Source organism: Pelobates fuscus, chromosome 13, assembly GCF_036172605.1.
Source record: "Pelobates fuscus isolate aPelFus1 chromosome 13, aPelFus1.pri, whole genome shotgun sequence".
NCBI classification, from domain to species: domain Eukaryota; kingdom Metazoa; phylum Chordata; class Amphibia; order Anura; family Pelobatidae; genus Pelobates; species Pelobates fuscus.
Window position 1 is genome coordinate 107270558 of NC_086329.1, and position 144179 is coordinate 107414736.

The 144179-nt window shown below is 43.0% G+C and overlaps 3 protein-coding genes across 3 annotated transcripts in view; 1 reads left to right on the forward strand and 2 right to left on the reverse strand.

Annotated features, from left to right (window-relative positions):
- The window catches only part of ANP32E (acidic nuclear phosphoprotein 32 family member E), a 15724-nt gene extending 13062 nt beyond the window's left edge, over positions 1-2662 (forward strand). The window contains exon 7 of the mRNA XM_063440450.1: positions 928-2662. Coding sequence (XP_063296520.1) covers positions 928-1007 — 80 coding nt within the window. The 3' untranslated portion in view covers positions 1008-2662. The remainder of the gene's footprint in view (positions 1-927) is intronic.
- Positions 2663-61724: 59062 nt separating this feature from the next.
- PLEKHO1 (pleckstrin homology domain containing O1) lies at positions 61725-104143 on the reverse strand. Its single transcript, XM_063439196.1, has 6 exons — positions 103952-104143; positions 101469-101615; positions 69615-69755; positions 67537-67641; positions 66200-66301; positions 61725-65311 (listed from the first exon to the last, which is right to left on the reverse strand). Exons 1-6 carry the CDS (start codon positions 103976-103978, stop codon positions 64607-64609), a joined length of 1227 nt encoding a protein of 408 aa, XP_063295266.1. The 5' UTR covers positions 103979-104143; the 3' UTR covers positions 61725-64606.
- Positions 104144-118131: 13988 nt separating this feature from the next.
- Positions 118132-144179, reverse strand: part of VPS45 (vacuolar protein sorting 45 homolog) — a 54443-nt gene continuing 28395 nt past the window's right edge. The window contains exons 11-15 of the mRNA XM_063439538.1: positions 139721-139879; positions 138838-138945; positions 137214-137335; positions 132864-132995; positions 118132-118972 (exon numbers count right to left, since the gene is read on the reverse strand). Coding sequence (XP_063295608.1) covers positions 118885-118972; positions 132864-132995; positions 137214-137335; positions 138838-138945; positions 139721-139879 — 609 coding nt within the window. The 3' untranslated portion in view covers positions 118132-118884. The remainder of the gene's footprint in view (positions 118973-132863; positions 132996-137213; positions 137336-138837; positions 138946-139720; positions 139880-144179) is intronic.

The following is a 144179-nucleotide window of genomic DNA, read 5'->3' on the forward strand; positions in this document are numbered from 1 at the left end:
AAATGTTAAGGAATTAAAAAAGGGGGGGGGGGGGGGAATAACTGTAGTTAAACATTTGCAAGATGTTTGGCTAGTACACAGTTAAGATGCATTGTAATCCTGTAGTCTTGTATTTAAATCTGTGAAGTTAAATCATTAAATTAAAGGGACTCACCAGTGCCAGGAAAACAAACAGTTTTCCTGGCACAGCAGGTTCCCTTTCCCTCCCACCCCCATCCCAGGTTGCTGCAGGGGTTAAAACCCCTTCAGTGACTTACCTGTATCCAGCGCTGATGTCCCTCAGTGCTGGTTCAGGGCCCGCCCACACTGCTCCCCCGGTGGGGAGGCCTATTGCGCATGCGCGACCGGGGAGACCTCATTAACCCTGCAATGTAATTATAACAGTTTATGAAAACTGCAATATTTACAGTTGCAGGGTTAAGGGTAGTGGGAGTTGGCACCCAGACCACTCCAATGGGCAGAAGTGGTCTGGGTGCCTGGAGTGTCCCTTTAAGTTTGCTGTCAGGAACACTTGTTTTAAGCTTCCCTGCACTAGGGGAGGAGAGGGCAACTTAATGATCTCTCAACTATGATTCTGTCAGCCTGTCTTGGAGATATGCCAGTTCTAATATTCCCTGCTGGTTTAGTTTTGGGAGGGATGTCTGACAGATTTCTATCCTCTCAACCAGGTTTTAAACTTCTGGTCCCCAACTTATGTTTAATGCCACTAATGGTGTCAGCTGTGCAACCATGTTTACAATAAGCGGTTTTCAAACTATACAGAGTATCATCAAGGCATTGAAGGATTCATGGAGAATTAAATTATTAATAAGGAAGGTGCAGTAAACAAATGTTCCATGTTCCAAATGTTCCATTTGCCTTTTGAGCACCGCGTGCACATAATTTCTTTTAGAAGCTCCTCAATCTGTAACTTTTTTTTTTCCATAGATGAAGAGGAAGCTGCTGCTGACCAGGGAGAAAAGAGGAAACGGGACCCCGAAGATGAAGGGGATGAAGATGAAGATTAAAGCAATTTTGTGTGTGTGTGAAGTGTGAAAGACTAGGACCAGTCCCTTTTCTGAGCCCTGGGGTTGATGCTAGAATACAGATCTGTATGTCTTTACATGTAAAATAGATGTCCCTACAGAATTTAACATGTAACTTTTTATAGGAAAGCTGTGGTTTTACAATTTTTGTGCCCTTTTTATCATTCCAAATAAGATGTAAGATCCTCTTAGTAATCTATAGAAATGTCCTTCTTGCCCACATGTAATGCAATCCCTGTTCTGGAGGGCTTCCCCATCATGCATTGCAGGCTTGTTTGGGAATTACAGCATTTGTCATTGGTGTTCAGATGTGAAGTGTTTTTTTCCCCTTATAACTTAAAGGTTTAAAAAAACAACAAAAAAAAAAACAACATAAAGACTATGCTGAATGACTTCTGGACACCACAATGATGCTTTATACTTATGGGGCTGCCCCATTGTAGTTTAATGCATTTGACACAAAATGTGTGGTTCTAGCACCCTTTATTTTATTTGTTTAGGCAGGGTATGCTTCAGCTCTTAAACTTTTTTGGCTGTCATTGCCGTTGATTTTAATAGGTAAATTTCTTATCTTTGCGATAAAAAGGTTTGATATTTTGGAGTTACTCACTAACCAATGCATTAACCAATGCATTGCTCTCCCAACTCCATCGAATGCTGGCCCTGTTTAGACTATTAATCACTGCTGGCAATCAGTCTAAAAATGATTAGAATGAGATCCACATAGGTAAAATATCTATGAAATGCTCTGTGTACTAAAATGTACTTTTTATTTTAACCCTTCAAACTCGAGATGTGAGCTATTTAAAATACATGCTTTGGCAATCACTCATTTTATTATGAAAGCCTAAATAAACAGAAGACTCTTGCCATGCCCAAACCATGTATTCATCTTGCTGACTCATTTGAATCTGAATTATCCTCACTCCCTTGTGTTGGCAAACACACCATTACTCCCTGGAATAGATCTCTACATGCTGGCGGGCAGCAAACGAAAACGGCTGCCTTACAATTCATGTGCTGCCGGTATGAGCGCAGTTCATTCAGAAAGGATCACAAACTGCATTGATTACATTTAGAGCCAACGCTTTCTAAACGATTTATCAGCTCGCAGATGTGTCGGTAAAATGCAGTTGATCTGATGGAGCTCGGCTCTTGCTTATTTAGCTGCCAACATGAGTTTACTCTGCCAGCTTCTTTCATTATCTTATTTTTGGTATTTTCCTCATTGCGCAGATGCTTACCCTTTTTATATAAAACATTCAGTGTATTAAGGCAATATTTTTTTTATTCTGTCTCTAGGAAAGCTAATCATGATGGTGTAACTGTGGGATCATAATATGAACGGTGCATTGAGAATGGATGATTATTTTTGTTTGCACCCAGTGATTATCTACAAATGTTGTCCTATCATCTGGCATTATATCAGCAGCTATTGTTTAACCCTTTCTATTATGAAGTTGGGGGACGGTAGGACACCACCTGAATCTTAGGGTGTCCTGGAAAGTAAAGCTTGTATTTTTGTTTCAGTACATGTAGATGGCCCATTATTTAATGGAAATTAAAATTCTGCTTGGACACAAACTACATTTTACCTAATAATGAAGCTACAAATATATAATATACCATCACACTCAGCTTGCACCTATGTTGCTCCTTTGTTATACACATTTCATCGCACATTGACACACATATCGGTAACTGTGCATGCCTGTGTTTGACTGTGACTGTCGTGTTATGTAGGTACAGCTTGAGGTTTGCAATGAAGACTTTTTTTATTTATATATATATATATATATATATATATCTGAAACGTCGGCAATGGGCTGCTCCCAGTTTAAATGTGTATACATGATTCTGGGGTATGGGAACATTAGGAATAGTGTATACAAGAATTGCCTGGTGAAGGGCTTAATGGAGCTTTCCTTTTTAGAAAACTTTGCAGCTGCTTTATTCTTAGACTGTCTATTGCACAAAATAATCTTTTCAAAACTTGTTTGACTTCAGCAGGATCAGCAAATTTAACAGCTCTATAACTCTTCCCAAAAGCTATAAAGGACATGGATTCATGACTTGGGATCTGAACAGTTGACTGTCTGCTCTGTACAATGCTGGTAAATTCTTCAGCCCTATTAGTATATATAATTAATCCACATAATAAATACATGAATTATTGTATTGCCAACTGTGGCTGTCAGAGCCATTGATAGTGGTCGACCTCACAGTATGTTAATCAGCTTCCGTTTGCTGTGTTACTAGAGATTAAAATTTGTGCTTCGGCCTGTGTGGGGTAATATGATTTGTCCTGTCTGCAATCTGCCAAATACAGATTTGAGAACGTTCTCATGAACACCAGAAATGCATACTTCAGTCATATAATATGTATCTGTATGTCCATTAGTATAACTTCATTCAAACACAACTGCCTTCAGAAAACGTCCAGATATCAATTCACCCACTGACATGTTTGACATGATTTCCATCATATCTTAGGAAAAATGCTAAGATCTGCGCCTTTACATGTTCTGAAACGAGAAACCATTAAAAAAAAAAGCCTTTCCTATTGCAGGGTCATTTGAGCCTTGGTAATTGTAAATGGCAATGCCCATTGCCGTAAGTTGGCAGGTGCAAGTCTTTTTATATGCACTCCTGATTGGCGATCCTCGTTTAAAACTCGTGTGGGCAACCTCTACTTAGAACCTTTACTCCGCTGCACGTCTAAGAACCAGACGGCACATAGTTCTTAAAGCGTTTAGTACACAGATGCATGGCTATGGAAGCTTTTTCTTCAAATTTGTTAAACCACACTTTAATTTTTAGGCCAAGTGTGACATACCAAAAACTGTTACTTATGTTGTATCATGTTAGCCATTTAATGCATCCTAGAGGCAAAAATTTCTATAGAACAAGCGCATTGGCCTCTTAGATAACCTAACTTTTTTATTTTATTTTTTCTGTTTGGAAATCTATAAGGGTGGGTTTTTATATTTGCAGAGGGGATTTGTCCTATTTTAAATACTCTTTTATGGCAGTATGTATATAGTGTGATCAGTTACTTTTTGATTCTCTAAATGTGCAACTTTGTTTTTGAATAAAGCCATAACAGTGTTAAGTAGTCTTTTTAGCGACTTTCTTTGTTTGTTTTTCTCCTGTCCAAATTCTTGTCCCACTCAACTGGTGGACGTCTTCAACCCTGTCAATATGCGTTTACGAAGATATATTGGATGAATCTGTGTCTCTACAATGTTCTTTGACATGTTCGTTTGAACACAATCAGGGTTATCCACCAAAGCTGGGATGGGGAAACTTTGGCCCTCCAGATGTTTTGGACTACATCTCCCATTATGCTCTTACAGCCAGAATGCTGGCAGAGCATCAAAGGAGATGTAGTCCACAACATCTGGAGGGCCAAAGGTTTCCCCACCCCTGCACTAAAGTAAGAATTCAAAGTAAACTAAGGCCAAAATAGTCAAAGTGGAAGAATGCTTGAAGTAGTGTTTCCAGTTTGGCCTACAGCCAGGGCTGTCCAACCTGCGGTCCCCCAGATGTTGCTGAACTACAACTCCCATGATTCTTTCAATGGAGTTGTAGTTCGGCAACATCTGGGGGGCCTACACCTTGAAATGTCACTATTGAAGGGGGGGGGGGGGGGGGGGGGAAACTTGATATTTCAATGCTTTGATTCCCACATCACAAATTAGCCCAACAGTTTGTCTGCATATTTCATTCACTGAATAGTGTATTCAGGGCCGGCTAGATGTCACAATTACTAACTCAGTTGACAATGTGATTTGAACATTTTAATGAAACATGACTAATTTCCATGTTCTCTTGTACTCTGCTGTTCTTTACATTTTCCATTAATTTTGCCGTTCATGTAATTCTATTTAAACATGCAACATATGAAGATCAGTGCTGGAAGTTGATGTTCAGAATTGATGACCAATTTGATGCTTTCCCATAGGAAAGACCCCTTCAATTAATAAATAGGACCTTCCCCCTCCCAAACTCCTCCTCTTGTAGGTATATCTAGACAGCAGGGAAAGCAAACCCCCATTTCTCTGCCTGCCTTTGGCAGGTAAGTAAGCAGGCACTCACGGGTGGATTGGAACATAGTGTGCTGTCTGCGGCCGAGGAGGTTAACAAGTCACAGCGGTTCCAGCTCTCACTTATTTTTTCTTCTTCTTAGTGGAGCTCACTCAAAGCACCTGCGTTCCATCTTCTTAATCATGCCGGGTGTGATGGAACACATGGGCTGCGTTTAACCCTTTCACGACCGCGGACGGTTCAGGACCGTCAGCGGTAAAACGTGCGTTTGGACCGCTGACGGTCCTGAACCGTCATAGCGGAAAACGGGCTGCAGGAAGCGATCAAAGATCGCTCTTGCCCGTACTATGATGTAACTATCTGCCAGACATCCCAGGCAGATAGTAACAGCCAATTACGGTGTGTGAGCGATCCGCGATCGCTCACAATTGGCTGCTGTCAAAGTGGGTGTTACAAACACTCACTTTGACAGTGATCTCTGCCCCTCTCTCCTCTGTAGAGTTTTGTGAGGCGAGAGAGACAGAGATCGTGATAGTTTGTTGCAGCAGAGTGTTCCAGAGAGTTGTAAAAAGTATCAGCAGTGAATTCAAAATCCATTTTAACCCCTTCCCTGCCAGATCTGTTTCAGCAGTGCATTTGTACTGTCTGTCTTTTTTTTTTTTTGCCCTTAAAGGGTTAAATTTGTTTTAAAAATATTTGTAGTCTGTCGTAGTCTGTCGTAGTCTGTCGTAGTCTGTCGTAGTCTGTCGTAGTCTGTCGTAGTCTGTCGTAGTCTGTCGTAGTCTGTCGTAGTCTGTCGTAGTCTGTCGTAGTCTGTCGTAGTCTGTCGTAGTCTGTCGTAGTCTGTCGTAGTCTGTCGTAGTCTGTCGTAGTCTGTCGTAGTCTGTCGTAGTCTGTCGTAGTCTGTCGTAGTCTGTCGTAGTCTGTCGTAGTCTGTCGTAGTCTGTCGTAGTCTGTCGTAGTCTGTCGTAGTCTGTCGTAGTCTGTCGTAGTCTGTCGTAGTCTGTCGTAGTCTGTCGTAGTCTGTCGTAGTCTGTCGTAGTCTGTCGTAGTCTGTCGTAGTCTGTCGTAGTCTGTCGTAGTCTGTCGTAGTCTGTCGTAGTCTGTCGTAGTCTGTCGTAGTCTGTCGTAGTCTGTCGTAGTCTGTCGTAGTCTGTCGTAGTCTGTCGTAGTCTGTCGTAGTCTGTCGTAGTCTGTCGTAGTCTGTCGTAGTCTGTCGTAGTCTGTCGTAGTCTGTCGTAGTCTGTCGTAGTCTGTCGTAGTCTGTCGTAGTCTGTCGTAGTCTGTCGTAGTCTGTCGTAGTCTGTCGTAGTCTGTCGTAGTCTGTCGTAGTCTGTCGTAGTCTGTCGTAGTCTGTCGTAGTCTGTCGTAGTCTGTCGTAGTCTGTCGTAGTCTGTCGTAGTCTGTCGTAGTCTGTCGTAGTCTGTCGTAGTCTGTCGTAGTCTGTCGTAGTCTGTCGTAGTCTGTCGTAGTCTGTCGTAGTCTGTCGTAGTCTGTCGTAGTCTGTCGTAGTCTGTCGTAGTCTGTCGTAGTCTGTCGTAGTCTGTCGTAGTCTGTCGTAGTCTGTCGTAGTCTGTCGTAGTCTGTCGTAGTCTGTCGTAGTCTGTCGTAGTCTGTCGTAGTCTGTCGTAGTCTGTCGTAGTCTGTCGTAGTCTGTCGTAGTCTGTCGTAGTCTGTCGTAGTCTGTCGTAGTCTGTCGTAGTCTGTCGTAGTCTGTCGTAGTCTGTCGTAGTCTGTCGTAGTCTGTCGTAGTCTGTCGTAGTCTGTCGTAGTCTGTCGTAGTCTGTCGTAGTCTGTCGTAGTCTGTCGTAGTCTGTCGTAGTCTGTCGTAGTCTGTCGTAGTCTGTCGTAGTCTGTCGTAGTCTGTCGTAGTCTGTCGTAGTCTGTCGTAGTCTGTCGTAGTCTGTCGTAGTCTGTCGTAGTCTGTCGTAGTCTGTCGTAGTCTGTCGTAGTCTGTCGTAGTCTGTCGTAGTCTGTCGTAGTCTGTCGTAGTCTGTCGTAGTCTGTCGTAGTCTGTCGTAGTCTGTCGTAGTCTGTCGTAGTCTGTCGTAGTCTGTCGTAGTCTGTCGTAGTCTGTCGTAGTCTGTCGTAGTCTGTCGTAGTCTGTCGTAGTCTGTCGTAGTCTGTCGTAGTCTGTCGTAGTCTGTCGTAGTCTGTCGTAGTCTGTCGTAGTCTGTCGTAGTCTGTCGTAGTCTGTCGTAGTCTGTCGTAGTCTGTCGTAGTCTGTCGTAGTCTGTCGTAGTCTGTCGTAGTCTGTCGTAGTCTGTCGTAGTCTGTCGTAGTCTGTCGTAGTCTGTCGTAGTCTGTCGTAGTCTGTCGTAGTCTGTCGTAGTCTGTCGTAGTCTGTCGTAGTCTGTCGTAGTCTGTCGTAGTCTGTCGTAGTCTGTCGTAGTCTGTCGTAGTCTGTCGTAGTCTGTCGTAGTCTGTCGTAGTCTGTCGTAGTCTGTCGTAGTCTGTCGTAGTCTGTCGTAGTCTGTCGTAGTCTGTCGTAGTCTGTCGTAGTCTGTCGTAGTCTGTCGTAGTCTGTCGTAGTCTGTCGTAGTCTGTCGTAGTCTGTCGTAGTCTGTCGGTTTCCTTCCCCCAAATCTCCATTAGATTTTTGTGACAGGAGTTAGTTTAGGGATTGCTGTTTAGTCTGTTTTAGTAAAAAAAAGTCTAAAAAAAATTTGTGTGTTTGTAATTTGTTTTAGTCGTGTGTAAAACATGCAGCGTATGTATAACTTGCAGGAGGCATATGCCTTCTTGGCGTCAGACTCTGACGCCACTGACACTGCGTCAGATTTTGACCCAGGTCAGTTTTCTGACATGTCTAGTCAAGACGACATGTCATCTGTGTGTGAGCCGGCTGAAGAAAGAAGCTGTGCTTCCTCTGCTATGCCAAATGTGGAGGAGGACTGGGTACCTCCACAGTTAGCCGAGCCCAACGTCCCCCCTTTTAGTGCCAACGCAGGCATTAATGTTAATGTGGATGGCTTCTCCCCAATGCAGTATGTAGAACTATTTTTAGGGGATACCATCTGGGAGGAGATTGCTTCCCAGACTAACTTGTATGCTACCCAATTTATTGACAACAATCCAGGTAGCTATACAGCCAGGGAGCATGACTGGCATCCCACAGATGTCCCAGAGCTTAAAAAATTCTGGGCTCTCACATCGCTCATGGGGATTATAAAAAAGCCATCGATTCGCTCATACTGGAGCACCAACCCAATAATGTCGAGTCCAGTATTCTCCCAAACCATGCCTAGAGCCAGATACGAGTTACTGCTGAGATTTTTACATTTCAGTGACAATACCCTCTGTCACCCTAGAGATCACCCCCAATACGATAGGCTTTATAAAATACGCCCACTGCTAGACCATTTTCAGGACAAATTTTCGGATGTTTATACCCCCCAACAAAATTTATCCATAGATGAATCTCTAATGAAATACAAAGGGAGATTAGGGTTCAGACAATACATCCCCTCAAAGCGCTCTAGGTATGGCATTAAACTGTACAAACTGTGTGAGAGCGAAAGCGGATACACATTTGCCTTTCGTGTATATGAGGGGAAAGATGGTCAACTGGACCCTCCTGACTGTCCTGACTCCCTGGGGACAAGTGGGAAACTTGTATGGGACCTACTAAACCCCTTGTTTAATAAAGGTTACCACCTTTATGTGGATAATTTTTATAGTAGTGTCCGTCTATTTAAAACCCTTTATGCTTTACAGACACTGGCCTGCGGCACTGCCAGAAAAAATTCCAAAGATTTTCCACGATCTCTCATAGATGCAAAATTAAAAAAGGCGAATGTAAAGCACTTCGGAAAGCTGAGGTGCTTGCACTAAAATTTAGGGACAGGAAGGATGTCCAAATGCTCACCACCATCCATGATGAACGCATGTCCGACGTCTCTGTCCGGGGCAAAGTAGAGTCCAAACCGGTTTGCATCAGGGCGTATAATAAGTACATGGGTGGTGTTGATTTGGCTGATCAGCTTATGCAGCCGTATCTTATTTTACGAAAAACCAAAGCATGGTATAAAAAGGTGGCTATATATCTGATGCAAATAGCAACCCACAACTCATTTTTACTTTTTAAAAAAAATAATCCAGGGAAAATCACCTTTCTCCAATTTCAATTGAAAATAATTTCTTTAACAATTTATGGAGATGGACAAGTTCCAACAACGGTGCAAGCTGAGTCCAGACATTTTATTTTTAAGTTACCGCCAACTGCTAGAAAAAAAAACCCCCAGAAACGTTGCCGGGTCTGTTTTAAAAACGGGAAAAGGACAGACACCCCTTTTCCCTGTCCTGATTGTCCTTCGAAACCAGGACTCTGTGTAGGAACATGTTTCAAGCAGTACCACACAGAACAGTTGTAAGAAGTGTTCCTGAATTTTTATTTTCTGTTTCTTTGGAAAGCAGCCATTTTTTTGTTAGTCAGTTTCCTTCCCCCAAATCTCCATTTAGATTCTATTTGCAGGAGTCAGTTTAAAGATTGCTGCTAAATGTACATTTGCTACCTGCACATTTGGCCTAACAAGTTTTCTGGCAGTAACACATAACCAGCTGTCCAAAACCAGATGACGTGTGCATAAAAACCAGAATAAAGAAAATACCACTACACTTTCTTTGGGGGGCAAAATGGTTGGGGGAAAGAAGTCAAAACACCCCATCCTCTATAACATTTGATGTCTACTTTATAAAAATATATACTATACATATTGGCATGATGGTAACATTAACTGGGGGGTACAAAAATATGTCAAACTGAAGATAGACCAAGCATACCTATATATCAAGTTGAAAAACTGACATGTACAAGTTCTGATTGTTGCCTTTTGGCCCCCAAACAACCCAGCAACCATATACATGGGGGGTATCACTGTACTCAAGAGATGTTGCTGAACATATTGGGCAGTGTTTGGCAGTGACACATAACAGGATCTGTTAATTCATGCCTAAAGTACAATGTGTGTGACAAAGAAACAAAAAAAGATTACTATCCAAAAGTTTGACAAAGGCTGGTGGTAGAATTCAGTGCATGAAAAGTGTTAAAATACCACAATTTAAAATGCCCTGGGTTGTCTACTTTTCAAAAATATATGGTTTGATGGGGGTAAAATACATTGGCTCAAATGGGACATGGGCGCAGGTTGATTACATGTCAAAATTCCAAGTTGGGAAACTGATAAGCGCACCTGCCAAACGTGGCCTTTTAGCCCCCAAAGAACCCGACAAGCCTATGCATGGGTGGTATCACTGTATTCAGGAGATCTTGCTGAACACATATTGGGGTGTTGTTTGGCAGTGACACATAACAGGATCTGATAATTCAGGACTAAAGTACAAGGTGTGTGAAAAAAACTGAAAAAAATGTACTAACTCAATGTTTGACAAAGCCTGGTGGTAGAATTAGTGCATGGAAAGTGTAAAAATTCCACCATGTGAAATACCCTAGGGTGTCTACTTTTCAAAAATATATGGTTTGATGGGGGTAAAATACATTGGCCGGCTTCAAAAATGTCCCAAATAGGACATGCATGCAGGTTGACTACATGTCAAAATTCCGAGCTGGGAAACTGATATGCGCACCTGCAAAATGTGGCCTTTTAGCCCCCAAACAACCCAAAACACCTATACATGGGGGGTATCCCTGTACTCGGGAGATGTTACTGAACACATGTTGGGGTGTTGTTTGGCAGTGACACATAACAGGATCTGTTAATTCATGCCTAAAGTACAATGTGTGTGAAAAAAACAGAAAAAAAATTACTAACTCAATGTTTGACAAAGCCTGGTGGTAGAATTAGTGCATGGAAAGTGTAAAAATTCCACCATGTGAAATACCCTAGGGTGTCTACTTTTCAAAAATATATGGTTTGATGGGGGTAAAATACATTGGCCGGCTTCAAAAATGTCCCAAATAGGACATGCATGCAGGTTGACTACATGTCAAAATTCCGAGCTGGGAAACTGATATGCGCACCTGCAAAATGTGGCCTTTTAGCCCCCAAACAACCCAAAACACCTATACATGGGGGGTATCCCTGTACTCGGGAGATGTTACTGAACACATGTTGGGGTGTTGTTTGGCAGTGACACATAACAGGATCTGTTAATTCATGCCTAAAGTACAATGTGTGTGAAAAAAACAGAAAAAAAATTACTAACTCAATGTTTGACAAAGCCTGGTGGTAGAATTAGTGCATGGAAAGTGTAAAAATTCCACCATGTGAAATACCCTAGGGTGTCTACTTTTCAAAAATATATGGTTTGATGGGGGTAAAATACATTGGCCGGCTTCAAAAATGTCCCAAATAGGACATGCATGCAGGTTGACTACATGTCAAAATTCCGAGCTGGGAAACTGATATGCGCACCTGCAAAATGTGGCCTTTTAGCCCCCAAACAACCCAAAACACCTATACATGGGGGGTATCCCTGTACTCGGGAGATGTTACTGAACACATGTTGGGGTGTTGTTTGGCAGTGACACATAACAGGATCTGTTAATTCATGCCTAAAGTACAATGTGTGTGAAAAAAACAGAAAAAAAATTACTAACTCAATGTTTGACAAAGCCTGGTGGTAGAATTAGTGCATGGAAAGTGTAAAAATTCCACCATGTGAAATACCCTAGGGTGTCTACTTTTCAAAAATATATGGTTTGATGGGGGTAAAATACATTGGCCGGCTTCAAAAATGTCCCAAATAGGACATGCATGCAGGTTGACTACATGTCAAAATTCCGAGCTGGGAAACTGATATGCGCACCTGCAAAATGTGGCCTTTTAGCCCCCAAACAACCCAAAACACCTATACATGGGGGGTATCCCTGTACTCGGGAGATGTTACTGAACACATATTGGGGTGTTGTTTGGTAGTGACACATAACAAAATCTGTGAATTTATACCTGAATTGCAATTTATGTGAAAAAAATAAAAAAAATAAACTACCTATGCAAAGTTTGACAAAGGTTTATGGTAAAATGGCTGCATAGAAAGTATCAAAATATTCTTAGATGAATACCCTGGGTTATCTAGTTTAAGAAAAATATATACATGTGGGGTGTTTTTTGGAGATTTATGACATAACAGTGGTACAATGTCACTATTGATACATTTGAAAAATGTAAATTTTGAAACCGCAATTTCCTACTTGTACTTATAGCCCTATAACTTGCAAATAAAAGCAAAAAAACACGTAAACATTGGGTGTTTTTAAACTAAGGACAAAATGTTTAATCTATTTAGCAGTTTGTTTCATTCGATTTTGTAGATCAGTAAAATATTTTTTAAGTAGAAGTCAAAAAACACGTTTTTTTGGGTTTTTTTCACCATATTTTACTATTTTTTTTAAAGTAAATGATATGAAATGATACAAATAATGGTATGTAAAGAAAGCCCTTCTTGTCCTGAAAAAAACAATATATAACTTGTATGGGAACAGTAAATGAGAGAGCGGAAAATTACAGCTAAACACAAACACCACAAAAGTGTTAAAATAGCTCTGGTCCTTAACGTACAAACATCGCAAAAACAGTCCGGTCCTGAAGGGGTTAACTGCGAGATCACAAAACATTATGCACAAAGCCATCTCTGATTTCAGATGTAAAAATGTTAGTTTTCAAACATACTAGGACAATGGAGTTAAAAACCCAAGCAGAAACTTCCTGTTTGCAGTATTGTTTCAGTGTGCAGTTTTTAACACTAGAGTCATGAATCCTATATAATAGTGTTCCTTTAAAGCGAGCAGGTTTACAAAGTGTAGCTTGAATATGTTGTAAGTTGCCTCACCTATAACTATCTGCAAAAACTGAGTTCTGTCTTTTAGTCACTGGCCTGCACACACAACTTCCATTTACCTGTTTCTATGAAACCATTATCCAGTGCACGTTACAAAATATAGCATTTATAGTGATAATGATTTGTATATAAAACTAGACAAATCGGTATAAATGCAGAGTGTTATGAACATTCCAAGGAACACACTCTAAGCACCAAAATCACTCCAGTGCGCTATAGCTGTTATGGTTCCAAGCGTACCCTGTTGTCCCCAATGCACATCGTCAAACAGCTTCGCAACTTACCTGATGTCTGCTGGTCACCATTAATGTGAGCGTTGGAAGTTCTCTGTTAAATAGTAGCTCACCACTCAGTGGAGTAAAAAGTTGAAGTCTCGGACTGGAATGGAAGTGAAGGCACCAGATGAAAGCCTTGCTTTAACTGCAGAAGGTAAGCCAGCGTCTGGGACCTCTTTGCCTAATCACTTCATTTTGTTTATGGTGCCTGAAGTGGTCCTTTAAATGTTTAAAAAAAAAAAAAAACTTATTAAGGATGGTTGGTGAGAAGAAGAAATTTTTTTTCTTAATTTTACTGATGTGCACATGTGCTAACAGTTTACATAGCGAAGGGATAATATCTACACCCAAAACGTGCACCAAACTGAACTCAAATACTTATTTTCTACATTTAAAATCTGGGCTCGGACTTCAAAACAGGGGCGGCCACAAACACGATGTCGCTTAAACTTTCCTGCTCCAGTCTCATGTGTAACACTAGCATGAGCGGTGATTATCTGACGGTGTTATACTAGATACCCTGTGAGCGGTGATTATTATTATTACATGACAAGGTACCCTGTGAGCGGTGATTATTATTATTACATGACAAGGTACCCTGTGAGCGGTTATTATTATTATTACATGACAAGATACCCTGTGAGCGGTGATTATTATTATTACATGACAAGATACCCTGTGAGCGGTGATTATTATTATTACATGACAAGATACCCTGTGAGCGGTGATTATCTGACGGTGTTATACTAGATACCCTGTGAGCGGTGATTATTATTATTACATGACAAGATACCCTGTGAGCGGTGATTATTATTATTACATGACAAGATACCCTGTGAGCGGTGATTATTATTATTACATGACAAGATACCCTGTGAGCGGTGATTATTATTATTATTACATGACAAGGTACCCTGTGAGCGGTGATTATTATTATTATTACATGACAAGGTACCCTGTGAGCGGTGATTATTATTATTATTACATGACAAGGTACCCTGTGAGCGGTGATTATTATTATTATTACATGACAAGGTACCCTGTGAGCGGTGATTATTATTATTATTACATGACAAGGTACCCTGTGAGCGGTGATTATTATTATTATTACATGACAAGGTACCCTGTGAGCGGTGATTATTATTATTATTACATGACAAGGTACCCTGTGAGCGGTGATTATTATTATTATTACATGACAAGATACCCTGTGAGCGGTGATTATTATTATTATTACATGACAAGGTACCCTGTGAGCGGTGATTATTATTATTACATGACAAGATACCCTGTGAGCAGTGATTATTATTATTATTACATGACAAGGTACCCTGTGAGCGGTGATTATTATTATTATTACATGACAAGGTACCCTGTGAGCGGTGATTATTATTATTATTACATGACAAGGTACCCTGTGAGCGGTGATTATTATTATTACATGACAAGGTACCCTGTGAGCGGTGATTATTATTATATGACAAGGTACCCTGTGAGCGGTGATTATTATTATTATTATATGACAAGGTACCCTGTGAGCGGTGATTATTATTATTATATGACAAGGTACCCTGTGAGCGGTGATTATTATTATTATATGACAAGATACCCTGTGAGCGGTTATTATTATTATTATTATATGACAAGATACCCTGTGAGCGGTGATTATTATTATTATTATTATTATATGACAAGGTACCCTGTGAGCGGTGATTATTATTATTATTATTATTATATGACAAGGTACCCTGTGAGCGGTGATTATTATTATTATATGACAAGATACCCTGTGAGCGGTGATTATTATTATTATTATATGACAAGATACCCTGTGAGCGGTGATTATTATTATTATTATATGACAAGATACCCTGTGAGCGGTGATTATTATTATTATTATATGACAAGATACCCTGTGAGCGGTGATTATTATTATTACATGACAAGATACCCTGTGAGCGGTGATTATTATTATTACATGACAAGGTACCCTGTGAGCGGTGATTATTATTATTACATGACAAGATACCCTGTGAGCGGTGATTATTATTATTATTACATGACAAGGTACCCTGTGAGCGGTGATTATTATTATTATTACATGACAAGGTACCCTGTGAGCGGTGATTATTATTATTACATGACAAGATACCCTGTGAGCGGTGATTATTATTATTATTACATGACAAGGTACCCTGTGAGCGGTGATTATTATTATTATTACATGACAAGGTACCCTGTGAGCGGTGATTATTATTATTATTACATGACAAGGTACCCTGTGAGCGGTGATTATTATTATTATTACATGACAAGGTACCCTGTGAGCGGTGATTATTATTATTACATGACAAGGTACCCTGTGAGCGGTGATTATTATTATTACATGACAAGGTACCCTGTGAGCGGTGATTATTATTATTACATGACAAGGTACCCTGTGAGCGGTGATTATTATTATATGACAAGGTACCCTGTGAGCGGTGATTATTATTATTATATGACAAGGTACCCTGTGAGCGGTGATTATTATTATTATATGACAAGGTACCCTGTGAGCGGTGATTATTATTATTATATGACAAGATACCCTGTGAGCGGTTATTATTATTATTATTATATGACAAGATACCCTGTGAGCGGTGATTATTATTATTATTATTATTATATGACAAGGTACCCTGTGAGCGGTGATTATTATTATTATTATTATATGACAAGGTACCCTGTGAGCGGTGATTATTATTATTATATGACAAGATACCCTGTGAGCGGTGATTATTATTATTATTATATGACAAGATACCCTGTGAGCGGTGATTATTATTATTATTATATGACAAGATACCCTGTGAGCGGTGATTATTATTATTACATGACAAGATACCCTGTGAGCGGTGATTATTATTATTACATGACAAGGTACCCTGTGAGCGGTGATTATTATTATTACATGACAAGGTACCCTGTGAGCGGTGATTATTATTATTACATGACAAGGTACCCTGTGAGCGGTGATTATTATTATTACATGACAAGGTACCCTGTGAGCGGTGATTATTATTATTACATGACAAGGTACCCTGTGAGCGGTGATTATTATTATTACATGACAAGGTACCCTGTGAGCGGTGATTATTATTATTACATGACAAGGTACCCTGTGAGCGGTGATTATTATTATTACATGACAAGGTACCCTGTGAGCGGTGATTATTATTATTACATGACAAGATACCCTGTGAGCGGTGATTATTATTATTACATGACAAGGTACCCTGTGAGCGGTGATTATTATTATTACATGACAAGGTACCCTGTGAGCGGTGATTATTATTATTACATGACAAGGTACCCTGTGAGCGGTGATTATTATTATTACATGACAAGGTACCCTGTGAGCGGTGATTATTATTATTACATGACAAGGTACCCTGTGAGCGGTGATTATTATTATTACATGACAAGGTACCCTGTGAGCGGTGATTATTATTATTACATGACAAGGTACCCTGTGAGCGGTGATTATTATTATTACATGACAAGGTACCCTGTGAGCGGTGATTATTATTATTATTATTATTACATGACAAGGTACCCTGTGAGCGGTGATTATTATTATTATTATTATTACATGACAAGGTACCCTGTGAGCGGTGATTAGTATTATTATTATTATATGACCAGATACCCTGTGAGCGGTGATTAGTATTATTATTATTATATGACCAGATACCCTGGGAGCGGTGATTAGTATTATTATTATTATTATATGACCAGATACCCTGGGAGCGGTGATTAGTATTATTATTATTATTATATGACCAGATACCCTGGGAGCGGTGATTAGTATTATTATTATTATTATATGACCAGATACCCTGGGAGCGGTGATTAGTATTATTATTATTATTATATGACCAGATACCCTGGGAGCGGTGATTAGTATTATTATTATTATTATATGACCAGATACCCTGGGAGCAGTGATTAGTATTATTATTATTATTATATGACCAGATACCCTGGGAGCGGTGATTAGTATTATTATTATTATTATATGACCAGATACCCTGGGAGCGGTGATTAGTATTATTATTATTATTATATGACCAGATACCCTGGGAGCGGTGATTAGTATTATTATTATTATTATATGACCAGATACCCTGGGAGCGGTGATTAGTATTGTTATTTGACGGTTTAATACAAGATATTTTGTGCATTTACAATCTAAAGCAAATTAGACATTGAAGAAAGCGATATCGGGAGCAAATACAGCAATGGGTGGGGGTGTCACAGAAAACACTAGATCAGGTATGAACACCTGAGCTGCTACGATGGTTATCCAGTAATTAGTGGAGATTTTACCTATAACATAATATGTGTGTTCTGGTTTCTTTCTGTGGGGGAGATGATAAATTGTGAAGTGCTAAGGAATTTGTTGTCGCTATATAAATAAATAACTCTGCCTTAACCGGTTTGCACTCATTAATTGTCTCTTATATGTGAGCGTGTTATTCAAGTTGTAATATCATCATTGCCCACTAGAGGGAGCCACACAGCAAAAAATCTGTTTGTTCCCTGCTCTATCATGTCTAGATGCATGAGGAGGTCAGATAAACCTGTAATTCATACCATCTGCCTATTGGGGATTATTCACTAAACTGAGAAACTAAGGAACAAAGGAACCGCATATTAAAATTCTCCAGATTTACGATGTATTTGTTTCTGCTCAGATGTTTCAGCAGAACAGAGAATGGGGGCTAGGTCTCAGCATGTGTTCACCTATCTTATGTAACCAGCCCATAATTCTACATGGTGAGTGACAATGGGACTTGTAACGTTGTGGCTCTGACATGGATTGTCCCAGAGAGAGAGAGCCCTGCAGCCTCCGCAAACAGCCTGCTGTCCCACCATCACATCCGCAACGACCTTTCTCCATACGATTTATCTGAAAAACATGCATTTTTCAGTAGTGGTGCTGTCATAAAGGCCAGAATATGTACAAAATACAGATTAGAGGGACACTATATGCACTGGGACCATCAAAGTCGTCCGGGGGCTGTGTCCCTGTCACTCTTAGTCCAGCAATTTAAACACTGCAGTAATTACCTTGTAGGACTAAGACAGCCTCTAGTGGCTAGGAGACTTTCGGTCATGTAACTTATGCTGGATGTAGCGTGAGGACATCCAGCGTCGGTAAAATCCTCATAGGAAAGCACCCTCCATCAGAGGAGGTGAAGTCAACCAATCTCCCTTGGGTAAGTGTTAAAAGGATTTTTTGGGGTTTGGTTTGTTTTTAACCCCTTCGGTGCCGGGAGGGGGCGTCAGGAAACTGTAGTGTTAGAAATACAACTTTGTATTCCTTACACTATAGAATAAAGGACCACTATAGGCACATAGACCACTTCAGCTCAATGAAGTGGTCTGGGTGCCCGATCCCCCCAGGTTTTAACCCTGCAGCTATAAACATAGCAGATTCAGAGAAACTGCTATGTTTACATTGAGGGTTAATCCAGCCTCCCTGACAGCCACTAGAGGCACTTCCGCAATGCGAAAATCTAATTGAGGACACGCTGAACGTAATGCTTTTCTATGGGCAGTTTGAATACGCGCGCAGCTCTGGCCGTGCATGCGCATTTGGAGCTGACGGTGGCAGGGGGTGGAGAGGTCTCCAGCGCCGAGGGAGCCCGGCACTGTATTAACCCTTTCAGCACTGCCGGAGGGAAGCCCCGAGGGAGGGGGGGCGGGCTAATAACCCTATAGTGCCAGGAAAACAAGTTTTTTTTTCTTTTTTCTTGGTACTACAGTGCACACAAACATCCCATTTTACAAGGCTTTTTAAATCACCTGTCAAAGCAAATTAATGTAAAACTATTGTTTTGTGTGTGTGCATGCGGTTCCTTATTCTGTATTTCCAATTTGAATTATCAGCCGAGAGAAATAAAACGCGTGCTGCCATGGCCTGCTGAGCCCGTCCATCCTATCACTGGCAGCAGACCGGAGGTGCTGGGGTTAGGATTAAAGTGACTTAAAGTAAGGGGTGACTTTACATTAGGAAATAACACCGCAAGCACCATAACCACTACAGCCCCGGTATCCTCCCAGTCTATGCAGTAAAATCATTTGGTAGTGGTATGACCTCTTATATGGTGTGCGCTGGTACAGAGCTTATCCACGCCGCTCAGGCTGATCGCAGTCTGGCAAAGAACAGTGCACACTTTGACTTCTTACATTTTTATTTTCTTTTAAAACTTGATGGAAGGATTATTACATTAAAAAAGAGTTTTGATGTGACAGCTGTCATTTAAGTTTTGCTATGTGCATGATCGCCTTTTAGGGGGGCAGATTGACCATCAGCCTGGCTCCCAATTTTCACAGGCAGACAAATACATCAGCTCCTTTGCTCAGCCTGCTTCCAGGATAGAGGTTGTAGCGGAGAGGTAGTATAATCCACAGTTTTTCCGCTGGGTAACAGGAACAGCATAAAATAATCCAGGCAAATAAATACAGCATACAATAATCCTGGTAGCATTGTAAGAATCCTTCCTTCCCAAGAACTAGACGACACATAGGCTGGGAGTCAACTGAGCTTTTAGTCACAGGTCACAGTATTTATGGGATTCCCCATGCAAGGGGTTTCCCTACTAACATTACAGGGGTTGTACAGTAGGGGACTACATGGGGAACTGAACAACCTGGACATTTCTCCCATCATGCACTGCAGTACGAGAGGGATACTCCCACTAGAATATACAGTTAAGTGGATTATCTGACATTTTACATTAACACACATAACTTGTACAATATTCGTTATATTTAAACAAATGGACGTTCGGCAGATAGCTGGGGTCTGAGCGCACATTTCGTAAAAGTACCGCTCAGATCCCAGCATAAATAACCGAATGCTGCACGAAATACACATTACGTTTAAGTTCCCTTCAAACTACCGATTTTTGCCACAGAGGTGGGCAGGCAATATGTGTCACGTATGGCCATGATGTAACTGGATTGCATAAACCCAGGTCATCAGATGTTAAACCCGCTCCAGAACTAGCATATAGGCACCCCATCCCTAGGTTAAAGGACAAAAAGGATCAAGTCAGGGCAGGCCACGAGATATAAAGTTACTCAATGGGCTCTGTAGCCAAATCTTTGCTGCCATGTTCCGAAATCTGGCTGATAAAATGGTTCTCACTTCCCAAAGCTGTCAGACATTCACCTTAAAGGAACACTACAGTCTCCAAAACAACGTTCGCTTAATTAAGCCGTTTATGTGTATAGATCATGTCGCTTCAATTCACTGCCATTTAGGAGTTAGATCACTTTGTTTCTGTTTATGCAGCCCTAGACTCGCACAGCCTGCATGAAAACAAAATGGTTTCACTATCACTCGGATGTAACTTACTTTAAAAGTTTTTATCTCCTGCTCTGTAAATTTAACTTTAATCACACACAGGAGGCGCATGCAGGGTCTAGCAAGCTATTGACATAGCAGGAGATAGAAAGTTCTAAATTAAACAGAATTTACAATAAAGGTAGTGTAAACATTAGATGACTCTTTACAGGAAGCGTTTAGGAAAGCGGTCTGTCACATGCAGGGAGGTGTGCCTAGGGCAGCCGAAACAAATTGATTTAACTCCTAAATGGCCAATATTTGAGCAGTAAGACTAAAGTGGCAGGATTTATACACCAAAACTGCTTCATTAAGCGAACGTTACTTTGTTGACTATAGTGTCCCATTAATATATTCTCCCAAAGGTAAACACATTGAAAGGGAAACTATGTAAAACGTTTTTTCGTTTCCTATGTTCAGGGGCCTGAATATGGATATTAATGTACACAGGACAAAGCGTGCTGTGAATTGATCTTTATAGACGTGTTTTACTAGTCAATTCTACAAGTTCTGACTTTCGGATGCCGCATTTAGATTTCAATGGTCTAACTTACGCTTGCAGGACTTCTCGCGGGCGGCTCCCTTTCTATGGAATAGCCTGCCTACCGCCATCAGACTCTCCCCTAGTCTTCAATCATTTAAGAAGGGCCTTAAAACCCATCTCTCCAGGAAAGCTTATGGCCTCCCAGAGTAACCTCTATCTCACATACCTGTCTCTTGCTCTCTCTCCTAGGGCAGCACTCTACTCTCTCTTCCAACTCTGCTTCACTCGCACCTTATTTGATTGCTATGTCCTGTCCTAACGTGTTTTACACCCCACCTCCTACAGACTGTGAGCAGGATCCTCTTCAACCTATCATTCCTGTAAGTTTTCTTGTAATTGTCTTATTTATAGTTAAATCCCCCCTCTTATAATATTGTAAAGCGCTACGGAATCTGTCAGCGCTGTATAAATGGCAATAATAATAATAATAATGACACCTTCCCCAGTGGAGGCAATTCGCGAGGCTCCGTAACACCTGCAGCGTATCTCAGGGGGCTCGTTAGATCTTCAAAGATTACAAACAGAACAGGATGTGGGTTGATAACTCCATTATAAATGGTGCATCATTAAAGGCCATGTTTGTTTGTAAATCCTCGTAAATCGAACTTACCAGTGTATAAAAAGTTACGTACCTGCTATAGACAGTATACACAGAGCTTATACTGGATTCACACAGGTAGTTTACTACACATCACAAAGGTTATCTTCCATTCACTGACAGAGGCTCCTACTCCAGCGACATAACGGCGATGGGGCAACCTAATGCGCGTATGTGGCGAGCACCGTGCATGCATTAGGCTTTCCAATTGGAAAGCAATGAATCACCGTCCCTGTGGGGTCTTTCAAGGTGCTGGATTTCCTTAATGCAAAACGGGATTAAAGTCCGTGAAAATGCAGTAATGTTTTAAATCGCAGAGCTAAAGGGACAGAGACACTGAACCCAGATCCCTTCAATGAGATGAAGTGGTTTGCCTGCCTTAAGTGTTGTTTTAAAGGGTACACTGTAGGCACGAGAACAACTTCAGCCCAAAACCTTTTACTTTGGTAGCACGAGTTTGAAACACACCTACAAGATAGGAGAGGTGACTGTAACTTCACGGCTCTCGTTCCCAGGCGTACTGTGACGTCACAGTCAGTCATAGGGAATTGTTTCATTTAACGATTTGGTATGACAGAATCAATGGCGGATCACAGCGAGTGCCATACCTGTGCCTCTGGTCCTCTGTGAGCAGCATTGGATTGGACTGGTTTTAGAATGACATCACACACGGAGGAGCCTGCGCCAGTGCCGAGGGCGACTCTGTGCTGGAATAGAGGTAAGTAAAATGAATAATTTTATTTTTTACAGATTATGGGAGGGCAGAAACTAACAAGGGACATTAAGATTATTGTGTTAGAAACACTGGCATGTCCCTTAAACTGAGTGTCCTCTAAATATAAACATTTACACTGACTCCCCAGCAGCTTAAAGGATTCAAAGACACTCTAAATATAAAGTTACAAGGTTTTATTGACTCACTTGTAAAAAGGTTTCTCGCTGTACAGCTGGGGTAAAAAACCTATTTTAAAAACTCCCACCACCTTACACATTTACGCATTGAATTTCTACCTACCAGGGTAAAATGTCTACTTGCCAAAGACTAATAGTGAGAGGGATTTTTGGGCTCTGCGTCTATTCGAACAATAATTTTACCCCAAAGGCAAATTATGGAAGAAACGCATAAACTATGTAACAAAATGCAGTAACACACTTCATAAAAAAAAAAAAAAAAAAATTACTAACGAAATAAAAAGCTCACTTCTTAAAATCTAGACCTTTGTGTAAGCCGTAAAGTGATGATATTTAATTATTTTCAATAACAAACCAATAAAATATAGCAAGTAACAATTATACATCGAAAAAAGATAATAAAGTGTTAATGACATACACACTGCGACGATTAATATTTACAAAGGACTCACTCCATCCGTATTTTGTCTAAATACCAGCCATTGCTGAGAGCCATTTTTTGGTTCTACAATGCAGGAATTTAAGGATAGCCTTCTATTTACGCGGTTGTATTTGGGCATTTCACGTTAACGTGTTTTTTTAGTCGATTACTCCCTCCTGTGTCGGTATTTGTAGGGATTTACACTGTCTGCAAAGATTTGAGTCTTCATGTTAAAAATCAGATCAAATGTCCTCAGCAAAATATTAGAACACATTTATTTTAAGAGATTAACAAAACTCTGCCTCCGAACTTCATTTGATTTCGACTTGCTAATAAAGACATTGTTGCAGAGCTGAGTCAGTAGCTAAAAAGGCCTCGCCACAAGGTACTCAAATTCTAAACCTCACAATGGCCTAATTGTTGGGTTGTGCGAGGACCAAACTTTGTTTTGCCACAGTTGTGACACTAAATCTTGGACTTCGTTACAAGAGCTGAGATTATCACCCAGTGAAACACAGCTATCACAGAGGACGTCTTGTCCCCTCTGTCAGAAGAAAATGTCATATTTTCCCCTTGCAACAGTCTTGTTGCTCAAATAACTTAATAAGGAAAACAAAGAGAGGGGCAGCTGAAGCAGTTAAGAGCTGTGAAGGGTTGTAGGACAAGTGTCTGATGTCCTTCTTCTTGCCAGTTGAGAGAGTAAGGGGGGGTCAGCCATTAAGTAGGCCTCAGACAGTAGTCCTTGACGGAACAAGTGGCTCTGTGTCTTATGGTTGAATGGCCACCATTCACAGCCCGTGGCTTCCTGAATTACACACAGGCCTCTGCGCAAGACTGTAAGACGGATTCTGTATGGAAACTTACCCCCTAGAATGGAGCTTTATTCTCTCCAAAGAAAATGAAATCTTTGGTTTTGGTGTTAAATGGAAATTGATGGCTGTCGTGAACCCTGACATTTTGACATCCTTTTTATGAAGAGTCAAAGTGTCACCTGAAAACCATTTTACATCACTCTGCAGATCCTAATAAATAAATCCGGTTAGAATGTTTAGTGCTTAAGATTCAGCAGGTTCTACGAAGGGTTACCTATAAAAATATTTTGTGGGCGATGATGCACTTAACTTTTTAGGATACAAATCGTTGAGGGAAACTCTGCACAGTCCGCATTGAGGACATTTTCCACAAATTATAGAGAGATTTTATTTTTCTTCATCACCGATTCCTCTCTTAATTATTTCACTGTTGAATTGCTCACAAAAAAATGCTTACAGGGAACACTATGACATTTTTAGAATAATGAATTAAATAAAATATTTATTCATCTGAGTTCATTATTAACGGCACACATGCTAGTGAACATGGGGCATTTTATTAATTTTTTTACACTTCTTAAATTAATTTACCCCGAAATGGAGAATGTTGGGTTAACTCATACAATGCTCTCTTGCATTAGCAAAGATTTATAAATGTTCTTCCACAGTCATGAATATATTTAATTAATTGGATTTTTTATGGGTTTTCACATAATAAATTAGGGCACACTTTCCAAATCAGGACTGTTTTGTGAGCATCAGGACACTTGGCTAGTCTGCTAGGTGATGAAGCGTTGTTGTATGTAAGTGAGAAGGTCTGTTTAAGATCCTGTTTCTCCCAGGGCTATTTTGGGGAGGTTTATTCACTAAACGGTAAATTGCTTTACATGAAATATTTTTACAGAATAATTAATTAACAGAAATGAGTAGCCTGCACCCATCCAATGGAAGTGCGACTGCGCTGAAACCCAATCGGTGAGGTGTCTCTGGTTGCAATGGACGGGTACCATTTCTGTGGAAGGATTATATCCCATCATCTAATTAACACGTAAATACTAGCAGAGAGGTGACCGCCAAGTCTGGTGTATAATTAATTTTGCATAGCGGAACAAGTGGCTGCAAACTTCACTTTCTGGAAGAATAGATTAATCCTTTCGGTCTTTAATTTGTTGCGGCTTCGTTTCCCTGGATTAATACATTAATAATTTTATAGTCACTGAGTTTCCAGAACTGAAACCGACCCCACGGGTTTCCTGACACCTCTTTAAACCCACAGAGTTTGAGAGGGGTGCTGTCAATCAATTGGCAAAGGAATCAGATAGCTTAGAATATGATGGACGGACAGACAGACAGATGTAAACGTGGGACATTTTCCAAATGGTGTTCTCCGAGTGCCACCAGAATACCTTTTACATGGGTAAACCTATCAAACACCTGCCAACATTATGTGTCGGGACAGAACGGGTGGGGAATGGGGCCAGTGTGGGGGTGCCATTACAGGTGATGTTACCTGCGTACATGGCGGAACCCTTAATGTTTGGCTAAGGAGAATACAGCACAAGCAATTTTAAATTAACACCCCGAGCACCATAACCACTACATCCTCCTGTAGTGGTTATGGTGTAAGGAGTTCTCTGACGCCATCACATGATAAGTAGTCAAATTACTTTAGCACAGTATGACAACTTATCTGCCAGGTGCTTGCAGCCACATACTCTGTGTCCAGTTTTCATCGACTTACCTTTGCAGAACTAATCAGCGCCAGACAGGAGTGTGCTCGTTGGCTGACAGTGTCAGACTGCTTCCAGTAAGTATTGCAGTTAGCATGTTAATCTCCCATCCTAAAATTAGTGTAAGACACACAGATATTGGGGTGCTGTGACGTAGCGGTGGGCTTAACACAGCATGACCTTATGGTGGAACTGAATCAACGTGTTTGTTTCCTGAGATAGGTGATTTTTAAGTAGCCTTTACGGCAGTAACACTATGGAGACGTATCAAAGTGTCATTAATTAAATAATTTCCTGATGTACAGATCAATTTGTCATCACTTTGAATCATTCCGTAACATTTTCAAATCTGTCCCTTAATTCTTCAGTGACGGTAAAAGCCCATTGGATCTCATGTCCTGCGTCCCAATTATTTGAGCCGGTATCTGACAGGGGGAAAAAAAGCGCTAAGCTTTTAATCAACTTTCCAGATGGATAAAATGTATTTTTTTCCTTTTAGATTACAGATACCCAGCTGAACCAAATTCCATCCACACCAAAGGCATAGAACGGGAGCGATGCTCTGACAGATCCGTCTGCGGGAATAAAGCTTCTTTAGCTCGTGAGAGATATATGCACCCCTAGCAGCTGGGATTAAATGCTGAAGCGGTGGCTCATTTATCCAGGCTACAGCACCGCGACCCCAAAAACGTGATTATAAAACTGTCTGCGGCGATAATAGTGTCTGGGCTTTAATATAACATTTTTCAGATTGGGAAAAATAAGTTTTAAAAAATGTAAATTATTTTTACGGGTAATCCCTTTAATGGAAAATATTGAATGAATTGGATTCTGAGGCTGCCTGTTCACAATGGGTGTCTATCATTTTATAGGGTTTATAACACGACAGGTTATAATATTCATGAGGCCAGATATTGTGAAGAACTGACAAATTTAACAAAACTGGGAAAAATCATCTTGGATATTTTTCCATAATGGCTTTTTTTTGTAGCCTTGTAAATTCTTCCCAGTTCCCGAGGGTCCATCATTTTGTATTGCAGCAATCACAGGACCCGAGGCGCAAAACTGAATGCAGATCTGACTTAGAGAATTTTTGCAAGTCACCTATTTTCTACCGTACATTTGAAATCCACTTTGAATTCTTACTTAGTGACTAACAATGGCCAATGTGATGATACCACAGGCACACAGTGCCCTGCAACTTTTAGCCTGTGACTAAGTGCTTTAAGGCATGAAATGTTGTGAGACTCTTAGCCTATGACCAAGTGCTGTAAGGCATGAAATGTTGTGAGACTCTTAGCCTATGACCAAGTGCTGTAAGGCATGAAATGTTGTGAGACTGTAGATATTGTTTCCATCATGAAATATGTATTGTCGGAGATCTGCTCCTATAGGCTGGATTCTGGGGAGAGCGCCATTTAGTGAATCTGCCCACATTTATATGCTTTCATTTACTGAAGGAACGATTCCTTTATTGTCTGAATTCGGATTGAGATATTTTGTCTTCTGACTTCTGAGATTGGATGTGCTTATTGGCCTTATCTACATATCTTGCCCAATACGCAGTATGAAAAAATATAGCACTGTGCAGATGTACACATTTAAAGGGACACTCCACTGCCCAAATAAAAAAAAAAATACAAAACGCTATTTAGTAGATATATACCGCAATGAAAACATTCATGCATTTAATTAAGCAGTTTTTTTTAGTTTTAGGTATGTATAGAAATAGTTTGTAAAAGCTGCAAATCTCTTGTCTGCAGCCTTTGTAAGCCCTCCCCTTCTAACCCCGCCCAGACTTTCTGTGGCTGTCCAATCACAGACTTCCCAATGCAGCTCAATGAGAAGTCTTTGCAAGGCAGGTGCTCTGGGCAAATGCTGTCTCTTGAGTTTAGCTTCACTGAGCTAAACAAACCAGGAAATAACAGGACCGGCTGTCTGATTGCCAGGCGGGGGGTGTTACCAGGTTAATTTATAAATATTAATTTCTATTGAAATCTGCACTTTTTGAAAAATGACAAAAGAGGACTCACTCTTCACACGTAACGTGCTTTAGCAAGATATTTGCTCTATTGTCTATGAATTTTTCGGTTGATTGCATTCACACAAAAAAAGACAAATGTTACTCGGAAGAAAAGTGCATTTGGCAATTAGAAGGAATTTTCAAACATTAAACAGAATTCATTTTAAATGTGATGATGTGTTTGGGCCACTTGTTAAATGGTAAAATTGGCCTAGTCTATCTGTAATGGCTAAACTTTGACACTCCAGCTGCCGAGTACTACATATCCCATGATGCCATGGAGTTTTGTAAACTAATTGAAGAAAGGTTGACCCCCAAACTCAAATGCCCACTCACATCACCTAAAGTTCCACCTGTGACCACTAGAGGGCTCTACAAGAAGATGACGTTTCTATGGCTCAATGTTTTACCTTAGTTGGATCCATCGTGTGCTTGCTCTATGGCAGTCAGTGTAGTTTGAATTGATGGGTAATTCTGACTCACTGGAGGGTGAATTGTCAGGGATACATAGAGAAAGTATCCAGATTGGAACTATAATGGGTCTAATGAATGTTTCCAGTTTGGATCTTGTGAGTTTTGCATAAAATGAGAAATTCACTTTGAATAGCTGGTAGTTAATCTTAGTGAATGTTTAGTCGCAGTAGGCCAAATCCCTAAACAGTGAATTAAAAACCAGACAATGAAATCCGGGGTAATAAATAGCCGAGCAGTGGGCGTAACAAAGTGGGAGAATGTTGCCAGATCAGCTATTTTTGTCTGTATTTTGCAGTTCAGTTCCAGTTGATTAAATATGTCCACTCGGTGTATAAAGCTCTGTGTTTGTCCCGGGGGGGTAACGCAGGCCTTCCAGCTGTCCTATCGGCTCCTGCCGCGCTGAATTAGTTCACAGGGAGCGCAGCACAGCGTCAGTCCACCATTAGACGCCCTTGCGCAGTGCAAACAGATGGGGGGCCGGCCGCGAGGATGTCTGCATACTTGGCGTGCTTGACACCGGGCAGACACGCCCCCTTCAATGGAACGACCCGCCGATTGAGGGTGTGGTCTGTAACGCAAGAAGGCCCGCCCAGCCGTCGCAGTTGAATAGCGCCTAATGTTGGGAAGGAAGGGTAATGCATCAAACATTGCTATGGCGCACACAGGGTTAACAGAATAATTCTCTGTTCACAAAGAACGAATAATAGAGAGCGTGAGATTCATGGTTGCTATGAGGTCATGGATTTCCATGATGTAATGGAGTGCAAGGTATCTGTGTGTTTTTAGTAACAGGAAGAGTGTATTCACTAAACTAGAAATGGCTGAGAACTGACAAGTGAATTGAAAGTTTTAGACCAAATATTAATCGGAAAAAGTCTCGTACTCTTCCCAGCTCGGCTACTTTGGCCTAACAAGTGAAACTCCATTGTCTATTTCCCAGCATGCTCCAGGCTGCATGCTCCCCCCCACTCTCCTGGGTTCAGAGGGCGATCATGGCAAACGATTGCTTGTGTCTGGGAAGCCTCAGGTAGGAGGACGTTGTAAACACGGTTACTCGTGTTATAACTGGTGCAGGACTCATGGGGAAGTAGATGAAATGTGGTCACTAATGTCCCAAACAGACGTTTAATTACCTGATTGAAATGTAAAACGGGCACAAATGACTTGTATCTGCTTTTTACTGAACACGCCTTGTCCACATGGCTCTTTAACATGTCCTCCTAATTAAAGGGATTATTAGTGTTGTCTATACACTCAGCTGTTTAAACCAATGAACATCTTCCATAGTGTAACGTGTTTATTGGCTGAATATATTTAATTTATTACATTTATTCACACTGGGCCGTGCGCCTGTTTGGTGGGATTGCCGAATCCACTTTATTGACATAGTTATTAATGAAGACCTTTTGGGATCTGATGGGCTGGACATGCAAAGTGCTTCCACGCTGCAGGTGGGAAATCATTCAATTAATCACAGCTAATAGTGCCGTGATTAATTCATCCTTCGCGGCAGCACTCTTCCTGTACTGTGCAAATAGGTGGACATAGGATCTGTCTGACTTTCATGGGATAGCAAGTAAAATGGCAGGAAAACCAATCCCGATGTCACATTACAAATTGTCCCCGGTTGTATGACGGTGTCAGCAATGTGAAGATGCTCTCGCTGAATCCTGTATTTGATTGCTGACTGGAAAGTCAGCGCCAGGGGACTCCAGACACTATAACTACTTCAATGTGATTGAATAATGCGTACAGTGTCCCTTTAATGTTACACTCTGACAGGAATATTCACTTCACTTCAATCTATAGTACAGAGGTTGGTAAATAAACCACTCAGAGCCTAATGTAAAATCCCAGATATGCGTCACCGTCACTTATTGGGCTTTATTGGACGGTGCACCTGACTCCATCGGGAGTGTATAAAGCTGCAGTGAGTTACGTTACTCTTTAAATAAACACTCTATCGTTTAATATGTGTTCCTAACTCTGTTGTCACCTGCTCACTATTTAGTGTTTAGATTACTAACCGTTTTCTCTAATACCAAATAAGAAATGTTTAGTGACCACACCAGACCACCTCACTCCGAACCGTCACAAGCAAGTGATTTCCGCACTTCAGAAATAGCTCGACGCATCGGCAAGATGTTCTTAAAAACTACAAAAAAGATTACAACTTCTCCTTTTTTCAGTCTATTTAAAAGTCCTGTCTGTGTCACTGCGGCGAAATGTATGCATTGCTACGTTTACAATTTCTCAATAGACAGTCACATCTGGCTATCACGAGGCTGCAGACACATAGGAAGCTTAATTTAACGCCTTCCCTTCCCCACACTGCAAAGAAATTCAGGAAGCCCTTAATTATACAACTCCGTCCTGTGTCACGCCAACGCACACTGAGTCAGGAACGAGATTTCTTCCCTGGAAGGAGATTTGTTTTTATTGACATAAAGAATGACTCGTAAGAATGATGTGGAATTATTAAAAACTGATGTGGAATTATTAAAAATCTTTATTGTACTTGTATTGAATTATTGTACTAACTCCATTTTAACTTTATACTGTGACTTCGTCCTCCATTTTGTCCTCCTAACCTGACTTCTTCAATCCTCCATTTTGTCCTCATGACTTAACTTGTTCATTTTAAAACTACATTACGTGACTGAACTTCTCAACCCAATTAATACAGTAGACAAAGACTGTGTTTCCTTCAAGGACAAGTACCAGGAGGTGCTGGCTACTCCTTAAGACTTGCCGGCTACTCCTTAGAGCTTGTAAGATAGTACAGTTTGAAGGCCACAGAACACAGTAGTAATGAAATGTTCTATTCATAAGAGACCTTGCACCTGGACATAAAGCCTGATATCATTGACCGTGTAAAATGACGCTTAGGACCCCCTTGTCCCCCACCCGTGTCCAGAATAATCCCACCTCTGATGGGTGGGCACGGGACTAACCTCTTAATTTTACGAACCAATAGGTAAGACACTAACCCCGTCACTTAACAATTAATCCAATTGATGATGTTTATTTGCTGATATTTTAATAATCAATGATGACGCAAAATGCCTCTTAAAAGGGCCTGCGCGCCCGCTTTTACTTCACTTGCCAATAAACTTTCTCGAAGTTATTTTAACCTGAACCTTGCGTGTCAGACTTAATTACTTCAGCGTATATACGCAATTTAACTTTATTGATTTGGACAGGAACAGATAGACTTTGAACATTTTGGTTTACTTTCAAAAAGTACCATAACAACTTGGCGCCCAACGTGGGGCATCGGGCTATGTCCGGCCGGTGAGCCGTCCTAAGGAAGACAAGGGTGGACGGAGGAATCCAGGGGGAAGGAAGGGAGATTGATCACCTCCAGATACACGGTAGAGACTTCTGCAGAGCCACCGGTACGTTCCGGCCCCTTTGATTGACCCGTCCACGTGTCTGTGACTGCTTCCCGGGAGGACATCAAAGACAGGTAATATCTTGCCCGGTGTCTCGTTACTCACTTGTTTACCTGCATTTTAGTCTATCTGTTGCCTGGGTGTGTTTGAATTGTTTGCCTGTTTCCCCATTTTGAGATAAAGGGGGGGTGGACCTGCAGGGGATTTGCCTGGGGTTCTGTCTTGCTTGTTTTCCCCTTTTTGGGATAAAGGGGGGTGGACCTGAGGGGATTTGCCTGGGTCTTCGGTTTGTCTGCTTATCTGTTTGTATTTTGCCCCTTTTTGGGATAAAGGGGGGGGGGGTGGACCTGTGGATGTGTTCCTGGGGGTCTTCTGTTGCCTGTTTTACAGTCTAGCTAGCGTTTTGGTAACCCACAGCTCCGGCTGAGGGGAGTCCGGTTTTGGTAACCCACAGCTCCGGCTGAGGGGAGTCCGGTTTTGGTAACCCACAGCTCCGGCTGAGGGGAGTCCGGTTTTGGTAACCCACAGCTCCGGCTGAGGGGAGTCCGGTTTTGGTAACCCACAGCTTTGGCTGAGGGGAGTCCGGTTTTGGTAACTCACAGCTTTGGCTGGGGGGAGTCCGGTTTTGGTAACCCACAGCTTCGGCTGAGGGGAGTCCGGTTTTGGTAACCCACAGCTTTGGCTGAGGGGAGTCCGGTTTTCTTTGGTAACCACAACCCTGAGCGCTGGGGCTTGTGGAATTCCAGTTTTCTGTTTTATTTGTGAGGGGGACTCTGTTTCCTGGGGGGATTCAAGTAGGCATTGCTTGTTTTCCGCATCACGTGGTAGTGAGACTTATAAAGTGGGTTTTATAGGGGCACTACGGGAGCGAGGATAGACGTGGCCGCATTCTTGTGGACTGCAGAGTAGAGAGAGGCTGACGGAACTCGGACCGGTGTCAGTTGGTTTCCGTGGCCGCTGGTAGTGAGACTTACGAAAGTCGTTCTCCGAGCGGAGACACTACGGGGTTGAGGGAGGTGACTTTGGAGTAAGCACACGAGTAAAGGAAAGGGATTATTGTTAATTTCATTTGAACTGTGATGCATGCACTGTATTTCAATTGTATTGTTGTCTTGTTTGTCTAATTAGGAGTCTCATGAACTCCTGTGTCTGTCTCTAAGGATTTTCCTTGTCTTTCATCCTTTCTATACTTCCTATGTTATTATACTATCCACTCCTATTCCTCTTAAAAGAGAAGTGATTGGTCACACACTTCTCACCTCGCTCCAATCCGTGTCTACCACCCCGGGTAGGCGGATTCAGTGACTAGTCTACGTTTTGGGAAGACGCACCTGAGAAAGTCCCACGGTTCTCGGGTGGCAGTCGAGCATTGTAGACGTTCTTGTTCAGTCTTCTCTCTCTCTCTATATATCCAGGACGTTGGTATAGGGGTAAAGGGATTATGGGACAGGATTTAAGCAAGCCCAGTAAGGGCTGGTTAGCATGTGATTTGGTAGAAAACAGAGAGGGTGAGGAGATGGTTAAAGGTGTTGAAAAGATTGCAAAAGTATGTAAAATTACTGTACCAACGGGTGGAAGATTGCAACCAGAAAGTTGGCGTAAGTTACTGGCAGAAATGAAAGGCAAGCTTACAGATAATGGTTTATTAAAGACTGCTGAAGCATGGTACAGAGTAGCAAAGGCTATTCAGCTAGAAGGTTGGGTTGAGGAAGAAATAAATCACAAGGGTGTGAAATTGTTTGTGTATCATCAGAATTGCGTTGCTGGGGTCTACCCTCAGCCAGCGCCCCAAAGTGGCGCCCAGGGGACGTCTATCCCCAAGGTTCAGTCAGCAGTAGGTGATAGCCAGCTGACTATGTTCCCCGCTCCCAATCCTCCTAACACTCATCCCGCCACCTCCCCTGTCTGCCCGGTCCTGAATTCTGATGGATCTTTCTTTTCCCCCTCCCCGTCTCTAACATTCCCATCATCCTCATCCATCCCTACGTTACCTGCTGTACCTCCCCCTAAAATTTCACCTGCCATTCCTTCCCTACACTCTCTCTCCGTTAATGATCCCCTCCCCTCTTCCTCCGCCCAACTAACCACCTCCTCCACCCTTGCCCCGGCTCCTCCCTCTACACCCACCCCTACCAATCCCTCTCCGTTCCCTCCCATCTCCACCCCAGCCTGGCCCTACCCCTTCCCATATCCCATGGCCCTGCCCTATCCCGGATATCCACTACCCACTCCCCAAGCCACTCCCCAGGTTCCGGTCATGCCCAGTCCGGCACAGTCTGCCCCGGATGTGCCCTCTTCCAACATGGCCGCCGCTTCTTCCCTTAACCCTAACGTAGTACCTTCTCCGGCCACCAATATGGCGGCCCCCAGTTCGGCCCTGATGCCGGTAATCCCCGGTGACTACCTATCCCCAGGTTATGACTCGCTAGCCACCCCTGCATCTGGGGCTCGTTCCCAACCACCGATCCTTTCACCTCATTCGGGCCCTGCACCACGCAAAAGAGCCAATATCATAGAATTCGATGATGACGAGATGGACAGGGTGTCCCATGTCTCATCAGAGCTTGCCGCGGGAGCCCCAACTCATCGTTCTATCGATGACCCCTTTGGCCACAAGGGTCGGGGAGAACAGGTCCCTCCTAAATATGTTGCTTTCAATCCCACTCAAGCTAGTGCTCTAATGAAATCACTCCCTGACCCAGAAAAACAGCCTATGCCCTTCTACCGAGGGGTAGTTCAAATTCAAAAGACTTATTCCGCCGCATGGCGTGATCTACTGAGTATTTGTGCTATTAAAGCAGGGGATGCATATTGGCCGAGCATGGCCCGACACCTCAGTACTGATCTACTCAGCAGTGATGTTGATTACCCCTCTGGAGTAACTTTTTGCACCCAACTAAGAGAATGGGCTAAGGACAAACTTGCGGATCAGGCTGCTGGCCTTACTGATGTTATTCAAGAAAAAGGAGAATCAGTGGAAAGGTTTCATGCAAGACTGTACCAAATGTTCACAGATTTGGGGTTTGATCTCACTGACAAGATTCATTCACAAATGTTGTCCGGTGCATTCGTCCAAGGTGTTAAAGACCCAATACGCAAGGGAATCATTGCTGCACGCCCCGAATATAAGGTTGTTCCCCTAGATACTTTACTCCTAGTTGCTAGGGGCCTAGAGTCTGCCCAGACCCTTAGAAGGCCAAGTTCTGCTCCCCTCATGGTGGCACGCACTACCCCTATTCCCAAGGGTACCAGACCAGAGGAAGGTGTTTGTTTTAATTGTAAGGTCAAAGGGCATTTTAAAAGTGATTGCCCGGAACCCAAGAGAGAGCCAAGAAAGCCACACAGGCCTGCCCCGGCCCCTAAGACTGAGAAGGAGGTCCCAATAATTGAGGAACCAGATGACTAGGAAATTGGCAAGCCTGTGTCATTAACCCCTGTTATGGCAGTGTCTACAGGGGATAAGGGGGGGCCACTTGCTACAGTAACTTTGCCCATTGAAGGCCACCCTACCACATTTCTTGTTGACACAGGTGCAGCCCGTAGTGTTCTACGAGAACGAGACTTGCCAGACCCATCTTTCCTGTCCAATATTGATGTCTCTTGTGTTGGAGTGGATGGCCAGCCGAGACATAGCCCTCTAACAACCCCGCTACGAGTTGGCTCTAGCCTGCTCGCTCGCTTTGTAGTATCCTCCACATGCCCCATTAACCTGTTAGGTGCTGATGTCCTCTCACGCCTGCAAGCATCCATCACCTTTACCCCGGATGGGCAGGTAGAAATGTTTACACCTCTGTCTATATCAGACACTTCAGCCCTATGCTCTTTGCCTCTGATGCTGCATTTAGAAAAGCCCCGTGAGGAGACAGCAGAATTAAGGTCCAATTTCCCAGAGGAATTAAAAACACATGTGCCCGCAAAGTTATGGTCCTCAGGCCCAGAGGACATAGGTCACCTAAATGTTCCCCCTGTGGTGGTAAAGCTTATTCCAGGAGCTAAGTTACCAAGAAAACCACAATATCCATTAAAACCAGCACAGTCTGCTGCAATTTCTGTCCACATTAAGGCACTCTTGGAGAAGGGTGCCCTTGTCAAATGTAAATCTGAATGCAACACCCCGTTATTTCCTGTGAAAAAGAAAACTCCGAAGGGTGAGCCAGAGAAGTACAGGATGGTTCAGGATCTCCGTGCTGTTAATGAAGCTACAGTCCTGGACACCCCTCTTGTACCAAATCCTCATACTCTGCTCTCTGGAGTCCCACCATCTGCAAAATTCTTCACAGTTATTGACCTAGCAAATGCTTTTTTCAGTGTCCCACTGGACCCATCCTGCCAATACCTGTTTGCTTTCACCCATGAGATGCAACAGTATACCTGGACTGTCATGCCCCAAGGGGCACAAAATTCACCAAGTCAATTTGCAAAGGCCATGGCCACCATCCTTGACCCATGGCAAGCCGAGCACCCAGAAGTCGTTCTGCTTCAGTATGTGGATGATTTGCTGCTCTGTGGAGATGACATACCCACTACCGAAGAGTGCTCAATTAGTCTGCTTTGTTATTTGGCAGAACAAGGATGCAAAGCTTCGCTCATCAAGCTACAGTTCTGCCAACCTTCAGTAATTTTCCTTGGACACTGCCTATCTCAAGGTACCAGACATCTTACTCGGGACCGGGTAAGAGCTGTGCTGGATATTCCGCCTCCAAGGACTTCTAAGTCTCTTCATGCCTTCCTAGGCCTCATTTCCTACTGCAGAGCATGGATCCCTGAAGCCTCTCTGCTCATGCAACCTCTCTATGACGCACTTAAGTCTGACCCTTTCTGTTTAACTAATGAAGCTATGGACAATTTTAATGCTCTCAAACGAGCCATTGCTTCTGCTCCTGCCTTGGGCCTACCTGACTACTCCAAAACTTTCAAATTGTTTGTCTCTGAAAGACAAGGCCACGCAACAGGAGTGCTCACCCAAACTAATGACTTAAGAGGCCGCCAGAGGCCTATTGGATATTTCTCATGTCAACTGGACATTGTGGCCAGAGGGACTCCTTCCTGTCTCAGGGCTGTTTTTGCTGCGAGAGAACTCATAGAGAGGACCTCAGACCTGGTCCTTGGCCACCCTCTGGTTGTTTTGGCCCCTCATGACATCTCTGCCATCATCAACCAAGTCCAGCTCAAGCACGTGTCTCCAGCCAGACACCTGCGCTTACAGTGTCATCTTCTTTTGCCTGACAACATTTCCATCCAAAGATGTCAGGTGCTTAATCCGTCCACTCTTCTTCCACTCCCTGAGGGGGGTATCTACTATGGATTTATCACGGATGAAACCTACATTCACCTGCTCTGTGGATGTATCAAGAAAGTCATGCATCCACATTTGACATTTTATGAAGGTGAAAAACCTCTCTGTGAAGGCCCAGATCACGCCTTCTGCACCACGTGGTACAAACCAAACATTACCCCTGAACCTTGCTATGAAGATGAGCTTTACCACCGGACCGATGTAAAGCTCACTGCACAAGACTTCTATTGTGACTCTGAAGGCAATAGCATGGTCTTGATCCAGCTACCTCAACAACTTAACTACCTTTACCGTCATTGGGATACTGCTATCCCACATATTCCTGTTACCAAGTTGAAGACAAGGTCATGGAATGATCTTGGGCCCATGGCAAAACTATGGGCCACCATGAATGAAGAACAGCTACAGGAAAATGGTATTGTCAAATACCCAACAACTGACCTTCTAGAAGCATGGCCACGCCATTTCCTGGAAAAGGAATTTCAAGATCTGGTCATAAAGAATGATTATGACCCAGAAACACCTCATGACTGTTTTGAACAGATGAAAATGGAAACAGTGCACTTACCAACTGTGCATGAGAACCCATTACCAGATCCGGATTTTACCCTGTTTGTGGACGGATCGAGATATGCCGATGAAGGAGGAACATATCATACAGGATATGCCGTAACCACAACAGATGAAGTTATTAAATCATCACCCTTACCGCCAGCAATGTCTGCACAAGAAGCTGAATTACAGGCTCTGACTTCAGCATGCAAAATTTCCGAAGGAAAACGTGCCAACATCTATACAGATTCAAGATATGCTCTAGGCGTGGCACATGACTTCGGCCTAATTTGGAAGGCTAGAGGATTTCTTACCACCGCCGGTACACCAGTCAAACACAGCACTGCAATCAAGGAGCTAATGGATGCCCTCCTACTCCCCAAAGAAGTGGCCGTTTTGAAAGTAAAGGCCCATGGGAAATTGGATACAGATGAAGCAAAGGGCAACCATTTGGCTGATCAGGCTGCTAAGTTAGCGGCCAGGGATTTGCAGGAAGTGGATGAAGAAGTGTCCGGACAAGAAGAAGAAGTCCCTATTTTTGCTCTGCAAACTCTTCCTACTGATTTGCGAATTTTACAAGAACAGCAAGCTGCAGTCACTCCTGAAGAAATCCAGAAATGGAAAAAGAAAGGAGCTATCCAAAAGGACGGAATATATTACAACAACCTCAAATTTTGCCTTCCCAGGAATTTGTATCCAGCAGTTGTCCAATGGGCACATGGGCCTGCACACCTGTCAAAAGAATTGATGGCCGCCCTCATACAGAAGTATTATGAAGCACCTGGAATCACAACATTGATCAATAGCTTTTGCAAGGCCTGTGTCATTTGTGCAAAATGCAATCCAGGAAGACCAATTAAGGTGCCTGCGAAACACCTGGCAAAGCCCATGTACCCCTTCCAACGAATTCAAATCGACCACATCCAAATGCCCAAGAGTGGGCCCCATGAATATGCACTAGTAATAGTGGACATGTTCTCAGGCTGGCCAGAAGCCTACCCAGTGGCCAATATCACTGCAAAAACAACCGCAAAGCGCCTACTTACAGATATTGTATGTAGATTCGGACTCCCAGAAGTTATTGAGAGTGATCAAGGCCCAGCCTTTACAGCAACTGTGACTAAAGAAATTTGGACTGCTCTAGGGGTGACCCTAGCCTTCCATACCCCTTACCACCCACAAAGTAGTGGTAAAGTGGAGCGCATGAATGGCACTCTAAAAACCAGAATGTTAAAAATGTCACAAGAAACAAAGATGCCCTGGCCAGAAAGCCTACCAATAGCTCTATTCAGTGTTAGGCACACACCTAGAGGGAAGCATTCACTGTCCCCATATGAGGTTCTATTTGGGACAGCACCCAGACTAGGTTGTTATTATCCGCAGCAGTTGCAACTCCAATCAGATGTTTTAGTAGACTATGTAACTGAACTTGCAAATGTCCTAAACAAAATACATGCCCAAGTTTTCTCTTCAATTCCAGATCCCGAATTGGATACAGGTTCCCATAACCTACTTCCCGGAGATTGGGTCCTGGTCAAGAAGTTTGTGCGGAAAAATACCCTGGAACCAAGATTTGACGGTCCATTCCAAGTTCTCCTGATTACCGCAACCTCCGTCAAATTGGCCGGTAGGCCAAATTGGATCCACGCTTCCCACTGCAAGAAATCTCCTGCCCCAGAGGAAGCGAATATCGCACAAACATGTATCTCTGGTACATCTTCTCCTTAATTAGCCTTATGAAGGCCCAGCAAGTAGCCATTACCAAAGACATTAGTGGGTACACCTTCTGGTATAATTCATCATGCACCCAGGTGGCTACTTATACCTTTGACTACTGTGATATTGTAGAATGCCCATTTCCCACACCACAAATCCAGAGCATCTATAGAGATATCCCTCATTCGAAAGACCCATATGTTTGTGTAGTTGATAAACAATGGGGGCACAATTGTGATCATTGGGGGGCGGCGGGATGGAATGCCGGGCCTGCCTGGGGTTACAAACCAAAAAGTGCCGTAGCTAAAGTAGATGATCATGGTAGATCGCTTCTCCAGAGAATGACTTTAAGAAAGCCTGGAGGGAGTACACCAATGAAATTAATTCTTAATATTGAGCATCCAAGCCCAACAGATGCAGACCAGTATGTGATGGGAATGTATTGGAAAAAGGGTTCCTATAAAAAGTTAGGGCATTTCTACCTTAAAGATATGTGCAACTCTTCTGAGTGGCAAGGGGCCACCCATATGGTCCCTAACCCATTAAAACCTCATATCCAGACCTTTCAAGACATGATGGCCATTGCTAACCCCACTTTTGAAGATACCATGGCCGCTGAAACAGGTTTTAATGATGTAAATTTATGGTTAGAATGGATGAAATATAATGCTAATAAGCATAATAGAACCGCATGTTATGTGTGTGGCGGTGCCCGGCCTCACCTGGGTACCGTACCTTTAATCCTACCCGTAGATATAGAAGAATGTGTTTTAAGCCTTTTTGCCTATCACTATAATTTTAACAGGTCCATATGTATTGCATGGACAAAGGAGTATCCTCTTCTAGCCAAAGATGTCAAACCCCCTGATGGTATTACCGTATATAAAGGTAATTACACTTGCTATGCCATGTACGATGGTATTGGTAAATTTGTAGGTAACTTTTCAAAAGGCTATTGTGCTACATACAGAACTGTCCCTGTACGCTTGCTGCAACATCACACTAGGTCACTAGGAGACATTTATTGGTTGTGTGGGGATTTACAGCTAAGATCCAGAATGGACACAGAATGGCGGGGAGAGTGTACTTTGACTAAGGCCATTATGCCTATACATATTATTTCTGACACACACCTCAACACCCATGAGTTCAGCCACACTAAGGTTAAACGTGACGTCCCAGTGAAAGGAAGTTTTGATCCTCATGTATATATTGATGCCATTGGAGTGCCCAGGGGGGTGCCCAATGAGTTTAAAGCTAGGGATGAAGTTGCTGCAGGATTTGAATCAATTTTTACCATAGTTACCGCAAACAAGAATCTAAATTGGATAAATTACATTTATTATAATCAACAGCGTTTTGTCAATTACACCAGAGACGCCCTCCAGGGGTTGGCCGAACAGTTGCAGGCCACATCCCAAATGACCTTCCAGAATAGAATGGCCCTAGATATGATCTTAGCCGAAAAAGGAGGGGTTTGTAAGATTTTGCCCGACACTATGACATGTTGTACCTACATCCCAGAAAACACAGGCCCTAATGGTAAAGTCACACTAGCTATAGAAAAATTAAATGACCTGTCTGAAGAGTTAAAAAGGAATTCTGGGATAAAAGATCCCTGGGAAAGATGGTTTGGTTGGATGACAGGATGGCAAAAGGCTTTAATGCAGATTGGTATGGCTATACTAATTTTTCTTTTTATCTTTGCTCTTCTCTTTTGTTGTGTCCTCCCATGTCTGAGAAAATCCCTCATGAAGACTGTTGACCAAGCAACACCCACTTTGACCCATCTCGAAGTTGATGACCAAGAATTCCAAGACATCAACTCACCCTGTCTGCCGCTGCAAATTATCCCCTTTGTTGATAAAGTGCAGGAATTCTAGGAAGGGACTAGATTAGGGACAGCATCTGTCAGTGAATGGTAAAGGCCCCATGTGGAGAAGTGGTGGGTTAGCTGCCATGGGATACCCTTGGGTGTGAAGCGTTCGAGAGCCATACTGACGGATGGTTAGCCTATTAGGGTCAGATCTAGGGACAGCCTTGCACTTTGCATTAACATCTAGCTAGCGGCCACGGGGTTTCTGTGCCTTTGGGTTAACATGTCTTCTGATACTAACATAATAAAGTTTTATCTCTTAGAATCTAACATTTCATAGGGGGGACTGATGTGGAATTATTAAAAACTGATGTGGAATTATTAAAAATCTTTATTGTACTTGTATTGAATTATTGTACTAACTCCATTTTAACTTTATACTGTGACTTCGTCCTCCATTTTGTCCTCCTAACCTGACTTCTTCAATCCTCCATTTTGTCCTCATGACTTAACTTGTTCATTTTAAAACTACATTACGTGACTGAACTTCTCAACCCAATTAATACAGTAGACAAAGACTGTGTTTCCTTCAAGGACAAGTACCAGGAGGTGCTGGCTACTCCTTAAGACTTGCCGGCTACTCCTTAGAGCTTGTAAGATAGTACAGTTTGAAGGCCACAGAACACAGTAGTAATGAAATGTTCTATTCATAAGAGACCTTGCACCTGGACATAAAGCCTGATATCATTGACCGTGTAAAATGACGCTTAGGACCCCCTTGTCCCCCACCCGTGTCCAGAATAATCCCACCTCTGATGGGTGGGCACGGGACTAACCTCTTAATTTTACGAACCAATAGGTAAGACAATAACCCCGTCACTTAACAATTAATCCAATTGATGATGTTTATTTGCTGATATTTTAATAATCAATGATGACGCAAAATGCCTCTTAAAAGGGCCTGCGCGCCCGCTTTTACTTCACTTGCCAATAAACTTTCTCGAAGTTATTTTAACCTGAACCTTGCGTGTCAGACTTAATTACTTCAGCGTATATACGCAATTTAACTTTATTGATTTGGACAGGAACAGATAGACTTTGAACATTTTGGTTTACTTTCAAAAAGTACCATAACAAGAACACGCATCAAAACACAAAATAAATAAATGAAAAAATCTAAAAACCAATCCACAAATCAATATATCCGCCAATTGGGGTGTTAATTATTACTACGACCTAAAGAATGGAAGCTCGTTTGAGCATGGTCCTCTTCAACCTATCATTCCTGTAAGTTTTCTTGTAATTGTCCAATTTATAGTTAAATCCCCTCTCATAATATTGTAAAGCGCTACGGAATCTGTTGGCGCTACATAAATGGCAATAATAATAATAATAACCAGTTATATATAGGGCGAGCGGGTATTTTTTGTTCCTGTAAACGTCTGCTGGTTTTATTCAGTGAAGCAAGATTTGTGATAACAAGGGAATTCTGAATATTATACAAGAAAAACAAACGTGAAAAAGTTGCTGAGTCTGAGGATTTATATTTTCCCGTTTTTGACTATTTTGCCCCAAAATGTGCAACTCTCCTCAATTCCCTGTTTAGCAGATAATTCTATTTTTCTACCTGTCCATCTTTGCATGTATATCTCCATCAGATTCTATAGTGCTGCATAATCATATTAATATGTTTTGATAAAATAACATCGTGAGAAATTAACCACAAGTTCGTAACAAGTGCAAACCATATTATTTTATACGTCGTCTTATTCTAGCATTGTAGAATTTCTCCTAATGAAAATTAATACTGGTGACCAAATTAAAAAGTCAAGGACTGTATTGTATAAACTCGGGACGCTTGGCAGCTATGCCAAGCATTTTAATACGGTAGCACTGTTGCAGTCATTAGCTGAGTAGCACTGGGCAGGGTTTTACTACAAAGAAGTAAGTGAAAATCTAATGCATAATATTAGTAATGAAAGGGTTTAAAACTAGCCTACCGCAGGACATCATTAAAACCTTGGCTACCATGTAGGAGGCAAGTTTAATAACAATCTCTAACTAAAGGGGCAGTTTCGTACAGCGCTGCAGAACATGTTGGTGCTTTATAAATATTAATAATACAATTAAGTAGTGTTCCTTATGAAACCCGTACATCGGATTAAGAATTCATGTATTTTGTAGGATGGCGCAGGGATTCCCACTATCGCTATTCATGGGGTATAACTTTAATTTAAACTGAGCAAAGTGGATAACCCCTTGGGGACCAGTAATATTATGTTCATGTCATTACATCTCTGGTCTTCAGAGAGTTAAGTTGAGGTCTTTCAGCCCCCAGTGAGGGTGCATTGAGGGAGCCCCTTGTTCAGCATGCTAATGAGGCCTCTGTACAGAGTAGGGAGGTACAATTATTACCCAAAGCTTGAGCTGCTGGGATCTCTGGCTGCTTCCTTATATGGGAGAAGAGAAGAGGCAGCGCTCTGATTGGCTCCCCGGCCGAGGGACCACAAAAAAGGAAGCATGGACGAGCAGAGGAGGGGGTGGCAGGGTGCTAAACGTGGGGGAGGAAGGATTCAAAGTGTCAAAGCACTCGGTTAAAGTGGAGAGGGAATCAATGGCTCCATATCAGCCTGGAGTCTGCTACTCTGAATACATTAAATACTTCCACTGTTACAATGAATATCTTTTCATTCCACAGCCAATTAAAATAAAAAAAATTATTCGGTTCACTTGATGGAATTCTGCCGCCTTTATCCGTAGAATGGCAGTGCGCGTGTAGAGCTTTGCAAAGTAACCGTTACATAAGCTTTATATCGTTCAAATAATCGCTTTATGGCAGACCATTGCCTGTGCGAAGTCAACTCCTTTGCGTTTTCTGTGTCAAGATGAGCGAACGCAAAAAAGCAAAAATGTTATATTTCTTTTTGTCTGGTTGTTGTTTTTTTTTACCGGTTTTGCTAACTGTTTGTGGATTCGATTTGTCATATGGAAAATTAACACTTTCAGTTCTTCATAAACGAGCACGATGACCTATTCAGCAAAGTGATGTTCTAACTTCCAGGAAAGGGTTGACAATCACAGACAAAACATACACGAGCTTTGTTTAACCCTAAATGTGAAAGGATTTCTTAATATTAATATTTACCAGCATTGTTAACACATAAAAATAGGCACATAAATCACGGCACCAAAATAACAAAGAAAAAAAAATCTAAAATAAGAAAGAACGGATACAAGAGGGTTAATCGTTACATTCTGGATTACAAAATTCCTCTTCAACACCTGACTTTCATTTAATTTTTTTTTTTATATATAATTCAACTATTGACTAAATGTAGTTTGACTCTCGATTTAGCTATGTAAGTAGAATGGGGGCAGCTGTGGGTTCTTGAGACGCCCCAATAAAACATGGGAGGTGCCCCTAATAGCAGGCTAAAAGCAATTTCAAAAATTGTTAAAGAGGTAGTAAATACACGGAGTAGCCTACCAGCTGGAAATCTAAAACTACTACAAGGCCCGAAATGTTCTAAGTAACTTTTTTCTAAGCTTCCAATACAGCATTTCTTAAATGCCCTTGTTAAATCATGTCACTTTATCCTTACGAGCTGGTTTTCCTGTAGATTAGTCTTTAGCCGTTAAGAAGTTCAGGAGGTCAGTGTCTGGTATGGCTACAAACCCAGCGACAAAGTAGATATGACGTGTGACTTAATGGTGAATTAATACGGTGCATGCAACCTTGAGAGAGGTCCGCCAGACCGAACACTCCAATCATCCCTTATTACTGTACGAATATTGGGTATTTATTCACCGTAACTTGCCTTCAATTTAAAACTCATTGCTTGCTATTCTGGTTTCACTTGAATAGACAGAAAATCTAATTTTAGAAAATGTACTAGAAATAGAATCTATAACTATAGATATATATTATTTATATGCACGCACTATAAAATGTGCACACAAGTTAGATAGCTGTAAAAGGTTTTGCCTATAGCTGCAGGCAGACCCACTAAACAGTGTCTAAAAAGGGAACTTAAAATAAATATATACTTTTTCACACCTTTTTGCACGCAGTTTAAGCATTATATAATGTTAAACAATATTGATTTACACTTGTTTGTGTCCTTCCTAGGGGGCGGTGTCTGTAGAATCCAGAGCGGAGTGTAATGTCCCTCCCTAGAGGAACTTCTGTTAGTTGTCATGAAGTGGGCAGATGTTAGCATGGGGCTGTGATTGGTCCACTGGACTCTCCTAGCCCCTAAGTGTAGTAACGTGCACTTGAGTCTTCACAAAGCTATATGTGTCGCCACTCCTGAGCTAGTGGTAACTAAAATGTAAATCTTGATATTAGAATGAGATAAATGGTTCTTTGAACTGGTATGATTGACCATCATTCATTTGGTGACCTCCCCCCCCCTCCCGCTACTAAGTGGCATAACTAAAGTAGAGAGGGCCCTGGTGCAAGAATTTTTTGGGCACACCATATTGCAAGGATGGCCAAAAGATAGATAACCATCTGTCGTACAACTCTCTTGTGTTTGAATGTAATCCTGTTTCTGTATGGAGTGTGTGTGAATGTAAAGGTATTTGTATTTAGTGCTGTGTTGTGTGTGTGTGAATGTATTGTTGCCATTTGATAGCAGTAGTTTACTTGTGTGTAGTGTTTGTTTTTGAATGTAGCGGGTGTGTCTGTATGTAGTGTTGATGATTGAATGCAGGAGTGCATTTGTATGTAGTGTTGGTGTTTGAAAGCTGCGATGCATGTACATATACAGCGACCTCCACACACGCACACACAGACATGCATATACAGACACAAACTGAAAAATATACAGATACACATATATACAAACATGCAGATGCACAGATTCACACACTGACACACAGGGCCGGCCTTGGGCCATTAGACGCCTTGTGCGAAAAGTCTTCACGGCGCCCCTCCTTCCCCCCAACAAGTTGCTTTATATATACAGTCACACACACTGGCAAAGGCAGACAGTCAAACAAACAGTTACAAGCAGTCAGTCAGACACGCTCAGTTACAGGCAGACAGTCACACACACAGTTACAGACAGACAGTCACACATGCTCAGTTACAGGCAGACAGTCACAGAGCCAAACACACAGTTACAGGCACACAGTCACACAAACAGTTACAGGCAGACAGTCACACACACACTCACAAACAAACAGTCACACATACTCCTTTACAAGCAGACAGTCATACACACTCGGTTACCGGCACTCACTCACTCACGCTGATAGGCACACATACAGGCACACACAATGGCACAGCTACAGTGACACACACAATTGGAGTCACACACACACAGACAGTCTCACACACACAGGCAAACCATCACACACAGGCAGACAGAAAGACAGTCACACACAGGCAGGCAGTCACACAGGCAGTCAGGCAGACAGTCTCACACACACACACACACACACACAGGGAGGCAGTCACACACAGGCAGGCAGTCACACACACACACACACACACAGGCAGTCACAAACACACACACACACAGTCACACACAGGCAGTCACACACACAGGCAGGCAGTCACACACAAGCAGGCAGTCAGTCACACACACAGGCAGGCAGGCAGGCAATCACACACAGACAGACAGACAGTCACAGGCAGGCAGTCACACACACAGACAGACATTAACAAACAGACAGACAGTCACACACAGACAGGCAGACACAGACAGACAGGCAGACACACACACACAGGCAGACACACACACACAGACAGTCACAGACAGACAGTCACACACACACACACACACACACGCAGACACAAAGACAGACAGTCACACAAACAGGCACTCACAGGTAGGCACACACACACAGGCAGGCAGACACACACAGACAGACAGTCACAGGCAGGCAGTCACACACACAGACAGACATTAACAAACAGACAGACAGTCACACACAGACAGGCAGGCACAGACAGACAGGCAGACACACACACACACACACGCAGACACAAAGACAGACAGTCACACAAACAGGCACTCACAGGTAGGCACACACACACAGACAGACACAGACAGACAGTCACAGGCAGGCAGACACACACACAGGCAGACACATAGGCAGGCAGACACACACACACATACACAGACTTACCTTTTTCCATTATGGCTGGAAGGGAGAGTGGAAGCAGTTAGTTGTTGGGGAAGCAGGGACTCCTTCCTGCTTCTCTCTTCCTGTGCAGCAGTTACCAGGGACTTTAAGTATGTATAAGCCCTGCCTCCGCCTTGCGATAAGCCCCGCCCCCGCCGCCCAGTAAGCCCCGCCTCCGCCACCTTTTTTTTTTTTTTCTCTCCTGTCACCCGGCCATGTGCGAGCTGTGTTGGCCACAGGGCGCACCCTGGTCCATGGCGCCCTCTGCGGCCGCACAGCTTGCACACCCCTAAGGCCGGCTCTGCTGACACACATTAAGGTACAAACACTGACACACATGCAAATACAGATCCAAACTGACACACATTCAGATACACATACACACAGACACACATATACAAACATGCAGATACACAGATTCACACACTGACACACCTTAAGATACAAACACTGACATACACACAGATACACAGGTACAGTTATGCAGGTACACAGACAGGTGCACACACTGACACACATGCAGGTACACAGATGAACAGATATATACACACAATGATACATGCAGATACACACACTTACCTACATGCAGATACACACACTTACCTACATACAGATACACACAATTACACTCATACAGATATAATCATTAAAAAAAAGTTGGATTGGGCACATACAGGTGGTGTTAAGGCAGATTTCTTGGAAAACCACACAACATTTCGGCTCTCACGGGGCCTTTATCAAGCTATAAATACAGATACAAACAAATACACACACTGACAATGCAGATACACAGACACACACAATGACACACATGCGTTATCTCTCGCTTCCTACCAGGAAGCCATTACATTATTCGAAGGGGCCTAGTTGCGCAGTTAAGATGCCGCAGTGGACGACCAGGCCCCTGAAGACACATTGCCATTGGGTGGTCCCTTACTGCATGTACCCCCCAATGCGCTCCTTCGGGGTGCGAGCCCTGGTGCAGTCGCATCACTACCAGCATTAGAGATAGTATTGCCGCTGCCCCAACAGCTGGTACCCGTGTTGTCCCATAGTTTTTGAAGACGTGTTAACAGGCGTCCAGCTGGATTTGAGGGGGTCAGTCCATTAAATGACCTATTCGGCTGTCCATACTTAGTGATGTGTTAATAGCATTGTTTGGCTGCAATCTGTTTATATAGATTTTATACTTGAAATCATGGCAGTGGGGATACTGGACTGGAAGTTCTATGGTTTGGATTTGGCTTCTGGTCACAGAAATTCTATAATCTGTTCTTAAAATGCACATTCTAAGCTAAGCCTCTGCAGGTATCTGAGCTTTGTATAGACTGCGATGGAGTCTCAATACACTCAGCTACTGCATACAGAATCATGGTTTGCTATCGTTCTGTTATATCGAAGGTTCCGCTTCCCCATTCACTATTCTCCTTTCACATTTACACATCAGTCCCCTAGTATAGGAGAGTCCCGGAACCTTTATTCCCGCAGTATAGGAGAGTACCGGAACCTTTATACCCCCAGTATAGGAGAGTACCGGAACCTTTATACCCCCAGTATAGGAGAGTACTGGAACCTTTATTCCCCCAGTATAGGAGAGTACCGGAACCTTTATTCCCCCAGTATAGGAGAGTCCCGGAACCTTTATTCCCGCAGTATAGGAGAGTACCGGAACCTTTATACCCCCAGTATAGGAGAGTACCGGAACCTTTATACCCCCAGTATAGGAGAGTACCAGAACCTTTATTCCCCCAGTATAGGAGAGTACCGGAACCTTTATTCCCCCAGTATAGGAGAGTACCGGAACCTTTATTCCCCCAGTATAGGAGAGTACCGGAACCTTTATTCCCCCAGTATAGGAGAGTACCGGGGCTTTTATTCCCCCAGTATGGGAGAGTACCTGAACCTTTATTCCCCCAGTATGGGAGAGTACCGGAACCTTTATTCCCCCCAGTATAGGAGAGTCCCAGAACCTTTATTTCCCCCAGCATAGGAGAGTACAGGAACCTTTATACCCCCAGTATAGGAGAGTACCGGAACCTTTATTCCCCCAGTATAGGAGACTACCGGAACCTTTATTCCCCCAGTATAGGAGAGTACCATAACCTTTATTCCCCCAGTATAGGAGAGTCCCGGAACCTTTATTCCCGCAGTATAGGAGAGTACCGGAACCTTTATTCCCCCAGTATAGGAGACTACCGGAACCTTTATTCCCCCAGTATAGGAGAGTACCGGAACCTTTATTCCCCCAGTATAGGAGAGTACCGGGACCTTTATTCCCCCCAGTATAGGAGAGTACCGGGGCTTTTATTCCCCCAGTATAGGAGAGTACCGGATCCTTTATTCCCCCAGTATGGGAGAGTACCGGAACCTTTATTCCCGCAGTATAGGAGAGTACCGGAACCTTTATTCCCCCAGTATAGGAGAGTACCGGAACCTTTATTCCCCCAGTATAGGAGACTACCGGAACCTTTATTCCCCCAGTATAGGAGAGTACCGGAACCTTTATTCCCCCAGTATAGGAGAGTACCGGAACCTTTATTCCCCCAGTATAGGAGAGTACCGGGACCTTTATTCCCCCAGTATAGGAGAGTACCGGAACCTTTATTCCCCCAGTATAGGAGACTACCGGAACCTTTATTCCCCCAGTATAGGAGAGTACCGGAACCTTTATTCCCCCAGTATAGGAGAGTACCGGGACCTTTATTCCCCCCAGTATAGGAGAGTACCGGGGCTTTTATTCCCCCAGTATAGGAGAGTACCGGATCCTTTATTCCCCCAGTATGGGAGAGTACCGGAACCTTTATTCCCGCAGTATAGGAGAGTACCGGAACCTTTATTCCCCCAGTATAGGAGAGTACCGGAACCTTTATTCCCCCAGTATAGGAGACTACCGGAACCTTTATTCCCCCAGTATAGGAGAGTACCGGGACCTTTATTTCCCCCAGTATAGGAGAGTACCGGATCCTTTATTCCCCCAGTATGGGAGAGTACCGGAACCTTTATTCCCGCAGTATAGGAGAGTACCGGAACCTTTATTCCCCCAGTATAGGAGAGTACCGGAACCTTTATTCCCCCAGTATAGGAGACTACCGGAACCTTTATTCCCCCAGTATAGGAGAGTACCGGAACCTTTATTCCCCCAGTATAGGAGAGTACCGGAACCTTTATTCCCCCAGTATAGGAGAGTCCCGGAACCTTTATTCCCGCAGTATAGGAGAGTACCGGAACCTTTATTCCCCCAGTATAGGAGACTACCGGAACCTTTATTCCCCCAGTATAGGAGAGTACCGGAACCTTTATTCCCCCAGTATAGGAGAGTACCGGGACCTTTATTCCCCCCAGTATAGGAGAGTACCGGGGCTTTTATTCCCCCAGTATAGGAGAGTACCGTAACCTTTATTCCCCCAGTATAGGAGAGTCCCGGAACCTTTATTCCCGCAGTATAGGAGAGTACCGGGACCTTTATTCCCCCCAGTATAGGAGAGTACCGGGGCTTTTATTCCCCCAGTATAGGAGAGTACCGGATCCTTTATTCCCCCAGTATAGGAGAGTACCGGGACCTTTATTCCCCCAGTATAGGAGAGTACCGGAACCTTTATTCCCCCAGTATAGGAGAGTACCGGAACCTTTATTCCCCCAGTATAGGAGAGTCCCGGAACCTTTATTCCCCCAGTATAGGAGAGTACCGGGACCTTTATTCCCCCCAGTATAGGAGAGTACCGGGGCTTTTATTCCCCCAGTATAGGAGAGTACCGGATCCTTTATTCCCCCAGTATAGGAGAGTACCGGGACCTTTATTCCCCCAGTATAGGAGAGTACCGGAACCTTTATTCCCCCAGTATAGGAGACTACCGGAACCTTTATTCCCCCAGTATAGGAGAGTACCGGAACCTTTATTCCCCCAGTATAGGAGAGTACCGGGACCTTTATTCCCCCCAGTATAGGAGAGTACCGGGGCTTTTATTCCCCCAGTATAGGAGAGTACCGGATCCTTTATTCCCCCAGTATGGGAGAGTACCGGAACCTTTATTCCCGCAGTATAGGAGAGTACCGGAACCTTTATTCCCCCAGTATAGGAGAGTACCGGAACCTTTATTCCCCCAGTATAGGAGACTACCGGAACCTTTATTCCCCCAGTATAGGAGAGTACCGGGACCTTTATTTCCCCCAGTATAGGAGAGTACCGGATCCTTTATTCCCCCAGTATGGGAGAGTACCGGAACCTTTATTCCCGCAGTATAGGAGAGTACCGGAACCTTTATTCCCCCAGTATAGGAGAGTACCGGAACCTTTATTCCCCCAGTATAGGAGACTACCGGAACCTTTATTCCCCCAGTATAGGAGAGTACCGGAAACTTTATTCCCCCAGTATAGGAGAGTACCGGAACCTTTATTCCCCCAGTATAGGAGAGTCCCGGAACCTTTATTCCCGCAGTATAGGAGAGTACCGGAACCTTTATTCCCCCAGTATAGGAGACTACCGGAACCTTTATTCCCCCAGTATAGGAGAGTACCGGAACCTTTATTCCCCCAGTATAGGAGAGTACCGGGACCTTTATTCCCCCCAGTATAGGAGAGTACCGGGGCTTTTATTCCCCCAGTATAGGAGAGTACCGGATCCTTTATTCCCCCAGTATGGGAGAGTACCGGAACCTTTATTCCCGCAGTATAGGAGAGTACCGGAACCTTTATTCCCCCAGTATAGGAGAGTACCGGAACCTTTATTCCCCCAGTATAGGAGACTACCGGAACCTTTATTCCCCCAGTATAGGAGAGTACCGGAACCTTTATTCCCCCAGTATAGGAGAGTACCGGAACCTTTATTCCCCCAGTATAGGAGAGTACCGGGACCTTTATTCCCCCAGTATAGGAGAGTACCGGAACCTTTATTCCCCCAGTATAGGAGAGTACCGGAACCTTTATTCCCCCAGTATAGGAGAGTACCGGAACCTTTATTCCCCCAGTATAGGAGAGTACTGGAACCTTTATTCCCCCCAGTATAGGAGAGTACTGGAACCTTTATTCCCCCCAGTATAGGAGAGTACCGGAACCTTTATTCCCCCAGTATAGGAGAGTACCGGAACCTTTATTCCCCCAGTATAGGAGAGTACCGGAACCTTTATTCCCCCAGCATATAAGAGAATGGAACCTTTATTCCCCCAGTAGAGGAGAGTACGAAACCTTTATTCCCCCAGTAGAGGAGAGTACCGAAACCTTTATTCCCCCAGTATAGGAGAGTACCGGAACCTTTATTCCCCCAGTAGAGGAGAGTACCGGAACTTTTATTCCCCTAGGAGAGGAGAGTACCGGAACCTTTATTCCCCCCAGTATAGAAGAGTACCGGAACCTTTATTCCCCCAGTATAGGAGAGTACCGGAACCTTTATTCCCCCAGTATAGGAGAGTACCGGAACCTTTATTCCCCCCCAGTATAGGAGAGTACAGGAACCTTTATTCCCCCAGTATAGGAGAGTACCGGAACCTTTATTTCCCCCCAGTATAGGAGAGTACCGGAACCTTTATTCCCCCCCAGTATAGGAGAGTACCGGAACCTTTATTCCCCCAGTATAGGAGAGTACTGGAACCTTTATTCCCCCAGTATAGGAGAGTACCGGAACCTTTATTGCCACAGTATAGGAGAGTACCGGAACCTTTATTCCCCCAGTATAGGAGAGTCCCAGAACCTTTATTCCCCCCAGTATAGGAGAGTACCGGAACCTTTATTCCCCCAGTATAGGAGAGTACCGGAACCTTTATTCCCCCCCAGTATAGGAGAGTACAGGAACCTTTATTCCCCCAGTATAGGAGAGTACCGGAACCTTTATTTCCCCCCAGTATAGGAGAGTACCGGAACCTTTATTCCCCCCCAGTATAGGAGAGTACCGGAACCTTTATTCCCCCAGTATAGGAGAGTACTGGAACCTTTATTCCCCCAGTATAGGAGAGTACCGGAACCTTTATTGCCACAGTATAGGAGAGTACCGGAACCTTTATTCCCCCAGTATAGGAGAGTCCCAGAACCTTTATTCCCCCCAGTATAGGAGAGTACCGGAACCTTTATTCCCCCAGTATAGGAGAGTACCGGAACCTTTATTCCCCCAGTATAGGAGAGTACTGGAACTTTTATTCCCCCCAGTATAGGAGAGTACCGGAACCTTTATTCCCCCCAGTATAGGAGAGTACCGGAACTTTTATTCCCCCCAGTATAGGAGAGTACCGGAACTTTTATTCCCCCTAGTATAGGAGAGTCCCGGAACCTTTATTCCCCCCAGTATAGGAGAGTCCCGGAACCTTTATTCCCCCCAGTATAGGAGAGTACCGGAACTTTTATTCCCCCAGTATAGGAGAGTCCCAGAACCTTTATTCCCCCCGGTATGGGAGAGTACCAGAACCTTTATTCCCCCCAGTATAGGAGAGTACCGGAACCTTTATTCCCCCAGTATAGGAGAGTACCGGAACCTTTATTCCCCCAGTAGAGGAGAGTACCGGAACTTTTATTCCCCTAGGAGAGGAGAGTACCGGAACCTTTATTCCCCCCAGTATAGAAGAGTACCGGAACCTTTATTCCCCCAGTATAGGAGAGTACTGGAACCTTTATTCCCCCCCAGTATAGGAGAGTACCGGAACCTTTATTCCCCCCCAGTATAGGAGAGTACCGGAACCTTTATTCCCCCAGTATAGGAGAGTACCGGAACCTTTATTCCCCCAGTATAGGAGACTACCAGAACCTTTATTCCCCCAGTATAGGAGAGTACCGGAACCTTTATTCCCCCAGTATAGGAGATAACCGGAACCTTTATTCCCCCAGTATAGGAGAGTACCGGAACCTTTATTCCCCCAGTATAGGAGAGTACAGGAACCTTTATTCCCCCCCAGTATAGGAGAGTACAGGAACCTTTATTCCCCCAGTATAGGAGAGTATCGGAACCTTTATTCCCCCAGTATAGGAGATAACCGGAACCTTTATTCCCCCAGTATAGGAGAGTACCGGAACCTTTATTCCCCCAGTATAGGAGATAACCGGAACCTTTATTCCCCCAGTATAGGAGAGTACCGGAACCTTTATTCCCCCAGTATAGGAGAGTACCGGAACCTTTATTCCCCCCCAGTATAGGAGAGTACCGGAACTTTTATTCCCCCCAGTATAGGAGAGTACCGGAACTTTTATTCCCCCTAGTATAGGAGAGTCCCGGAACCTTTATTCCCCCCAGTATAGGAGAGTCCCGGAACCTTTATTCCCCCCAGTATAGGAGAGTACCGGAACTTTTATTCCCCCAGTATAGGAGAGTCCCAGAACCTTTATTCCCCCCGGTATGGGAGAGTACCAGAACCTTTATTCCCCCCAGTATAGGAGAGTACCGGAACCTTTATTCCCCCAGTATAGGAGAGTACCGGAACCTTTATTCCCCCAGTAGAGGAGAGTACCGGAACTTTTATTCCCCTAGGAGAGGAGAGTACCGGAACCTTTATTCCCCCCAGTATAGAAGAGTACCGGAACCTTTATTCCCCCAGTATAGGAGAGTACTGGAACCTTTATTCCCCCCCAGTATAGGAGAGTACCGGAACCTTTATTCCCCCCCAGTATAGGAGAGTACCGGAACCTTTATTCCCCCAGTATAGGAGAGTACCGGAACCTTTATTCCCCCAGTATAGGAGACTACCAGAACCTTTATTCCCCCAGTATAGGAGAGTACCGGAACCTTTATTCCCCCAGTATTGGAGATAACCGGAACCTTTATTCCCCCAGTATAGGAGAGTACCGGAACCTTTATTCCCCCAGTATAGGAGAGTACAGGAACCTTTATTCCCCCCCAGTATAGGAGAGTACAGGAACCTTTATTCCCCCAGTATAGGAGAGTATCGGAACCTTTATTCCCCCAGTATAGGAGATAACCGGAACCTTTATTCCCCCAGTATAGGAGATAACCGGAACCTTTATTCCCCCAGTATAGGAGATAACCGGAACCTTTATTCCCCCAGTATAGGAGAGTACCGGAACCTTTATTCCCCCAGTATAGGAGAGTACCGGAACCTTTATTCCCCCCCAGTATAGGAGAGTACAGGAACCTTTATTCCCCCAGTATAGGAGATAACCGGAACCTTTATTCCCCCAGTATAGGAGAGTACCGGAACCTTTATTCCCCCCCAGTATAGGAGATAACCGGAACCTTTATTCCCCCAGTATAGGAGAGTACCGGAACCTTTATTCCCCCAGTATAGGAGAGTACTGGCACCTTTATTCCCCCAGTATAGGAGAGTACCGGAACCTTTATTCCCCCAGTATAGGAGAGTACTGGCACCTTTATTCCCCCCAGTATAGGAGAGTACCGGAACATTTATTCCCCCAGTATAGGAGAGTCCCAGAACATTTATTCCCCCAGTATAGGAGAGTACCGGAACCTTTATTCCCCCAGTATAGAAGAGTACCGGAACCTTTATTCCCCCAGTATAGGAGAGTACTGGCACCTTTATTCCCCACAGTATAGGAGAGTACCGGAACATTTATTCCCCCAGTATAGGAGAGTCCCAGAACATTTATTCCCCCAGTATAGGAGAGTACCGGAACCTTTATTCCCCCAGTATAGAAGAGTACCGGAACCTTTATTCCCCCAGTATAGGAGAGTACTGGCACCTTTATTCCCCACAGTATAGGAGAGTACCGGAACCTTTATTCCCCCAGTATAGGAGAGTCCCAGAACATTTATTCCCCCAGTATAGGAGAGTCCCGGAACATTTATTCCCCCAGTATAGGAGAGTACCGGAACCTTTATCCCCCCATATAATACACTGTTTTACATATTGAAGGCAGTTGAAGACAACGCTGAGAATTTAGACCAGCAGTAACCAACCTTCAGCACTCCAGATGTTGTGGACTACATCTCCACTAAAGCTCTACCAACATTATGATTGCATAAACAATGTCTGGAGTGCTGAACGTTGCCTACTCCTGATTTAGACCAAAACAACAAAGTTTGAGTTTATTTCCCAACACTGTTATAAAATCTCTAAAATTTTGAAATCTCCATCATAACTTTAGTGAGTAAATCCTTATAATGAATATTTAGCAGGAGCCTTTTGTCTTCAATACAGAGAAGAAGAAATAAACAAAGCCAAGAGGTTTTTATAAAATTTCCATGTCTTTAATTCTCAATCACAGCTTAATTTTGTAACATTTCTGCTATCGGCGGCTGGACAAGGAAAAAATAACCAAAAGCTCAAAAATATCAGTGCAGATATCTTCCCAGAGGAAGGATAGTAAGTTTGACACATCGTACAAACTCTTAAACAGAGAAGAAATCATGGTAAAGGAATGAAGGAACGTCATACAAGGTTATTTAGCCAAGGTGCAGTACGTTAGCAAATTTTCCATCGGATCCAGTTCTGAGCACCGTGAGACAGTCCAAAGGATCTGGTATCACTAGTTACATTACAGGAGCAATAGAAGAACCGTGACTCGGGACAAACATCAAGCCAATTATGGATTTGCGCATCACCCATAGATTTGCAAGAGAATACAGCAATTATTCCAACACTCCACCATCCAATGATACAGAGAAAACGTCTCCGATTAATTTTTATTTTATTTTTGCAGTTTGTTGACGGACAGAATAATACAATTTTTGAGGGTAAAACTCACCATTCGTCCATGTAAGAGTAGCAGTGTATGAGTTCCTTCACTGAACTTTGAATTGCAGCAATCTGGATTGAAATTGGACAAGCTATGACTATAGCAGAGTTGGTAATATTGCAAGGTCAGGTACTTTAGCCTTGCTTCTGCCCTTTTGATTGCAATTTGATACAATCCAAAGTTTTTAGTGAATACTCCCATTAGTATAACTGTAGAATGAATGAAGTACAGTATTTATCCAGACTACTGGCATAGTAACAGTAAAACAAGTATGGTAGAATATGGGTAAATGTTAAGAAAGAAAATGTTTATTAAAAACTATACAGAAAACCCAGGATTCAAGGTGTATCTAAAGTAGATGAAGAATAACATTGTTTAATGTGAAATGAGTAGGATGGGCTAGAGAGTCACTCAAGTAGCATTCATATTTACTGAAACAGAAGGATGTTTTTGAATATCACATGCGTAGGGATATAAATCCCTTTCGATAATAATAGTTTCTTCAAGGACCAGAATGCTTACCTCGTGTGATATTAGTAGGACAGAGCACATGTCTACGAGAGAGGTATTATTTATTGAATTGCTAAAAGGTTTCTCCTGAAATATGAAATGGAATAATTTGGAGCATCCTTATAGAGATTCAATGTTTTTATCTTGAACGTTTCAGTCATGACTGTGACTTTTGAGTTTTAACTTCAAATACAAAATAACTCCACAAATGTGAAATGCGTAGGACAAATTACAAGTCACTTTGAGAATTACCGTTTGGTAAAGCACCAGATATGAGTAGTGCAATAGGATATTCTGAGAGTACACTGGTTATTGGTTAAAATCTAGAATACTTCCGAAATTCAAAACGAGTAGGGCTTTAGGTAATTTTTAGACCTTTTAGCATACGAATATGCTTTATCTAATCTTCACGCTGGACAAATGTGGTTGGCATGTCCACCTGGATTAGAAGAGCTTTTTAAACAGGGGAGCCAATGGGAGACACGTATTTCAAACCCCCATTAATGCCAGTCTGCATGATTCATGAATGGGAAACCTAGTCACCCTAACCCAAAAGTCATTAACTACAGGACTTCCACTGTCACCTGATTTAGTTTACTTATAATTCTCACCTTAGTGGAAAAAAAAACCCTGTAGGTGTGTCTTTGGCTGTCAATTCAATTCAGCAATTGGATGGAAATTCAGCAATGGGACAACTAATGCCAAAACGTAGAAGTGGTCCACTACTCTGAAAATGATCAAAAATCACTTATAACTTGTATAAACCTTTTTTTTTTTTTTTTAATGTGATGCTCCACCGTCTGTTAAACACATATTAAAGATTTAGCAAATCATATCATAGTCCTGTTCTGTCCTGGCACAGCCAGCGCATGTATAACATTGGATGAAAAGCAGAAACCTTGTTTTGATCTCTATGCTGATTGACAGGTGTGAAAGGCGGAGCTTATGACAACAATCGACAGGGAGCTAAGATGGAGGTGCCCAGTTCCAGGAGAGACACCTCCCCAACACATATTCGTTAAATATAAGGAATAAGTAAACTGAATATGAAACGTCATAGAAAGTGGTGTTTCCCTTTTAAGCTTAAAATCGATTATTTAGGACAGGTAATGGTACCCATAGAACTGACAATGGAATTGAAACGTTAAAAAATAAATAAATTCCATTGTCATTCAAGGTAGGTTGCTGCTGGGTTACTTTTCACTCAGTGACGTTTCCATTTCCCTCCTGATGCCAAAACTTCTTATACACTTCATTCAGATCCAAAAATTCATAATAATTAAAAAATAAAACTAGTTTGATTTGTCGACCTTTACAGACAAATTGCAGAAAGTGGGTAATTATGTTCTCCACTCCCACACCCAAAATCTGGGGTGCCCTTTCATCCACTTCTAACATTCATATCGAAGCATAGTGACCTCAAAACGGAATATACTTGGCGTTCTTTACTCGTGGGAAGGTTTAATAACTAAGGCATGGGTCGAGCTAAGAGGCAATACATTGCAGAAGGGAAACCCAACCTTACTGCACCCTAAAAAAATAGGGATCCCCTCTAATTGGGAATTCTAGTCACCCGTCTCTGGGAAACAAACAATTCAGAGTATTTGAAATTCACATTTGAACTCTCCTATCGAGTAGGAGCCAAGCACACCGGGCCATTCTCAGATATCGCCTATTATTCTTGATTTTTGGTTAATAAATAATGTCTACAGTGGGGGTAGGCAACCTTCAGAATGCCAGATGTTATGGACTACATCCCCCATAATGCTCTAACAACCATAATGCTGGCATTGCATCAGGGGAGAGTGAGTCCACAACACCTGGAGTGCCAAAGGCTGCCCACCCCTGTTCTGTAGTCTAAATTCTGGAAGTCTTAATATCGCCATTTTAATACAGATAACCTTGAATTAATTCAATAACAATGTGCAGGAAAATACAGGAAAAAGAGAAACTTCAGGCATTTCTATAAATGCATCCGAAATCTGACGAATAAGAAATGATCTAGAATGCAGTTTTTCTTGGCAGTTATAATACAAAACATTGCAGTGCTCGAGTTGAGAATTGGCTTCTTTGTATTTGTATTGAGATAATTACGTAACTAACAAAGGTAACGGGATTTTTATTGTCCAGCAAACCCTATTTATATTGTGACTACATTTCATGTATAACATGGGAAAAAATGCAAAGGAATGTCCCTTTAAATTGAGCAGAGAACCATACGGATTCTGGAACTCTTCCGACTTAAATGACCAAGATCATTCGTGATCCCAGATAAATATCTTTAAATATTTATCGTGCAATGCTACTGACCGACTATGTCCTGCCCTTAATTAATCCTTATAGGCTACATATTGTATGACATCACTGTTTCTGCAGGTCCGGACCACTGGCACAGTACTCCGACCCAGTATAATAACCCTTCACAATTAACAAGACTGTAGAATTTCATAACCATGAACACAATGGATGCATCAGTTTAATGATGTCGGTAACCTGATCCATTTCTCAAATAGCAAAACTATTAACTCTTTCAGTGCACAGTGGGGGTCTGCGGAAACCTGCAAAGTTATCGAAATCTGAATTTGAGGGTCCAGGAGACCGTGTAGAGCAGTTTTTTTCCTTTTTGAAATTTTTATACATTGCATGTGACATTATTAAGGTTTTAGCAACTGCGTCACCCAGCCGAGCGTAACATTTGCTGATATTAACCTTCATGCAAGCCAGTAAACTCAGGGATAGGCAACCTTCTGCACTCCAGATGTTGTGGACTACATCCCCCATAATGCTCTTACACCCAGCATGCTGACAAAGCATCATGGGAGGTGTAGTCCAATACATCCGGAGTGCCGATGGTAGCCTATCCCTGCAGTAGCTAATTCTCCACGCTAGCCATCATGTACTATAAAGTGTTAACAAATAAAACATTCCTACTGAAAGCTAATGGAGGAGTAAACCGATACGGTTACTCTGCCGCATATTAAAGATTTATAAGGGACAGCAAAAAAAAGAAAAATCAAAATTCCTTTCTGGCAGATGAGGGTTTGTGGAGATATAATGCATTATGTAGCTTCTAGGGGGAGAGGGGGATTTATTTTAACCTTTAATACCGCTGTGCTATATTACAGATAATTAATGGAAATTATGGATTATTAAATACTTTATTTCAAAAAATTTTCTTTTCATTTTCTACGCCTGAATGTCTGCTCAGACACAAGGTAATCGATGTTCTGTAAAACGTACTAATAATGTTGGTTTTTTTTTTCTTTGCTTCATAAAAAGCAAAACATCCGAAATAATGTTTTAAATAATTTATATATATATATATATATATTTTTTTTTCTAAAATAACATATTCCGTAGCACAGTACAGTGGGTGTGTTTTTGGCAGCCGCACGCTGAGTACCACGTTAGGCATATTTGTACAAATTTGGTTAATTCTGAATAAAGGTATGGCCGATCCCCAATTCTGAAAAAAAACTGCCCAAGTCTACACTAGATGACTGCGTAAGACAGATAAAATGTAACACTTATATATACTCTGATAATGTCTGCAGGAATTCTTATAATTCGTACAGACTGTCAAAGTAGAATTTTAGGATTACAATTCCATCTTCCAGAAGCAATAAGGAGTCATATTTTCCGTTGGACTAAAGAGTAGGATGCAAATCAAACAACTAAAGGCCATATGTAGTCATTTAACCCAAATGAAGATCATCTTATCTACTCGTAGCCATTAATGTTCTGCAAACTGAGACGGCATTCATTGTGTCCGTGTCAATAATTAGGAGACTTTCTGTCTGCTGTCTGACATGTCAAACAATGCTACATCTGCCAATAGGGTGTAACTGGCTCCCTGGGCCACTTAAGTCATCTTGAGGTCCCAGCGTATCGTTCGAAAACCTTATTCATCTTTCAAAAGTGGAATGAGTTTGTAGAAAGTGAAATCCTAACAAGGAATTCTTATCAGCATCAAAAAACAGTAAATAACCTCAAAACAATCTTCCCCCTCCTTCAACCCCTATCCTCCCCGAAATTCCTATTGATATTCCACCATGGAGAAGCTAGTTATTACCATAACATCATATTCCTCTAATGCCAGTACAAAGGCCAAGCAGTTAATATGGCATAATTTACTGAGTTTAAAGGGATGATATCGCCTAAAAATAAAAGGTCCCTGTTTTAGGATTTTCAATATAATATTTTTATTATTGTTATTATCTTTGTAGCTGAGGTTTATAGCCAGGATATGGACAGAAGGCGAACCTCTATATTTTATCAGATTATTCTACACTTTTTATGATACCATTTTGAGCACATCTGCTTTGTGTATATTCTATAAAACAGACCAGTAGATAAACGTGCACATCGATTGAATGTATATCAGAGTCATGGTTCTAGGACATTATTCAGACAGGAAACCGAATCGTTATGGATACATGCCAGCAAATTCAACCGCATCAAAGAGTTTCAAAATCTAAGATGATATATTTATTTTTTATAGAGCAGCAGATTCCAAGTAAATTCATTCAAGCATCTGTTGTTTGGTGGGGTAATATACCCCAAATTAGAACGGGTTCTATACATATTTTGGTGATACTGTTCAGATAACTATGAAAATGGTTGAAAGATGGACCTGTATTTGTTTAATTCCCTGAAGAGGGAGACCCCTAGAAGATGATAATTAGTTATTTTGTGAGATGTTTAAAGGTGCTATCTCGTTCCTAGCTCGGGACACCAGTACAGAGCTACCAAGGCATTGTGAGATGTTGCGTTAGCATAGACCCCTACAAAGTTCTGAAGGGAACAGCCTTCAAGATCTCATTACAATAAATGTATCTCTTGATTTGAAACTTCAAGATAACCGAAAGATAGAATAGTAACCTATGCACAGGGACACGCTCAAAGGGTTAAATATCTATTATATTGGTGCAATACCTAGTTGCATAAATTAAATGGCTCTTATCTATGAAGATGTGTGACGTGTTCGCCCAAATTTTCAAAAACATTTTCTTGTTCTTTAAATGGTCAACAGCAAGGATCTAGCTAAGAGAGCACTTAAATAAAGCATTGTAAATTACCCAAATTATTTCATAATCAATACAATAAAGATGTTTTCTACACACTGAAATATTTTGAGGATTTCACCTCCTCTTACAAGGAACGGTGTGCTTTCCAGTGCTAGAAACCCAAGGAGGCACGATAGCAACAAATAGACTGTTACCTTGTTATCTCTGGTAAGCAAGCCTTCATCACATCCATCACAATATCCCATCTTGATGAAGGCAAGGTTACCCAAGAGGGGGTTGTGAGGTGGTCATTCTTCATTAGATTGAGCACCTTGGATATTCATTTTTATCAGTTGTGTTGGATTTATTGAGCTCCCTTTTGAACCCTTAGATCTAATCTTAAGAAACCCATCTATATCTGCTGTGACCATCTGAGATATGCAGGAAGTTGTCCTGTTCAGCTGTCAAGCTAAGTCAATGCTGAAGTCATTGAGGTGACAAGAAGCCAGTGCAGTGAGCAATCTGGTGAACCGTGCATTTGTTGAGTTCTTCCAGCACGTGTATAAAAACCAATAAACATCTTTCTGGAGGTCAAATCAATAAGGTGCTACTAGGCTGTGGACGTGGTAACTATCCTGAAGAAGGATCGTTTTTGTTTGGCTTGAGGGTTCTAGAACAGGTTCTAGAACAGGTATGGCAAGTCAAATTTATAGTAATGGGTGACATGTCTTCTCTATGTTCTCCAGAGGAAGGGCACTTAGACCGCATTGTCTTGCACACTAAAAGGCTGTGGATATTTTAACTCTGCATCATTGCAGCTAGTTATACAATGATACACTAAATCAAAAGTTAAGATGTTGGTGTGTGAGGCTCCTGCTTAGAAAGGAGAAGACGTGAGTGCCATACCACCTTTAGATGGTCAACATGGAACCTTACGTTACAGTAAAATACAGCCAAGTCACATTGACACGGATGTGATTAACAGACCACAATCTCCCTCAGGCCCATTAGCCAGTGTTTGTTTAGTCATATGAAATCCTAATTTAGCTCTTTCTATTTGTGTCTGTAAATAGCACAAAACCACACCAGGCTCTGGGAGTATAGAGAGATCGAGAGGGAATAAAGCACCCAACGGGTGTCTCCAGCTACTCACAGCTAGAGGATATTTTAGAAATCTCATCCGTTCTGGGAGGATGGGATGTTTCAGTATTTATCCTCTTATGTTTATTCAGTAAACAGGAAGCTAACACAAAGTTGCTAAAAATGCAGGTCAAATTATTCCGATTGAAACTTTGTTTTTTGTTTTTTTTTCCCATTATATTTATATAGTTGTCAGCTCATCTAACTTTACTGTTTAACAAATAAGCCGCTTTGAGTACCAGGCGGTATTTACTTTATCCTTTTCAGGAAAAAAATTAAAAATAAAATACAACAGAAATGCAGTCGAGAACAGAAATGAAGAAATGTTTGGATAACGAGAATAGACTGGAAGACAGTAGGGATTACCCATATCCTAACACGGGAGAAGCAGAGTTATGTAGAAATGTAGCCCCAGCCCCAGAGCAGCACCGCCAGGTCTTTGAATGCCTCACCAAGGCCTCGTCAACTTGACTTCTACCTAAATAATGGAGACCAGGAACCTCATCTGTATTTAAGAAGATATTTCCACACATCCAGACCCTGTGAGTGGTCCTTAAGACCTGTAGCCCTACACACAACTATTTCCCTCCAAGGGCCTCCGTACTGTACTATATAGTGATACTGAGAGCAAGTTGACACTTAAGACTTCCCATTATTCCCTCTGTTTTGGACCACAACAGGGCCCCGCCATTTTGATTTGAAAGTGGCTCACATGACATTTAAAGGGAACAAAAGAAGTCAGCTTAGAAAAGTGCATAGTCATACTCAGTACTGGTTTATGCTACAGCGTGTATCTGAGAAGAGGTTAACCAGAGTAAATCCCTTTGACCTTAAAGGTACGAGGACTGCGTAAGGCAGCGGATGGAGTATGCCTAGGGATAATGCAAGGAAAGGCTAATAACCATGCGGATGTAAACACATACTACAGTGAAACGAATAAGACTGTCTTGTATTGGATTGCACATACTCTGGTACAGGAGAGTGTGCCATGAACTTCCATCCAGGTACCAACAGCCTGGTTCTCCTCCCCGTGGTTTACACTGCCGATGCGCAGAATGATGGGTCGCTATGTTTGCAGATCCAAGGCTCGGCCATGGGGCTCCCTGCGTATATCGGCAGCCTGCTGCATTTTGCAGCCTGTGCAGCTATCCCTGGGAAAAAGAAAAGTGCGGAGCCAAGGGACCCATTCATAAATAGTCCCGTATTTTTATTTATTTTTTTCCTTCTGGGCTCCTTGGTGAGCCTTGGTCCTCGGCCTTTTGCATGTGAAGCCAGAAGCGGATTTAAACAGGAAATATTCCTTTTTATATTGTTGTAATAAGAAATTCCAAGGGATCTAAAAGTATGTACCACTCACATTAGACTTTTCCTGTATACATTGCCCAGTTTTTGTTTAGGGTCCGCTGCCTGTTGCTCTGCTTGCCTATAAAGGTCTCTCAGTTCTTTAATTTCCTGCAGGACCTTTCGGGCCTGCCTCCAGTTCGAAGAGGCCTCTCCCAGTAGCCTCTCTGCCTCTTGGAGCGCATTTTCAGATTTTTCTGAGTCCACTTTGCAAGGTTCCTTTCCCTTTTTTTTCCCTTCCCCACAGTCTTTTACCTCTGTGAGAAGTTCCTGAGTTTTTTCAATCTTCTGCCCAATCAGTTCTTGTATACAAGAAAGTTTTTCTGCCTCAGGAGTCTTTTTGGGGGTTGGCCGTTGGACTGAAGAGTCTGAGCGTGACAAGATCTCTTCCATGGAGGCACATTTGTTTTTTTCAGAATAAGATAGCTTTTTGGGGACCTGAGGTGTATAAGTTGTGCCCTTTCCAAAGGAATCACGGTGTACCCCAGTCTTTTCCCAAATAGCGTGTTCTCTCCCATGCAGATTTTCCACCTTTCTCCTTTCTGAGCTCTTAAGATTCTCAGAATCTGATCGGCGTCGATTCGAGGCTAACTGGGCCACAGACTTGTCCAGATCAACCCTGAAACTCTGGTCACAGCTCCCTTGATCCTCAGGGGACACATCTTCTTCCTGGATAAGGTCTAGAGTAAGCATTCCATCGGACGTTGAGGTAGATGCCTGCAGAGGGTTGACATACATGTTAGCCAAGCTAGTAGACCAGCTACAATTATTAAAATATACTGAATACCATATGTTAAAGCAAATACATTTTTCCGTTTTTGTTTTTTTGGCATATAGAAATTTTAAGTGCCTTATTTCCGCGTTATCTATCTCTGGCCGCCATCATGCAGAGTTATGAGATCAGTCATACTGTAGTTAATTTATTTTAATGGACTCATCTAGGACTGAAGAATGATCATCTTCATAGCTGAACTTACACCCTAGGGGTGCTACCATTCATTATTTGTGAAATGATCTCATCCAATCTCTATTTTGGGAATAAATATGGCCAGACCTTCTCCAGCCTCATGTTATGTGTTTGGTAAACACACTCTGTAGGTCACAGTAGACAAACTCTAAGGTTTACGGGTCACTCTAGGGGTCAATGGTCAGAGTAGGTCTAACGAGCAGCAGCACCTGTTCCATGGGAGGGAAGTTATTTCTAAACACCTTTCCTTTCTTCTAAATCCTTGTCTAAAATACACACATTTTATATCTAATTATTAATTCAGTATAGACTAGCCATTACCCATAGACTACCCATTACCAAGAAATCTATTCCTGTGTGCTTAGTCCACATGCTAAAACGTGATATAATATGGAAAACATTTGAATATTTTATGGATATGATGAATCGCTTTCTATTTGATTAATAAATGAATACAAATGCTACATGCAAAATGGTTGGTAATTATTGGTGTGTTCATTTTTACATTTAATTAAACACATTGTGTAACTGCAGAGTGATTGAAAATAAACTAATGTAATCGATATTAGAATTCCTTCCCAGCAATAAATGGATTCCCTGATTTATGGAGCACTCTGTGACTTGCTGACTATACTTACTACTGCCATAAGATGACCTCGAGTAGGTGGGCGCCTGGAGTGTTGAATTTTTGCTCGGTCGCGGGTCGGATGGGCCAGGTAACTGACTTCTTCCACTGTAACCTGTACGATATGAATAGCGAAGGCATTAATTATATCTCTTACATATTGACATTCAAATGGAGAGCAAAGGCTCATGACAAGTCAGCCCCTTATAACATTACAATGGGACTCCATAAAGGGCAATGTTGTCTCCCACACGTGAGAATAGTCTTTATAAAAATATGCCTAACCTTGTATAACTCTAATACACATCACATTTTACTGAAACATGGACAAAGTTCCTATAAAGAAACACTAAGTGCTAGAACAGTCTGTTTCTTGCATTGGTCAATGCAATCACACAACATCTGGCAGGTTCCTTCATAGCACTCACTAGCTGCCAATCACACATCTGGCAGGTTCCTTCATAGCATTCACCAAGTACCAATCACACATCTTACAGGTTCCTTCATAGCATTCACCAAGTGCCAATCACACATCTTACAGGTTCCTTCATAGCATTCGCCAAGTGCCAATAACACATCTTACAGGTTCCTTCATAGCATTCACCAAGTGCCAATCACACATCTGACAGGTTCCTTCATAGCACTCACTAGCTGCCAATCACACATCTGGCAGGTTCCTTCATAGCATTCACCAAGTACAAATCACACATCTTACAGGTTCCTTCATAGCATTCACCAAGTACCAATCACACATCTTGCAGGTTCCTTCATAGCATTCACCAAGTGTCAATCACACAGCATCTGGCAGGTTCCTTCTTAGCATTCACCAGCTGTAAATCCCACATCTGGCAGGTTCCTTCATAGCATTCACCAGCTGCCAATCACACAACATCTGGCAGGTTGCTTCATAGCATTCACCAACTGCTAATCAAACCACCTCAGGTAGATTCTATCATAGTATCAGTTCACTTCTGATCATCTAACTAAACTGGATTTCAGTGAATATTATTTTTATTGCTGACCTTGACTAATCTCTTACCCTCTGCAAAGTGCCCTTGACGTGGGCCGTATATAATCAATGACCATATGCCAACCAATCCTCTGCTCTGCAAACTGACTGACTGCATCCGCAAATATGTTCAATGGTTTCTATTAACCATTATTTAAACTTATTGATTCCGATTTTATAACAATTTATAATTTCTACAACATATTTAGCGATAGTTAATTGAAATCACTGACTGTATTTATTGTTGGGATTTAAGGCACGTGGGTTCTCTCTCCTTACAACAGTTTTGATAGGAGCAGCCCTTGGCAAGCAACCCAAATGCAGTCTTTGTATCTGCTTACCTCATCTAAGATGCGGTTTTTGGCTCGAGTGATCGCAGAATTCAGGGCGTTGATCCAAGATTCCTTCTCCTCAGGGCTGACTGCGAGAAAAATCAGATTCGGGGCCTAAGGAATGAAAGGAAACAAGTAATTCATGTTAAATAGTACTTGACCAAGTATCTGAGTTCATGCAGGAGAGATCACTGCCAGGAATCCACGTATGTTTCTCCCTAATTGGTAATCCAGATGTTCACCCCTTGCTTACTGAATCTGGAGGGCATCAGGTGCACCTGACTAATGAGGCCCAAAGGAGGCCGAAACGTTGGGCTTGGGCTGCTGTATCTTTGAAGAGGAGGATTTCCTGCACTGTGGTCACTGGAGACCCTCTCTGTGGGATCGGTCTGATATGAAAATAGTATTAAAGGGACACTATAGTCACCTGAACAACTTTAGCTTAATGAAGAAGTTTTGTTGTATAGGACATGCCCCTGCAGCCTCACTGCTCAATCCTCTGCCATTTAGGAGTTAAATCCCTTTGTTAATGAACCCTAGTCACACCTCCCTGCATGTGACTTGCACAGCCTTCCATAAACACTTCCTGTAAAGAGAGCCCTATTTAGGCTTTCTTTATTGCAAGTTCTGTTTAATTAAGATTTTCTTGTCCCCTGCTATGTTAATAGCTTGCTAGACCCTGCAAGAGCCTCCTGTATGTGATTAAAGTTCAATTTAGAGATTGAGATACAATTATTTAAGGTAAATTACATCTGTTTGAAAGTGAACCCGTTTTTTTTCATGCAGGCTCTGTCAATCATAGCCAGGAGAGGTGTGGCTAGGGCTGCATAAACAGAAACAAAGTGATTTAACTCCTAAATGACAGTGAATTGAGCAGTGAAATTGCAGGGGAATGATCTACACACTAAAACTGCTTTATTTAGCTAAAGTAATTTATGGGACTATAGTGTTCCTTTAATGGTTAGACTAATGGCTTTGACCCTGTGTATTACACTCCGTTTTTGGTTTACCAGCTGAGAGTCCTGCACCATACATGAGGCAATCCTGTTATTAAACCCACCTGTCCTATGTGGAAATGGAGGGTTTAGAACATGACAATTAATGTCATATTGTGCCTGTCTCGTCTGGTGGACACGCAGATCCATTTATGCCAATTTATAACCAAGATTTATGGCAAACGCGGGAGATTAATCTCCGTAGCTGAATCACTCGAATGAGACCTATGGCCTTCCTGCTGCCAATACACAATGATAATCTAATGTAATTTCTAGCTCTTCAGACATCACTAATTATACACAAGAGTGCACGGATACCTTGCACATTGTATATTTACCTTTGGTAACAACATTATAATAATAATAATATATTCTTATTTACAGAAGTCCTTCACATGTCCATTTCTAGTGAGTAGATTAACCCCTTAAGCACACATGACATGTGTGACATGTCATGATTCCCTTTTATTCCAGAAGTTTGGTCCTTAAGGGGTTAAATCTAGTAGTGGATGAGCCTTTTAAATTGATATTGTCCCTTTGAAGGAAGACCTGTCATAATTCTGTATTCACTGGTCTCCATCCACCAGCAGTAACAGCTGGCCATGCAGCCTGATATATTGACCCCAGTGTGCCTCGGTCTCCTGGAAGCTTTAAGACAGTTGATCATATTTTGTGATTTTTGGGATTGTCATAGCTCCATTCAGCTCATCTTCAGAGATAACAATATAACTCAAGAAACTAGTCCAAGCCCCAACTTTGTATCAAAGTCATGAAAGCATTCCACTAAATACACTTTACTACATCAAAAGAAAAGTCTACGTAATGCTATACATAAACCTGGGAAAATGAGTCAATATAACTATAAAAACTAAACAATACAAAACACCACGCCCAATTAATCATCTGTTTTGGAGCTTTCAAGCCTCACCTGGTTTTTCATAATTATAATGCCATCTACATAATTTCATTGAATTTTTCAAATGTGCTCCGTTTTAAGTGATTGCTGTGAATATGTAGGGATTACATTTACTTTATGGGCTTGTCTTCCTGGTAGCCCTATCCTGATCGAGCTATGTCTTGCCAAACCCTTACCGTGTTCCCCGGCTGCTTGGACCTTACAAGTGAGAACCGGCTGTGGTTCTTTTTCGACCGACTTCTAGATTTTCGTAATTCCTCACATTTCTCATAGTCGCTGAGGTCAAACGTTTCTTGCATCTTTTTTTCATCTTTCATCTGCAAAAACCGAAACAGAGGCAGATTTTAAGCCATGGACGACAAGGTTTTGTAGTATGCGCAATTTTCAATTGTGTTTTTGCAATTCTTTGGCAATAGGTAGTTTTATCTAGGTTCTAACTTTTTCATAAATCCATTTTAGAGTTCTAAAATAGACTAGTATTTATACAGTATATCACTAAGTATGTTTAAGTTGTTTACACTGATTAGAGGGGACATTACATTTTCTCTCCAATTAATCTATCTCCCCTGAACAACTAGTGATGATTCGACCGCTCTATAATGGAAGATTAGAACTGGGATACATCATAAAACGTAATTAACGTACACCCCACAGGCTCTGCTAAACACAAATGTAACAAACTGAGACCTACATTGCTCTCTAAAAGAAAGTAAACTCCTCGTGGGAGGGACCTAGCTTGGCTGAGACAATAGGCCTAATATTTAGTTATACCATTCAAATTTACAGTACTTAATAAAACAAATGCTTATTGGGGACAAAAAAAAAATGAATCTGCTTTAAGAGAAAGTAGACAAAGCATAGCAGTATTATTAGATCTATACCCACTAAACACAATATGTAGCATTAACTATCTAGATTTACAATAGCATTAGGGCCTTTACCTCAAACTAGCCTGAATTAAAGCACTGAAATAAGGCTACAAAATACTTCGGGTTATGCCGATTTAATTAAAAAACCAGTATAGATGTTTTACTGTGTTGCTCTGATTTAATAATTAAGATGAATTCCTGGTATTTTAATTTGGGATCTGTCTCCGTATTATTTACCATCACAATCCGTGACTGAACTTGGCCTTGAACTAATGTAAAGGTCTGCGATTTGTGTTTTATCCCTGGTAACATTCCTGCAAACAGAACCTGTGTGTGTGTGTGTGTGGTCCTAAAAAACAGTATCATACAGTGTCCGTGTGTGTGGTCCTAGCATGCTCATTGTAAAGAGATTGAATTCAAGCCCTACCTTAATTCTGTAACTCTGCACAGATCCAAAACAGCCACGTTAAATATGTGGAACTAATGAAGAATTGTAGTAAAGTATGTAGGAAATCCTGAACCCAGAGTATAGGGCGACTGAACCCAGAGTATAGGGCGACTTAATACAGGGCACAGCTGCCATCAGGGGCCGGTCACTAGGGGCACAGCTGCTATCAGGGGCCGGTCACTAGGGGCAGAGCTGCCGTCAGGGGCCGGTCACTAGGGGCAGAGCTGCCGTCAGGGGCCGGTCACTAGGGGCAGAGCTGCTATCAGGGGCCGCCGGTCACTAGGGGCAGAGCTGCCGTCAGGGGTCGGTCACTAGGGGCAGAGCTGCCATCAGGGGCCGGTCACTAGGGGCAGAGCTGCCATCAGGGGCCGGTCACTAGGGGCAGAGCTGCCATCAGGGGCCGGTCACTAGGGGCAGAGCTGCCATCAGGGGCCGGTCACTAGGGGCAGAGCTGCTATCAGGGGCCGGTCACTAGGGGCAGAGCTGCCGTCAGGGGCAGGTCACTAGGGGCAGAGCTGTTATCAGGGGCCGGTCACTAGGGGCAGAGCTGCCGTCAGGGGCAGGTCACTAGGGGCAGAGCTGCCATCAGGGGCCGGTCACTAGGGGCAGAGCTGCCATCAGGGGTCGGTCACTAGGGGCAGAGCTGCCGTCAGGGGCCGGTCACTAGGGGCAGAGCTGATATCAGGGGCCGGTCACTAGGGGCAGAGCTGCCGTCAGGTGCCGGTCACTAGGGGCAGAGCTGCCGTCAGGGGCCGGTCACTAGGGGCCTAGCTGCCGTCAGGGGCCGGTCACTAGGGGCAGAGCTGCTATCAGGGGCTGGTCACTAGGGGCAGAGCTGCCATCAGGGGCCGCCGGTCACTAGGGGCAGAGCTGCTATCAGGGGCCGGTCACTAGGGGCAGAGCTGCCGTCAGGGGCCGGTCACTAGGGGCAGAGCTGCTATCAGGGGCCGGTCACTAGGGGCAGAGCTGCTATCAGGGGCCGGTCACTAGGGGCAGAGCTGCTATCAGGGGCCGCCGGTCACTAGGGGCAGAGCTGCTATCAGGGGCCGGTCACTAGGGGCAGAGCTGCCGTCAGGGGTCGGTCACTAGGGGCAGAGCTGCCGTCAGGGGCCGGTCACTAGGGGCAGAGCTGCTATCAGGGGCCGGTCACTAGGGGCAGAGCTGCTATCAGGGGCCGGTCACTAGGGGCACAGCTGCCATCAGGGGCCGGTCACTAGGGGCAGAGCTGCTATCAGGGGCCGGTCACTAGGGGCAGAGCTGCCGTCAGGGGCCGGTCACTAGGGGCAGAGCTGCAGTCAGGGGCCGGTCACTAGGGGCAGAGCTGCCGTCAGGGGCCGGTCACTAGGGGCAGAGCTGCCGTCAGGGGCCGGTAACTAACTTTGCAGCATGTTACAATCTGTGAACTTGTTAAAATTCTCCCTTAACCCCTTAAGGACCAAACTTCTGGAATAAAAGGGAATCATGACATGTCACACATGTCATGTGTCCTTAAGGGGTTAAATACTACTCAGATCTGTGCACAGTCTGTATGGGTTAAGGGGTAGATGCCCCTGATTGCATTCTATACGCTGCATTCCCTTTAACTATCGGGTTATCCTTCTACAAGGTCAAGAGCTTACCCTGCAGCCTGCATTAGAGACTAATTCTAACCACCCACGGGACGCGCACACCAGCACCTGACATCATCGGAGTGTTTCCTAGGGCCACATACATAATTTAACGCACACATTAGAAAAGCCAGGACTAATGGCAGCTGTAAGTCTAAAGATCTGTTCTAAAAACGGCCTGTGGATTAAAGGTGCTATATTAAGACTCTCTGTGGTGCAGGCAGAAAGTTGATTTGAGCTAAAAATAAAAAAGCATTCTCTGTTTTTTGTCGTCTGCAAAGTGGCTGAGATAAGGATTTGCTTCATTTTAACCTATAATTCTGAAAAATTGGCATTCTGTCACGCAGACTACAAAGATAACTGGATAAAAAACAAACAAAAAGGTACATTCGGCAAGTCTGACTTTTAAAAACAAACCTATTCTTTGATCAGGACACAGCGAAACATCAGCTGCTACTATTAAATCAAATTAGAATGGAAATTAAAATGTGGGGATTATATATAAAAAGTATCATGTTTACCTTCACATTGGCGCCGGTTTAGTTCGCAAGCGCCATTTTCTTATGTATAAAGCCGCTGTTTTGCCCTTTTATACATTGGAGACTCTTTTTCTGCGTTTTCTCTTATTGACCCATGTTTTTCTGCCAGATAAATTCACCATAAATTCACCATTTATTACATTCACATTTGTCAGGGTTACTCCGAATTCATAAAACACTGTTTTTTGGTTAGAGTAACCCTTGCTGTGCTGGTGTCCCCCAAGTAATTATATAAATAAATTGATCTAAAACTCTCCTTACGCTACAGCGCTGAGACCAAGTTCTCCCTCAGCCCAATACTCCTATAACCCCCTTTCATTGGATCGGGAGGAAAAACAGGGAGGACGGGCTAAGGGGAGGCATGGGGACGGGGAGGATGCCTGGCACCAACATGTTATGTGTGCTGCCATCAGATGCCAATTTAGCACAGAATTAACATTAGCCACTCGGAACACTAGTTCCGGGCTGGCAAATGGCGCCACTATGACGCTGTGGAGCTGTAAGAGTTAAACTTTGCATGTGTAGTGTTTCAAGGCAATACACTGCACATACAGACCATCACCACTTCAAGTCAATGATTTAAACAGAAAGTAAGAATGTAAACGCTCATTACCCATTTTAGAAAGTGGAGGAAAAATTAGCTTGAAAGATAAGGTGCATTTATACAACAAAAATGGAACTGGTGAAGAAAAGGATTGTGGCAGACCCGGCATCAGTCCCTGGGGTTGCCCGAACCCATTTTGAGTTCTTGCGAACAGATCTGTAATCCTCTTGATTGAGAACCGAACTGAACTTGTGTGGTCCCCACCTGTAATTGACTTAGAACACCGACCACCGCTGGCTGTTAACTGCAATTAAGGAGTACTTGAGTGCTTTCCTGGGTGACCGCCGTTCGTATAACCAAACGCATGTTGTTCAGTGTGCGGCCATTTTGTCTCCCGAATGCAGGCAGCGGTACTTGGTCGTCGAGTGTGTGGAACTAATTTCGGCTACATATTCTCGTGAACACCGGTGAAGATGGTACTGCTACCTGTAAACTTTCCCAAACAACTACACAAACCATGTTAGGGAGATATGATCTACCAACTTGGGGGAGCATTCGCTAGCTAGGAGCCAGGGGGAGCGTTCATCTGTGTTCGTGCAGGAACTCCAGCAGCAAGAACGGCTACAGCCCTGGATTCTCTGGAACTCTTTTGGGGCATCGCCTCGTGGCTGGCCGGCTGGTGAAATCTTCTCCTGAATAGCGATCTCGTTTCCCCAAACGAATCTGAGCACTTTTCGGATATGTTGTGCGTTCAGATTCCGGCTATTCAGGGATATAAGAATTGTGGGGTTCCTCTACTGTTTTAATATGCTTTTGGGGTGTTTTATAAAAAAGTATATATTTCATGAAACTGTGAGATAATTGAGTTATCTAAAATTCCCAGCAATTGGCTCTCAGACCCAGTGCATCTTGGGAAAATTCCCTGTGAACTTGTCCTGGAGACCCCACACTATAGGGCTGTGCATAAAAGCTGCGTCAGTTGACTCCGAGAACTGTGTGTCGTGCAGTTACTGGGGGAATGGGCTATGTCTACTAACTAGCGCTTCACTTCCAGCTCCAGAGGATTACAGAGATCTTGTATTTTAGGATTGCAGCTCCGCTACAAGGATCATTCATTACGAAATATTTTGGCACCAAAAATAGGCAATAAGTAGGCAGAAACCGGAAATGCACCAGAAACCAGAAACAAAAAACCTTTTTATAAATAATCCCCTGAATTTCCAATCAATATGTATATATATATATATATATAGATAGGACTGAAAGACAGCACTTCAGTCAATCTTTCTGGGGCTGATTAAATTCCTCTCCTATTCGTTCATTTAGATTTTGTCCATAGTTTTCAAATGTTCCATACTTCCCTTTCGATCACATGCAGAGAACTGGTTTGTATTTTGTGAGTGGCGATTACCTTCGTCTGTCTGTCTGTCTATTTTGTTTGATTTGTACATCAGACTCACTTCCTTAAAATATGAAACCTAAAAATTGAGGAAATGGATCTTTTCCTCCAAAACAATTCCCCCCCCTCCCCTCCCGATTATGTGTCTGTCCAATCACAGACTCCCCAATGCAGCTCAATGAGAAGTCTTTGCAAGGCAGGTGCTCTGAGCAATTGCTGCCTCTTGAGTTTATCTCCACTGAGCTAACCAAACCAGGAGGTAACAGGACCGGACAGGAGTGACCGGACGCAGTCATACCTTCAGGGGTTAAACTGTTTTGCAAACTGGTAGTCAACGCTCGACACCACTGCTCCCCCATTGCGACTGCCCCTTTCTGTTTCCATTGAACGTACCGCGCAAGACCGCAATCATATTTCCGCCATCGGCCATTTCAAACTGACTTGGTTGCTTGCGAGCATTGATACAGGCTGGGGGCTTGTTTACAACATCTCATTCTCCGCACAGGTGGAAAAGGGAGATATAAAGCCCCCCCGAATGGAACACAGGAATAGGACAGTATAAAGGAGGAGACTAATCAGTGAGCGACCACTACACACAAACGTAATGATGAAAGTAACAAAGGGACCAATAGGTAGTAGACCACGACTGCCCGGTACGCTGGGCCCACACACTAGGACAATTACCACACTAAGACCAAGGTGAACCAGAAGGGCAAGGGTGCTACAAACCAAGGCCCCCACCAAACCCCCAGTAATATCTACAAGGGCGATACGTTTTGTTCCCACGATAGCCAGGTCGTGGAGGCACTGACAATACCCTAATAACATATGGAGATAGGTTGGGAAATGCTTGAGCAGAAGCTATAGCATACTCTCCCGGGGCCTGTCAATAATAACATGAAATGCATTTGCATTAACCCTGTGCGACCCTCTGTTTGTTTTCTGTCCCCTCCCCCCCTCCCCGCCCCAATTAAACAAAAACTCTTAAATAACGAATCTAAAAAAACCTAAATAAAAATAAATGTAAAAAAAAAGAGCGCTGACCCCGTCCTCCCAGTATCACGGAGCAAGTTACAAAACTTTAGCCTAACGATACCGGCCCCATGTAACTGTTACCTATAAAGCCATATCACCACTGTGACTTCTCTACTCACTAAGCACAGAATTCTACTATTGTACATCTATACAGATTTTAAGGCAGCTCCAACACAGGCTAACCAAGTGAACACAAATTCTATAATAATTATATAATAACCAAGTGAACACTAATTCTATAATAATTATTATATAATAACCAAGTGAACACAAATTCTATAATAATTATATAATAACCAAGTGAACACTAATTCTATAATAATTATTATATAATAACCAAGTGAACACTAATTCTATAATAATTAATTATTATATAATAACCAAGTGAACACTAATTCTATAATAATTATTATATAATAACCAAGTGAACACTAATTCTATAATAATTATTATATAATAACCAAGTGAACACTAATTCTATAATAATTATTATATAATAACCAAGTGAACACTAACTATATAATAATTATTATATAATAACCAAGTGAACACTAATTCTATTATAATTATTATATAATAACCAAGTGAACACGAATTCTATAATTATTATATAATAACCAAGTGAACACTAACTATATAATAATTATATAATAACCAACGCAACAATTATTCCATAATAATTATTATATAATAACCAAGTGAACACTAATTCTATAATAATTATTATATAATAACCAAGTGAACACTAACTGTATAATAATTATTATATAATAACCAAGTGAACACTAATTCTATAATAATTATATAATAACCAAGTGAACACTAATTCTCTAATAATTATTATATAATAATCAAGTGAACACTAATTCTCTAATAATTATTATATAATAACCAAGTGAACACTAATTCTATTATAATTATTATATAATAACCAAGGCAACACTAATTCTCTAATAATTATTATATAATAACCAAGTGAACACAAATTCTCTAATAATTATTATATAATAACCAAGTGGACACTAACTATATAATAATTATATAATAACCAACGCAACATTTATTCTATAATAATTTTATATAATAACCAAGTGAACACTAATTCTATAATAATTATTATATAATAACCAAGTGGACACTAATTCTATAATCATTATTATATAATAACCAAGTGAACACTAATAGACTATTTGACTACCGGTACCGGTTGTTTGCTTTTAGATTTAAATTGACTTTTTATACTAAATAAACAAAATGTAACAATCTGAAACTCTTATTACCACAAAACGGCGTGCTTCTGAATAATGAAACGTTGCACGCACTTCACCTCTGCTTATTACGTCTAATTTTTGTTTTTCACAATTTCAGTTTGTTTCATTTTCAACTACACACCTCATACCACTAACATGAATCCAAATATAACCATACTGATATTCTTTATAACCCTTTTTTCAATTCAATTTTGTTCACTCCACTACCAGCATAAGCACACACCTCAAACTGGAACACAAATTATCATACACCATGGCATGCTTTGTTCCTGTAACTTATCTGCTGAGTGCTGGTGGAGAGTTCTAAAAAATAGCCCTCCTACCCCCACCTCACAAAATTATAAAGTATCCCGTTCACTATATGCCCAAACAAAAATGATGTCCAAATTCCTATTCCTTATGTTACTTGCACTAGCAAATTATGTGAAGTCTAACCCTGGTCCCCCAGCTAATTCTAGTCCTAATCTCCCCACTAAAAAAGGCCTCTCTTTTGTGCACTGCAACATCCGTAGTTTACTCCCTAAACTGGATGCACTGCTAGCCTGGTGTTCCCATTACAAACCAAAAATCATTGTGCTCTCAGAATCTTGGTTAACGACTAAAATACCAGACACCGCCATTGCAATACAGGGGTATTCATGTTTTAGAAATGACAGAGCAAAGAGAGGAGGAGGCATTGCTTTTTATGTTGACAATTCCATAAAGTTTACCCCTTTACAAAACCTTAGTCCTCCTGCCACCTTTGATTTCCTCTCTGGCACAATTGAGATCCTGTGCAGTAAATCAATCATTGTTGCAGGAATCTACCGCCCACCTAGCTCCCCTGTGCATTCCCTTTCTGACATAGCCCATCTCCTTAGTGAAACCATTGCTCAAAACCCTAAAAGTGAATTGTTGGTCTTTGGAGATTTTAATATGTCTGTCTGTCTGTGTCATGGTGTGTCTGTCTGTGTCATGGTGTCTGTCTGTATGGTGTGTGTGTGTGTCTGTCTGTCTGTGTCATGGTGTGTGTGTGTGTCTGTCTGTGTCATGGTGTGTATGTCCGTCATGGTGTGTGTGTCTGGGTCATGGGGTGTGTGTCTGTCTGTGTCATGGTGTGTGTCATGGTATATGTGTGTCTGTCTGTGTCATGGTGTCTGTCTGTATGGTGTGTGTGTGTGTTTGTCTGTCATGGTGTGTGTGTGTGTCTGTCTGTCTATCATGGTGTGTGTGTGTGTGTCTCTGTCTGTCATGGTGTGTCTGTCCATCATGGTGTGTGTGTCTGTGTCATGGTGTGTGTGTTTCTGTCATGGGGTGTGTGTCTGTCTGTGTCATGGTGTGTGTGTCATGGTATATGTGTGTGTGTCTGTCTGTGTCATGGTGTGTGTGTGTGTGGGTCTGTCTGTGTCATGGTCTGTCATGGTGTGTGTCTGTCATGGGGTGTGTATCTGTCATGGTATATGTGTGTTTCTGTGTCTGTCATGGTGTATATGTGTGTTTAAAAATAGTGTTTTTGCTCACCTTTTTTCCCCACGCAGCGAGCTGGTCTCCCCTCGACTGGCCCTGCCTCTATGGCTGAGATCATCAAGCTTGATGATCTCAGCCAATCCAATGCTTTGCCATTGGATTGGCTGCAAAACGTTACACCAATCAGCCTCTCCTCATAGAGATGCATTGAATCAATGTATCTCTATGGGGAACGTTCAGCACCTACAGAGTGTGGAGGCCCTGAATGTAGGTGCACTGACACAGGAAGCACCTCTAGTGACCGTCTGAGTGACTGTCACTAGCGGTGTCACTTTGAAGCAATGTAAACACTGCCTTTTCTCTGAAAAGTCAGTGTTTACGTTGAAAAGCCTGTAGGGACATGCATATATATATTACTCAATCATCTGTCATGGCAAGACATAGCCTTACATGTTACACACGACAATATATGGCGCAGTGACTTATGGGGCTGGCATACATTTTTTATCCAGGGCTGCTTTGTATCCCCAGTCCGGCCCTGGCAAAGGTCCAATATAGACAAGTTCATTTTTAGACCTGTACCTGTTAGTGTCATTGAAAAACATCTTAATAATCTAAAAATGAAAAACTAGTCCGGACCTGACCAAATCCCAGCAATGCTGTTGAAGCTCAGTGCGCCGGCAATTGCTAAACCCGTCGCAACTCTAATTAATGAATCCTTGGTGTCTGGATACTTACCCAAACTTTGGAAGACTGCGAGAGTAGTGCCTATCCATAAAAGTGGTGACACTACTTTGGTTTCTAACTATCGCCCTATATTGCTCCCGGTATTGTCACAAATCTTAGAAAAATGTGTCCATACGCAACTATGTGAGTATTACCAACAATCAAACTATCTGACCCCTGATCAATCGGGCTTTCACCAGAATCACTCCACTACAACTGCCCTCTTAAAAGTTTGCAATGACATCCAAACTGGCATGGAACAAGGAGACCTAACTGGAGCTATTTTCCTTGATTTTGCTAAGGCCTTTGACACAGTAGACCACGACATTCTACTGCACAAACTCAAAAACTCAGGTATTGGTGATCATTTGCTAAACTGGTTTCGATCGTATGTATCGGATCGCTCGCAATATGTGTCCATTTCTGACAGCGACTCCCTCCCTTTCCCAGTCACGTGTGGTGTTCCCCAAGGTTCCATTCTCGGCCCCCTACTATTTTCATTATAAATGATCTGCCTAATGTCTGCAAATCCTCAAATGTACACATGTACGCAGATGACACGGTAATCTATGCGAGCAATTCCGATCTACCGCAGCTTGAGGCTGTGCTCCAAGACCAGTTTACAGAGGTAGAAAAGTGGATCGCAAAAAACAAACTGTTTCTGAACGCTGACAAAACTGTCACAATGATCTTTGGAACAGTACCTAAATTACACAAATTACACAATTCCCACCTATCCATCAAAACAATTTCAAATGGCACACTGACCGCAGTCCACACTTTCAAATACTTGGGTATGATGTTAGACCCCAATCTATCTTTTGGCCTGCACATAGAAAAGCTTGCATCTAAACTTTATCCAAAACTAGGTGCCCTGTACAGAAACAAATCCTGCCTAAGCCCTTCAGTAAAGGAAAAGATTGTACTGCAAATGCTGATGCCAATCATTGATTATGGGGATGTAGTATATGCACCTACATCGCAATCCCACCTTAATAAACTCAATACATTGTATAACTAATTCTGCCGATTTGTGCTACAATGTAGTTACATGACCCACCATTGTGACATGCTAAAAGAACTAAACTGGCTGTCGCTGGAATCCAGACGTACCCTTCATCTTTCCAGCCTTGTGTTTAAGAGCTTTTCTGGGAAATTCCCACCCTACCTGAGCAGAATGCTCTCCCCGGCTGTTCCCATCTCCTATAACCTCCGATCCAGTACCAGCACTTTACTTAGTCTACCTCAACACAAAAAGAAAGCAGCCCGATCCTCCTTCTCCTACAGAGCGCCGCAATTATGGAACGACCTCCCGCACAATTTAAAATCTTCCCCAAGCCTAAAGTCCTTCAAGAGATCCCTCTCTACATACCTCAAAACAGAATGCACGTGTCATGGCTGATTATATATTTCCTACCTGTTCTATGTTACATTCTGTATATATTGTGTATTAATATTATGTATTTTATTGTACACTAACTAACAATGCAATGATTTGTGGACCCAGGACATACTTGAAAACGAGAGAAATCTCAATGTATCTTTCCTGGTAAAATATTTTATAAATAAATAAATAAATGTACGATGGAAAGATATCCTTCAGCTGTTTGTACCAATGTATCCCAGCCTGCTCAATGTATCTTTCATATTATTATTTTATTATTTATATAGCGCCAACAAATTCCGTAGCGCTAATCTCAATGTATCCCAGCCTGCTCTGTATTAAATGGATTGTTACCCCATTATTTGCACTATTTTTGTTGCTTCAATCAGTATTGTGCCCAATCTGGCTTCACACGGGAAGGAAATCGTTAATTGTATTGTGCTGCCTCAGATTAATGCCCAATGTGGCATATTTATTTATTATTATTTTTACAATCAGACGGTGCTGGTTAAATGTTTTGCATTTTACACTTTTGCCCTAATTTACTTGGGTTTGATTTTGGTTTTGTTTGTTACACATCATTGAGAGTTTTATTGCAGTGGAGCTCTGTGATACACTCATACACACTGCACATTATTGTGAGTTTTATTGTTGTGGAGCTCTGTGATACACTCACTGCACATTACTGGGAGTTTTATTTCTGTGGAGCTCTGTAATACTCACACTGCACATTACTGTGAGTTTTATTGCTGTGGAGCTCTGTAATACTCACACTGCACATTACTGTGAGTTTTTGTTTTGTTTTTTTTGTCATTCTTTCTTTTATTGAGGCACATGTTAAATGGGATACAGAATAGAATGAAGGGAATGCACATTCTTCATACAGTTAGGGATCATGCTAACATAATGCAACCTCTCCTATGAGTGTCTGCCTCCTTTTATATTATTGTAACGTTCTAGAATATTACCAACAAGTTTAGCGTACTAACAGTAAAGTAGTTAAAAGTAAAGTAGTTAAACACAAACGATTCATCAGGTGGGTTATAGCATTTAAGTAACATGAGAAGCAATGCACGTTTTTTATATAAGTGTGGCCGGACCGTCGCTATCAGTCAAGTGGGCGTTATTTGTATGGCCTAGCTTGTTGGGCGAGCTTTGCATATGGTAGAGCTAGTCGCTCTTAAGGTTACAGGAGTGTGGTTTGTATGTAGTATGCCATACTTAAGAGTATTATAGTAGCGTAGAGTATGATACGGTAGAGTAGGGTACAGCACTGCCTATGGGCTTGGTACAGTATAGAAAACAAAAGTAAAAATGTACCGGCATTGTATTACCGTGGTGGCTGGAAATCAGGTGTATGGCTCGTTGGGGGCCTATGTGTCTGAGTGCGAGTAGTTAGGCTCGTGTTGTTCCCCTAACCATGGGGGAAGCAGGGAGGGGGGGGGGGGGGGAGGGAGGTAAAACCCCACTCTTGTGGTTCCTGGTTCATGACCACCCTGGTTTTAGGCTGGCCTAGGTAAGCAGATCAGATTGAAGTAATAACTCTTAACAGTAGTATTGGGGCTAAAGTAGTGTGGATGTGGCCCTTGGTTGTGTGTGTGGGCCTTGACTGGCAGTCTTTCAAGTCCCATTTCGTGGTTCCTGTTGGCGTCTCGGGGTGAAGGGGACTACAGTCGCCGGGTCCCAAGTGTGGCTGCTTGCTAGGTCGTCAGGCGGTGCGGATAGTCCCAGTTTCCTGAATAGAGTTGGAGCTTCTTCTGTTGAAGATAAGGTGTGTGCGGTCCCGTTGTGGAGCACTCTGAGTAGTCTTGTTGATGTCCATTGGTACACTATTCCGGCGTTTCTGAGTCGGCTTGTCACTGGAGTCATTGAGCGCCTCCACTGTAGGGTGTGCCGTGATAAATCTTGGAAAAATGACAGGTCCGAGCCCTCGAACCGGTAGGGTGTGCGGTCTCGTAGTGCCGCTAGGAGTGTCCGCTTGTCTTGAGCGGATGTGCAGTGGATAAGGATGTCGCTGACAGCCTGAGATGGGGCCCTGGATGATTTCGGTAGGCGGAATATATTGTCGATTGTTACTTTTTTGGCTTGTGTCGATGATACTAGTGAAGTCACCAGGCGCCTCAGATAGTGGGGCAATTCCTCCTTTGAGATGGTCTCGGGCACCCCCCTGATCTTCAGGTTGTTTTGTCTGGAGCGATCATCCAGCATAGTAAGCTGTAAGGAAAGTGTTTGTTGGGCTTTCTGCACTTCTTGGAGCGTTTCACCCATAGTGGACACTGTTTGTTTTACATCTATGATGTCGTCTTCTGTGGCGCGGACCCTGTCTGTCACCATCTGCAGATCTGTTTGTATCCCAGCTATATCTGCTGCCCAGGTCTGTCTGAAGTCCGCTAGTAATGCCTTAATGTCTTGCTTGGTGGCTAAATTGGAGAAGTCAGGGTAAAGTGGGGCTGCTTGTTCACAGCTCTGTCGTTCAGATTGGGGCTGTGTTTCCTCCTGTGTGGGTGATTGTGTTGTATTGGTGGCTGTACCTGCTTCTGGCGTCGCCATCTTGCTTTGGGCCTGCTTCTGAAGCATGGAGCCGATGTCTCTGGAGTCTCCTGGCATCCCCTGTGGGGGTCTTTGCGACCTCCTCCCCATTTCAGGTAGGTGCCCCGGCGTGGTGGTTGTGGCTGTCTTTGTCCGTGCGTCCAGGATCTGGCTTTACTGTGAGTTTTATTGCTGTGGAGCTCTGTGATACTCACACTGCACATTACTGTGAGTTTTATTGCTGTGGAGCTCTGTGATACACTCATACACTGCACATTACTGTGAGTTTTATTACTGTGGAGCTCTGTGATACACTAATATACACTGCACATTACTGTGAGTTTTATTACTGTGGAGCTCTGTGATACACTAATATACACTGCACATTACTGTGAGTTTTATTACTGTGGAGCTCTGTGATACACTAATATACACTGCACATTACTGTGAGTTTTATTACTGTGGAGCTCTGTGATACACTAATATACACTGCACATTACTGTGAGTTTTATTGCAGTGGAGCTCTGTGATACACTAATATACACTGCATATTACTGTGAGTTTTATTGCTGTGGAGCTCTGTGATACACTAATATACACTGCACATTACTGTGAGTTTTATTACTGTGGAGCTCTGTGATACACTCATACACACTGCACATTACTGAGTTTTATTGCTGTGGAGCTCTGTGATACACTAATATACACTGCACATTACTGTGAGTTTTATTGCTGTGGAGCTCTGTGATACACTAATATACACTGCACATTACTGTGAGTTGTATTACTGTGGAGCTCTGTGATACACTCATACACACTGCACATTACTGTGAGTTTTATTGCTGTGGAGCTCTGTGATACACTAATATACACTGCACATTACTGTGAGTTTTATTGCGGTGGAGCTCTGTGATACACTAATGTACACTGCACATTACTGTGAGTTTTATTACTGTGGAGCTCTGTGATACACTAATATACACTGCACATTACTGTGAGTTTTATTACTGTGGAGCTCTGTGATACCCTCACACTGCACATTACTGTGAGCTTTATTGCTGTGGAGCTCTGTGATTTATTTTTTGATTGATGTAACATTATAGCCTCAATTTACCTCTGACCGTGATCACAGCACGCACTGAAGGTGCAATAAGGGCACAGACCTCGGCAGTGAGACCCTGAAAGTGTTTGGGGACCTGGTGCCATATTTGCCCTATGAAAACGGCAGGCTCTAGATGAATTCTGAGAGCTTGGCAGAGCGATTTCTTGGTAAAGTAGGGCAGCGCGGCGATTCCCCGGCTGAAATCCCTCATCAGTATTCAGAGCATCCGTGGCTCTCTCCATGGTGTAAACATCAGGAACAAAGCCACGTTCCTTCCCTGTCAGATACAATCACCGCGTTTCTGTGACTCATACCACAGCGACTCTGCCCAGAGTGGGTACAGTGCCCAGCAGGCACAGCATAGTATACAGACTTCCACTCCCAGAACTCTCTGCCAACTTCTCTATTACCTCCCACCCAGCAACTGCTACTTCCTTTACAACCAATGACACCCCATAACCTGAGATTACGATTGTGGGGTACCCTGTGTGTAGGATGGGGATCCTTTCATCCTGCAAGCTGACATTCACTGCTGAAAGGATCTCGATGTGCAGCAGTGGCCGATGATACCCACTGACTCGAATACATTAGACATTAATCTAACGCTCAGAGATCCACTGGTGCCACCGCTCCTAGTCAGCAGAGGTTCTGGCATGATACATTATACGGTGTTAAATCAGCCACCAAACCATAAAACAAGCTCTATAAAACTTTCCACCTGCCCCTTCTGCCGACACACATGGTGCCCTGTAAAACATGGCATCCGTGGGCATATTTAGTTTTTTTGGACGTTTTCTGGGATTAAGAACTACATTTGCCCAAACTGTGCCCACGATCACAGTCGCCACTGAGGTCAAAAGAGAAATCCACAAAAACAAATCGGCAGAAGTGGGCAAACACCCCCACTAATACCACTGACAGCCGTAGGCCAAACTAGGAATTCTGCTCTAGTTAATAGATCTTTAAAATGCCAACGTGCCCAGCTATCATACTATCAGCGCCCATTTTTAGCCCTTAAAGAGACAGCATGAAGTGGTCTACTGAGACCTTATTGTAAATAAACCGATAATAGATCCTCTGTCATCATAAAACGTACAATATATAGAATTCTAGATTGGAGAACTAGCTCAGTAATTCAAATCCCAAAACGGGAGCATTGCAGTACAAAGGTAATGTTTATTTAATGCATATTAAAAGCCTCAGGTGGGAAGCAATATTAATCAATAAATGATGGAATTTAACATTTGTAACTTTAAACACAAGTAACAAAACATGGATTCCGTTATATCGATCAGAGGGAAGTCTGGAAAGCCTGGCTTTTTAAAATGTATTGTTAATTCACTCACAATGCAGTCATGTTATTCTGGGATCGGATTATATTTTTATATAGAGCTTTTTGATTTTTGACCCTTCTGTATATTTATTAGCCTTTTTGACGTATTCACAAATGTTCTACTCCTAGTAATAAATATATAAATTCTGGATACGGACTTACTTTTTTTGCCTTCATTAAGACACAATCTATATGTTCGAGGGCGGTATGTATATTTTTTGATACTGTATATATTCCTTGAGGTTCACTTGGGATTAACCTCTAAATACCTGCCCTAGACTGCAGTAGATTTGCCGACACATTTGAATGTAATTGTTCTATTTTTATACATTGTGTGCGTTTCCTCAAACAATGTTAACACCTCACTGTCCTGTTTTCTGACGGATTTTGTTTCTTTTTTTTTTTCTCCGTTGTATAATGGGGTTAAAGGAGCAGCAGCTGTTGACATGGATATAATGGCGCAGTCTATGTAGAGAAGAGGGACTCGTAATCTGCCCTTAGGGGACGCAGAGACCCAAACAGTCTGCGTCCGCTAGACGCTCTTCTGGGAAAGCAGTGAACCCTCTGTGACTGTATTCAAATTCACATTAGACAGACAAGGCTCATTTACTGCCTCCAACCACAATACGCAGGCTACACTATAGACAAAAATACAATAAATACATTTATTCCCCCTACTAGGTGACCATTCCCGGTAACGTCACCATGGCCAACCAACATCCAAGGCAGCAGGATTAATCTCCAGCGGCCACCGGGCCTCGCCTTCTTCTAAATTATTGGAAAGCTGCCATGATAATCCAACAACTGTAGCCTGAGGTTGTTGAGTTATCCTATGGAATCCTGAAGCTTTTCTACTGTTGTACTGAAGCTCCCATCACCCTCGGAAAGACCAGATAAGAGACAGGAGATGAGGCTGGACTGGCACGTGGTGGCTTTTCTGCTACATTCGCATTTTTTAACGCTGTAGTAGGACATCCAAGATCTCTCTCCTACTGGGAGTCTGCAAGCTATGAGAATAATACTGATTTGGTCAGTCAAAGAAGTCTAAACGTGTTCATGTAATTAAGAGTTAACTGATAAAAAGGGAAGAGGTCTCTCGTACGTGAAAACCGCTTGCGAAAACTCAGCACAGACTAAACATCTGTATGAAGGAACAAATGAATGGCCGATGCCTCACATCAGACAGGAAGACATGTCTAAATCAGAAGCAGAACTATTCATCACAAATTAAGGAATAGTGTTAACAAGATAACGTCTCGTGAAATTAGAGCACACAACGTGGCACGTGATCTGCTGATATTACATGCCAAGAACGGACATGAACTGATGTCCTGGCACACAATGGTCACACATACCAACACTCTATACTTTGATGTTGTTGATAAACTAGGTGGGAACGGGATGGAAAAATTCCACCTTGAAGCTTGTGTTTAGGGAAACAACTCAGTAGGCAAGACAGACTGTTAAACATCTGTGAGGTCCAATATATCTGTTTTGGATCACGGCCAACAAGGAAGCATTGCCACTCTCCCCCTCTCCTCCCAGCTAGTGGTTTCCGATAGTTTCAGCATATGTCCTAAAGTTTCTACGGGAAAAAAGCAAAAATCCTACATATCCCTGTCTCTCATCAGCTGCTTAAACATTACCTCCCGGGTTGACAAGATGACACCGGAAACTGAACAGTTCTGTTTCCTTCCATCTGATGCAACAGTCTGTAAGGTCTACTGGGCCGGGGTCATAAAATCCCAGATGACACAGAAGTGCTACTCAAGGGCATTTGGCGAGTTCAGTATTTTCAGCCCAAATTTTGGTTTCCCACTAAGTTGTACCTAAGTCCAGTCTCTGTTTACTTCTTGCAGTTATAAATCTCAGGTTCTTGCCCAAAAATGTGCTCCTTTTGGTCCAGCCCAGTTTAGTGAATAAGCCCCAATGTAGATCTAACTGTGTACATAACCATGAGATGTTTAAAGGGTTTAGTGATTTTGGCAATTATATGGTTGGAAAGAAACAGACTAGGTGGGTGGGTGTCTTGAAGCTACCTTTACTGCGCCCCTGCCTGTTCCTGGGCTCTTAAACCGTTCCACATGATGTAATTAGTTGTAATCTGAGAAACAATACGGTCTTCTTTAATGTTCAAGTGGGGCCTCTCTTTTAACAATAGGAAACGTGCGTTTATTGAGAAGGAAAATTCCTGAGGCTATACGTTGCACATCGGAGTCTCCAGACGTATTGCTGTCTACTGTAAATCTTTAAACGATCTATTTCGCTCGCTGAGACATTGGTACCGGTCTACAGAATAAACCCGCTACACAGCAAGTATGAAAATATAAACAACACAACCCCCCAACACGAACTGAAGAGGCACAAACATGTTTTGTTCTGATTAAGGTCTCTCTGTATAAAATAAGAGGATTCTGGGTAACGTCATGCAAATGGCTGCAATGATGACTCGAGGAGGTCAGATTTCCTACACACGAGGTCCAGGGATATTTCTTACTAACACAGAGCTTGTTTAGGAGATGCCATTCTTTCAAGCAGCTGTCATCCAATGGATCCTTTTCAGCTCCTGGTGCTTCAAGAGTACAACACTGGAGCCGGCAAGAGTCAAGAGTACAACACTGGAGCCGGCAAGAGTCAAGAGTACAACATTGTCTATAGAGAATACGATTTCATCACCGCCATCCTACCTGGCCGCACCTTAAAAGATTCATTAGTTGCCTGTGCGATCTTCATTGGATAAAACGTTTCCTCAAAGCAGTCACTCGTGACCGTTGGTTAGAATTGACGCAAAACATGTCTACTAGGAGATGCTGATTGACGCAGAGCAGTGATTTCCTATGGATTGGCTGAGATTATCAGGATTGATAAGGTGCGCCAGATCGAGACAGGTGCGCTAGGTGAGTAAAGGGAAGTACAGCCCGTAGTAATTCTTGCCTCACACAGGGCATGCAGTTTTTAACTTCACCACTAGGACGTATTATAAAATGGGTTAATAAAGTAAAAATGGAATGAAAAATGGCCCTTACCTGAAATCGCTCCTATATCCACAGAATACACCATACATCACGGACACATGGTGCATTCAATGTAAAATATATTGAATTACTCACCTTTCCTCCAGCAGCGCTTAGAGGGTGTTACTCTTCATGTAACACCCACCACTTCGCCTGCTCCGCTCATCCCCAAGCAGGGCAATCCTCCTAAGCAACGTTGGCACGCTGGCTTCATTGCCGGCACTGGAACAGAGTGACATCACTAGAGACACCAGCAAGTGAGTTTGCATAGCAACCACAGTACATGCGCTGTGGTTGCTATGGGTGGAATACCTTAGGACCTCCAATGGGAGATCTTTTCTGCTCTCCCTGGTCAGTCAATGCCTCAGCAGAGAAATAACTTTTTATCCTAATAAAATCTTACGTTCAACCTAATGAGCATAAATTGTCTGGGGCATGACTGGCTCCCTTTAACAGATATTTTGTTTAGTTTTTTGTCTTTCTTAGAGAGTGAAACATTTCATCTTAAAAACCTACCCCCCAGTTCCTACACCCGCGTACAAGCGTACAGCAGCTTTAATGGTGGAAACTGAACATTTAAACCCCAGTTCATGACTGGACTGTCTCCAAATATACATTTCACTCCGTACATGTGTATTGGGTTATTCAGTAAACGGAGGGCCGTCAGCTGACCAGATGTAAAATTCATGGACTCATTCTTGCAGAGAGCTCCGCAATGGGCCTGAACGTCCACCAGGCCTGTCAAAAAAAAAGCGAGACACCAGGAAAAAAAAAAAACGAGATGGTGGGACTCGCGTCCCTTATCAGGGCTGTCCTGCTGGTCGCAGGTCTGTTGGCAGGTGTGTCGTTCAACGTCAGAATCATGAATTATAAATGGGAACGCTAATGATCTCGCTGCCAGTGATATGGGGGTCATTCTGTAAATAAAGGGCGGAATCAGGAGCCCTGTGACATTTTAACCTACAAACTGTGTATTGTACTCTTGAAATTATGGGTTTGTATCAAAATTCTATTTATTTTTTCTTTAGCCATCGCACATAAACGATATGTTTTCTTCCCTCAAAATCCTTGCTCACAATTATTAACGGAACGAGCCTGCCGAGATATTTAACCCGTGGGCAGAGGTAATACTCAGGAGATGCGAGTTAGCAGAATCCTTTCGGCTTTTCCTGCATCCCGGCAGTGGGACTGATATCCTCGCAGTAACTAGGTCAGGCAAAAAAAATGAAAACCGCCGGGCATGCGTCTGAGTGTGGGAACTATCTATAGTACTGGGCGCCATGGGGCATGAAAACTCCAGCCACGTCGGCAACCTTCCAGCACACCATCAGCCAGCAACACAGCAAAGATGCTTCCTCTGCTGCATGCTTTGGGGGACGGTAATTCTTATAACTCCCAGCCAGCCTAGTGCGAGTACGTTAGACCACAGTCTCCAAGGTGGCGCAGTGTTTTAAATGTTCTTATTGTTTTATCAATGTCTGATCTGAGTATTTAAAGGGACAGTACACCTTTTTAGTTTCATTCATGGAATTAGTGAAGTAAATACTGAACACAAACTGGATTGTTAAGGGAAATCTCTTCATATATGTCGGGAATGAAGACACTGTCACCTGCGCCATAATACCACGATCTGAGACGCCAGCAATTTTCACTGTTTAATTGCATCAACTTGGAAGAGGGGTACTGGTGGCGTCCTATACATGGCGTGCGCCCAATCAATAGACCGCCTTCAGTTCAGAATACTCTGACACAGCGTGGGTCGCTGTGCTATGAATGGTTAGAACATCCAATGAGAGCCAGTGGTAGGGGTGGGATAGGATTCTGGATTCCTATAGCGCCATTCGCAGTGCGTCCACTTAATATCTTGATAAATATCGAACACCCTGGCAGTTGAATCCCTCTGGGAAAAGTGCAGATTTTTTTATTTATGTTTAATTAGAGCCCAGTTTTCTTGCATCCGTTACAAGCAATGCACAGTGTATTCCGTTTTTTGGTAAAATATTAACAAATCCGTGCATCTGATTAAAGCTGAAGAAACATGATTGTATATATTTTGTTAATTACTGGTTAGTAAGCAGGATGAGAGCAGGGGCTGAGCTGCAGCTGTGAGATTCCCATCGGGCGCACGCAGACTCGCACACTAGGAATCCAGCTTCCCTTTGAATAAAGCTTGTGATTTCCCAGAATCCTCTGTGACTCACGCTCTCTCTGATTCCTCCGCCCACGTATTCCCACAAGTGCCATTCCCATGCTGTTTGAAAAGGCACAGAGAGACCGCCGCGATATTACGAGGCTGATCTCTCCGTATAACCAGAGGCAAGCAATCCAGGACAAAAGGCTTCCCGAAGCATTCATAAATGAATTAAGCCCTGCTCTCCATCGTAACATATACTAAGATAACCCAGCCTCCTACATGTCTCTGGACAAAATGTGCATCTTTACGCTCAACAACGGAAAACAAAACAGGCATACCAGCCAAGAGTCTGAGGTTTGATTAGGACAGTCCCTAATTTCTGCTTCCTGTGTTTCTATGCTGCTGTATTTGCGTATGTATGTGTATATGGCATGTTCGCCCAAAGTTATACGACTAGTTTGGGGTATGATTGAATGTGACTAAGTAGGTGGTTGGATGATGAGTGAGACAGACCTGGGAGAGGCTGTATAGGAGTGGAGGCTGTTTGTGGGGTTGTATGTTTGTGGGAATGCTGCTTGTGGGGTTGTATGTTTGTGGGAATGCTGCTTGTGAGGTTGTATGTTTGTGGGAATGCTGCTTGTGAGGTTGTATGTTTGTGGGAATGCTGTTTGTGAGGTTGTATGTTTGTGGGAATGCTGCCTGTGAGGTTGTATGTTTGTGGGAATGCTGCTTGTGGGGTTGTATGTTTGTGGGAATGCTGCTTGTGAGGTTGTATGTTTGTGGGAATGCTGCTTGTGAGGTTGTATGTTTGTGGGAATGCTGTTTGTGAGGTTGTATGTTTGTGGGAATGCTGCCTGTGAGGTTGTATGTTTGTGGGAATGCTGCCTGTGAGGTTGTATGTGTGTGGGAATGCTGCCTGTGAGGTTGTATGTTTGTGGGAATGCTGCCTGTGAGGTTGTATGTTTGTGGGAATGCTGCCTGTGAGGTTGTATGTTTGTGGGAATGCAGCTTGTTGGGTTGTATGTGTGTGTGGGAATGCTGTTTGTGAGGTTGTATGTTTGTGGGAATGCTGTTTGTGAGGTTGTATGTTTGAGGGAATGCTGCCTGTGAGGTTGTATGTGTGTGGGAATGCTGCCTGTGAGGTTGTATATTTGTGGGAATGCTGCCTGTGAGGTTGTATGTGTGTGGGAATGCTGCCTGTGAGGTTGTATGTTTGTGGGAATGCTGCCTGTGAGGTTGTATGTGTGTGGGAATGCTGCCTGTGAGGTTGTATGTTTGTGGGAATGCAGCTTGTTGGGTTGTATGTGTGTGTGGGAATGCTGTTTGTGAGGTTGTATGTTTGTGGGAATGCTGTTTGTGAGGTTGTATGTTTGAGGGAATGCTGCCTGTGAGGTTGTATGTGTGTGGGAATGCTGCCTGTGAGGTTGTATATTTGTGAGAATTCAGCTTGTTGGGTTGTATGTATGTGGGAATGCTGCCTGTGAGGTTGTATGTTTGTGGGAATGCTGCCTGTGAGGTTGTATGTATGTGGGAATGCTGCCTGTGAGGTTGTATGTTTGTTGGAATGCTGTTTGTGAGGTTGTATGTGTGTGGGAATGCTGCCTGTGAGGTTTTATATTTATGGGAATTCAGCTTGTTGGGTTGTATGTGTGTGGGAATGCTGCCTGTGAGGTTGTATGTGTGTGGGAATGCTGCCTGTGAGGTTGTATGTTTGTGGGAATGCTGCCTGTGAGGTTGTATGTATGTGGGAATGCTGCCTGTGAGGTTGTATGTTTGTGGGAATGCTGTTTGTGAGGTTGTATGTGTGTGGGAATGCTGCCTGTGAGGTTGTATATTTGTGGGAATGCTGCCTGTGAGGTTGTATGTTTGTGGGAATGCTGCCTGTGAGGTTGTATGTTTGTGGGAATGCTGCCTGTGAGGTTGTATGTTTGTGGGAATGCTGCCTGTGAGGTTGTATATTTGTGAGAATTCAGCTTGTTGGGTTGTATGTGTGTGGGAATGCTGCCTGTGAGGTTGTATGTTTGTGGGAATGCTGCCTGTGAGGTTGTATGTATGTGGGAATGCTGCCTGTGAGGTTGTATGTTTGTTGGAATGCTGTTTGTGAGGTTGTATGTGTGTGGGAATGCTGCCTGTGAGGTTTTATATTTATGGGAATTCAGCTTGTTGGGTTGTATGTGTGTGGGAATGCTGCCTGTGAGGTTGTATGTGTGTGGGAATGCTGCCTGTGAGGTTGTATGTTTGTGGGAATGCTGCCTGTGAGGTTGTATGTATGTGGGAATGCTGCCTGTGAGGTTGTATGTTTGTGGGAATGCTGTTTGTGAGGTTGTATGTGTGTGGGAATGCTGCCTGTGAGGTTGTATATTTGTGGGAATTCAGCTTGTTGGGTTGTATGTGTGTGGGAATGCTGCCTGTGAGGTTGTATGTTTGTGGGAATGCTGCCTGTGAGGTTGTATGTTTGTGGGAATGCTGCCTGTGAGGTTGTATGTTTGTGGGAATGCTGCCTGTGAGGTTGTATGTTTGTGGGAATGCTGCCTGTGAGGTTGTATATTTGTGGGAATTCAGCTTGTTGGGTTGTATGTGTGTGGGAATGCTGCCTGTGAGGTTGTATGTTTGTGGGAATGCTACTTGTTGGGTTGTATGTCTGCGCGCGGTTGCTTGTTGTAAGGTATTTTGGGCTGCAGTGGGGCAATAGGAGATTAAGTGGGAGTATAGTGTCTCTAAAGGGAGGGATAGGGACAATAGTGGGGGCATAGAGGGTTTATAGTGGGAAGGATAAGGGATGCAGTGGGAGTCTGTGCCTACCTTTGGCCAGGGAGGGGGGAGTCCTGATCCCTGGTGGTCCGGTGGGAGATGTACATATTCCGGTGTTGGGAAATGTATCTGAGCATTGCTGTGGTAATCCGTAACATCGCTCTGATACAGTGCAGGTGATAGAGACCAATTATAGTCTCTATTAGAGCGCCGGCCCTGCGGGCGACACAGCAGAGGGAGATCTTTGGTCTCCCCACTGCCCGCGGCACCCAATTCGCCCTGATATTAGACACAAATAGCTGATCTTGAACAATTCTCCAACTCCGCTCTTGTCGCAGCTTGGCTAGCTTAGCCTAGATTTTACCATTCACTAATAGATGAATATACCCCACAGTCATTAACAGCATTGAAATTGGCTATGTTTTGTCCCGGAATCAAAGAGAATCAATCCAAAATGGCAGAATTGGCTGGAGATTCTACTCATTGGAAATTCAGACTGGTAATGATAGCGTCCGCTATCTGGGAGTGAATGGGTTAATGCGCTAAATCCATTTCTGGGTTTCTAGGAATTTACAGACATGTTTCCCAGCAAGAAAATTTATTTATTTTCCTTCATCTGAAATTCCCATTCTGAAGCCATTCTCATATTACCGTAACCGGATACACTCCATCTATTAAATAGGGCAACTAGCAGAGGGACAAAAACCAAACATGCTTTATTCATTAAACCTTGACGGACATGTGAATTGCAACATTTAGCTATGAGGTGATGACTTGCTAACATTCCCCGTCTTTAGTCAGTTTGGTTATTCTTTTGCACGAATTTTGCAATTTGGTCATGGGTGAAGTCGTCCCCCAGCAAACAGGAAGAGAATGTGGTGAACTGAACGGATATTTTCAAAGTGTTGCAGCGATGAGTGTGGCCGGTTCAGGTTTATTAATATCCCTCTTTAAATAAAACCCGTAAACGCAAATGCTCTAGTGTTAAAGGACGTCAATAAATCCCAAATATTCTCTGAGGACTATTGGCTTTAAACAATGCGCAGAGTCTCCCGCTGCCATCCTTTTTGGATTTATTGAGCTGCAGTGATTTTAGAGAAGGTTGAAATCTGGAATTTAGGGTAACCGGAGGCCGCCATCTTGTTTTCCAAGAGACTACAGGAAGATCGGTTGAGTTTTTTTATTCCCATGCGGCTATTAAAATGATATTTGTTTTTGATATTTTACTTATGAAGTCTTTAAATAAACCTGAATTAAGCCGTAGTCTGCTAACAAGGGCTGATGAAAAAAAAATCAGCTTTAACAATATTTAAGGCCTAATTCACACCATCTGCACCCGTCAGAAATGGAGCTCAATGAGAAAAACGTTTCAGAATTTTGTGTAGCCGCTCAATTAACAGGCACGGGGGGAGCTCCCTAAATTAAGGGAGTATTTCCAAGATCCTAATGAAACAAACGAGACAAAACTCAGAGCTGCTCCAACAACTTGCAGTCGTTTTGTGTCGCCATGACAATTCGCAAACCTAGGAATTTATCCTTCACAATTAGACTCATTGGTGACAACAATTGTTACAAAAATATCCTCCTCTTGCAGAGGATTATGGGAGTTGCTGGTCACAACAATATGGCAGCCGGGTCACTATCCGGTTTATTAATTGTAAACTCTGCTTATCTATATTGGACGTCAGCTAATGTATACACCCCACGGGCGAGTTTTAGGGATATCGCACACTTTTTAAAATGTATTTTAGGTGGTGGGGGGAGGGGAGTTCAAGGGTTTAGATTTATACTTTTTTATAATTCCACACCTTCCATTTAATTGGCGAAGTTAAAGCTACGGAGCTTCTTTGAAATCATTTCTCCCCTCTGTGGCATGTTTCCAGGAGAAATGGGGTTAACCACTTCACTTATAACAAGCCAAATAATCAATCCCCTTCCTACAAGTAAGGAAACTCGCTGAGCAATTTGATCTCCAACGGTTCTCGTGAAACACGTAGAATTGTTTTGACATTGTCTAGGTCAGGACACAGCGCAGGGTCTGAACGAACTATCCGTCTTTATCCTGTGTGTCTGGGAATGTTTATCGGAATCGGACAACTCACGTCGATCTCCCAAACCACCATAAATAATGCAAAACCATTTCATCCAAAGTTTCATGATTGCCACGGTAAAACAATATCCTGATTCCCTAAATCATTTCTGTCAATGAACCAACAGCCGTTTAGGTACATCTGGGTTTTTAGAATTCCAGGATCATCTTGCACCTACCACCTCTACTCAGCCACCATTAAATGTATCTACTACTTCCCACCTAAAAAGCAAGATTTATAAAAATAAAAAAACCCACATGTTTTTCATTTTATCAATTGATCAAGGGTTCCATTTATACAGCTTGCAGAACTAACCACTCTACTTCAGCACTCGCCGCTATTTAACATCCTGATTTTGCTTTTAGGAAGGTAGGAAGGTCCATAAGGTGGGACAGTTCCTACATTTGCAGAAACACTTGAATAACATTGCAGATATTACGAAGAAAGCGCATATTGGCATAAGACTACAAGATAATATATCCGGGACTTTATACAATAACAAGAAATATACTAATTTCATTAAGCTCGCGGCACAACAAGAGCCTTGGTTTGGCTTAGATCAGTGACGTCTGATATCACAGAATGGTCTCATTTTCTACCGTAATTTGTGATTTGTTGCATAAATCAATTTCTGAGCAGTGGATAAAATCACAGAATGAACAATAGTGAGTGGTTTTTTTTTCTACCACAGTGGTGGATGCACAGAACAGCCTCCCAGCAGAAATGGTACATGTTATAGAACGAATGATTAAACTAGTTGTAGCTATGTGTGCTTTGTGGATATAATAAATAACATTTAATCAGAGTTCTCACTTGTTATTAACCCGTTCTGTAATGCACATTTTTAATCTGATAGAACAAATCTAATAAGGAATGAAATATTCTCCTCGGGGTCACCATACACCATCAGCGTTATTTACCAATGTGTGAATTATCAGAAATTCTAAGTGGATTTCCCATTTTAGTTAAAAATACCTGGAGTGGAACAATTAATGTCAGCTTTGCTCTCGGTCCTGCTATTTTGTCATAATATTTTCAATTTACTTTGAATCCCTGACATTTCACGCTGTTAGAAAGCGCCGTTTTACCAGTCACTATATAGCGAGCGTATGCACGAACATTCACCATCTAAATATTAATAATATCACCAACATCTTCAGGAAACCAATACACGAGTTCAACTATGCCGCACACAGACTTATTGCTAGCGTGCCAACATAAACTGTGGCGCAGGACAATGAACTCAACATGCTATTTTAACAAGACAAAGCCATAAACAGACACTGGACAAAGGGACTTTACAAACATGTTCAATGCAGTAAGCAATGCATTAATGTGGACATATTTAATGTCTATAGATTTATACAGGACATGCGTCTGTTAGATCCCATGAACAATTTTAACCTATCAATGGCCTATAACTGTGTCACATGACTTTAAGCTTAGATTTAGCACGACCCGACAAAAATATGTATATAAGACACAATTTGTCACAATTTGTCAATAAAAATAAAATTATCAAATATATAAAAAGAATCAACAACTATTTGAAATCTACATTTCTCTGCATTGCCTTAAAGTGCATCTTACCCTAGAAATCTATTACATTCGCAGGAGATTGGTAATATATTGCTGAACATATCATTAACCCAAAAGGCACAAGGGACAAACTCCCACCGTCGCTCGGCACCCCGAAGGTCACAGAAAATAGTTCAACATATTCATTAAATGCAGTCCATTCAGTCCGAGTGAATTGATTTAAAACTCAAGTTGCAACAGCTAGAAGTAGATTTAGACCCATCTTAAACGTGAAGTTTTTGGCTAATTTGGAATAAAATCTAAAAATTATTTTTTCGAATTTAGTAAAGGAAGCTCGGCAGTTTTTGTGAGTTTTTGGCTGTGGATACACAGTGTAACCCCCGTTCTCTGATCCTGCATATCAGACAAATTAACTTTATAGAACCTTAATTTAAGGGAAAATAAACTGTGCACCCATTACAGGGGTACCAAACACATTGTGTATTCAGTCATATATAACGGCCAGCTTTTATCAGTATTGACTCAGTACTAGACGTTCAGCAAACCTGATATAAAAAGGGCTTATTCACTAAACACCAAATTCTAGCGGATTGAGGAGCAAATTGCAAATTTGAAGCTAAAATAAGTGTTTTTGGGGGTGAAAACATCTCCAACTTGATTATAGTCAAAGGCTGAATATTTTATAGTAAATGTCACAGTTCTGTATAAATTGAATTACACCCCAATTTCTATGGATATAACGGATGTAATACAGCCCTCCCTCCAATAAGATAATACCAGACACTGCAGGTTCTAAAACACATCCAGGAGAGATTAGATTTAATAGCACTGTTTGGAGATAAACATGCAGGATGGTAACATTATGACAAATTAGGCTATTCTATCGCACACACTGTGACGTGATACTGCTTCGTTAAACAACAAATGAAAATATTCACTAAAAAGATCACATATATCACTGTGTTTAAAATGAAATAGATCCTTAATAACATATACAACGGCTCATATGTCCACCTCCTCCAAATCTATATGTGACTGCTAGGAGGTCACATGGTCTTTATACTGTGACTCTCCGGAATCTGGTCCTAATATGATAGGGCGGTCACATGATTCTTATAATGTGACCCCTCCTCCCCCCAATACAGTAGCAGGGAGTTCCCGTCCTCTAGCCCTAATGTATCATCTCTTCCTTGTACGTATGCCTTTAGGATCCCCAGCATCCCCAGTCAAATCATTGCCAAACAAAAAGCAGGCGCACATGTCAACTTTTACTGCACATTTGTGACCAACTATCCATCCAATCATCCTCCTGGTGGGGGCATTAAATGGCCTGTTAAATAGTGATATTTAATAGTGATACAATACTAGGCTTGTAAACCAGGAGGTGTGTTTCTTTTACCTTAAAAATGGACCCTGAAAACATGAATATACACCTACCCAGACAGCCACCAAAGATACATTTACCTAGACACCCACCATGAAGATACATCTACCCAGACACCCACCAAAGATACATTTACCCAGACACCGACCATGAAGATACATCTACCCAGATACCCACCAAAGATACATTTACCCAGACACCGACCATGAAGATACATCTACCCAGACACCCACCATGAAGATACATCTACCCAGACACCGACCATGAAGATACATCTACCCAGACACCCACCATATAGATACATCTACCCAGACACCCACCATATAGATACATCTACCCAGACACCCACCATATAGATACATCTCCCCAGACACCCACCATATAGATACATCTCCCCAGACACCCACCATATAGATACATCTCCCCAGACACCCACCATGAAGATACATCTACCCAGACACCCACCATGAAGATACATCTACCCAGACACCCACCATGAAGATACATCTACCCAGACACCCACCATATAGATACATCTCCCCAGACACCGACCATATAGATACATCTACCCAGACACCCGCCACATAGATACATCTACCCAGACACCCGCCATATAGATACATCTACCCAGACACCCACCATGAAAATACATCTACCCAGACACCCACCATGAAGATACATCTACCCAGACACCCACCATGAAGATACATCGACCCTATAGATACATCTACCCAGACACCCACCATATAGATACATCATGATCTACCCAGACACCCACCATATAGATACATCTACCCAGACACCCACCATGAAGATACATCTACCCAGACACCCACCATGAAGATACATCTACCCAGACACCGCCATATAGATACATCTACCCAGACACCCACCATATAGATACATCTACCCAGACACCGACCATATAGATACATCTACCCAGACACCGAGCATATAGATACATCTACCCAGACACCGACCATATAGATACATCTACCCAGACACCCGCCATATAGATACATCTACCCAGACACCCGCCATATAGATACATCTACCCAGACACCCACCATGAAGATACATCTACCCAGACACCCACCATGAAGATACATCTACCCAGACACCCACCATATAGATACATCTCCCCAGACACCGACCATATAGATACATCTACCCAGACACCCGCCATATAGATACATCTACCCAGACACCCGCCATATAGATACATCTACCCAGACACCCACCATGAAAATACATCTACCCAGACACCCACCATGAAGATACATCTACCCAGACACCGACCATGAAGATACATCTACCCAGACACCCACCATGAAGATACATCTACCCAGACACCGACCATGAAGATACATCTACCCAGACACCCACCATATAGATACATTTACCCAGACACAGACCATATAGATACATCTACCCAGACACCCGCCATATAGATATATCTACCCAGACATCCACCATAGAGATACATCTACCCAGACACCCACCATGAAGATACATCTACCCAGACACCCACCATATAGATACATCTACCCAGACACCCAAATACATCGACCATATAGATAATCTACCGAGACATCGACCATAAAGATACATCTACCCAGACACCCACCATATAGATACATCTACCCAGACACCCACCATATAGATACATCTACCCAGACACCCACCATATAGATACATCTACCCAGACACCCACCATATAGATACATCTACCCAGACACCCACCATATAGATACATCTACCCAGACACCCACCATATAGATACATCTCCCCAGACACCCACCATGAAGATACATCTACCCAGACACCCACCATGAAGATACATCTACCCAGACACCCACCATGAAGATACATCTACCCAGACACCCACCATATAGATACATCTCCCCAGACACCGACCATATAGATACATCTACCCAGACACCCGCCACATAGATACATCTACCCAGACACCCGCCATATAGATACATCTACCCAGACACCCACCATGAAAATACATCTACCCAGACACCCACCATGAAGATACATCTACCCAGACACCGCCATATAGATACATCTACCCAGACACCCACCATATAGATACATCTACCCAGACACCGACCATATAGATACATCTACCCAGACACCGAGCATATAGATACATCTACCCAGACACCGACCATATAGATACATCTACCCAGACACCCGCCATATAGATACATCTACCCAGACACCCGCCATATAGATACATCTACCCAGACACCCACCATGAAGATACATCTACCCAGACACCCACCATGAAGATACATCTACCCAGACACCCACCATGAAGATACATCTACCCAGACACCCACCATGAAGATACATCTACCCAGACACCGCCATATAGATACATCTACCCAGACACCCACCATATAGATACATCATGATCTACCCAGACACCCACCATATAGATACATCTACCCAGACACCCACCATGAAGATACATCTACCCAGACACCCACCATGAAGATACATCTACCCAGACACCGCCATATAGATACATCTACCCAGACACCCACCATATAGATACATCTACCCAGACACCGACCATATAGATACATCTACCCAGACACCGAGCATATAGATACATCTACCCAGACACCGACCATATAGATACATCTACCCAGACACCCGCCATATAGATACATCTACCCAGACACCCGCCATATAGATACATCTACCCAGACACCCACCATGAAAATACATCTACCCAGACACCCACCATAAAGATACATCGACCATATAGATACAGACACCTGCCGTTTAGACACATAGAACCAGACGCCCATAATAGATAGACCATACAGTGGTTGATATTGATGCACACATAGAAGTAGCGCATGTTACCTCTTTCTCTGACATATACAGCTGATCCCCTCGAATAACTACATATCGGTTTCTCCAGATCTCCCTGAAGATCCCTTTTCCGCAGTATTTTCGGATCCATCCCACTTTCTCTGGCTGACTGGGGGGCTGGCTCCCTTCTAATGGCCCCTGTACGGATTACAATGAAAAAAAAAAAGAGTCTTAGTAAAAATATTCCATAATCCACAAGGCTGCCCCCCCCCTTCCCATCCCATCCCCAGCAGGGGGCAAGGCCTGTGTCTGAAGCTGTGATAAGGTCAGGAGGCTGAGACAAACTATGACCACAATCCAATCTACTTCATTACATTACACAGCAAGGCCAAGCTTGGCTTCTGTAGGGACTTAGTGTCTGTCACAGCCCCTGCACAGTGTGTGCAATAAATACACAAAATTCAGTATATGCAACACTCATATAAGCATGTTTAGATTTATATGTGTAGATCTGACTTGCGTATATAATATACACACGGTTAATATGGATACAGGAAACAGGAAATCTGAATTACATGCATCAGTTCCACATATTCCAGTATCTTGACTTTTAACATTTTCTAGATATATCTCACATGTGTGAGATGTATATAAAGAAACGGCATTATGTGTATATATAGTGAAGGCATTGAATGCAGGCAGTTTAACACACATTGCATCATACATGACTATAAATCTATAAAGTGTAAGTATACACAAAGTGGGATGGAAAGCGACATATCATGCTGGGAAATGGAGCACAATGAGACAATATACAGCACAATGATACAACGTATAGCACAATAATACAACGTATAGCACAATGATACAATATCTAGCAAATTATACAAAATATAGCACAATGATACAACGTATAGCAGAATGATACAATATCTAGCACAATGATACAATATACAGCACAATGATACACTGTATAGCACAATGATACACTGTATAGCACAATGATACAATAAACAGCACAATAATACAATATACAGCACAATGCTACAACGTACAGCACAATGATACAATGTATAGAACAATGATACAATATACAGCAAAACGATACAATATCTAGCAAATTATACAATATATAGCACAATGATACAACGTATAGCACAATGATACAACGTATAGCACAATGATACAACGTATAGCACAATGATACAACGTATAGCACAATAATACAACGTATAGCACAATGATACAACGTATAGCACAATAATACAACGTATAGCACAATAATACAACGTATAGCACAATGATACAACGTGTAGCACAATGATACAACATATAGCACAATGATACAACGTGTAGCACAATAATACAATATCTAGCACAATGATACAACGTATAGCACAATGATACAACGTGTAGCACAATAATACAATATCTAGCACAATGATACAACGTATAGCACAATGATACAATATCTAGCACAATGATACAATATCTAGCACAATGATACAATATCTAGCACAATGATACAATATACAGCACAATGATACAATATCTAGCACAATGATACAACGTATAGCACAATGATACAACGTATAGCACAATGATACAACGTATAGCACAATGATACAACATATAGCACAATGATACAACGTGTAGCACAATAATACAATATCTAGCACAATGATACAATATCTAGCACAATGAGACAATATACAGCACAATGATACAACATATAGCACAATGATACAATATACAGCACAATGATACAATATACAGCACAATGATACAATATACAGCACAATGATACAACGTACAGCACAATGATACAACGTACAGCACAATGATACAATGTATAGCACAATGATACAACGTATAGCACAATGATACAACGTACAGCACAATGATACAATATACAGCACAATGAGACAACGTATAGCACAATGATACAACGTATAGCACAATGATACAATATATAGCACAATGATACACTGTATATCATAATGATACAATATCTAGCACAATGATACAATATATAGCACAATGATTCAATATACAGCACAATGATACACTGTATAGCACAATTATACAATATACAGCACAATTATACAATATACAGCACAATGATACAATATCTAGCACAATGATACAATAAATAGCACAATGATACACTGTATAGCAAAATGATACTATATATATAACACAATGATACAATATACAGCACAATGATACACAGTATAACAGAATGTTACAATTCATAGCCTAATGACACATTATATTACATATTGTATAATGTATAGCAGAATGGATCCATTGTATTATATATTGTACATTGTATTGCATAATGTATACATTGTATTATATATTGTAGAATTTATGGCAGAATTGATACATTTTGTTACATATAGCACAGTGAGAATAACAGGCCAGTTCTAAGCTGCTGTGTGCAGTAGCATTGCAGAGAGCAGACCATTGCCAGAGAGCCAACCCCAGCCTGCCTGTTTAAAGAATCAGAATGGAAGGAGATGGTGATTTACCCTCTTTGCAGACAGATTTTTCTTCATCCTGCAGCAGTGTAGGCTGAGAGATGTGGAGGCCACAGTCAGCAGGCAGAGAGAGGGTCCACTCCTCCAGGCAGAGGGGATATGTCCAGCAGGGGACTGGGTAGGAAGCTGTCTATGTCCCCTGGCTGCAGCCTTGCTCCTAGTTTGGAGATCAGACAGAGGATGTTCTCTCATCCAGTGCAGCCAAGCCTCTTTAACACACTCACAGACATGTCCAATGTGTGACAGCCCCCTCCCGGCAGAGCTCTCTCTGCTCACTGGCGCCCTCTGTGGGGAGTCAATGGCATTCAGAATGTCAGGGATTCTCCTTTGTTTCTCGTTTATCCCCCTCCCCCAAAGCTGGGGGGGAGACTGGGAAGGATGCTGAGGGGGGTCTGATTGTGTAATACTGAAACCCCCACTCAAATCTATAGATTCCCAGAAACTCAACACCCAGCAAATTATATTAAAAACACAAAAAGCAAAAATTATAAAATGTTATGTAAAATAAAGCAAACATATAAAAACTACTATACTAATATATACTAAATAAAAGCTAACAGTAAAAATACATTTTATAAAAAAATCAAAACAATATATGCCAATTAAAGCCAAAATAAAATGAGCCAATCCAATTCTCAAGAAGTCAGAAATATAAAATAAATAAATCCTTTTGTTGCCTTTTACTGATACTTTTTCCATAGTTTGTCTCTGCGCCCTGAACCGGGTCATAAGAGCTTGCAATCGAAATGATGTCTTCGATGTTTATATGCAGGCGTCATGGCGAGTTTGATCCGGTGGCTTCACTGTATATTAATTTATGGTTTTCAATTTATAACGAATATTGACGCAGTCAAATGGCCATCAAATGGTGCCTTAATTTCACAGGAATTGATCATTCAACGCAATCATCAGATTTTAAATCAATAACATAGTCCTGCTGTGTGTAATACAGAGACAAGCATCGCTCTGCGTATAGTACAGATACTGCACTGTGTGTAATACAGAGACATGCATCGCTCTGCGTATAGTACAGATACTGCGCTATGTGTAATACAGAGACATGCATCGCTCTGCGTATAGTACAGATACTGCGCTGTGTGTAATACAGAGACACGCATCGCTCTGTGTATAGTACAGATACTGCGCTGTGTGTAATACAGAGACACGCATCGCACTGCGTATAGTACAGATACTGCGCTGTGTGTAATACAGACATGCATCGCTCTGCGTATAGTACAGATACTGCGCTGTGTGTAATACAGAGACACGCATCGCTCTGCGTATAGTACAGATACTGCGCTGTGTGTAATACAGAGACACGCATCGCTCTGTGTATAGTACAGATACTGCGCTGTGTGTAATACAGAGACATGCATCGCTCTGCGTATAGTACAGATACTGCGCTGTGTGTAATACAGAGACACGCATCGCTCTGTGTATAGTACAGATACTGCGCTGTGTGTAATACAGAGACACGCATCGCTCTGCGTATAGTACAGATACTGCGCTGTGTGTAATACAGAGACACGCATCGCTCTGTGTATAGTACAGATACTGCGCTGTGTGTAATACAGAGACACGCATCGCACTGCGTATAGTACAGATACTGCGCTGTGTGTAATACAGACATGCATCGCTCTGCGTATAGTACAGATACTGCGCTGTGTGTAATACAGAGACACGCATCGCTCTGCGTATAGTACAGATACTGCGCTGTGTGTAATACAGAGACACGCATCGCTCTGTGTATAGTACAGATACTGCGCTGTGTGTAATACAGAGACACGCATCGCTCTGTGTATAGTACAGATACTGCGCTGTGTGTAATACAGACAAGCATCGCTCTGCGTATAGTACAGATACTGCGCTGTGTGTAATACAGAGACACGCATCGCTCTGCGTATAGTACAGATACTGCGCTGTGTGTAATACAGAGACATGCATCGCTCTGCGTATAGTACAGATACTGCGCTGTGTGTAATACAGAGACAAGCATTGCTCTGCGTATAGTACAGATACTGCGCTGTGTGTAATACAGACAAGCATCGCTCTGCGTATAGTACAGATACTGCGCTGTGTGTAATACAGAGACATGCATCGCTCTGCGTATAGTACAGATACTGCGCTGTGTGTAATACAGAGACAAGCATCGGTCTACGTATAGTACAGATACTGCGCTGTGTGTAATACAGAGACATGCATCGCTCTGCGTATAGTACAGATACTGCGCTGTGTGTAATACAGAGACACGCATCGCTCTGCGTATAGTACAGATACTGCGCTGTGTGTAATACAGAGACACGCATCGCTCTGCGTATAGTACAGATACTGCGCTGTGTGTAATACAGAGACATGCATCGCTCTGTGTATAGTACAGATACTGCGCTGTGTGTAATACAGAGACACGCATCGCTCTGTGTATAGTACAGATACTGCGCTGTGTGTAATACAGAGACACGCATCGCTCTGTGTATAGTACAGATACTGCGCTATGTGTAATACAGAGACATGCATCGCTCTGCGTATAGTACAGATACTGCGCTGTGTGTAATACAGAGACACGCATCGCTCTGTGTATAGTACAGATACTGCGCTGTGTGTAATACAGAGACACGCATCGCACTGCGTATAGTACAGATACTGCGCTGTGTGTAATACAGACATGCATCGCTCTGCGTATAGTACAGATACTGCGCTGTGTGTAATACAGAGACACGCATCGCTCTGCGTATAGTACAGATACTGCGCTGTGTGTAATACAGAGACACGCATCGCTCTGTGTATAGTACAGATACTGCGCTGTGTGTAATACAGAGACATGCATCGCTCTGCGTATAGTACAGATACTGCGCTGTGTGTAATACAGAGACACGCATCGCTCTGTGTATAGTACAGATACTGCGCTGTGTGTAATACAGAGACACGCATCGCTCTGCGTATAGTACAGATACTGCGCTGTGTGTAATACAGAGACACGCATCGCTCTGTGTATAGTACAGATACTGCGCTGTGTGTAATACAGAGACACGCATCGCACTGCGTATAGTACAGATACTGCGCTGTGTGTAATACAGACATGCATCGCTCTGCGTATAGTACAGATACTGCGCTGTGTGTAATACAGAGACACGCATCGCTCTGCGTATAGTACAGATACTGCGCTGTGTGTAATACAGAGACACGCATCGCTCTGTGTATAGTACAGATACTGCGCTGTGTGTAATACAGAGACACGCATCGCTCTGTGTATAGTACAGATACTGCGCTGTGTGTAATACAGAGACACGCATCGCTCTGTGTATAGTACAGATACTGCGCTGTGTGTAATACAGAGACACGCATCGCTCTGCGTATAGTACAGATACTGCGCTGTGTGTAATACAGAGACACGCATCGCTCTGCGTATAGTACAGATACTGCGCTGTGTGTAATACAGAGACACGCATCGCTCTGCGTATAGTACAGATACTGCGCTGTGTGTAATACAGAGACATGCATCGCTCTGCGTATAGTACAGATACTGCGCTGTGTGTAATACAGAGACAAGCATTGCTCTGCGTATAGTACAGATACTGCGCTGTGTGTAATACAGACAAGCATCGCTCTGCGTATAGTACAGATACTGCGCTGTGTGTAATACAGAGACATGCATCGCTCTGCGTATAGTACAGATACTGCGCTGTGTGTAATACAGAGACAAGCATCGGTCTACGTATAGTACAGATACTGCGCTGTGTGTAATACAGACAAGCATCGCTCTGCGTATAGTACAGATACTGCGCTGTGTGTAATACAGAGACATGCATCGCTCTGCGTATAGTACAGATACTGCGCTGTGTGTAATACAGAGACAAGCATCGGTCTACGTATAGTACAGATACTGCGCTGTGTGTAATACAGAGACATGCATCGCTCTGCGTATAGTACAGATACTGCGCTGTGTGTAATACAGAGACACGCATCGCTCTGCGTATAGTACAGATACTGCGCTGTGTGTAATACAGAGACACGCATCGCTCTGCGTATAGTACAGATACTGCGCTGTGTGTAATACAGAGACATGCATCGCTCTGTGTATAGTACAGATACTGCGCTGTGTGTAATACAGAGACACGCATCGCTCTGTGTATAGTACAGATACTGCGCTGTGTGTAATACAGAGACACGCATCGCTCTGTGTATAGTACAGATACTGCGCTGTGTGTAATACAGACATGCATCGCTCTGCGTATAGTACAGATACTGCGCTGTGTGTAATACAGAGACACGCATCGCTCTGCGTATAGTACAGATACTGCGCTGTGTGTAATACAGAGACACGCATCGCTCTGTGTATAGTACAGATACTGCGCTGTGTGTAATACAGAGACACGCATCGCTCTGTGTATAGTACAGATACTGCGCTGTGTGTAATACAGAGACACGCATCGCTCTGCGTATAGTACAGATACTGCGCTGTGTGTAATACAGAGACACGCATCGCTCTGCGTATAGTACAGATACTGCGCTGTGTGTAATACAGAGACACGCATCGCTCTGCGTATAGTACAGATACTGCGCTGTGTGTAATACAGAGACATGCATCGCTCTGCGTATAGTACAGATACTGCGCTGTGTGTAATACAGAGACAAGCATTGCTCTGCGTATAGTACAGATACTGCGCTGTGTGTAATACAGACAAGCATCGCTCTGCGTATAGTACAGATACTGCGCTGTGTGTAATACAGAGACATGCATCGCTCTGCGTATAGTACAGATACTGCGCTGTGTGTAATACAGAGACAAGCATCGGTCTACGTATAGTACAGATACTGCGCTGTGTGTAATACAGAGACATGCATCGCTCTGCGTATAGTACAGATACTGCGCTGTGTGTAATACAGAGACACGCATCGCTCTGCGTATAGTACAGATACTGCGCTGTGTGTAATACAGAGACACGCATCGCTCTGCGTATAGTACAGATACTGCGCTGTGTGTAATACAGAGACATGCATCGCTTTGTGTTCAGAGCATTCAGGAGTGAGGCTTAATCGATTCTTCAGAGGGGTAAAGCACTCTGCTGGCTGTCAGTGATGGGAAAAGTAACATCTTCTGTACTGATGTAGTTTGGCAGCGCTGCCTGAGGGTAATGGAAATTGGAAAATGAACCGTCCCAGATGGAATATCTCAGATATGGAGGGATTGGCTTAGATTGATGGGTGTTGCTGTGTTACAGTGGGGGAGGGGTGGTTGCTGTGGGGAGAGCAGACTAGATGAGACATGTTGGCAAGCTCCCCCCAGCCCTCAACATCTTGATCTGATCCACATCTTTTAATCTGAACACAGTGACCTACATTCCCACCGGCAGCCCAGGGTGTGAGATACAGCACCCCCATCCACCACTGAGAATGGCCATCCCCTTCACACCTTGTCAGCCATCCCGGCCAAAACACCAACATAACTGTAACCTTTATATTGTGTCCTGTCCAATAACACACTATACCTGTAACATCCTGTATATTGTGTCCTGTCCAATAACACACTATACCTGTAACATCCTTTATATTGTGTCCTGTCCAATAACACACTATACCTGTAACATCCTTTATATTGTGTCCTGTCCAATAACACACTATACCTGTAACATCCTTTATATTGTGTCCTGTCCAATAACACAATATACCTGTAACATCCTTTATATTGTGTCCTGTCCAATAACACGCTATACCTGTAACATCCTTTATATTGTGTCCTGTCCAATAACACGCTATACCTGTGACATCCTTTATATTGTGTCCTGTCCAATAACACACTATACCTGTAACATCCTTTATATTGTGTCCTGTCCAATAACACACTATACCTGTAACATCCTTTATATTGTGTCCTGTCCAAGAACACACTATACCTGTAACATCCTTTATATTGTGTCCTGTCCAATAACACGCTATACCTGTAACATCCTTTATATTGTGTCCTGTCCAATAACACACTATACCTGTAACATCCTTTATATTGTGTCCTGTCCAATAACACACTATACCTGTAACATCCTTTATATTGTGTCCTGTCCAATAACACGCTATACCTGTAACATCCTTTATATTGTGTCCTGTCCAATAACACACTATACCTGTGACATCCTTTATATTGTGTCCTGTCCAATAACACACTATACCTGTAACATCCTTTATATTGTGTCCTGTCCAATAACACGCTATACCTGTAACATCCTTTATATTGTGTCCTGTCCAATAACACACTATACCTGTAACATCCTTTATATTGTGTCCTGTCCAATAACACACTATACCTGTAACATCCTTTATATTGTGTCCTGTCCAATAACACGCTATACCTGTAACATCCTTTATATTGTGTCCTGTCCAATAACACACTATACCTGTAACATCCTTTATATTGTGTCCTGTCCAATAACACGCTATACCTGTAACATCCTTTATATTGTGTCCTGTCCAATAACACACTATACCTGTAACATCCTTTATATTGTGTCCTGTCCAATAACACCCTATACCTGTAACATCCTTTATATTGTGTCCTGTCCAATAACACGCTATACCTGTAACATCCCTTATATTGTGTCCTGTCCAATAACACGCTATACCTGTAACATCCTTTATATTGTGTCCTGTCCAATAACACGCTATACCTGTAACACCCTTTATATTGTGTCCTGTCCAATAACACACTATACCTGTAACATCCTTTATATTGTGTCCTGTCCAATAACACGCTATACCTGTAACATCCTTTATATTGTGTCCTGTCCAATAACACACTATACCTGTAACATCCTTTATATTGTGTCCTGTCCAATAACACACTATACCTGTAACATCCTTTATATTGTGTCCTGTCCAATAACACACTATACCTGTAACATCCTTTATATTGTGTCCTGTCCAATAACACACTATACCTGTAACATCCTTTATATTGTGTCCTGTCCAATAACACACTATACCTGTAACATCCTTTATATTGTGTCCTGTCCAATAACACGCTATACCTGTAACATCCTTTATATTGTGTCCTGTCCAATAACACACTATACCTGTAACATCCTTTATATTGTGTGCAGGTGACCGGCTTCCTCTGTATTGAGAATAAGAGCTCGGGACACACTGCATGTCATTAGAGGGACAATGGCCGCACACCTTGTGTGATAATTACAGAAACCTGCAGCACCTGGACACTCTCTGTCACAGGAAACACCAATCAGTTCATTTAATTGGGCAGAAACTGGGGCTCAGTGTGGCTCCCACTAACAACCCCTCTCTGCCAATTGTCTTATACAGGGGGAGTAAGACAGGATTCCCCCATATACCTTAAATTATTATTAGATTATAAAGCACCACCAAGTTCCATTGCGCCATACAATGGGTGGACTAACTTACAAGTATTTGTAACCAGAAAAGTTGGACACACAGAGGGCCTGCTCAGTGAGTTTACATGTTAGAGGGAGTGGGGTATAGTGACACAGTAACAGAGGGATTGAGGGCCTGCTCAGTGAGTTTACATGTTAGAGGGAGTGGGGTATAGTGACACAGTAACAGAGGGATTGAGGGCCCTGCTCAGTGAGTTTACATGTTACAGGGAGTGGGGTATAGTGACACAGTAACAGAGGGATTGAGGGCCTGCTCAGTGAGTTTACATGCTAGAGGGAGTGGGGTATAGTGACACAGTAACAGAGGGATTGAGGGCCCTGCTCAGTGAGTTTACATGTTAGAGGGAGTGGGGTATAGTGACACAGTAACAGAGGGATTGAGGGCCTGCTCAGTGAGTTTACATGTTAGAGGGAGTGGGGTATAGTGACACAGTAACAGAGGGATTGAGGGCCCTGCTCAGTGAGTTTACATGTTACAGGGAGTGGGGTATAGTGACACAGTAACAGAGGGATTGAGGGCCCTGCTCAGTGAGTTTACATGTTAGAGGGGGTGGGGTATAGTGACACAGTAACAGAGGGATTGAGGGCCCTGCTCAGTGAGTTTACATGTTAGAGGGAGTGGGGTATAGTGACACAGTAACAGAGGGATTGAGGGCCCTGCTCAGTGAGTTTACATGTAAGAGGGAGTGGGGTATAGTGACACAGTAACAGAGGGATTGAGGGCCCTGCTCAGTGAGTTTACATGTTAGAGGGGGTGGGGTATAGTGACACAGTAACAGAGGGATTGAGGGCCCTGCTCAGTGAGTTTACATGTTAGAGAGAGTGGGTATAGTGACACAGTAACAGAGGGATTGAGGCCCTGCTCAGTGAGTTTACATGTTAGAGGGAGTGCGGTATAGTGACAGTAACAGAGGGATTGATGCCCTGCTCAGTGAGTTTACAAGTTAGAGGGAGTGGGGTATAGTGACACAGTAACAGAGGGATTGAGGGCCTGCTCAGTGAGTTTACATGTTAGAGGGAGTGGGGTATAGTGACACAGTAACAGAGGGATTGAGGGCCTGCTCAGTGAGTTTACATGTTAGAGGGAGTGGGGTATAGTGACACAGTAACAGAGGGATTGAGGGCCCTGCTCAGTGAGTTTACATGTTAGAGGGAGTGGGGTATAGTGACAGTAACAGAGGGATTGAGGGCCCTGCTCAGTGAGTTTACATGTTAGAGGGAGTGGGGTATAGTGACAGTAACAGAGGGATTGAGGGCCCTGCTCAGTGAGTTTACATGTTAGAGGGAGTGGGGTATAGTGACACAGTAACAGAGGGATTGAGGGCCTGCTCAGTGAGTTTATATGTTAGAGGGAGTGGGGTATAGTGACACAGTAACAGAGGGATTGAGGGCCCTGCTCAGTGAGTTTACATGTTAGAGGGAGTGGGGTATAGTGACACAGTAACAGAGGGATTGAGGGCCCTGCTCAGTGAGTTTACATGTTAGAGGGAGTGGGGTATAGTGACACAGTAACAGAGGGATTGAGGGCCCTGCTCAGTGAGTTTACATGTTAGAGGGAGTGGGGTATAGTGACACAGTAACAGAGGGATTGAGGGCCTGCTCAGTGAGTTTACATGTTAGAGGGAGTGGGGTATAGTGACACAGTAACAGAGGGATTGAGGGCCCTGCTCAGTGAGTTTACATGTTACAGGGAGTGGGGTATAGTGACACAGTAACAGAGGGATTGAGGGCCCTGCTCAGTGAGTTTACATGTTAGAGGGAGTGGGGTATAGTGACACAGTAACAGAGGGATTGAGGGCCCTGCTCAGTGAGTTTACATGTTAGAGGGGGTGGGGTATAGTGACACAGTAACAGAGGGATTGAGGGCCCTGCTCAGTGAGTTTACATGTTAGAGGGAGTGGGGTATAGTGACACAGTAACAGAGGGATTGAGGGCCCTGCTCAGTGAGTTTACATGTAAGAGGGAGTGGGGTATAGTGACACAGTAACAGAGGGATTGAGGGCCCTGCTCAGTGAGTTTACATGTTAGAGGGGGTGGGGTATAGTGACACAGTAACAGAGGGATTGAGGGCTCTGCTCAGTGAGTTTACATGTTAGAGAGAGTGGGTATAGTGACACAGTAACAGAGGGATTGAGGCCCTGCTCAGTGAGTTTACATGTTAGAGGGAGTGCGGTATAGTGACAGTAACAGAGGGATTGATGCCCTGCTCAGTGAGTTTACAAGTTAGAGGGAGTGGGGTATAGTGACACAGTAACAGAGGGATTGAGGGCCTGCTCAGTGAGTTTACAAGTTAGAGGGAGTGGGGTATAGTGACACAGTAACAGAGGGATTGAGGGCCTGCTCAGTGAGTTTACATGTTAGAGGGAGTGGGGTATAGTGACACAGTAACAGAGGGATTGAGGGCCTGCTCAGTGAGTTTACATGTTAGAGGGAGTGGGGTATAGTGACACAGTAACAGAGGGATTGAGGGCCTGCTCAGTGAGTTTACATGTTAGAGGGAGTGGGGTATAGTGACACAGTAACAGAGGGATTGAGGGCCTGCTCAGTGAGTTTACATGTTAGAGGGAGTGGGGTATAGTGACACAGTAACAGAGGGATTGAGGGCCCTGCTCAGTGAGTTTACATGTTAGAGGGAGTGGGGTATAGTGACAGTAACAGAGGGATTGAGGGCCCTGCTCAGTGAGTTTACATGTTAGAGGGAGTGGGGTATAGTGACAGTAACAGAGGGATTGAGGGCCCTGCTCAGTGAGTTTACATGTTAGAGGGAGTGGGGTATAGTGACAGTAACAGAGGGATTGAGGGCCCTGCTCAGTGAGTTTACATGTTAGAGGGAGTGGGGTATAGTGACACAGTAACAGAGGGATTGAGGGCCTGCTCAGTGAGTTTATATGTTAGAGGGAGTGGGGTATAGTGACACAGTAACAGAGGGATTGAGGGCCCTGCTCAGTGAGTTTACATGTTAGAGGGAGTGGGGTATAGTGACACAGTAACAGAGGGATTGAGGGCCCTGCTCAGTGAGTTTACATGTTAGAGGGAGTGGGGTATAGTGACACAGTAACAGAGGGATTGAGGGCCCTGCTCAGTGAGTTTACATGTTAGAGGGAGTGGGGTATAGTGACACAGTAACAGAGGGATTGAGGGCCCTGCTCAGTGAGTTTACATGTTAGAGGGAGTGGGGTATAGTGACACAGTAACAGAGGGATTTAGGGCCCTGCTCAGTGAGCTTACATGCTAGAGGGAGTGGGGTATAGTGACAGAGGAACAGGGGGATTGAGGGCCCTGCTCAGTGAGTTTAAATGTTAGAGGGAGTCGGGTATAGTGACACAGTAACAGAGGGATTGAGGGCCTGCTCAGTGAGTTTACATGTTAGAGGGAGTGAGGTATAGTGACACAGTAACAGAGGGATTGAGGGCCCTGCTCAGTGAGTTTACATGTTAGAGGGAGTGGGGTATAGTGACACAGTAACAGAGGGATTGAGGGCCCTGCTCAGTGAGTTTACATGCTAGAGGGAGTGGGGTATAGTGACACAGTAACAGAGGGATTGAGGGCCTGCTCAGTGAGTTTACATGTTAGAGGGAGTGGGGTATAGTGACACAGTAACAGAGGGATTGAGGCCCTGCTCAGTGAGGTTACATGTTAGAGGGAGTGGCACAATCCCTAGTGACACAGTAACATAGGGATTTAGGGCCTGCTCAGTGAGTTTACATGCTAGAGGGAGTGGGGTATAGTGACACAGTAACAGAGGGATTGAGGGCCTGCTCAGTGAGTTTACATGTTAGAGGGAGTGGGGTATAGTGACACAGTAACAGAGGGATTGAGGGGCCTGCTCAGTGAGTTTACATGTTAGAGGGAGTGGGGTATAGTGACACAGTAACAGAGGGATTGAGGGCCCTGCTCAGTGAGGTTACATGCTAGAGGGAGTGGGGTATAGTGACAGTAACAGAGGGATTGGGGGCCCTGCTCAGTGAGTTTACATGTTAGAGGGAGTGGGGTATAATGACACAGTAACAGAAGGATTGAGGATGTTAGAGGGAGTGGGGTTTAGTGACAGTAAAAGAGGGATTGAGGGCCCTACACAATGAGCTTACCTGCTAGAGCAAGCATGTCAAGGGACATCTTTGCGGCCTGGCGAGCCGCGATTACATGCTCAGTGTTATAGCAGAGTAGGCACCTGCTTTCCCCACGTTGCAGGTGCCTACTCTGCTAAAACGTACCCAGCCCGGGGAGGAGGGCCAGCGAGGGAGCTCAGTGTTCCTGCGCCTCACTGCTCCCTCGCGCGTGCCGTAATTTGACATCATATTCCGGCATCACTAGACAGCGCAAGGGAGCAATGAGGAGCAGATAGAAGTACCCCAGGGAGATGCCCCACATCAGCTCCAAAAAGTTAGGCAGCAATAAAGTAAAGTATGTGTGTGTGTGTAAGTGTGTGTCTGTCAGTGAGTGTGTCTGTCAGCGAGCGTGAGTGTGTGTGTGTGTGTCAGTCAGTGTGTGTGTTTGTAAGTGTGTGTCTGTCAGCGAGTGTGTGTGTGTGTGGGTCAGTGTTGCATTGGCTGCGACTGGACAGTGGAGTACCTGGAGTTACGCAACGCCAGTCACATTCCAACGTGACATTAACGTGCTCCACCTTCACAGGGTTTCAAGAAGTAGCGGGAGGCTCAGATTTGGCACAGGGTGTGGACAGCGCCATTTGGGGTATACCTGAGGCCGGAATCTTTCCTGGCAGTGGCAATGTGAGTGGAGTCTGCTCGTTGGCTAGAGTGGGAGGACTGGGATTTAGTATAGAGGGGCACTGTTTTTTGTTTTGTTTTTTTTTTTAACTGTAATTTCTATGAAAATGTAAGTTTTTTTTGGGGGGGGGGTTTGCGGCCCACATAAACTTAAACCTTGTTTATGTGGTCCGTGCTAGACATTGAGTTTGACATGCTTGTGCTAGAGGGAGTGAGGTAAAGTGGCAATAGAGGTAAGGGTCTCTCTATGCACCATAACCACTACAGCATACATCCAAACAGTCCCTAGGTCAGGTGCTGTCCCATGCTGCCTCTGGTGTGCCTTCTCTGGCATCCCCAGAGACAATCCCCATAAAGAACACTAGGACAACATCATTACTCTATTATAAGGAAAAACTGAGCACCATAACCACTACAGCAAACTACAAGGAGTGCCATGGTGCCCCATATTGCAGGTGGTAAAGCCATTTGAGCAGATTAGCATCGTACCTGAGGTCTGCCAAGCGCAGCTCCCAGGCTCCACTACTGAACGGAGAGACATAAGATCCTAAGCAGGAGACTCCATTATCTGATCTGAGTTAAGCCCTATATAGTGCAGCTCATTGGCTGAGAGTGTCAGCTGATCTATTAGCCAATGAGCTGAGCCCTGTCCTGCCAGACTTAGCTCAGACACAGCACCAAGCTCTCTGGTGGGAGTAGTGCAGGCAGGGATGGGTTTGCAGCGCCTCTGGTAATACGTTAACATGTTCGACTACGCAACAAGGCACTCCTGTCACCATAACCACTACAGCACATTTTGTGGTTAAGGTCCTTGTAATAAGTTATTTCAATTAATACAATTGCACATTTCGTACCGTTCAGATGCTCATAATATATTTCCCAGCATGCCCCTGGCCAACTCACATCCTGATTGGTTGCTCATATTGGGTCTAAATTTTTATCATTTTGTCTCCAACGCCGGCTGATGTCTGTGTGGGAGGAGCAAAGCACGAACCTGCGCTGAAAGACAAAATAAGTGAGAGAAGGGGCTTTCAATCCCTCCTCCACCACATGATGGAGGCAGGCACTATAGTTCCCCTTTAATGTCAACATATGCCAGAATAAACTTGCATTTTATGAACATCCAAAAATAGAGGTTGTTCCCTTCCCTCTGAAGGGAATCCGTTAAAAATTGTTATTAAATGATTTGATTACTTACATTTGGGGGCACCAGTGCACCCTGTTACACAATAATCACTACAGCTGTATGTAGTGGCTATGGTGCTTGAACTGTTCCTTTAAATAAATAGCAGATCAGTTGTGGGGAGATACATGGACTCTTCTGGTATAACTTGCATTTTTGATTATATTCAAACACGGTATTGAACAAGAAAATAATGATTTAGCCCTTGATGCTGGTTGGAAACGTACCGGGGGTTATTCTATAAAATGTCAATACACATTAGTGGCATCAACAAAAAAAATCTTAGATCCATGGAACTGCCTCAGGGAAAGTCAGGATACATTCTATAAGCTGGGGCACAGCAGGGTCCTGTCTCTACCTTGCTATTAACAGATACTGGGCCTGCTCCCATTATTACCCATACTGCATTGCTAATTGTTAAAGGGACACTACAACTTCCTGATGTGATTAGCACATTCCCCATACATTAAGAGAAATCGGCACTTTGCAAATGGGTTTAGTGAGATCGCAGAAACTAAGCAGAGATTTACATGTCAATGCAGTTGGCTTCCTTGTGACATCAATCCTTTGCAGAATGAATAGGGCACCCAATTGTGTGTGAACGTTCTATCATACATCCCAAGAATCCTAGATCTGAGGGGACAGTCCTGAATTGTAACATGTGCACTGCAGCCCCAGGCTGTTTTATAACATGCTGGGAAATAAACTTCCAAAAAAGAGTTCTGCGCATGTGCAGACCCACCTGGCATTAACTCAATGAAGACCAGCCAGGTTAACGCACAGCGAAAATCAGTTATATGAGACAGCTACGGATTCTAATAACTGGCTTTACAAAAACTCACATTGACGGCTAACTCCATATTGGAATCCAAGAAATGCCAATAATTAAATTGTTTATTTAAATTAATCCATTTGTATAATCCACATTTTATATTTACTGAAATCATATATTGTTATTATCCACTTGGTGGCCAGCAAACAAACGCTTCATTCTGTTACATGGTGTAGATTTGGGAGAATCAGGTCAACTTATTTTGTGCATTTTGCCTTCTGTCATATTCATCAGATTTTATTCTATATCCACTAAATAGTGAATTACATTACCATTTCAAAATAGATGAATATTGAAAACTCAATCTCCCCCTTCCCCGAACCGGCTACCTTTGTCTATAGTCAGCTCTATAGTTTAATTCCCCACAGTCTCTCCTTGATTAATAAACTTCTTCATGAAATCAGACACAGAGGGCAGCGGTTTGATAAATCTGCACGTTTCGTATATACAATAATTCTTTAAATTTAATACATTAATTTTCTTTTCAATAACTACAGCTTTTCAAAAACAAAAAACAAAAAAACACCAACAAAAAGAAGCCAAAACAGACACAGCCTTCACAAAAGACGAGGAGGTGATAGTGTTTTTTCGGAGGAGGGTTGGTCCAGTTGGAGCTGTGAAGAACGATATTTGCGCGTTTTGGATGTGCATTCCATATTTTCTCAGCTGATGGCCGATACGGTAGTTAGGGTGAGATAGGCGTTATTAACATGGAGTGGACGTTCAAACTCGCTATACACAGCAGATCCCAGCAAGGAAGTGTTGGATGACACAATGACTTGTGTCCTTTATCGTCTGACCGAGGACCGCGCTGCCCCCAGCGAACCTTCTGACGCTCGGCTCTGGATTCCCGCGACATTAACTTCGTCCAGAAAACTAGAAGATCAAATAGAGAGAGAAATGCATTTATAAAGTGTCTGGCAGAGCCTCTCCGCAGCTCAGACACAGCAAGTGCTACATCTCCTTTTATTACATTTGGTCAAATACCTTCTCAACCGCTACAAACAAATAACCTTGAGCTTAACCCCCACAACTGCTGCTACAACTACTATCTAGTGGAAGCAGTCCGTTTTTGCACAATTAACAAAAGGCTACGCAGTTTTTGCACAATTAACAAAAGGGCTACGCAGAAGCAACAGATCAACATATACATAAAAAAAAATAGAAAAACGCAAAAGAAGAAAAGTGTATTTGTGGAAAAGATACCAAGTTAAAGGCTTACTCCAAGACCATGCGCAGTTCAGTGGTTTGAAATGTTAATGGTGCCTGGAGTTTTTCTGTGCAGCGCTTTGCAGAGTCTAGCTAGCTCAAAACAAAAGGTGTCTGTGCCCCCGCCTGTCACCCATGGCGGACGTCCCCAGTGTTACTACACTACCTGCGTCACCTACTGGCAGCTTCACGAACGCCCTAAAAGATAGGTTTGCATTTTGGCTGTCAATCTGTAACAGAATCTGGGAGCGAGTCGGACTTCTTTAAAGAGGTTGTTTTTATAAATGAGTATCTATAGGAGTGTTATGTTTAACACAGCATCTCATTTGTGTTAGGGTTACATGGGAAGAGTTTGAGGAATATGTTGGACACAATTACAATTCTTTATATAATGTGAATAAGTCCGGAGGCAAAGCCTAGTGTTCAATATCTTTAAACTTCAGTCACTATAGCTAGTTAGACTCCCCAAAAAGGCTCATCTGACTGCACATTCCGACCAGCCTTCATCCCATTTTTCTCATTTCCAGTGAGGTTAGAATGTGGGGAGTCCAGTCCTGCACCCAGGGCCGGATTAAGAGCCCAGTGGGCCTGGTGCTGATAATTATGATGGGCCTAATTACAAAATCTTATTGACCAAAAACACTAAAACAGTCCTACCTCCTAAGCGTCATGTATCTGATGGAGATGATGCTGTAGGGAAACTCATAGGATGCAACTATGAGAAAACACATACCCTTTGCTAATCTCATGCTTTCATCTTTCAAGTAAACCCATACCCCCTAACAGCAGTGTCCAGTAAAGCAGGAAGTCTATGGATGCGGTAAAAGGGTGGGCTACTGACACAAATCACATAACCAGAACGTCCGAAAGGGCGAACATACACAAAAAGGGGGAATGTCTGTGTCCCTATGTCTCCCAGTCCCTTAGTGTTTGTGTCCTCATGTCTCCCAGTGTCCCCATGTCACTAGGGAACATTGAGAGACATTGGGACACTGGGAGACATGGGGACACAGATACTAGGGAACACTGGGAGACCTGGGAAATCTGAGACTCTTGGGGACACTGGGTGACAGACACGAGGGGACACAGGGAGACATGGGGCACTGAAATACTGTGATATATAGGGGACACTGGAGACTTGATAAAAACCTGGGTACAGGTCAAAATGTTGTGGTGTCCAATAAACCTGCTTAAAGCTATCACAGTGAGTGCCTGAGATTTTTTTCTTTTATACTAGGGGACACTGAGACACTACGGGCACAGAGACACTCCGGGCATAGAGACACTACAGGCACAGAGACACTATGGGCACTGAGAGACATGGGGCACTGAGACACTGATACATAGGGGACACTGATACATAGGGGACATTGGAGACTTGATAAAGACCTGGGTACAGGTCGAAACGTTGCGGTGTCCAATAAACCTGCCTAAATCTATCACATTGAGTGCCTGAGATTTTTTCTTTTATACTAGGGGACACTGAGACACTAGGAGACATGGGGACACAGAGACATTGGGAGACTAGGGGACTTTGGGAGTCTAGGGAACACTGAGACACTAGGGACACTGGCACACTACAGACACTGAGAGACACCAGGGACACATGGCGATACTGAGATACTAGGGACACTGGCTGGGAGACATGGGAACACTGCCATGTCTCCTATGTCTCAGTCGCCCAGTGTCCCCATGTCTCCCTGTGTCTCCATGCCTCTCAGTGTCCCCATGTCGCCCAGTGTCCCCTAGTGTTTGTATCCCCATGTCTCCCAGTGTCCCTTTGAGTCTGTGTCCTCATGTCTCCATGTGTCCTGATGTCACTAGGACACTAGGGGACACTTAGAGACATGGGGACACTGGGAGACATGGGGACACTGGGACACTAGGGACAGTGGCTGGGAGACATGGGGACACAGACTAGGGGCCACTGGGAGACATGGGGCCACTGTGTCCCTAGTGTCTCAGGGTCATGGGCATCCGAATGGGGGGGTAAAGGGGGTACTTGGCCCCCCCGGATTTTTCATCTTGTGCTGCTATTTTTCGTTTTAGTGTGAGAATACAGTGCAATACCCGCGCTGGCCAGTAGGTGGCGCTGTGAATGGAGAAAGGCAGGAAGCTACAGCTTATCCCTGCCTCTCTCTCATGACTGAAACCGCAGGGGAGCAGCACAGAGGCAGCCTACAGAGCAGGTAAGTGAGGGATGGGGGGTGGGGGAGACCACATAGAGGAAGGTAAAGTAGAAGGAGCAGAAAGGTTCTGCAAGGGGCAGGAGGGGCCAGCAAGGAATAGAAAGGGGCAGCAAGAAGCAGGAAGGGGTCGAAAGGTTTTCAAGGAACAGGAGGGTAAAGTAGAAGGAGCAGCAAGGAGCAGGAGGGGTCAGCAAGGAGCAGAAAGGGTCTGCAAGAGGCAGGAGGGGTCAGCAAGGAATAGGAAGGGGCAGCAGGAAGGGGTAGGGACGGTCTGCAAGGAGTAGGAAGGGTCTGCAAGGAGCAAGAGGGGTCAGCAAGGAGTAGGAAGAGGCAGCAAGGAGTAGGAAGAGGCAGCAAGGAGCAGGAAGGGACAGCAAGGAGCAGGAAGGGACAGCAAGGAGCAGGAAGGGACAGCAAGGAGCAGGAAGGGACAGCAAGGAGCAGGAAGGGACAGCAAGGAGCAGGAAGGGGCAGCAAGGAGCAGGAAGGGGCAGCAAGGAGTAGGAAGAGGCAGCAAGGAGTAGGAAGAGGGAGCAGGGAGGGTCTGCAAGGAGCAGGAAGGGGCAGCAAGGAGCAGGAAGGGGCAGGAAGAATCAGAAGGAACAGAAAGGATCAGCAAGGGGCTGCAAGAAGCTGGAAGGGGCAGAAAGAAGCAGGAAGGGCAGTAAGAAGCAGGAAGGGTATGCAAGAAGCAGAAGGGCGCAAAATAAGCAGAAAGTAGCAGAAAGGTAAAGGAGCAGAAGGAGCCTCAGAAGGCAAAGAAGACTGTGTCAAATGAAGGAGAAGAAAATGAGATTGGAGCACTTCATTCTGGACACCACATCATTAGGCGTTGGTACCTGGGCCTGGCAGGGAAACTTTGGACCTTCTCATCTCCCCAGGTAAAAACAAACAATGTCAGTGTTAATGTGTTCACTTTTATTTACTGAGTGTCAGGAAACACAGAGGGCTGCTGGGTAGGGGTGCCGCTGATTGGCTAGATGGGTCAGCTAGCACTCTAAGCCAATCAGTAGCTCCCCATTCATAAAAACGTAAAACATTTTTATGAATCGGGAACTAGCGATTGGCTTAGAGGGTCAGCTGACCACTCTAGCCAATCTGCAGCACCCGTGCCTGACGTCAATCTGCACTTCCTGACACTCTGTTTCAGAAGTTGAATACCACTGAGCGACCTGGAGATCTGGAGCTGAAGGAAGCCTTTGGGGGTAAACCATTTGAGAGCGGTTTAACCCCTTCAAAGAAAGAGCACCCAGGGGCCTCCTTGCATCACATCATTTTCATTTAGATAAAGTTGTTATGGTGACCAGAATGTTCCTGTAATTTGATGAAAGGAACACTATAGTGTAAGGAATACAAACATATATTCCTGACACCATAGTTGTGAAAACGCTATTCACCCTGGCTTTATGTGAAAATGACTATGCTCCTTCCCTTTCATGACACTGTCAAAAAGGGGCCAAGCATGGATGTCATTACAATTATGTCCCCCCTCCCCCCCGGAAAAATTCCTGCGGACGTCCATGCTCAGGGTCCCCATGTTACCCAGTGTCCCAATGTCTCAGCGTCCCCATGTCTCGGAGCTGCTGTCTGGACTCTCTGTGCAGAACTGGTCCCCGCGGATCAGTGAGTAAAGAGATGCAGGGAGGGAGATGCCGTAACTTCTTATCACTGCCTCTCTCCACACAAACAGCGACCCCTACTGGCCGGCGCTGGTATTGCAGAATAAACTATGTTTATACTGAGACACACATTTGTATTGCCGGTATTACTGCAATACCGGCACCGGCTAGGCAGCCTCAAATACCTGAGAAATACTTCTGAGAAATACCTGGCAACCCTAAGAAATACATAAGAAATACCTGGCAACCCTAAGAGTAGTGTGTAAAAAAAAAAAAAAAAATGTAAAAAAAAAAAAATTTTTTTTTTTTTTTTTTTTTTTAAAACCAATGGGCCTATTCCATGGGCCTGGGCCTGGAGCTGCAGCTCCATCAGCCCCTATGTTAATCCGGCCCTGCCTGCACCCCATTACATTGTAGTGAATTGACTCCGTAACGGACAATTTTCAGTACGCTAAAGGAAATCTGTGAGCTAACTCGGCCAATAAGGAGATTTACAAACCTGATGATAATCCGACATATTAGCTTTGCTGCTTAACACGATGGCTAATTTCTCTGCTAAATTACCCCCCACTTAATCTCAGCTGCTGATTCCACTGATATGAATAATTTTACAATGAATTTGGAGATTGACAGAACCAAATAGAAGCTCATTTAGAACTATTTTACTACAATCTACAAGACCGCAAGGGAAAACAATCAAAGGATTAACCCCTTAAGGACCAAACTTCTGGAATAAAAGGGAATCATGACATGTCACACATGTCATGTGTCCTTAAGGGGTTAAAAGGAACAACTTGGATACAGCTCAATCTGGGACACTAAGGAAGAGGGGGGGTAACCCCTAGTGAAAATAGGGAAAGAAGAAGTAAGGGTAGTGTACCAGTGTAAAAGGTACTGGGGATACCTTAAGAGGTATTGAAAATGGGCTGAAATATCAGTAAAAGGCTTAGAGAAATTGAAAACAAAAAAATTATTTATTATATATTGTATAAAAATAGCAATCACCCGGAGTGTAAACACACAAACTAAATAAATGGTGGAAACCTAAGATGAAAATAAATAACAAATATAGTAAATGAAAAACATGGCTTGATAGCTTATAATAAGAGGATTCTAAGTTGCACTATATATATATATGTCTTATGCACTGGAGCACACGTCTGCTCACCAGGAGGTGATGTCTAGTACACATTATAGGAGGAAAGCTGAAATAGTATCAAATAATGCCTAAAAAAAAAAAAAAGGAGATGTTATGTCATGCCTAAGAATGAAGAGCCTAACTAACAATGCAATAGCATAGGCTCAGTAATAGGTATAGCTGAAAGAATGTATCGGATCAACTGAGCTGTTCGGTAGCACTTTGTATCAAAATAGGAACTAACCGTAAACTGAACTGTTAGGAAGCGCTTGGTATCAGATTGAAACTAACAGTAGACCTCAGTGATCTCAAAGTAGTTCGTAGTTAATGCTGACAATAGGCTTAATTAAAAAAAGCACGTTAGTATATTGTGCTCAAAAAGTAGGGCAGAAATATAATGATTGCGAATAATAGAAAAAATATAGTTGAGAATGATAATTATGAATTCGCTATGTATAGATAGCCCGCCCGTGCCTTCGAGGTTAGGTTACAGTTAGTTATACTGGGTGGGTTTATATTATTAAAGGGACACTCCAGGCTCCCACACATGTTAGATGCACTGTGTAGGTTAGGTTACAGTTAGTTATACTGGGTGGGTTTATATTATTAAAGGGACACTCCAGGCTCCCACACACGTTAGATGCACTGTGTAGGTTAGGTTACAGTTAGTTATACTGGGTGGGTTTATATTATTAAAGGGACATTCCAGGCTCCCACACACGTTAGATGCACTGTGTAGGTTAGGTTACAGTTAGTTATACTGGGTGGGTTTATATTATTAAAGGGACACTCCAGGCTCCCACACACGTTAGGTTACAGTTAGTTATACTGGGTGGGTTTATATTATTAAAAGGACACTCCAGGCTCCCACACACGTTAGATGCACTGTGTAGGTTAGGTTACAGTTAGTTATACTGGGTGGGTTTATATTATTAAAGGGACACTCCAGGCTCCCACACACGTTAGGTGCACTGTGTAGGTTAGGTTACAGTTAGTTATACTGGGTGTGTTTATATTATTAAAGGGACACTCCAGGCTCCCACACACGTTAGGTGCACTGTGTAGGTTAGGTTACAGTTAGTTATACTGGGTGGGTTTATATCATTAAAGGGACACTCCAGGCTCCCACACACGTTAGATGCACTGTGTAGGTTAGGTTACAGTTAGTTATACTGGGTGGGTTTATATTATTAAAGGGACACTCAGTGGTGTATCCTGGTTTTGTGCTGCCCTAGGCAGGACAAAACTCAGGCGCCCCCCTCCCGCCCACGCCACCCCCATCCAACCCTTCCCCGGGCCCCCACCACCCCCACCCTTCCCGCCCCGCCTTCTAAATACACACACACACATTCACTTACAGATACGCATACACTAGCTAACAGAAACACACACACACTTACAGACACACTCACTAACAGACACACACTCACTAGCAGATACACACACACTCACACTAACAGACACACACACGCACTAACTGACATACACACTATCAGACATACATACACACACACACTAACAGACATACACACACACTATCAGACATACACACACACACACACACACTAACAGACATACACACACACACACTAACAGACACACAGACACACACACACACACACACTAACAGACACACACACACTAACAGACATACACACACACACTAACAGACATACACACACACACACTAACAGACATACACACACACACTAACAGACATACACACACTACCAGACATACACACACACTACCAGACATACACACACACTACCAGACATACACACACACACACACACACTAACAGACATACACACACACACACTAACAGACATACACACACACACACACACTAACAGACATACACTAACAGACATACACAGACACACTAACAGACAGACACACACACACTAACAGACATACACAGACACACACACACACACACTAACAGACATACACAGACACTAACAGACAGACACACACACTAACAGACAGACAGACTAACAGACAGACACACACACAGACATTCACACACACACACACACACACACACAGACACAGACATTCACACACACACACACATACTCACTCACTCACATATTTAACACATTTTTATTTTAAATTTACCCCCCCCCCAGCCTCCTTACCTTTGGGAATGCTGGGGGGGGTCCTATTTCTCCCTGGTGGTCCAGTGGCTGCTGGGCAGTGCTGGCGGGCGGGCGGCCGGCGAGGGAGCACTTCCTCTGAGCTGTCTGCTCAGCTCCCTCGCGCGCCGCACAGTGAGGCTGGGAGGCGGAGCCGGAATATGACGTCATATTCCGGCTCCCAGCCTCACTGTGCGGCGCGCGAGGGAGCTGAGCAGACAGCTCAGAGGAAGTGCTCCCTCGCCGGCCGCCCGCCCGCCCGCACGCACTGCCCAGCAGACCGCCCAGACAGCATGTCAGTTAGCCGCAAGGCTAACAAGGCATTTGCCCTGGGCGTTTGGGGGCGGCTTTTTTTGCCGCCCCCTGGAAAATGCCGCCCAAGGCAAATGCCTTGTTTGCCTCGCGGCTAATACGCCCCTGGGGACACTCCAGGCTCCCACACACGTTAGATGCACTGTGTAGGTTAGGTTACAGTTATACTGGGTGAGTTTATATTATTAAAGGGACATTCCAGGCTCCCACACACGTTAGGTGCACTGTGTAGGTTAGGTTACAGTTAGTTATACTGGGTGGGTTTATATTATTAAAGGGACACTCCAGGCTCCCACACACGTTAGATGCACTGTGTAGGTTAGGTTACAGTTATACTGGGCGAGTTTATATTATTAAAGGGACATTCCAGGCTCCCACACACGTTAGGTGCACTGTGTAGGTTAGGTTACAGTTAGTTATACTGGGTGGGTTTATATTATTAAAGGGACACTCCAGGCTCCCACACACGTTAGATGCACTGTGTAGGTTAGGTTACAGTTATACTGGGTGAGTTTATATTATTAAAGGGACATTCCAGGCTCCCACACACGTTAGATGCACTGTGTAGGTTAGGTTACAGTTATACTGGGTGGGTTTATATTATTAAAGGGACACTCCAGGCTCCCACACACGTTAGATGCACTGTGTAGGTTAGGTTACAGTTATACTGGGTGGGTTTATAATATTAAAGGGACACTCCAGGCTCCCACACACGTTAGATGCACTGTGTAGGTTAGGTTACAGTTAGTTATACTGGGTGGGTTTATATTATTAAAGGGACACTCCAGGCTCCCACACACGTTAGATGCACTGTGTAGGATAGGTTACAGTTAGTTATACTGGGTGGGTTTATATTATTAAAGGGACACTCCAGGCTCCCACACACGTTAGATGCACTGTGTAGGTTAGGTTACAGTTAGTTATACTGGGTGGGTTTATATTATTAAAGGGACACTCCAGGCTCCCACACACGTTAGATGCACTGTGTAGGATAGGTTACAGTTAGTTATACTGGGTGGGTTTATATTATTAAAGGGAAACTCCAGGCTCCCACACACGTTAGGTGCACTGTGTAGGTTAGGTTACAGTTAGTTATACTGGGTGGGTTTATATTATTAAAGGGAAACTCCAGGCTCCCACACACGTTAGGTGCACTGTGTAGGTTAGGTTACAGTTAGTTATACTGGGTGGGTTTATATTATTAAAGGGACACTCCAGGCTCCCACACACGTTAGGTACACTGTGTAGGTTAGGTTACAGTAAGTTATACTGGGTGGGTTTATATTATTAAAGGGACACTCCAGGCTCCCACACACGTTAGATGCACTGTGTAGGTTAGGTTACAGTTAGTTATACTGGGTGAGTTTATATTATTAAAGGGACACTCCAGGCTCCCACACACGTTAGATGCACTGTGTAGGTTAGGTTACAGTAAGTTATACTGGGTGGGTTTATATTATTAAAGGGACACTCCAGGCTCCCACATACATTAGATGCACTGTGTAGGTTAGGTTACAGTTAGTTATACTGGGTGTGTTTATATTATTAAAGGGGGACTCCAGGCTCCCACACACGTTAGGTTCACTGTGTAGGTTAGGTTACAGTTAGTTATACTGGGTGGGTTTATAATAATAAAGGAACACTCCAGGCTCCCACACACGTTAGATGCACTGTGTAGGTTAGGTTACAGTTAGTTATACTGGGTGGGTTTATATTATTAAAGGGACACTCCAGGCTCCCACACACATTAGATGCACTGTGTAGGTTAGGTTACAGTTAGTTATACTGGGTGGGTTTATATTATTAAAGGGACACTCCAGGCTCCCACACACGTTAGCTGCACTGTGTAGGCTAGGATACAGTTGGTTATAGTAGACTATTTTTTTATTTGTTTAAGTCCACCTTTCCTGTAGGAATTTCCTTTTTTGTTCCATAATTACAGCTGTACAGGATGTGATGAATTCCAAAACAGAAAATTGACATTTTATTTGACCGGCCCAGAAACGTGTTTTTTTTCTTACCTACCACACCAAATAAATGTTACTAGTTCTATCTGTGTCACCGAGCACAGATCTCTCCACTCCTGGCTTTGTGTGCCAATCTATATGACACAATACGTGACAATGCTTAGAACCTGTGATGGTGACATGGAACAGCATGCACGTGTTGGTCAGACTGATGGCGTAATCTGGGCTCTAAATAACAATCCGGCTGAGGGATTAGAAAGTTCTTATAAGGGCAGCTTGGGTTATTAAGAGCTGAAATCCCCTTGTTTTTCATGGGATCTAAATACTAATCTCGTGGGCAGGGGGCAGCGCTGTCAAAGATAGCTCCTAATGAGGAGGACTGTGAGGGGTTAAACCAGCAATGGTTAAAATGTGCTCCGTGTTAGAATGAAGGGAGTCAGACATGTTCCAGATTAAAATATCACTAAATCACTAGGAATCATTGTCCACAATAGCCACAGTGAACAAGGAGCTGGCATGGAAAACTTTCCACTACAATTATTTTAGCCGAAAAATCGCAATAAAGTTCTCTAGAAGTTATTGTTTAGAGAATAAACTCCAAACTTGTAAAAATAGTTGATTTCCAGCTTTTAACCCCCGATCTTTAACGCAATCTCTGTGTGCTTTGGAATGCATTGTAGTAACCTTTAAAGGGTTAATAATGGCTCCTGGAAGGTTAACTAATCTCCATGCAAATGGCAGCACAGGAGCCGGCTGTGGATATAAATTATTCAGCCACGTTTCTGCCGGTCACCTGATATTACAGCTGAGATCACATAATGAATCTCATTACCTGCACCACTCTAGGTTCTCAATGGCTGCAAAGCATCGTGGGAGATGTAGTTTGTACCATCTGCCTAACAGAATGGAGACTTGCCAAGTGCCCCCAACACAAAGCAATCTGACATTCCTCCAGCAATGTATAGAAATTATACACAAACCAGGTCCACCCCCCCACTCTGTTATTGGGGGTCCTGGAAATCTCACTTATTTGTTTTTAAGGTAGATTGGTCATAGTATTAGACCCTTCCTAGTTACTAGTCCTGCTTGGTTTCCCCATCCACAAGCCATTCTGCCCAGAATCATTTCTGGGATTTGTAGTTTAGCTACTGGCAGACAGCTGAACTGCAACTCCCACAATCCACTGCTGTGCAGCCTCTCAATAATGCAGCTGATGACATCACATGCAGTTATCTTATTGAAGTGGGAGAATTGATGGGCAGTTAATGGCATCACAAGAACACAGACACTCAGATCAGTCATTTCGTCTCTTTAACACATTTAACCCTTTGTTTCTATCCAGGACCGGACAATATAACCAAATGTAAGGATGCCATCTGCCCTCTATGTGAGAAGCTGTGCCAGTCTGCTGAGTGTTCTATAATTTCACTCCAAGACACCAGGTGCAGGCTGTGTTTCCTGTATGGAGCGGACCCTGTAAGGCGATGCCTCCCTTTCTCTGAACAGAACTGATGACAAGACTGTAAAATGACACCGTGCTGCTCCACGGCATTGGTTACATGGCACAATTTGCCCGTTTGAACTCCTAGCACCTTACGAAGAGTCCTCTGGAAACGCCAGTTGGGTTACTCCTGTGTCAGCCAGTGCAGTGGGAGACCCAAGGCGCTGTGGGTAACAGCTATAAGAAGGAACCAATCCTGGATCTAAGAACAGGTTATCACAAACTCAGTGTAAAACGGCCACTCACATAAACACTCAGATCTGTTTATCCTACTTCCTTCCTCCTAAATACGCTTTACTGGCATTAAATACGGTGCTGGGAATGATAGAGAATAGGTATGAGAATTGTATATCATATAATAGCTTAGTTAGAAAAATGTTTCGACTTTAAAATGACCAATATACATTTAAAGGACCAAGCACCATAACCACTACAGTGTGCTTTGGAGCTAGTCAAAACCATTATCTGAACAGTCTCACTTAACTGGTATGCGTCAGGCGCTGCTCCCTGCACCCTGGTATCTGGACGCTACTGGTAACACCGCTCACTGCAGCCTGGTATCTGGACGCTACTGGTAACACCGCTCACTGCAGCCTGGTATCTGGACGCTACTGGTAACACCGCTCACTGCAGCCTGGTATCTGGACGCTACTGGTAACACCGCTGCCTGCAGCCTGGTAAGCTTAATGCTACTGGTAACACCGCTGCCTGCAGCCTGGCAAGCTGAACGCTACTGGTACAAGCTTCTGTTAACCAAAGAGCGAGCCCTGCACTGCTAGGCTTAGCTCCAGAAAGCTAAAAGGGCCTTCAAGTGAATAAACCCTAGGACAAGTCTGACTTTAACACATTATTGTGCAGCTTCACATGAAGGTATTACAAACTACTGTATTATGCCATGCTTTAAGCTATCTTTCATAAAGTTGTCAGACATTTATTTCCTTTAAAAGGGGCACTATAGTCATCAAAACAACTTAAAAAAGCAGTTTTTGGGTGTAGATCATGCCCTTTAGGAGTTAAATCACTTTATTTTTGCTGTACTAGCCACACCTCCTGACTAATACAGCCTACAAGAAAAAAACAAAACTTTAATTTCCAATCAGATCTTGCAGGGCAATGTGATTTTACTTTAATTAACAGAGAAAATAGGAAATACTAAATTAAACAGACTGTGCAATAAAGGAAGTACAAACATTAGATGACTCTTTACAGGAAGTGTTTATGGAAGGCTGTGTAAGTCACATGCAGGGAGGTGTGGCTAGGGCTGCAAAAACAAAGTGGTTTAACTCCTAAATGGCAGAAAATTGATCAGTGATTTAAAAAAGTTTTTATTGTTTTAAGTGTCCTTTAATGTGTATTCATTATGATCTTTAATAAAAATTTAAAACATTAAACTGAGCAGAACCCCCTCAAGGAAACATTTTCCAATAAAACATGAATTTCTATTAAAAACTTTCCACAGTCTACAGTTTTCTAATAAATTATATTTATATGCAATAAAGAACCATAACCACTATGGCACGCTATGATTGGAGTGAGGGGAGTTTCCTAGTACCCCTTCATTGTAAGTAGTTAAACGGTTTGACCTCTCACCACGGGTCCGCTCCCTGTATGCACTACTTCCAACAGAGCTAGAATCTCCGAGCTAAACCTGGGGGTAGCAGAGATCAGCTGACTCTCAGAGCTAGTCTCGCATGGCTGGGTTTGGCTCAGGTAGTTACCGGAAGCTCCTGCTCTCCTTTATCAGTAGTGGAGATGGCGGGCAGGGCCCATCCTAAAACGGATTACTTCAATTGGAATGGGTACCAGAACACTCCTAGCACCATAACCACTACAGCACATTCTAATGGTTATGGTGCTTGGCGTGTTGCTTTCAAGAAGGAACCACTTCATATCAATGCCATGGCTATAGTGTTAAGTCCACCAGCACCTCCCTACTTTTAAGTGTTAAAATAGGTTTGGAATAGATTAATACTGAAATGGTGCAGTAGAAGTATTTGCTTGAGGAGCAGTGACTGGCTGAGATAGGCCTGGCCGTCCATAGCGAAAAATGCTTTTAGAAAAAACAAACAAACAAAAAAACTACACCTGGGGGAACACCACTTAAATGTTAAACAGCTATTACGCCTGTCCTGAAGGGGGATCATGGGATTTGTAGTTCAGACTCAAGCAGCAGATCCTTCACACTAGCTGATCAGCTGACTGGCCCAATGAGCTGGTGGCGGTCATTCTGTCAGTTTTACGAACATACCATTGATGGGATTCTGGAGACATTGTAATAAACCAAGAGACTGAGGTCAGGCCTCCTGAACCCCAAGAGTCCTTTGTGTTCCCATAATACCCGTTTCAGGGTTAACGATAAAAAAAAATTAAAGTAAAAGATGCTCACGTTAAGGATTAGCGGTCTATTAATTATAAGGCAGTACCTGACCATGGATGCCATGCAGCTACCAGCACCTATCACAAGGTAACACCAAGTCTTCCAACCCTAAAGCTGGCTCTCATTCCACCCATACATCGATATTGGTATCAATCACACCTTCTCGGCTCTTCCAGTAGGAGCAATCTATCACCGGAATCATCTGCTCTGTATCTGCCTGTTGGAGGGTGTTCACTCCCAGTGAGTTATAGGACATGCTTCACAACAGCCACTCCCAGCGCATCAACTGATGGCAGAGCCCATCAGCCACTCACCTCTTTGTATTGTGAATTGTTGTCCCACCTAACACAATGCGGACTCCCGGTGTTGTTCGATTAAGGTTATAGACTGTAAAAGCCTCCTCGTACGTTGCACCACCGACAATAAACACAATGATGTCTTGAGGTCTGTAGATTAGAAGGCATAAGAACAGATATGTATAAAAAGAACAATTGCAGACCACCAATAGTAAATGGTTAATGCAATCACAAATGTTGTATCAAAAATAACTTAACTTATAGGTACAAACAGTACATAGTATAGATGTATCGACAGATAGGGATTTTGGGATATCACTGAAGTGCCTAAAATAAAGGACAAAAAACGTAGTGCAATATTGTCTGAAACCAGTTAGATATAAGGTGTAAAAACACTTGGAATTTGTGAGTGTAATGTTACACCTTATATCTAACTGGTTTCAGACAATATTGCACTACGTTTTTTGTCCTTTATTTTAGGCACTTCAGTGATATCCCAAAATCCCTATCTGTCGATACATAAGAACAGATATATCTATCAATAAAAACATTAGCAACATCAGAAGCACAATATTTTTAAACATACGATGTAACAAAACAATTGGGTCAGAGTCTTGGTCGACTAAAATTGCTGGAGTTCTTCTGCCTTCTGAAATAGTCATTTTATGGGATTGTTAATATTATGTTGACTTACCCAGTAGAGTTAACGTGTTATGAGAAATCAACACCTCTTTATTATTCGGCTAGGCGCCTCCATCTTAGCTCCCTGTCAATCATTGTTATAGTATAGTGAGGAGATCACCCTTCTACAATGTAATGTGTGCCTGGCTGTGCCAGGATTAGACTGGATATAATTATATACACACACACACACAATATAAGTCTCACATGAAAGAAGGTTAAAGGTATTTGGCCTCATTAATATGCCGTCATTTTTTACATGCTCAAATCGGTATCGGTTTTTCCATATAGTAAATACAAGTATTGCAGAAAGCTGAACCATAAGCCGGCCTCTTTAGCCAGGCCCCCTCACTCCAGAATGTATGTACACGGCTCATTCCCTGACCGTGTATAATAATCTGTATTAGGATAGGAAATATATCACTACCGGTTTGCCATTTCTCAGTCAGCAGACAGGTTGTGAATTAAAAGCCGCTCACTCAGTGCTGTTGGGGCTAGACGGTGTACTTGCATTTGATAAAGAAGTCTTTCTGGCATGGCAACAGGAAAGTACAGGCCATATTTCATTGTATTTTGAATAAAATTTAGATTTTTCTGTGTGTTTTTGTGCATGGATGTATGCAGGGCTGTATTTACAGCGAGGCTAATAAGGCATATGCCTTGTGCGGCACTTTTAGCGGGGCAGCAATAAAATGCCCCCAAATGCCCCAGCAGATGCCTTGTTAGCCTCGTGTTCTGGGAGCCCAAGAGGTTTAGGGCATCCCCCGAGGTTAGCCAGACGGGCGGCGATCTGTGATGCCAGGAGCCAGAATAGGACGTAGTAAGAAGAGCACAGCGACCTCGCCACCTCCATTGACCACCCATCCCTCCTCCTCTACAGCAGCCCAGCAAGACAGGACCACAGCAAGCTCAGCCAGCCAGGAGCTCAGCCAGCACCCCAGCAAGCCCAGCCGTCCAGCACCCCAAGACCCCAGCAAGATCAGCCAGCTAGATGCCCAGCAGCCTGGGCTCCACACTGGATCCAGCTCTCCGAAAGGAAGGGAGGCAGGGTGGATTTAAATAAAAAAAATAATTTTTGAGTGAAAGAGAAAATGTGTGTTTCTGTCAGTCAGTGAGCGTCAATCAGTGAGTGTTTGTGTTGAGTGGGTGTCTGTCAGTGAGTGTGTGTCAATCAGTGTGTCTGTCTCTGTCAGTGTGAGTGTAGTGAGTGTGTAGCTGTCAGCGTGTCTGTATGTGTGTCTGTCAGGCACACACTCACTGTTTTGACACACACATCCTCACTGAGATGACACACTCTGTCAGTGAGTGTGTATCTGGTTAAACAGTATGTGTGCTAATAACTGTATATGTCCGTGAGTGTTTGTCAGTGCATGTATCAATTAGGGCGTGTATCTGTCAGTTACAAAAGTGCGTGTTGGTTTTAAAAAGGAAGAATTTCGGCCTTGACAGGATGGGGTGGGGTAAGTTTAGATTAGGGGGGGCCAAGGACAACACAAATCCAAAATACATCACTGTATTATTATTATTTGAATATTTATATAGCGCCATCAGATTCCGAAGCGCTGTACAATGGGTATGTATGTATATATAAAGATTTCTATGTATATTTCGTAGTTTCTCTCAGGACTCCGTTTTCTTAATGTTCACTTAATAAGAATAAAACATATCGTTTTCCTACCCGATACCTTGCCCCAAGTAGCCAGATGACTATGACTGTGCTAATATATTGCTACAAGACTGATACCATGTACAAATGCGAACCAGCAATGCCAATACAACATCAGCTCTTTTCAGCTTTGTAATAAAAATGTTAACATATCACAAAATCACAAAACCTATAACAAAGCAATTCTCCCTGTGCTTATAAAAGGACACCGTTGGCACCACAGCTGCTTCACCTCCAATGGTAGTGTCTAGAGTTCCTAGCGCTATCTTTTCATTCAGCACCTAACGTTTTTTTAAAGTTTTAATGCTAAACAAGACTCCAGTAGCCCATACCCCCCCCAGTGCAGCTTGAGTAATGATCAGGTATTAGCCAGAGCAGCAATGGGTGGCTGTGACTGGCTGAGTGTCAACTGACTGCATTCAGCCTATCACAGCTTCAATTGCTGGTATGAATCAGTACTACAAGAAGGAAGTGTGTAATCTCTGCCTTAGCCACACCTCCAGTGGGGGTGGAGCTATGGGAAGCCAGGGACTCTCATTGAGTGTTAAACTGCTCGAAAATGGTTTAACATTGAATGGAGGGCCAGCATCAGGGGACTCCAGGCACTATAACCACTTCAATGAGAGGAAATGATTTAACATTGAATAGAGGGACAGCCCCAGGGGACTCCAGGCACTATAACCACTTCAATAAGAGCGAATGGTTTAACACTGAATGTAGGGACAGCGCCAGGGGACTCCAGGCACTATAACCACTTCAATAAGAGCGAATGGTTTAACACTGAATGTAGGGACTGTGCCAGGAGACTCCAGGCACTATAACCACTTCAATGAGAGGAAATGATTTAACATTGAATGGAGGGACAGCGCCAGGGGACTCCAGGCACTATAACCACTTCAATAAGAGCGAATGGTTTAACACTGAATGAAGGGACAGTGCCAGGAGACTCCAGGCACTATAACCACTTCAATAAGAGCGAATGGTTTAACACTGAATGAAGGGACAGTGCCAGGAGACTCCAGGCACTATAACCACTTCAATAAGAGCGAATGGTTTAACACTGAATGGAAGGACAGCCCCAGGGGACTCCAGACACTATAACCACTTCAATGAGAGGGAATGGTTTAACACTGAATGTAGGGCAGTGCAAGGGGACTCCAGGCACTATAACCACTTCAATGAGAGGGAATGGTTTAACACTGAATGGAGGGACAGCGCCAGGAGACTCCAGGCACTATAACCACTTCAATAAGAGCGAATGGTTTAACACTGAATGTAGGGACAGCCCCAGGGGACTCCAGGCACTATAACCACTTCAATGAGAGGGAATGGTTTAACACTGAATGAAGGGACAGAGCCAGGAGACTCCAGGCACTATAACCACTTCAATAAGAGCGAATGGTTTAACACTGAATGGAAGGACAGCCCCAGGGGACTCCAGACACTATAACCACTTCAATGAGAGCGAATGGTTTAACACTGAATGGAGGGACAGCCCCAGGGGACTCCAGACACCATAATGAGATGAAGAGGTTATATAACTACAGTGCCCCTTTAATGTATTTTTCTTTTCTTCAATTTAGTGTACTGGTGTATATTACTTAAGGAATGTCTCACCGCACTGATCTTACTGTCTGTTACGCAATAAACACGTTTGTGGACAAATAAATTAAAAAGTAATAAAGGTAGCAGCAAAATATGAGGGGAAAAAAAACACACATTAACTACAGTTTAAACGGATATAAAAAAAAAAAAAAGTCTAAAATATGTTTGAGCCCGTTTCCATATCTGTGGGGAGGCGATTATTGCTTTAGGAATAGAATTCACACTATACTGAATAATACCGCGGCCTTCAAGATGTCTAAATGCAGTCTGCGACTAGTGACTCTCTAATGGTTGCTTGGTAACTGAGAACACTACAAGCAACACAGAACTCACCCTCTGTCTAGCAAGCAATATCGATTCACCTGTTAGCAAGATTTACAAAATACTCCCACCCTGGGCCCGCCTGATTCACCTACCTGTCTCGGAGGGTGCTGGGTCCCAGGTACGGATATAGATTGTCCTTCAGTTTCCCCTTGATGAGCTGATCCAACGTGTCGAGAAGGAAAGGCTGATGCTGAGTGTACACATTCTCCACACCCTGTAAAACATCACAGTGAGCACGATGTGGCACCATGCCCATGGGTTAACGTGGTCAGTTAGTGGACACACGGAGACAGAGGACATCACCTGCTGGGAAGGAGCTCCACAGTCTCCAAAGAAAAGGTACTACAGTGATTCAAACATCATCAGACACTACACGCTGACATGATTTCTGTTTTTGATCAATAATACACACAATGCACTAAACGGAGCATTGATCTTTGGTGTTTGGGATTGAAAACTGTATTGCTTCAATGTCGCACATTGACTAATTCACCACTGCTACCATTTACCATCCCTGACACTTGCACACACAGAGGTGTAACTGGTGCCAGACTCCGGCAGATTATTTAGTATCAGCCTTTACAACTTGTATAATAGTAACATATTGAATTTGAAAGAATGGCTCTTTAAACTTATTTAAATTATCTTAAATACTGACAATTCCCTTTTATATAAAATTTACACAATGTGTGTCTTATTTCAGGAGTGAGAGTTACTTTAAACTTGTTTTCCTGACACTCTAGCATTCTTAGGACCCCCCCCCCCCCCCCCCCACCCTCATGGCCCCCCATCCCTTGGCGCTGAAGGGGTTAAAACCCCTTCAGCCGTTTATCTTAATCCAGGCGACCTCTCCTCCCCCGCCAGCTCCCGGGTGGCAAGAGCCGCGCACGCATTCAAACAGTCCATGGAAAAAAACATTTCTCACTGCTTTCCTATGGACGTTCTGCACGCTGGAATCGAATTTCGCAGGAAGACAGCCACTAGAGGTTGGATAAACCCTGCTATGTGAACACCTGGGGGACCTGGCACCCAAACAACTTCATTGAGCTGAAGTGGTCTGGGTGACTATAGTGTCCGGTTAATAATATACAGGGTATTCATGTTAATTAGTGGGGTAATAGCTTCTTGATCCAGGGATAAATCTGACTGTCATGGAACCAAGGAGGCATCTTTTCCTAGTATGTTGCAAAATTGCAAGTGCTTCAGACTGGGATCAACTGTGCCTCCATGCAGAGCGCGGGGACGCTGAACGTCAGTACTGTATTGACCCAGGAAGCACCTCTAGTGGCCGTCTGAGTGACTGCCACTAGAGGTGTTCCTATGCAGCAATGAGTGTTTACATTAAAAAGCTTGCAGGGACTGGCAATAGACACCATAACAACTACATTAAGCTGCAGTTCTGATTACTATACTGACCATTTGCCCATATTTGTATGAATTTCATTTGCATCAGCTGATGCGCTCAACCAATGAATTCCATACACTGGCAGGCAGTAATGATGTCACTATTGCGATGATAGAAACCTCTGTAATAGCAATATATAAAAATGTAGGCTAGACTGCGTGGCACCCACAGTGCAAGTAAGTGTCAAACCGTGCGAAAGCAGTGTGACTCCTTACCATGGTATGACTCCATAACTGCTGCAGTGGTTATAGTGCCCCTTCAAGAACCCTGTGTGTATAGACTTACACTGCTCCCTCCCCTCCCCCACATACCTTCAGCCCTTTGAAAAACTGCCTGGTGATGGCAACAGCATCCTTTGGACTGAAGAGATCGCTTCCTCTCACTCTCTTCCCCCCGAATTCCACCACGGCGGACACCAGCTGGTTGGGAGAGAGAAGACACAATCAGATACTAGACCCCAATCCGTCATACTGGCGCAAGAACTAGGATTTTACTATAGAGCAGCTAGGAGGAAATCCTGGAAAACAGAAACCCATTCAGAAAGTTTGTAATTATCCATTGAACCCGTTAAAGACCAATGCTAATCTTTGAAACATCACTCCCTGAGCAGCTTAGGATCTGGTAATTATTCAGCGTTGGCAGATATGCCAAATTAAATCAGATTGTATATAGGATCGGACCCCCTGCTATGCTGCTCGGGAACAGGTAAGGCAATCACTATTGCTGCCTAACAGTTATCTAGCGCTGACTCATTCTTTTATTTTTGGAATCACTATGCGCTGGTCGGATGGCACAAGGTGGAGCTGTGCAGAGGTAAAATACCCAGGAAAGTTATACGCAGATAGTAAATATGCCGGTGATCTGTTTTAAGGAACACGGGCTGAAAAATCACCCATTTATTCCCTGAATGCATCATACGGATAATGCACGGAGTACTCGAAAACCAAATAAAAAATATACACACTGCAATCAAAATGCCATCACTCCAGGCTGCACTGACTATAGTATATAGCTCTCTGTTAAAGTCAAGCAGTCCCTGACGTGTTCCTTATTAAGCGTTACAGTGTAGTGTTTAGAAAAATACCATCTTGTGTACGAGAGCTTTAAACAGAGAGCTAAGACGATGAATGCTCCCAGTAAGCTTATCATTTAGGGTTGTGGTTGTAGGTACACTTTGTGATCTGTGCCGCATACCCTGCGATATTTATCTGACACGCCGCGGTTCCGGAGGTCGGTGAGGAGACTCTGCATGCCGTTGCTGCTGTGTCGGTCGTAGTGCAAGGCGTAGAGCATGACAAGTCTGGTGGCATCCAGCTCAGACAGCCGCTGGTTCTGCAGGAGACGCTTCACGTTCTGAAAATAGAATCAGCACATGAATTAGATCAATCCTACCTGGGCAATGTCCTCCGGATCTGGAACACTGCATTGCCTCGACAGTCTAATCTCAATATCAACTAAATATATATCAAATGGGAAGACTGAAAAGTGTCACGTTACTTCTTTTTCTATTCGGACAGTTTTTGTAAGAATATTGTCGTCTGTTTTGTGCGTATTTTGTCTCACTTTCTATTGCAGAGTAAACGAATGGGTACGAGGGCAGCAGAATGAGAAAGACTGACAGAACGGATGCTTTAATAGTTCCCACTCTGAGGTTTATTAGTGCCATCTTTCCCTGAAAAACACAGAGAACAAGAGTTGCAAGTAACCACGTAAGGGTTAAGGGGCTCGCATTTTTCCTAACACTGCTGGTATGCAAAGCACACTTTGTGCTAATGACACAAACACCCCATTAAGAGTGATATGGAGTGAACACACTGTCCTATGACGTCTCTCTGGACATATTACACAGTCAGGGTATTGTCTGAGGAGGATGCGAGCCTGACTCATGCACGGGGTTCAAGGAGACAATGAACACGTCTCATTCTGAATGAATTGGATAAAGCGTTCACAATGCGTCATTATTAGCTCCATCCAAATATCATTACCATAAGCATTTATCTGGAACGCATGGGAAACGTGCTGACCTTCTGTTATGTAACACGCCAGACTAAAAGCCCACATAGTTTTACTAAACCCTAAATGGAAATTCAAAGCACCATAATCACTTCAGTGCTATAAAATGGTCATGGTGCACAGAGCCTGTATGTGCTGTTTCAGTGTAAAAAGCTGTACAAACAGAGGTATTTGGGCTACTTGCCAGCGGTGTCATTAGTCAGCAATGATTGAGAGTTCCAGGCTGGCTAATGACAGTTCTCTGCATATTCTGTGCACAGACATTTATACATTGGGTGAGAGCGTTCCCCTGACGCACTCACCTGACGCACTCCGCAAATAAATGGATGGCAGGATTAGCAGCTCTGCAGAAGCTGGATGCCGTTCAGCCCTTATTACAGGAGACTCCGCTCCCGAAGGTACCAGGAAAGAGGGCAAACTCTGATGCCAGGAAACAGTGCCAAGGCCAACTTCATAACAGCGGGCTACAGTGATTATGGTGCATGGAGTAACCCTTCACTAAAAGGTTAATGTCTTCCTAAGATTCAGTAACTGTCAATGGCACACAGCCCCCTCGGGGTTAATAAGAGCTACTCCCAAGGTTGGGTTATTTTTAAATCTAATTAACAAAATTCCTCACTGTGTTTACATGACATTTATTAAAACACTCCTCCTTACACTGTGCTCAGGGCATTAAACACATTCTTAAAGGGATATCGTCACTGCCCCACAACATTTAGTATTATTGTCACTTATCCCTATATATAACAAATCGTGAAAAATAAAAGATGTTATTTATCCCGTCTTTGCACCTGGCAACCAGCATGGAGAGAATACGGACAGGAGGAGAGACAGAATCCTGCTCCAATGCAATGCTTGATCTCACAGTCCATCACAGGTAAACAGGTTAACACAAGTGGTTGCATGGTTGCAGGGTTAAGGGTGGTGGGAGTTGGCACGCAGACCACTCCATTGGGCAGAAGTGGTCTGGGTGCCTGGAGTGTCCCTTTAATATTTAGATGAGACAGAAGGATAATTTATAATTAAAATGTTTCCAGGATCTTAATATGCACCTACAAGTAAATACTGTATATCCCAGAATTCCTTCTGTCTGATGACACTCTTTGAATTCTGGGAGCTCTCCTAGTCCAGGTCTTGTACCAAGGTTTAGGCAAATATTACATTGAATATGATAAACTGCTGCAGATTTCACTAACAGTGCAAACATAAACCTATAACCAGATCATGAACATATCTGAAGTTAATTCACTATACTGAGAGGCCCCCATCCAGCCCAATTAACATTCACTGCGTCTAAAGTTAGGGTTTAAAAGGCAGGAAACTGGGCATGATGTTGCCACAATTAGGATCACAAGCCCACGACTTGCAATCTTGGCCTCAAATGCAGCATTTTAATGAGAACTCTAACCTTAAAGGGACACTCCACTGCATGTGTAGAAAGAAAAAAAAAACACAACAACAACAATCACTGTTTAGTAGATATACTCAAAATGAAATCATACATATATATAATTATGCATTGTTTCACTGGAGTAATATCAAAAAACATTTTGTAAATACTACAGATCTCTTGCCTGCAGCCTTTGTAAGCCCTCCCCTTCTAACCCCGCCCAGACTTTCTGTGGCTGTCCAATCACAGACTTCCCAATGCAGCTCAATGAGAAGTCTTTACAAGGCAGGTGCTCTGGGCAATTGCTGCCTCTTGAGTTTAGCTTAACTGAACTAAACAAACCAGGAAGTAACAGGACCAGGTGTCTGACAGCAGGGGGTGAAACCAGGTTAATTTCATGTAAAAGCACTGCAGCGAGGTAAACTGCTTTAACCCCTTAACGACGAGTGACGGACGAGGTCCGTCACTCAGGGGAATGCCTTAACGACGAGTGACGGACCTCGTCCGTCACCCGTTAAAATTAACCCCAGATCGCCGCAATCGCGGCGATCGTGGGGTTAATGGTGCACCGGATCGGGCTGTCAGAGTACATGTGCCCGCTCTGACAGCATGCCAGAGCGGGCACATGTGCTCTCTATACTCACCTCCGCCTCCCTGCACTTCCTGGTTCTGTGTGAAGTGCAGGGAGCCGGATCTTCAGTGATCCTGCCCCCTGGTGTCAAAACAATAAAGTTAATTTAAAATCCCACCCCCCTTTACCCCCCCTTTACCCATTTTAATAAAATATTAACCCCTTCCCTGCCAATTGATCACTGACTACAGTGATCAATTGGCAGGGATTACATTTTACTATGATCTGATTTTTTTTTTTTTTAACCCCTGAGGGTTAATTATTATTTTTTTTAACCCTCAGGGGTTAAATTTATTTAATTAACTAATTTAAATTTTTTAAAATTATAAATTTAGCTAGCTGGGGAGGGTGGAAGTTAGTGGGGAATTGGGGGATTTAGTATTACGCTAACTAGGGGTTAACGTTAAAAATAAATAAAAATAAGCTTTAAAAAGTTAAAATATTAAGTTAAAAAAAAGTTTTAATAACGTTTAAGTAAAAAATGTAAAAAAATAAACCCTTTACCCAGTCCAAATAAAAATTAACCCCTTCCCTGCCAGTCGATCACTGCCTACAGTGATCAAAATACAGATCACAGTATTATACTGTGATCTAATTTTTTTTAACCCCTGACGATTAACTTTTATTTATTTTTTAACCCTCAGGGGTTAAATTTATTTAATTAACTAATTTAAATATTGTATAATTAAATATTTTGCTAGCTGGGGTGGGTGGGAGTTATGGGAAAATGGGGAATTTACTGTTAGTGCTGCTTACTGCTAGTTAGGGGTTAACGTAAAAAAAAAGCTTAGAAAAATGTTAAATCTGTAAAAAAAAGTTTTACGAAAGTTTAGGAAACTTTAAAAAAATTAATAAGCAAAACAAAAGTTTAAAAAATAGTTTTAAAAAGTAAAAAAAGTTTTAAAAAGTAAAAAAATACATTTAATAACGCTCATTACCACTACACCTGGTACAAGCTAGCGGAAAAATGATCCCACGCTAAGGTTCAAAATATGCCTTTTGAAATACCCTGGGATGTCTTCTTTAAGAAATGGTATGGCTTTATGGGGTATTTGGTTTATATAGCCTGGTAAAATACTCTGAAATGGGACATGGGCACAGCGTAAAAATGCAAAGTTTGAAAAAAAATGGAATGGCTGTGTCCCAAATGTGCCCCTCCGATGTCCACATATACCTGGCAAAGGTACATACGGGGGTATTTTTGTACTCAGCAGACATAGCTGAGCAACATATGAAGTAGTATACAGTCGTAGTACACATAAGGTTTGCAAAATATACTGTGCAAACTCACTTTGTGTGTCAAAAAGGCAGAAAAAACGCTTATTACCACTACACCTGGTACAAGCTAGCGGAAAAATGATCCCACGCTAAGGTTCAAAATATGCCTTTTGAAATACCCTGGGGTGTCTACTTTAAGAAATGGTAGGCCTTTGTGGGGTAGTTTGAATTTAAAACCTGCGAAGATGCTTGGAAATTGCACTTAGGCCCGACGTCAAAATTCAAAGTTCGGTAAAAACTGATATGGCTTGGTCTCCTATATGGCACTGTAGCTTCACGAAATAGTGCCATAGACATACAATGGGGGTGTCCTTTTACTCAGAAGACTTAGCTGAGCATAA

Coding starts and splice junctions, on each gene's coding strand:
- PLEKHO1 (XM_063439196.1), bottom strand. CDS start 103,978: ATGAAGAAAAATCTGTCTGCAAAGAGG. Junction 66,302..67,536: donor AAAACCGCATCTTAGATGAG/GTAAGCAGATAC, acceptor CATATCGTACAG/GTTACAGTGGAAGAAGTCAG. Junction 65,312..66,199: donor GAGGTCATCTTATGGCAGTA/GTAAGTATAGTC, acceptor AACCCTCTGCAG/GCATCTACCTCAACGTCCGA.